Source organism: Syzygium oleosum, unplaced genomic scaffold, assembly GCF_021117445.2.
Source record: "Syzygium oleosum isolate NSW1041296 unplaced genomic scaffold, Sole_v2.1 Sole_v2.04, whole genome shotgun sequence".
NCBI classification, from domain to species: domain Eukaryota; kingdom Viridiplantae; phylum Streptophyta; class Magnoliopsida; order Myrtales; family Myrtaceae; genus Syzygium; species Syzygium oleosum.
Window position 1 is genome coordinate 5,377,263 of NW_026607488.1, and position 122,572 is coordinate 5,499,834.

A 122,572-nucleotide genomic window follows, 5' to 3' on the forward strand; every position below is an offset into this window, starting at 1 on the left:
AACGGTCATGGAGTCTCTCTCCATGTTACCTTCCACGAAGTACGACCATGACAGATCTGGAGCCATGGCCGCGGCAAATTTTGCTTCACAGGGTAGGTCGGCCCTCACCAGATGTGGGCAAGGGACGGCCTCGCCAGGCCTTGTTGCATATCTTCTGAAGGATCGGCTCGACCGAGATCTGGAGAAGGCCTTGACGCTCAGCTTTTCTGAAGGCTCGACGACGAGTTGCTTGCGCAAGATGATTGGAGGAGGGAGTCGCCAAGCTTGCCGGAGATGTGGAGGCTTGGTCAGGTCTATCCCGATCTGTGGATGCAGCAAGCGACGCTGGAAGGGCAGAGATGGTGGCCGGAGGGTTGTTGCTCCGTGATGGAGGAGGATGAAGAAAAAAAAAAGATTTCTATTTTTTTTTATTCCATCTCAGTAGACACTGCTCGATCAAAATAATTGGGTATGAATAAAAAAAACGGGCGCCACGTCAGCGTTTGACCGACGTGGCGCTTTGGAACCGCTGAATATTTACGATACAGATAAAACCAGCCACAAAAAGTCCACTATTAATTGGAGAGTTACGGATTTACAAGCAATCGCCCGTATGTTTCCCAACACCTAAGGCACAAATCCTTAAAAAAACTTGTTTCTCTCACCAAGTTTGGCTAGAAAAGCCTAAAAGACACTCTAAATAGCTTGTATTAATTCGTACTCTATACAAAATAGGAGAGAAAACCTACTTAAGAAATGGAAAACCGTGTCAACGAGATGTATGTAAGTCGACATAGTTCCATGTACAAGAAGAAATAACGGGTGAGCCTAGGGTGATCACAAACATGGCTCCGGACTTTTTAGACAAAGCTCTTATCTTCTCTTCTCACTCAAAGAGGCGACGAGCCTAGCAGATACGAACACGAAGTCCATGAATGAACTTACACATAAAATGAACTACCAAAGGAGTTTCAAGCTACTCGATGAAGCACATTGTTTTTCACTTTTTATTTTTTTTTTTAATTCATGGCTGGTCATGTGGATATAGTTGTTAATGAAGAGAAGCGCAAGTTACTTATTGACAATTAATGCCTAGTGGGACTCAATGGATTAGTGCCAAAACTAATGATTCATTGTTTAATTAGTAGGCAAAGAAGGTTCTGAGATCATTATGCTCAACCGATGTACTACTCCAACCAAAGCAATGACATGCTTTTACAATACCAAATATGGCAAATTGGTAATGCGTGGACGACACTAAACCATGCTAAAACTCAGCAAAATCTCAACAAAAATAAAAAATAAAAAAAGGTGCAATTTTGTTTTAGACAACCTTTGCTTTTGTATTTATGTAATGTCACCAATGACAAAGCAATTATTAAAGGAAAAATTAAAAAAATTGAGAAAAAATATTATTGGACCTGCCATGAGTTAAGTTCCAATTGCATTGTCTTGCATTTTGTTCAAAAGCATCCCACCAAAATGAGTTGCAATCCAGTAAGAAACCCAGAAAAGAAATAAAGCAAAACCGTCCATCCAATCGATTTATGCCAAATAATCCCTAATTACGTCTAATCCCTTCACTAATTCGGAGCAATAAAGGCTTGAGTGGCAAAAAGGAAAATCATTCAATGAGTGGATGAACACGATGCCCCCACCAAAGTTTACTAACACATGCCACTGTCTTAATAAAGATTTAAAAGAAGAAAAAGAAGTCTTATTAGTGGGAAAGACAAGATTTTCCTGCTCAAAATTATTGTGTGGATGGAATGAACTTAGAAAATCTCCCTTAACTTTGCGATTGCAAGCCTACAAGCCCTCCAACACGTGTTGATTGATGTTGTTCGAGGTTTCTGTGTCGCTCGAGGTTTACACTAATGATCCTATGCATGGCCCCTTTTGAGGTTGTGCAGGTTTATGTGTCACTCGAGGTTTACGCTCGCTTCCGCGAGAACGATACCGAAAAGTATCAACCCAGATTCTTAATAGCGAATCTCAAGTTTGGGTCATTACATTTCTATAAGGAACAGTCGTTTGTCTGCGGCGTTAGACATGAAATCAATTGATTTGTAGCTAGAATGTGTGGACAAAGTCAGATATAACATACGCCCCCAAAGAAAGTGAGGCATACATAGTCTCCAATGAATAGGGTGATAGGATGGACTGGGGCTCCAATTGTATATGGGCCTCATATTGGACCCGAACCCTCCAACCCTCTGGAGCAGGCCCTGCATTTGCCCTGTGATTAGTGAGACAAGTCTTTAATCTAAGATTCTTGATTGTCATTGACCTTATTTGTGCTGATATGCTCAATGTAATACCTCGTTTTCATTTGTGATCATGCTAATCACATAAAAAACACACCACGCAGGGCGATACAGTGGTTGAGAGACCAACTCGCCATCGAGACGCAACATGTTCCACTCTAAATCATAAAGTTTCTTGAGATCTCAGTTAATAACATGGATGAAGCACTATTCCAGAGATTTTCCCCATCCATAGGCAGTCGGAAATGCGTAAGCATCTTGGATTATCATATTCATTAGAGCCTCTCCATGTTAATTTCGAGTATTCACATCAAAACAAAGCTAAAAGAGTTTGTGATATCGTGCTTTGTTAATTCATGCTTATATGTACGAGGTAAAAGTACGCTTTTGGGGTTATTAAAATCCATCTTTTGAATTTGCCTTCGGATTATTAACAAAAAAAAGAACTCTTTTTGGGGTAATAAAGCCTATAACCCTCTATTTGGATTGCCACTTATGCTAATCAAGCTGCATTAAGCGGGCGGGTTGGGCTTCTAGCAGCCTAACATCACTCTTCAAGTCCACTACTTATCTATACATAGTCCAAGTGCAGCTGAGATTTGCATTTTAAGCCCATTTGTTTCGGCTTTTTTTAATGTTAAAAAAGATTATCTGTATTTTCCGTTAAAATAGAAAATTAGTTTACTTTATGCAAAAACTCCACATGAACTCATAATTTGCTAAACGAGGCCAAATGGTACGGTGGAGCTAAATCAATTAGACTTTTTGAGACACGATTGAGCTGAAATAATTCAGGAAGTGTGAATTTGGTAAGGCATATTAAATTGAAATTAAATTCGTAAGTTTGTATCTATAATTTTTTTTCTTTATAATTTCTTACTTTATCAATTAGAAATAGTACAAAAAATTCTTCTTGCGTTTTATTTATTATATATTTCAAGTGATCATATTGATTTATGAATCGCCATGCACATATAATATATCTCATCTTATATATAAAATATACTAATTTTGTAAATTAATCTGTTAAATTAAATTGGCAAGCAGGACGTATAGAAATTGTTGTTTAGCTTTACTTCAAGCTTAGGTAACAAGCCTGCGTTGGACCCCATCAGTTTGCCTATCCACTTGCACCCAAAAATAAGAAAGACACGACAACAATATAATGCCTTCTCGCGAGACATTCAAAAGTAGGAAAAAGTGGTTCGCATGAAAATTCATGCATATAAAAGAAAGTCTTTCATTTAGCGTTTATGTTTTTTTTTTTTTTGGTCAAAATGTAGCATTTATGTTACGTGTCACGTTATTGTGGTATCAATTACAATATAACAATCCATTGTTGGTCCGCGGTGCACGTGGGTAGAAAATGTGACATATATAGAGATTAGGTAAAAGCTTTTATTTTTGTGGTTTGTCGTCTAGTGTTATGGTACCCTAGCTTTTCCTACCATCTGTGGCTCATTTATTTCTGTCGTAACTATATATGGAAACATTGGGAAATTGGAAAGAAAAGTTGGTCCACGAGCTCATATGCGCCCACCAAAGACCGGACAAGCTGCTAAATATAGGCTGGAGTAAATCTAAGGTCATGGCCAATTGCGCAAAAGAAAAAAAAAACGATGATATTTAGACTTGCAAACAATAATACCCTTACTTATCAAACTGATAAAAAAAAAAAGAAGAAAAAACCACTAACTTCGGTTTATGGGACAAAAATACCCATCTGCCGCTTCTTTTCTTTTTTCATCCAGGCGAAGCTTATGTAGTGGCTGACACGACCAACGGTGATGACGTTTATAAATGAAATGTCGTCGAAGTGAAAATTGGTGTGGTCATACGTACAAAACAGTCTCGTCTTAAAGTCACAAAGTTTGGACCCAAAAAAAAAAGCCGCAGAGTTGAACAGCTTGAATCCGTGACAACATGATGTCAGTTTATGTATGTTGTTACCCTTAATTTTGCTTGACTGACATGTCATTTGTAAATATTGACGTCCTTTGTCATGTCAACTTGCACATAAAACTCGTTTTGACTGAAATGCTAATGGATGGATCTACAGCACAAAATTTGTGTTTTTTATCTGTCCTTTTGAAGGGTGAGGGTATTTTTATTCCCCAACTATAAGTTGTTTTTTTTCTTGGGCATTTGGCCATTTAGATATATCATGCTTGTTAATTTGCATGGAAATATTTGTGTGTAACACGATGATTAATTTTGTATTTGCCAGAACTTGATGATAATTGACAAAGATCAAAGTAGCCCATCTCCGGAAGGCATTAACCCTTGGTTGTTTAGCAGATCTTTGTAGGAAGCCAAAAAACTATGAGAGAGAGAGTAATTCAAAGCTAATTCCATGCACCCGTTAACAAAATCCTTTAAAGAAAAAGCACGTGGACATATTTTAAAGGACAAACTAAAGTAATCATCACTTCCAGAAACACTCGAGTGGTCTTATCAGTAATAACTCTCAAACAGGAAGATGATGCATAGGTTTCACCAAGAAATGAATTCAGCTTTGGTCATATTTGACAACCCCATCTCAACGCACAACTAAATTCCCAATAAATAGGGTGGTTGTTCGTTTCGAGACAGCGATCCAAGGGTCCATGCAATTAAAGATCTTCTTGCCAATTTCCCTTCCCCCCTCCCGCCTCTCTCTTTCAACACATAGACGTAAAGTTGTGAAGTTGACAATAAGGGCGTGTTTGTTTGAGTAAAAAAGCTTTCTGCAAAGTAGTTTTTAAAATTTTGACGCATTTGGTTTGCTAAAAATGATCGGTCAATGGAATATCATTTATGGTCAAAGAAAATATGTATTTTTAAAGTTAGGAAAATGAACTCCTTAACCTGAAAGAAGGGAACCCATTTTCTAGAAAATGATTCTCGGAAAATGTTTTCCTTTATTGTGATGTTTTTCCAGAAAAAAAAAACACACACACACACACCCTAGGGATCTTTTTGATTAATTCTTTGACCCCTCACCCCATCTTAATTGATGCATGTGCTATCATTGCATGCATGGAGAGAATAATGAGATTGCAAAGACTCAACTCTCAACTACCCAATTTCAAATGGCTTATCTCTCGTGTTCTGACTAGGTTGATGCTATGAAATCAAGATTAATGTGATATATGAATGCCGTCTCTCAATTTTCTCATATTCTAATAGAAGTGAAAAGATATACGAAAACTCACCTGTCAATTCTAAAAGATACCGATTGTCTGAAACTTCGGAATTTTCTTGTGACCAATTTTCAATTTTCACTAACAAGATAAATTAATGATTTCGTGAGACAAATGCCGAAGATCTTACAAGTTTAAGTCATCCATTGGAGAACTGCTATTATGTAATAATGAATACGAAAATGCACAAAAAAGAAGGATCTCTGCGATGGAATACATCTGTTACATCTCCATCTCCACAGCTGATCGGCATATCTTTTCTTCATTACGTACATAAAGGGGTGAAGTAGAAAGTTAGGTTAAGGACGAGATAAGAAAACAAAATGTTTCGTGCGATTCTGCATATAATCTGTCCAATGTTCTTCTTTTTGTTACTTGTTATTAACCTCAAATAATAATGTTTCCTTTCTCTCTCTAGCTATGCTCCACCTGTCCCACAAGATGTAAATGCATTGGTTGTACGAAGGCCGGGGACAGTTGAAGTGATTAAGCCTGCATCAGCGGCATGTTGTGTTGGTGGGTTATGTGGTGTAGAGCTTTGGTTTGAATTCACCACCTCTCAATCTGCCTTATAAATTTGGAACTTCATTCCTCTCTTATTTCCATGTAAATCTTTATCTCTCTCTGACTAAATCCTCATCCTCCTGTAGATTTCGAACTTCAATAATGGAGTTTAGACTCCTGCATGTCCTAGCTTCTCTCACAGTACGTATTTTCTTTGAAGAGTCGTCACTTTTAGTTTAATGCACGAGGCTTGTTTCTTGGAACTTCAACAATTTTTGCATTTTTTTTATCGCGAGTTCATTATGTTGCTAATCCTTCAATTTTTTAGAAGCTAAAAGAGGTTTTCGTTGTTGTGGAATTTGGTGTAGGTGATTTTGGCGACTTCCCATGCAGCTCTAACTCCAGAACTATACTGGAAGTCGGTGTTACCCAACACCCAAATGCCAAAATTCATCAAGGACATGTTGCAACAACAGTCAGGTTTGTGCTCAAACTCTGAAAAAAAAAAAACATATCCTGCACCACCAAGTAAAAACGAGGGCAAGAAAATTTGCGCTTCATCTAGTTTGAATTCGTCAAGAAGCTGACCGAATCGAAACTATAAACATGACACATTAAGGTAAGATAGCTTGTAAGTCACATGTCAGCATGTACCTTCAATTTCTCAATGGATTCCCAGAAAATCTGACAAATGAAACCGGTAAGATCTGAGTTTTTGTTTAATATAAGGTCATTTCATGCTAGTCTAGAGCAGAAGTATTATTTCTAATAAATAACTTGTTCCAATTTATATGAATGCAATCTAGATTAGATTTACATAGCTTGGCTCGCCTTTGGCAAGATGTGCACATCCTCGCTCAATTTTTTATGAACAATGATGATAATGGCTCTAAGAAAGTATTAAATGAGCGTTTATAAACAAGTTGACCACATGTAGATGAATCTTAGCACATCTACCTTTATTTTCTCTGATACTAGTTGAGCTCAAGTCCACTTACCAATTTTTCAGACTTCATGGAAGACAAGAGCACCTCAGTTGACGTAGGCAAAGGTGGAGTGAACGTTGATGCCGGCAAGGGAAAGCCTGGTGGGACCACAGTTGGCGTCGGGAAGGGCGGAGTCGGGGTCGACACAGGGAGCCCTGGAAAGGGGACCAGCGTCGGAGTTGGCAAAGGAGGAGTCGCTGTGCACACAGGCCGCAAGGGCAAGCCCGTCTACGTCGGGGTCAAGCCCGGACCCAGCCCATTCATCTACAACTACGCCGCATCCGAGACCCAACTTCGTGATGCTCGGAACGTGGCCCTCTTCTTCCTGGAAAAAGACCTAAAACCCGGAACAACAATGACTTTGCACTTCACCAAGACTTCAGACTCGGCCGCTTTCTTGCCCCGCGAAGAAGCAAAAACCCTACCATTTTCATCTGACAAGCTACCTGATATCCTGGACCACTTTTCCCTGAAACCCGGATCAGTGGAAGCCGAAATAATGAAGGACACTATCAAGGAGTGTGAAGAAGCAGGCATCAAGGGAGAGGAAAAATACTGTGCAACCTCATTGGAGTCCATGATTGATTACACCAAGTCCAAGCTTGGAAACAATGTCAAGGCTATCTCTACAGAGGTAAACAAAGGGACCCAGTTGGAGAAATTCACCATCAATGCAGGAGTGAGAAGAGTAGCAGCTGATGAATCAGTCGTGTGCCACAAGGAAAACTATCCATATGCTGTCTTCTACTGCCACAAGACCCAACGCACCCGGTTATACGTGGTCCCAATGAAAGGCGCGGATGGGACAGAGGCGAAGGCCATCGCCGCTTGCCACACCGACACGTCGGCATGGAACCCGAAACACTTGGCCTTCCAAGTGCTCAAGGTTAAGCCAGGGACTGTGCCCGTTTGCCACTTCCTTCCTGAGGACCACATTGTGTGGTTTCACAACTAGGGACTTCGCTGTTAATGAGAACATGTGGTCACTCTCTTGGTATGTATTATTGTTGGAGGGTGCACATGTCATAAGTTTGTATGGAGCCAGTTTAGCTCATATAAGCAATACATGTACTTCTTGTTATGCAGACTAGTAAGTATAAGCAGTTTGTGGTATGTCACGACATCTTAGGTTAGTTTTATGAAATATATCCAGTATTATTCTCTAACGGTTTAAGCTTTAGCTCAATTCACATGCTATCTTTCATATTTGAGTTATACATGGAGTATCTCTAATACTTTATGAGATGGAATCTACATTCAAGTAGTGCGCCTTATCGACTCAAACTTGGATCGCTTACATTCGCATTTTTCAGTTATCACTTCATCACCCAAATGACAAGATGCCCCAGCCTATCCATGTGTCTTGATGTTTCAATTCACAGAAAAATTGGTGACTAGAGATAAGTGATGATTGCTTCTCATTAGCACCTTCCTAATGTCAATTTTTAAGAAATTAGGAACTCGTATGGCCCAGTCTTCATGAGAATAATTTATCTCTGATCCTTCTCATTCCTCACTCTTGGCATCAGAATAGTGGATATTAAAGCTGAGTTGGTGATGATCCCGCTATCTCAAAATTCTCCTTGCTTGACTTCTCCCCTTTTATGAATCTCTCCCTAAGGCCTAGCTCAAGAAAGAGGCTTCTCCAAATAAATTAATCGAGATGGAACTAAACTCAATTAAAATGAGGGAAAATTCTAAATAAGGACCTGAAGTACCTTCATTTTCTCAAATAAGGGCTTGAAATGAACCTTGTCTCAAGTTGTCTTATAAGTATTTTAGGACCTGAAGTGCCTTCATTTTAGTGTGGCATGAGTGAATATTGAAAGTCGCTGCGATGGAATACATCTTTACTTCTCTATCTTCACGGCTGATCGGCATATCTTTTTTTTTTTCATTAAGTACATAAAGGGGTGAAGTAGAAAGTTAGGTTAAGGACGAGATAAGAAAACAAAATGTTTCGTGCGATTCTGCATATAATCTGTCCAATGTTCTTCTTTTTGTTACTTGTTATCAACCTCAAATAATAATGTTTTCTCTCTCTCCAGCTATGCTCCACCTGTCTCACAAGATGTAAATGCATTGGTTGTACGAAGGCCGGGGGAAGTTGAAATGATTAAGCCTGCATCAGCGGCATCTTGTGTCGGTGGGTTATGTTATGTAAAGCTTTAGTTTGAATTCTTCACCTCTCTATCTGCCTTGTAAATTTGGAACTTCATTCCTCTCTTATTTCCATGTAAATCTTTTATCTCTCTCTGTCTGAATCAGCCTCCTACTGTAGATTTTGAGCTTCAATAACGGAGTTCAGACTCCTGCATGTCTTAGCTTCTCTCACAGTACGTACTTTCTTTGAAGAGATGTCACTTTTAGTTTAGGGTTAATACCACAAAAAACCTCAAACTGATACACCCGTGACAGTTTTACTCTAAATTAATTTTTTGGCCACCAAAAACCCCAAACTGGTACACCTATGACAAATTTACCCCAAACTAATTTTTTGACTACTAAAAATCCCAACCTGGTACATTTGTGACAAATTTACCCTCCATTAGTTTCCGTTAAATTAGATTAATATCATAAAAAATCACAAACTGATACATCTATGACAAACAAAGGGTAAAACATAAAACCGGTACATAAGCCAACTGTCGCATGTCATTTAACAAAGCAATTTGACAGTAAAATTTAACGGAAATAAATTGAGGGTAAATTTGTCACAGTCGTATCAATTTAGGATTTTTTGTGGTTAAAAAATTAGTTTTGAGTAGAATTGTTACAGGTGTATCAATTTGAGATTTTTCGTGGTATTAACCCTTTAGTTTAACACACGAGGCTTGTCTCTTGGAACTTCAACAAATTTTTGCTTTTTTTTTTTATAGCGAGTTCATTATGTTGGTAATCCTTCAATTTTTTAGAAGCTAAAAGAGACTTTCGTTGTTGTGGAATTTGGTGCAGGTGATTCTGCCGACTTCCCATGGAGCTTCAACTCCAGAACTATTCTGAAAGTGTTACCCTACACACAAATGCCAAAATCCATCAAGGACGTGTTACAACAACAGTCAGGTTTGTGCTCAAACTCTTGAAAAAAAAAAACTATATATCGCACCACCAGGTAAAAACGAGGGCAAGAAAATTTGCGCTTCATCTAGTTTGGTCAAGAAGCTGACCGAATCGAAACTAAAAACATGAAACATTAAGGTAAGATAGCTTGTAAGTCACATGTCAGCACGTACCTTCTATTTCTCAATGGATTCCCCGAAAATCTGACAAATGAAACCGGTAAGATCTGAGTTTTTGTTTGATAGATATAAGGTCATTTCATGCTAGTCTAGAGCAGAAGTCTTAATTTATAACAAATTACTTGTTCTAATTTATATGAATGCAATCTAGATTAAATTTATATGGCTTGGTTCGCCTTTGCCAAGATGTGCACATCCTCTCTTAATTTTTTATGAACAATGATAATAATGACTCTAAGAAAGTATTAAATGAGAGTCTATAAACAAGTTGACCACATGTAGATCAATCTTGGTACGTCTACCTTTATTTTTCTCTGATACTTGCTGAACTCAAGTCCGCTTACTAATTTTTTAGACTTCATGGGAAACAAGACCACCTCAGTTGACGTAGGCAAAGGTGGAGAGAACGTTGATGCCGGCAAGGGAAAGCCTGGCGGAACCACAGTTGGCGTCGGGAAGGGCGGCGTCGGGGTCGACGCAGGGAGCCCTGGAAAGGGGGCCAGCGTCGGAGTTGGCAAAGGAGGAATCGCCGTGCACACAGGCCACAAGGGCAAGCCCGTCTACGTCGGGGTCAAGCCCGGATTCAGCCCATTCATCTACAACTACGCCGCATCCGAGACCCAACTTCGTGATGCTCGGAACGTGGCCCTCTTCTTCCTGGAAAAAGACCTAAAACCCGGAACAACAATGACTTTGCACTTCACCAAGACTTCAGACTCGGCCGCTTTCTTGCCCCGCGAAGAAGCAAAAACCCTACCATTTTCATCTGACAAGCTACCTGATATCCTGGACCACTTTTCCCTGAAACCCGGATCAGTGGAAGCCGAAATAATGAAGGACACTATCAAGGAGTGTGAAGAAGCAGGCATCAAGGGAGAGGAAAAATACTGTGCAACCTCATTGGAGTCCATGATTGATTACACCAAGTCCAAGCTTGGAAACAATGTCAAGGCTATCTCTACAGAGGTGAACAAAGGGACCCAGTTGGAGAAATTCACCATCAATGCAGGAGTGAGAAGAGTAGCAGCAGATGAATCAGTCGTGTGCCACAAGGAAAACTATCCATATGCTGTCTTCTACTGCCACAAGACCCAACGCACCCGGTTATACGTGGTCCCAATGAAAGGCGCGGATGGGACGGAGGCGAAGGCCATCGCCGCTTGCCACACCGACACGTCGGCATGGAACCCGAAACACTTGGCCTTCCAAGTGCTCAAGGTTAAGCCAGGGACTGTGCCCGTTTGCCACTTCCTTCCTGAGGACCACATTGTGTGGTTTCACAACTAGGGACTTCGCTGTTAATGAGAACATGTGGTCACTCTCTTGGTATGTATTATTGTTGGAGGGTGCACATGTCATAAGTTTGTATGGAGCCAGTTTAGCTCATATAAGCAATACATGTACTTCTTGTTATGCAGACTAGTAAGTATAAGCAGTTTGTGGTATGTCACGACATCTTAGGTTAGTTTTATGAAATATATCCAGTATTATTATCTAACGGTTTAAGCTTTAGCTCAATTCACATGCTATCTTTCATATTTGAGTTATACATGGAGTATCTCTAATACTTTATGAGATGGAATCTACATTCAAGTAGTGCGCCTTATCGACTCGAACTTGGATCGCTTACATTCGCATTTTTCAGTTATCACTTCATCACCCAAATGACAAGATGCCCCAGCCTATCCATGTGTCTTGATGTTTCAATTCACAGAAAAATTGGTGACTAGAGATAAGTGATGATTGCTTCTCATTAGCACCTTCCTAATGTCAATTTTTAAGAAATTAGGAACTCGTATGGCCCAGTCTTCATGAGAATAATTTATCTCTAATCCTTCTCGTTCCTCACTCTTGGCATCAGAATAGTGGATATTAAAGCTGAGTTGGTGATGATCCCGCTATCTCAAAATTCTCCTTGCTTGACTTCTCCCCTTTTATGAATCTCTCCCTAAGGCCTAGCTCAAGAAAGAGGCTTCTCCAAATAAATTAATCGAGATGGAACTGAACTCAATTAAAATGAGGGAAAATTCTAAATAAGGACCTGAAGTACCTTCATTTTCTCAAATAAGGGCTTGAAATGAACCTTGTCTCAAGTTGTCTTATAAGTATTTTAGGACCTGAAGTGCCTTCATTTTAGTGTGGCATGAGTGAATATTGAAAGTCGCTGCGATGGAATACATCTTTACTTCTCCATCTTCACAGCTGATCGGCTTATCTTTTTTTTTTTCATTAAGTACATAAAGGGGTGAAGTAGAAAGTTAGGTTAAGGACGAGATAAGAAAACAAAATGTTTCGTGCGATTCTGCATATAATCTGTCCAATGTTCTTCTTTTTGTTACTTGTTATCAACCTCAAATAATAATGTTTTCTCTCTCTCCAGCTATGCTCCACCTGTCTCACAAGATGTAAATGCATTGGTTGTACGAAGGCCGGGGGAAGTTGAAATGATTAAGCCTGCATCAGCGGCATCTTGTGTCGGTGGGTTATGTTATGTAAAGCTTTAGTTTGAATTCTTCACCTCTCTATCTGCCTTGTAAATTTGGAACTTCATTCCTCTCTTATTTCCATGTAAATCTTTATCTCTCTCTGACTGAATCATCCTCCTACTGTAGATTTTGAGCTTCAATAATGGAGTTCAGACTCCTGCATGTCTTAGCTTCTCTCACAGTACGTACTTTCTTTGAAGAGATGTCACTTTTAGTTTAGGGTTAATACCACAAAAAACCTCAAACTGATACACCCGTGACAATTTTACTCTAAATTAATTTTTTGACCACAAAAAACCACAAACTGGTACACCTATGACAAATTTACCCCAAACTAATTTTTTGACTACTAAAAATCCCAACCCGGTACATTTGTGACAAATTTACTCTCCATTAGTTTCCGTTAAATTAGATTAATATCATAAAAAATCACAAACTGGTACACCTATGACAAACAAAGGGTAAAACATAAAATCGGTACATCAGCCAACTGCCGCATGTCATTTAACAAAGCAATTTGACAGTAAAATTTAACGGAAATAAATTGAGGGTAAATTTGTCACAGTCGTATCAATTTAGGATTTTTTGTGGTTAAAAAATTAGTTTGGGGTAGAATTGTTACAGGTGTATCAGTTTGAGATTTTTCGTGGTATTAACCCTTTAGTTTAACACACGAGGCTTGTCTCTTGGAACTTCAACAAATTTTTGCTTTTTTTTTATTGCGAGTTCATTATGTTGGTAATCCTTCAATTTTTTAGAAGCTAAAAGAGACTTTCGTTGTTGTGGAATTTGGTGCAGGTGATTCTGCCGACTTCCCATGGAGCTCCAACTCCAGAACTATTCTGGAAGTGTTACCCTACACACAAATGCCAAAATCCATCAAGGACGTGTTACAACAACAGTCAGGTTTGTGCTCAAACTCTTGAAAAAAAAAAAAACTATATATCGCACCACCAGCTAAAAACGAGGGCAAGAAAATTTGCGCTTCATCTAGTTTGGTCAAGAAGCTGACCGAATCGAAACTAAAAACATGAAACATTAAGGTAAGATAGCTTGTAAGTCACATGTCAGCACGTACCTTCTATTTCTCAATGGATTCCCAGAAAATCTGACAAATGAAACCGGTAAGATCTGAGTTTTTGTTTGATAGATATAAGGTCATTTCATGCTAGTCTAGAGCAGAAGTCTTAATTTATAATAAATTACTTGTTCTAATTTATATGAATGCAATCTAGATTAAATTTACATGGCTTGGTTGGCCTTTGCCAAGATGTGCACATCCTCTCTTAATTTTTTATGAACAATGATAATAATGGCTCTAAGAAAGTATTAAATGAGAGTCTACAAACAAGTTGGCCACATGTCGATCAATCTTAGTACATCTACCTTTATTTTTCTCTGATACTAGTTGAACTTAAGTCCGCTTACCAATTTTTTAGACTTCATGGGAAACAAGACCACCTCAGTTGACGTAGGCAAAGGTGGAGTGAACGTTGATGCCGGCAAGGGAAAGCCTGGCGGAACCACAGTTGGCGTCGGGAAAGGCAGCGTTGGGGTCGACACAGGGAGCCCTGGAAAGGGGTCCAGCGTCGGAGTTGGCAAAGGAGGAGGAGTCGTGCACACAGGCCACAAGGGCAAGCCCGTCTACGTCGTGGTCAAGCCCCGATTCAGCCCATTCATCTACAACTACGCTGCATCCGAGACCCAACTTCGTGATGCTCGGAACGTGGCCCTCTTCTTCCTGGAAAAAGACCTAAAACCCGGAACAACAATGACTTTGCACTTCACCAAGACTTCAGACTCGGCCGCTTTCTTGCCCTGCGAAGAAGCAAAAACCCTACCATTTTCATCTGACAAGCTACCTGATATCCAGGACCACTTTTCCCTGAAACCCGGATCAGTGGAAGCCGAAATAATGAAGGACACTATCAAGGAGTGTGAAGAAGCAGGCATCAAGGGAGAGGAAAAATACTGTACAACCTCATTGGAGTCCATGATTGATTACACCAAGTCCAAGCTTGGAAACAATGTCAAGGCTATCTCTACAGAGGTGAACAAAGGGACCCAGTTGGAGATATTCACCATCAATGCAGGAGCGAGAAGAGTAGCAGCAGACGAATCAGTGGTGTGCCACAAGCAAAACTATCCATATGCTGTCTTCTACTGCCACAAGACCCAACGCACCCGGTTCTACGTGGTCCCAATGAAAGGCGCGGATGGGACGGAGGCAAAGGCCATCGCTGCTTGCCACCCCGACACGTCGGCGTGGAACCCGAAACACTTGGCCTTCCAAGTGCTCAAGGTTAAGCCAGGGACTGTGCCCGTTTGCCATTTCCTTCCTGAGGACCACATTGTGTGGTTTCACAACTAGGGGCTTCGCTGTTAGTGAGAACATGTGGTCACTCTCTTGCTCTGTATAATTGTTGGGGGGTCCACATGTCATTAGTTTGTATGGAGCCAGTTTAGCTCATATAAGCAATAAATGTACTTCTTGTTATGCAGACTAGTAAGTATAAGCAGTTTGTGGTATGTCACGACATCTTAGGTTAGTTTTATGAAATATATCCAGTATTATTCTGTAACGGTTTAAGCTTTAGCTCAATTCACATGCTATCTTTTATATTTGAGTTATACATGGAGTATCTCTAATACTTTATGAGATGAAATCTACATTCAAGTAGTGCGCCTTATCGACTCGAACTTGGATCGCTTACATTCGCACTTTTCGGTTATCACTTCATCACCCCCAATAACAAGATGCCCCAGGCCCCATCCATGTGTCTTGATGTTTCAATTCATAGAAAAATTAGTGACTAGAGATAAGTGATGATTGCTTCTCATTAATTAGCACCTTCCTATTGTCAATTTTAAGAAATTAGGAACTCGGATTGGCCCGGTCTTCATGAGGATAATTTATCTCTAATCATCCTCATTCCTCACTCTTGGCATCAGAATAGTGGATATTAAAGCTGAGTTGGTGATGATCCTGCAATCTCAAAATTCTCCTTGCTTGACTTATCCCCTTTTATGAATCTCTCCCTAAGGCCAAGCTCAAGAAAGAGGCTTCTCCAAATAAATTAATCGGGATGGAACTGAACTCAATTAAAAAAATAAAAAATCTCAATTAAAATGACTTGCTATTGTCAAATCGGATTCAGAAATTACCAAGAATATAACTTTGGAAAGGAAATAGTCTTTTGTTTGTTTTTGAAAAAATTATATATATTTGCAGCAACTTGCGGTCATCTCATCTTTCCAAGATGCTTTTTGCCTCGTTCTCTAGGCCACAAGGTACTCTGCTGTAATTGCTTTTCTTTGTTGAATATGCTAGAACTTTGTAAATTCGATTGTGAATCGGTGTGGCATTTTCATTTGATGTTGAAAATTCCTTATTTCATCAACAATTTGACACAACAATTTATTAACAATTCTGGTCGATGTCAAGAAAACCTCCTCACCTTTGTGCTAAAAAATAATTGAACGTGTACGTTATTGCTCACAAGAAATTAGTCTGAGAACAATCGAAATTTTTTCCAGACATTTTCCTGAACCACCTCAACTTAAAGTACTCTCATACCATTTGGGACCAACATGAGACGAGGAAACATGTATACAAAGCTCCAATTTCCAAGAACAATTATTCTTGCAATTCGGAAAAGGTCATCACTTCGGTTGATTCTCAAGGGCAATAGGAGCAATGCCAAGGGTTAACAAATTTCGTCGAACGACACTGTGACATCTTGAACAACTTAGCTACAAGTTACACATAACTCAAGCATGGAACTCAGGTCAGTGGCCACCCGTCTTGAAGGGCCACATGTTCATCATACACTTCCTTACGCACATGTAGATGAGCCCCTTAAGTTAAGAGAAACGGAAACAAAGCCAAAGCACAAATGCCTGTACCAGAAGACCCCAGTGGTCATGGCCAAGTGGTTTGGGACGAGAACATCGGAATCCGACAGAGAGACTTTGCAACTGCTGCACTACCAACAATCCTGAACGGAATATAATGAGGGTGAACATTCCGAGAAAAGCGGAAAAATTAGAAGAAATAGCATTTGGAATTAGCTGAAGAAACCTAATCAAGTATTTGCCTCGTACTTCCAATTCCTCATAAGCTCTGTCTGAGTTGAACATTTCAATGTCCGGTTGGGGAGGGAGCATACATTTCATTTCTCCAGTGATACAGCAACGTCCACTTCTCTGATATATCACAGCCACGCAAGCCCGTTATAAATCCTTTAAAAGGCACCATCAGAAGTCGTCTCAAATGAAGCACACTGCAAAGGGAAAAACCTCCATTAAAATTTAAAAGTGGGTGTTCTCACATAGCTGCTGAGTTTTACAACAACAAAAACAACCAAATATTATCCCAGCAAATGAGGTCACAAAGTGGGTTTTTTCTTATAACTGTGGCATATCTTATGTCAAGTTTTACATGACATCCAAGCGCTAAAAAATGTTATGGTCTCAATCCACGTCCTCTCAAGTCTTTGGCGGCCCTTCTGACCCACATCCCCACCATAAGGTCGAGTCTTCTCACGGGAGTATCTTAAAGGTCGTTCTTTCCTGTAAACCACCTTAAATAAATTTATTTGGTTTCGTCCTCAACTGGACAAACCAATTTTTCCTCAGATACGCACATTTTGATTCCCATCTTTTCTTGCCACAAATCCAGTGAAGCGTTACTATCCGCAAAAGATGTTTTTTCACTAAAAAAAAAACATTTCCACTCGCTCACAATATTATGATCCAGTCACATAATCATCACATGTGATTAGAATGTACTCCCATGATCCAACTTTCATAAATAAAACAGGAGTAACTGGAGGCAAAATTATGTTCTCTTTGCTTTCATTCATTTAATTTTTTCTTTCCTTCCCCTTATCCCTTTTGTTCGGGTGGGGTTGCTAATCATTCCTGGATTCTAATGGCTCGTCAAACAAAGGTTACAGAAAACAGCAGGAAATCAAACTGCACTTCCCATACTGGCAAACAAAAGAAGATTGACGGAAGCAAACCTGCATGATCAGATTCAGAGACGGAGCTCAATCTAAAGTTCTTCAAACACCAGCTCCTCTGCTGGACCATCCACAAAGCGCCACTATGACAAATGATGCCTAAAAGGACATGCAAGTGAAATCAGTTTCCACTTCTATCCCACTTAATGATGAGAATAATGCAAATATCATTAGGAAAAAATTCTGTAGTTGACGGTCCTGAGTGACACGGGCAAAAGAAGATAAATCCGTATTAATTCAGAGTGACATGTAGCTCTCTAGTTGCGGGGTTTCTCTATGCCAACTAATCATTGGTGTAAACGTGTTTCTTTCTAGTTCCATTCCTTCCTTTGATTAATCAATGCCATTTGTTGAGGGGTCGTTCCCACAAACTAAATGAATAAATAATTAGGTTGCGCGCGCGAGGGACAGTGAGAGTGTATCATATTAATAGCAATATCATATATATATGTGGGCAAAAGCTCAAAAATATAGGCAGGCTATCATGAACTGGTCATTACCTCACTGGAATTCTAGTCACTCTGCAAATTGGCATCCTTGCAAGCCGTACCCAACTTGCCAGGACACTTAAAATCATACAATTTGGAGAAGCAGCCCAATGCAGAATTAACCACCAATTTTCATTCTAGATGTACCCACAATGCATAAATTAGACGAGGACAGCATATTCTCCAGTGGTAGCTCCTGAACTTGCCTGCTTTGAAGCAGCAATTGCTTGCCAACTCCAGGAGAACTGTCTTAATGGGCCTCTCTGATGATGGAAAGAACGATATGCCTGGTCTATGAGCCAACTTTCTCCACTGGAGCATTCACTGTGCTCCCAAATAAGCAGGTCTTGTACCTAGAGACATTGACCCACATCTTCGTTCTCATCTAATGTCAGAATGTCCAGACATTTGTTGAACAGATAGAAGCTGGTAGTGGAAAGTTCCGCCTTATTGATCAATTTATTGGAGTAGATATACAATAAAGATCTTTTGTTACCTAAGAACCACCGGCTACAACTTGCTCTTGATTTTCTGTGCAAAAAGGCTCCAAGGAACCCCAAGTTCTCCCAACTTTCAATTTGACATTCAAAGGAACTGAAGAACGAAACATAAAATTATTTTTAAATCAAAACACGCAAAACTGTATATGTCATTGGCAAATGTACTTGAAAATAAGAAACAGCAGAGAGTACGGGATCCTGATTTGTTCTTCAAACTAATAAGTTATCAAACATAAAGAAACAGATTACCCCTAAGTGAGACAGCATTTTCCATGCTCCTTTGCAGGAGTAGCGCAGCATCCTTTAGAACAGTAGGATCGACTTCAAGCACTAATTCGTCATGGACCTGAAAAGCAACATTCGTGATTAACTAGAGCTCCACATATCGTGACCTTACAGTATATCCTAGAGAAGAAACAGAGTGAAGACTCAACAATTTGTTTTAGTCAGTAACAAGAACGAGTCAGGGTAAGAACGTTTAAGGAATGAAAAAGAGTCCAAACTATCAAAATTCACAGTCAGTAGCGTGTCCTTCTGTTGTTTCCTCAAAACTCAAGTTATCCAATAGTGGCATCGCAAGAGGAGAAAAGAAAGATCTTGACAAAGCGCAAATACCTTTAGTCTAGTCTAAACTTATAAGATTTAATTGGACTCGCAATTTGTTTCATTGCTCATATTCCTATGCTTTAATATCAAAATTTGATAATTCATATGTATCGGCTCAATAAGCTCAACATCTTTTCTAGAAAAGATAGATAGTCAAAGCTCCAAGAATTTCTCAGCTTCCAACATCGGAATTGTCCATACTCCATAATTACCAATAGACAAACTGCATTTAACATCTTTCTCTGAAAGAAAAAAAAATAAAAGTGATTACAACATTGTTTTAAAAACCTTTTAAGACATCTTACATATGAATACTGACTTTCCTTACAAGTTTGTCGATCATAGTTAATGAAGCAAGTGAAGCTAGATAGTTCACAGCCAGTATTGATGTTATGACCACAGAATTGTCACTCACTCATCTTAGGTCAGTCACAATTATCCTCCAAAGACAGATGAAATGCAACTCCAGCTTTTAAGAAAAAAGATAAACATATAAACAGATAACAATACCTGCAACAGAATTCGACACCGGCCCTTCAGCATGTGAAAATTTGTCTCGCGCAGAGAGCTAGAATCAAATTCAATTCCAAGTATCACTGAGTGAATATTTATCATCGCTATCTTGATTATGTCAGCTGCAGATCCCTAGAATGAATAAAATTGTCAGAAAACCAGAACAGTTTCATATTAGAGGGGGAAAAGGAGCCAATAGACAGAGGAAGAAAAATAACAGATACTTTACCTGACAAATCGAATGAAAAGACAGTGAGAAACCATTATATGAATGCTTCTTTCCACCATTACAATGGAAAGAAATTAAAGTAAAGAGAGTGGTAGAATGCTATACCTGACAAATTGAATTTACAGCTTGCCTCTGAGCTTTTGATTGTTCGTTGCTATTTCCAAATTTTATTTTCGACAGGAAACGTTTTCTTCCCTTCAAAGTCTCCACATACCTAAACCAAACCATAGCTCAGAAAGTATATGGTTCACCTTACCAACCAAATGTTTCGAACTTTAAAAATATCAAGGTAAGTATCATTACATCTACTGGTCAATGGGGAGGAACCATTTTTCTTTTCCTGAAATTACAAATACCAATTGAATAAACATTTTTTGAAATGGGGTGCTGAGTATAATAAGCTTATTGTTGAAGACTGCCAAGTGACATTTGTTTACCCAATATGATGGTTAACATGTCGAGCCAAAACCATGCTCAAGTCTGGCAGAGTCTTATTGGCCTTTTCTCTTTTTCATCTCCACAACCATCCCCCCACCCCCCTCCCAAAAAAGAAAAAGAAAAAAAGAATAACTAAATAATAAACAAAGAAAAAATGGAAGCTTCTAAGTTAAATGTAAAACCAGTTAGAAAGTGTAGACATTGGATCCAAATTCCAATCATAAAACATTGCAGTTGTTAATTAAATGCCTATCTTGATTTTACTAAGTTAAAAAGGAAGACAGGGTTGCATGAAACAGACAGGAGAGAAGCAAGGTATCGCTACCCTTTCTGACGGCAAGATGAGACTGCCTCACGAAGCCAAGAAGCAACACCAGGAAAGCTTGTTTTAAAGCTTTGAATTTTTTCTGTGGCTCCATCAGGGGTACAATCCAATTGTTCAGCTAAGGTCTTAGCACCCATCCCATAAATAATGCCATAGACCATACGTTTTGTTTGATCACGTTCATGGGAGCTAACAGCATCTTCTGTCTTTCCCGTCCATCGAGCTGCTATCATTTTAAAGACATCCCCATTAGGCTTGCTCAGCAGTTCAATCAGAAAAGCGTCTCCAGAGAAATGTGCCATCAACCGTAGTTCGATCTGAGAATAATCTGCTGTTAATAACAACCAGTTCTCCTGAAAAAAGAAATCCAAGTAAGATACGTAAGAGGAAGCTGTTTCTCAGCTGCGAAACCCATTGTTAACCCCAAAAAGATTCACAGAAAAATGTCAGGATGCTCAACCCACTCAGGCTAATCCTGGCACACAAAGGAATGCACATGCAGACACACCTGCACGTAGTACACACAAACAAGGAAATAAACTGCCACCAACCCAAAGAACATGATTCGTGAACAACCCACAAGGAAATCTCTTCTCAGCTGAATGTTGTGAAAGCTAACCCACCCCCATCGCCTCCTTGCACCATTTGAATCCTCCAACTTTACAAAGAGATTCTACAGCCTGCACAATGGTCTATGTTCTAGTTCTATAACCACACTGCTCCAGTCATATTCAAACTGTAAAGTCACAGGGTTTGGCATGTGCTATACCAGTAGCAATAATATCAACATATTACCTCTACCGAGTAAACTTATTAGACTCCCATGCATAGTTGTATTGAGAAAAATTCATACACAAATCAGGGAAACCTTTTCAAATTGTTTTAGCATACAGCTAGTTGTGACAAAAGGCAAACAAAGTTAAAGATTATACATGGAATTTGCATCATCTGATGACTTTTAAATATAAATTACGCCAAACTACAGTCAACATTTATACTACTACGGTTATCAACATCGAAATTACTTTATCCATTCAAATATTTTCTTCAACTTACAAAAGTAGTAATTTCGAAAGCAATAATTTTCGAGACTGAATCTGCTTTGGAGATTTTGGAAGTACTGCCATGATGCATAGAGAAAGATACATCTATCTAACCATGATGAAAGCACCTTACATGAACTTAGCTTGATAAGCAATACCTGAGTAGGAACAATGAAATCTCGAGCATTGATTTTGTGATGATCTGCACCATTTTCAACTGCAGTCTTATCTGTATTCATCTTGAATTCAACCGCATGCTCAACACACTGCACAATTTAGTTCTGATCAATGTCTCCATCCAACAAGAAAGAAGATTATCATGACAGGAGCGAAATATAGATTAAGCCAAAACAAAACCCAGACCTGAAGATTAGGCTCTTCCATTGATAGCCGTCCAGTTGCTGTTGATGTCTGTAGCCAGTGGCCGTGGAGTGTGTACTTCTGAGTACTTGTAGAAAGCCTGGAAAGGGAACAAATTGATCCAAGCGTACAGTTCCGGAGCTTTGCCAACGTTCTATGCTCTTTGATGATGGGAATAATAGGATGTTCATTCCTGAGTAAATCAATATTCATTCTATCATATAATTGTTCCGCACCACACTAAAATACTTTTAAGACAGTCTGAAGGAAAACTTAAAAAATGCACCTAAGCATCAAATTAACTAAATATGGAATGCAAGTCAAAGAATGGAAGAGCAAGTCATCGGCAATGCAAGCGGAGACCAGTAACCACATCCTATAAGTGGTGTACTACACCACCAGTACGAGGCAAAAATATGTCTTCACTATAGCAAATGACACTAGTAGTACATGAACAACTTCTAAACAAGCATAAGACAAAGTAAAATATAATATCCACACAGGTTCAAGATCAGATAAATATGAAAGAGATCAAATGTAATTTTCTTTTCTCTGTAATACCTTAATAAATCCAAACAGTGCTTGTCTGTGCTTGGATGTTGTTTTCCTTTCCCAAGGACTTCGGGTATGGGCAATTTTAGATGTCCATAAAGGACATTTGCAATATCTGCAGCTGCATAGAGTGAGAATGTAATCCCAGCCAATCTATAAGCTTCCTTCTCAAGATGCCTCAACTTTTGCCCCAAAATGTTATGTGCCTGGAGGCACCCCTCCAGGTCAACACCTATTCCCCAGAGCTCCATGTCTGCAAGAACCTTAACCTGAAAACACAAGCATCAAACGGATGTCAAAAGATCCAAAGAAGATTGTCACGACTAGTGAGATGATAATCATTGCAACACATAACTCTACATCCCAAGAAAGACACCCCTCAACAAGCTTAAGCTCTAAAGAACCATACTTTGAGAATGGATTTATGAGCAATACATAGAAAACATTGGAGAAGCAACATCTCTGGCATTAAATATTATGACTTAATCAAACCAAGTCAAAAGCAGGTGGGGACCCACTAAAACAATCATCAAATGTTTAATCTTGGGTTTTATTTTAATCAGTTTGCTGGGCTACCCAACCAGAGGTAGCCCTCCCCTTTCCCAACCTCACTCCTTGATGAATGTAATTTGACTCAAAGTCCTCGTTATCAGAATGTAAGCACTTAGCAGCGCAACTGGCTGCATCATCCTTACACCTTTTCTTTAGCCATCCAGACAAAAAAAATTTACAGGTCTAAAGTTGTGAATCTATATTTTATCTTGAACATTTCATGCGTGATGCAATGCAAAACTTACCAGTGGAACTTCAATCATCATAAGTGGTTCGAATAGTTCTTCATCGATAAGTAATTTCCAAAGAACAGAACGTAATGCTCTCGTCTGCGCCACCCGTCGACAGCAACCATCATGTGCAGATTTTCTCATTTGATTCTTCCACCTGCCACAGCGATGAGCAGCTGCGGCCACCTCACTTGGTAACCTTTTCTTGACTTCCTGTTTTACAATCAAAACAACTTCAGATGTGAATTGTTAAAATACATATCCGTACAAGAAATCTTCATGACATATTTGAGCCGTCTCAAAAAGAGCTTTCCTGGGGCAAGAGGAACAAAATCACTAGTTTTATGCTATAACTCTGGTATTAGAAATCCTACAGGAGACAAAGCTGAATAATATGAAAATGGATCCCTCTTATTACCTTCTCCAGGTTTGGACAAGAGCTCCTCTCCTCATCAGGCCACAAAATCCATGCTACAACACAAATATCAATTCCATCGTTCACATTGACAGGTGGCAACACCAAGTATGAGTTATCTAAAATTTCAAGACCCATATCTTTCCCTGCAAGATATGGATGACCAATTCTCTGTACAGAAACTGCAGAATTCCTGAGAACCTGAATCTGAACTTTCAAATTCCACGAAAATTTTTGGACAGATTTTTTTCCCATTATACCACGGATCCTATTCCACCGTATTTTGATGCCTTCCAACCAAGCATGCTGAAGTGAACTTTCATTTGCAGTAGATGATGTTAATAGGTAACTGCTTTTTCTCTCAATGGTCCTCATTAGATCCTTGGGAAGATTAACATAGTATACTGGTGAATTTTCCCAACACACTGCTAAACCACATATCTCGAACGGCGCCACAGAATTCACCTCTTTCCGTTTAGTGTAGTGGATGTCAAAATAAAATTCGTTGGTAGTATCCCAAAGATCCAAGAAAGTATCGATTCCGCCAGGAGTATTAACTGCAGTAACAGGGCCTTTATCTGTGCAATCTTTATTTTGCACGCTGCTTACCGATATCTGAACACCATGATCAACACGAGCATCAGTTCCAACAGAATTTCGGTTTCTGTGACCATAACTCTCTACTAGTATGGTGGTAGTTGTATCAGCATCTTTTCCACAAATAGTTGCAACGTTAGGCTCATCACCAACTGCTATAGGATCTTCAGCCGGGAAGGGAGGCACATTAGCAGCATGAGTTGCAATTTCACTAGTTAACATCACACTTTCTGAAGCATTAGATTCATCAAATGACTTTGTCTCCAACGTCTCCCTTCGAGTCTCTGCAACTCTATTAGATTTCTTGCTCTCCCCGACAATTGCCACAGGCAGAACATGCTCCAAGGATTTCAGACCCGACGTATTATCAGTGGTTTCAACACCAGAGGACGTTCTCACATGCCCTTGTCCCATGTGATTTCCCATCATAGTTGGCACAGGTCGAGAAAATTGCGTGATGTCTAACCCAAGAGACTGGAAGGCAGAGAAGGCAGCAATTCTTGCTTCCTCGGCTTTATCTAGAACAATCTTGCGTGCCCCATTCTTTATTTTTTTGGCAACTCCTACTTGTAAGCGCCTTTGTGCTGAGCTTTCTAGTCATTTATAATCGATACAATTAGTACTAACAAACAGAAAGAGAAGTCCAAGTATATACAACTTCTAAAAGCAGGATATTTTTGTCCACAGCTGAAGTAACATTTGACTTTCAAAAAGAAAACAAGAATCAAACAGAATAAAAGAAATCAACTATATGAATCATGATGTATGTTTCGTCACATAACAAAAGTACATAAGCCCAAAGCAGAAGAACGCAGCGATGCACTATTCATAGAAGTCAATACAAGAAGTTCATAGGAAGTATGGACAAGTTTTTGGCAGCAATAAGTTGTTCTTTCAATTCTTAAAGATTCATTCTAACCAGTGCTTTCCTCTTGTACTAATTTTATAGAAAAGCATGAGTCTTCTCCACTTCCACTCCAACAAGAAAGCTTGCTCCATGTGCATGCTGTGGAATATCTCTTTACACCATTTCTTTGTGTGCTGGTTTAGAGATTGGGAGCTGAAGCCACATTTTCACTTATAGATATCCAAGGAAGGATGTACAAGGACAAAAGAGTAAAATATTAATTATACAAGTATACGAGCAAGTAGCAACTAATGTTGCACACTAAACACGTAATTCTAAATATATATAATAGTCTAATGTTATTTTTCCATTAGTAAAGAATCGATGACATATCAACGATAATTTATCTATTAACACAGTTTGGTAAGTGCAATTGGATTGTTTAAAATAGAGTTCCTCAATCCCTCCACTTTTGTTCCAAAGATGGGACAGAGCTTCACAGGGCCACTTGAAACTTTTTCTCTTTAGTCCTTCCCTTCAAATTTTCCCTCCGTCCCAGAAAAGGATGAAACAATCATTCCTCCTTTTCTTTCCCCTCCTTCAACTCGCCTCTCTCTTTCAACTCTCTCAAGCATAGACTGAGAGTTTGAAAAGAACACAGTGATCCTAACTTCCTGCACAACCATGGCAGGCAAACCCCGTACTTTGTAGCAATTGCATCAAAACATATTTTCAAGGCTAAAAGCAAAGCCAACTACATAATGGCACTGTAACAAGTAGAGATTGAGGTTCAATCAACATGCTTTGTATCTTTCATTTGATGATGAGCTCACATGTTGCATGCATCAATCCATTTTCTTAACCTAATTATGCAAAAGCGATGAACATCCAAATCAAATCCAGCAGCCCATAATTAACATTCAAATGGAGACTTCATCAGATGAGGTAAATGCTGTGTGCGTGCAGTCATGCACCTTTCATTCTATGATCAACCCAAATTTTCTAGTGGAAGCATAGCTTCATCGTTTAACCTATTTAAAAGAAGTCCATAATTATCCACATTCTTACCTTCAGCAGCCCATGAAGAATATTCAAATAGAGCTTTTACTATTTCAGAAGTGGAAGCTTCTGCAATTGCTAAAGGTGTGCGCAGGCCAGCTTTATACAGTGCTCTGGCTCGAGATCCCTAAAATTGGAAACAGTTGTCAAAACCAGGAAAACTAATTGAACTGACACAGAAGCATTCCACCGCTGACCATCAGGAGAAAAGTACTTGCCAACATAACGCATACTTGCCTTAACATATGGGATGTTCGTAAGCTCTACAATCTCTGCTCTCACTCCAAAGGACACACGATTTTGGAACTTGCCAACCAAGCCCTCTAGATCATGCCATCCAAGCCTCTCACAGAATACAGAAACCATTGAAGCAAATCGACCTGCATTTTCTTGTAAAGCTTGAACCATTCCTCTGGCCACTTTATATGCTTCACAGACTTCAGCCACAGGAGCTTCCTTTACCACAAAACTTAAATCATCAATTAAAGCTTCAACATCTAAACACGTGTACACAGTGAATCGCGTATTACATACAAAATGCAATCAGACTATTGATGGAAAATGCACATATGCTATTGGCTTAGACACTGTCAACCACGTGTTAAACAGGTAATACTTGAAAGCTTCATAATGTTTCAGGAGCACCTGGTACTAGGAGCACAGTAAGCAACTATAAAGAAGATAAATCATCTTTACCTGACAAATCACAGTCGTGTTTATCTCCAAGATCATTATCTAAATCATGACTAAGCACCGAAGTATGTCAACATGTTATAGATACTGCATACTCGTAAAATGGGGACAAAAGCCGAACACATAACTTTGTATTGAATTAACTTATAGTATGGCCGGCTGGTACTTGGAGCACATTAAGTTTCAAGGTTTAAGAGTGTAGTACTAAAATTGGTTATACAATAAGGCAGGACCATTGCATTAGCTGTGTTGTATCCTCAGATGTGCCGCAATTACTAGCATTCACTTTTTAAAACTTCTAAAGACAAACACTCCTCATCTATTTACAAGTCCTCAAATGATAGTCATCACAGTGCTTGCAAGGAAAAGTATGAATCATAGGTCAAAATATGTCATGATACTGAGACGGGGAAAGCATGAGAACTATACCTGCACTAATCTTGCCAAAATGAGAGCAACATAAAATCGTTTACACACACGAAATGCTTTCTCATCTGGAAGCACATGGTTGTTTGAGATTCCAGACAGCTTTTGCAATTTACCATGTGATCCTTTTGTATGCTCCCTCAATCTGCCTATGGTGCGCATAGGAGCACCATGTGCCATTCGCATCAAAAAGGGTTCAGACACTCCAACTCGATTCCCAACTGACTGCATCTCATACATTTTAAGGTAAGTTAAACGCATGCACAGATCTTTGATTGTGGAATAAATATGAACAAGAGTATAAACTCCAACTTTCACAGATGTTGCTGAAAGCATAATGGGAATATACAGATGAAGGGAAGGAATTATGGCCCTCCAAATCCGGCCATATGTGCCTACGCAATTGCAGAATATCGATTCCAGCTATCAAAAAGCCATCAAGCTTCATTATAAAAGTAACACTTCTTATAATGGACATTGAGGTAACTGGAGCAAAATAAGACTAAAAAAGGCAATCCGATTTATCATAATCAATTACTCAAATTGTTGAAAGCATATTTTCCTTGCCTTCCAGATATTGATTCACATACAAGAATACAGGGACCAAAGGTCAAAAACACAATCATATTCAACAGTATTTGCGTCATAATACACCATTTATTCTGCCACAAAAGCGTCAGACATCCACATAAAATGACTAAAATATTCGAAATCTCCCAGAACAAACATACTAAATATGCATGGGCTGAAAAAACTATCATAAAGATCTTGGGTAAACTATAAACGCTTGCCACTATCTTGCCCCAAACACCAATAGAGGCTCAAAGCCTCAGGCCTAACCTCCAAACACAAGCCAGGAGATCTCTATGGGACAGACTGAATATTAATGTCAACTGCCAAGAACTAGTTAAAATTATACTAATTACCTGATCCAGAGCAGACAATTCCATGAACCTTTGGTAATAAAGTTCCCAATCTGGCTCGACATCAACATTAGTCGGGGTAACTAAATAAACTAAATGCAGATCAGATGCAAGCACAAATCCTTCTCTAGCTCTAGAAAGATCCTCCAGTACAATCTGCGAAACAAGCAGAGTCAATATATTCCATCGAAGTACATTGTATTAGCAGTCTATACATCATTCCCTCACCCAAAGTATGAGTATCTAAATCTACAGAACTTATCAAGAAACATCTCTGTGAAATTACATGTACATTGACTGGTGCATCAACTGAAAACATGCTAATGTGATCAAGAAGCAAAAGCTTTACCAGTGAGTCATCTGGTGAGAGAGAACTTCCAAAAGCTGCACGCCCGAGAGGAGTTGTACTGTATAACTTGGTTTCCTCATTCCATTCAAGAAACTTTTTGTGACACAACCATCGGAGAGAATCCTGTGCTGATTTAACCACATCTTGAAATGGATTTGTAGAATTGAGAAGAGTACACCTGACATATCGATTGATATCATTAGCAGTTTGAACTATCCCACCAGCAACAACTTCTAAGATCGCATGAGTCATTCCATTTTTGTCCTCAGATAGACAAGAATTCAATGGTGGACAGCTTTCATTCAGAAGGGCGACAATTCTTTTAACCTCTTCCGATCTACAAATAAGTATCTGCACAGGTGTAAATATTTCTATCAGAGATTTAGAATTCTCTTGAATTAGGACAAAGAAGGTACTATTTATTTCAGAGAAGGAAAAGGCTTCTTCAGAAAAAATTATGGGCCATTGTATGTCATTGTGCAAAATGTAAACCACAAAAGCCATGAATAAAATACGTCAAGTATAAATTAATACAAATTCAGTATATGATCCATTTCAAAATAAGAAAGATGTGATTAAAAAGGAACATCAAACATACACTTTCACCCTTGGTATCTATACCAGTCCGACCGGCTCGACCGGCCATCTGCTTGTACCTAGTCCCATCAATAAAATCACGGCCAATTCTGGGTTGTCGGAAAATGACCCTCCTGGCTGGAAGGTTGACCCCAGCAGCTAATGTAGATGTGGCAGTCAAGACACGTAGAAGGCCTCTCCGGTAACAGGTCTCAACTATCTCTCTTTCCTCAACCTTTATATAGCATAGCCATTAGGAATTCTTGGTTATAGAACATTGCGATTTTCACATCAATAGAGGAAAAGGAGTATGAAAGCATACAGTAAGGCCAGCATGGTGGTAAGCAACACCAGAAGGAAGAGTCTCTTCTAATATAGGGTCCAATCCAGCAGGGCTCCTTCTCAAGGCATCGATAGCAGAAGCAATATCAGTAAACTCATCGGAATTCTGAAGATTGACAGAGAACTTCCGCAGAAACTTGGCAACATGTCTTGCAGTTGATTCACAGCCGTTGCGACTTGAGCAAAATATTAAGACTGAATGACCTTCTTGAACAACCTGAAATATGTTCACAATCCATCTTATCAAGTTCACACCTATGCATGTACATGTTAAGTAGAAGGGGAAAGCAATTATTTTCCAACCTCATTGCAAAGTTCTACAATGTGATCTGGATCTTTACCACCAAGTTCGGCTGCTTTTGAAACTGTTCTGATTATGTCCATCTTCTCATTATAAATGGTGTTCCCCACCTTAATATATTCCTCCAATGGAACTGGTCGAAAGTCCGTCTGGTATAATGCAGCCTGCAGGCAAATTTCTGGAACTTAAATTTGTAAAACAAGAGCCAAGACAATCAACAACATGAACATAAACGAAACTTCCTTATTGGGCTAAACTGCTAGAGAACAAAAATTAAAATTCTTAAACTTTTGCAGCAGCAAAACCCAACAAAACAAATGCACTTGCATTTAGAAACAAGTTGATGTGTCCATACATGTAGATACAACAAAATAGGGAGGAAATTACGCCATATACTCTTAGAAGAGTAACATAGAACTCTCTACCTAACTCCTAACTGCTTACAGAAACGATAAGTTCCTGCTGATAACAGGAATATGACCCCTATGATTCACAAACAATGTATATTGAGTAAAAACATTCAAATGCTAGCTAAGAATTCTAATTTGATTGATGTTCACCAGTCCTAGGCTTTCTCTGCCACTAGATCTGTCTCAGGCAATTGAACCAACAGCACAGCCACAATTAACAACCGATTTTAAGTAATTCTTAGCATCACCATCAGTCATGGTAATAAAGACCAAGGGCCTAATAAGTGAAGCAAGCTTTATTCTAACAAAGCCAGCCAATTGGACGACAGAAAGGCAGAGGATGCTCAGTTCTGCTTACCTGAAGCCAATCAGCAACTGCTGCCACATTTGGCATGGTCGCACTCATCCCCACAATTTGCAGTCCACGAGCAGGGTCAGCTCTACTACTGCTAGTATTTGAGCTTTCTCCGCTGCTTGAGTCAGAGTTGCCTTCACCAGCAGCGTAACGGAGCTTTGTCAACATAAGTTCCAAAAGATAACCCCTGCTTTGGTCACCAACCTGTCAGTATTACAGCATCAATTTAAGAATCCAGAAGGAAAAAAAGACCTCCAAAAGATGAACAAAAGATGTCTAATATATAGACTACAGAAGATTTTATCCGGGTATTCCAACTTAACAATCAAACTGGCACACACCATATGCAATTCATCTATCACCACAATTCCAATTTCTGATAGACGACCCTCCTCCAGCAGCCTATTTATCAAGGAGTTTGCCTTTTCTATAGTGCAGACAGCCACTGAAGTGTCCTTAGGAAGTGTTCCACCACCTTGGCTTCCATAGTAACTTCGCACATGCTTACCTAGTGGTTCCAAAAGGGCTTCAAGGTGTTCTGCCTACGCAAATCAACAAAAGTTCAGTATAGACAATAAGAAAAATAAAAAGAAGGGAAAATGAAAACAAGAACATTAGAAGAAAGAACCAAGAATAAGCACCTTCTCTGTACAAATAGAAACATAAGGAAGAACCAGTAGTGCGATTTTTCCAGTTGATAAGACTCTTCGCAACATCAAAATTTCAGCTACAAAACTTTTACCAGCACTGTTCCAAAAGGAAACATTGATCAGCAATGTTATGGAGGTATGAGAAATAGGTTGAACGCCTAACAAGAGTAGATGTTCCTTCCTTCCTTACTTAATAAAGGTCTAGCACCATATCGAGTCATGGATATTAAACTATCGGCTTAGCCAATCCTCTCCAGAAGAGAGAACATAATAACATGGAGAGAGAAAAGATAAAATATGTAAAGCATGTTCATAAGCTTAAGTTAATGCATATCCAGTCTAACAAGGTTGCACCTCTCAAACTTCTTTTAATGATAAAGGTCCTATGGTAAGCTGGCTTTTTGTCTATATCAATACAGTAGAGATAAGAGAAGTCCCTAATCAGTTATGCTGTTTATCTCATAATAGTTGGGAGGAAAGGAAGGTCTTCTATCCAACAAAGTAAAATGAAAAGGTACCTTAAAATATTAGACTAGATTGGAAAGAGAGAGAAGTCAAATACATATAGAAAACATGAAATACAACAGAATTGACTACTGAAGGACGTTGGGCTTTTGAATTTAGCATGTTGCTCCCTCGCATGATCATGCAAACCAAACTTCACTGCATTTGTGCATGTGTCATACAATAATATATAGATGACGGTCGCATCACACATTTCCTATCAATGGACACAATTAGCCATAGTCCACCAGTCACAAAGTCAAAATTTTAACCTCTATCAACTATTGGCAGTTACAACAGCCGATCAAATGCCATAGTGCATACAAATTGTAACAGGACAACATTGCATCCTTATGTGACATGCTGATGTATACACACGAAATGCTATCTAAATAAGGCGTTCAGTAATAGATAGCAAACAGATCTATACAATGAACGGATGAACCAACAAGGACATCTAAATGAGACGCAATCATATGCGTGTATCATTTTAAAAGATAGCTTCCAAGATTAACAAGCAAGACAGCAGCTTATTCTGAGTCGATACCTCGTAGACGCACAATATACAAGATTCTTTCTCTGCAACACACCTTCAACCTGAAGGCAGTCAACCTGAAAAAGAAAGTGAAAGCATATTTTTCTTCCATAAACTGAAAGATAGCACAATAGCAGATTACTACCGTATCAAATTGAGCAATGCAGTCCCTGACCCACTAATCCCATGAATGGTTCTTTATGTTTAATACGAGGACCCACGACTTCACTAAGTAAACTGATTATTTTTTTATCTTTTTTTAGCAACCAGTACAAATCGAAAATGCGCTAAAAAAAATTTAGTTACAAATTTGTTGCCAGTTTTTAAATCCATGGAAAAATTCCAAGAATAGGATATCCAGCTTCTTAGCTAGTTAGTTACTGCACAAGAATATTTCCTAAAAATGCTAGATAACATTATTGTCCCAACTGAGGAGACAAAATAACTCAGACTTATCCCAACATCACAACAAGAAAACCACTCAGAATTGAAATGGAGCCTTTTGCTCCAACTATTTCCAAATTTTGGCCAAGCAACTGTTTGTCAAGTTGTATATCTCACGCTTTTGTGAGCCATCGAACTTATACAGTCCATAAAATATTCTAAAGCAAAAAATTAAGAAGAAAGAAAATGCAACCTCCCTCTGTCGATCATATTTAAACATAAAAAATGAAGAACCTCCCAGCCCAAAAATAGCCTAAATATAATATACACAGCATCCACCACAGCAACCCATTGAAACAATGTCCATATGTCTAATTGATCTACGTACCACATATCACATCAGGAAAGTCAAAGTCAATTAGGACGGTAGATTAAAGATGATGTTGACACTCAAATATGCCCCACATATGCAAAATCTAGTCCAGATCTAAATGGAAAAATCCTTCAGTTCATCCATAACGCCACTCCGTAGCAAGGTAAGGATTGCATGCGTTGCGAAGATACCTGCCACTGGTATAGCCTAAGTATTCCTTTCTTCCTATATAAGCTGCTTATTGCAGGAGGAAGCCAATTGCTAATGTCAAGATTATCTTTGTTCTGCATACTACTTGGAGTACAAGCTTCGCCATTTTGATGATCGGCAGACAAATTCTTCACAGGATACATTGGCGAATCAGATTTTGAGCTGTCATCATTTTGACTAAATAAATCCGCTTTTCTTTTTATTAATGTATCCAATGGATCCATTGGTTGATTCTCATGCTCTTCTGTCTTCTGTCCATTGCTACAGCGAGCTAATGTACTTGTACTCCGAAGACCTTTTGGGCCTACAGATTCACAATCAGGCTGATTGTCATCTCTGCAGGTTGCAGCTCTCAAATACTGTGGATCAGAACTATTGCCAATGACTTTATCCAAGTTCTTGTCCTCGCAAGAAAAGTCAAAATGCTTGACAGGCAAAGGAGAGACTTCTTTCAGAGAGCCTTGTGTGTGCTTCTCTACTGATTCTGATGTAATAGTTTTCTTACAATAGACTCTGTTGTTCCTATCATGTAGTGTTGCCCCGTTCTCCTCATGATCTGATCTGTCCGGTTGACACACTTTTCCTACAAGGTGATCTTCCTCAAAAGCTTCAGAAATAGAATGATTTGCAGGAGCACAAAAACCATCAGCAAGCTTAATTGCTTCACTCCAAAATGCTTCGCCAGGGGAAAACATAGAGCTTCCACATGTTGAACTAGGTGTTTTATTGGCAGAGGATTTTACAACCAGTGAGACAGGCGTGGAGCACCCAATCATATGTACAGTTGATGGAGGTGGCTGTTTGCATTTCTTCAAGCTTGCTTGAAGCTCAATGAGAGCGTCCGCAACAGGTTCCTATCATATTGAAGACGTAAACAAGCAATGATTATTGAAAAGATGTCTTTCAAATTAAATTTATATTTACCTCTTTAAAAGAATCGAATGCGTGTTTCCTGGTTTCAGAAACTGAACATGGAACCCTTTCTAACGTAGCCTTTCCTTTGTGGAAACTGTAATCATCAGCTACTTGTGATTGACCAGTCATTTGAAACCTCTTATTGGATCTCTGTGATTCCTCATCAAGTAAAGATGGGTTATCGCGTCTCTTAACATTAGAAATTCCATCTGCCGGTAAACTTGATTGGATTTTACTGCGTATAGGTACAGAAACTTCAAGAGGAGTAACAAGGGAAAAAAAAAATTAAAATACCTGTCCTGATGGACCAGAAGAGAAGAAAATTGTGCTTTTGCTTTCTAATCAACAGATCTAAATGTCCAAATGGACACTTCAATAGGAAGGAAATATAAACTTGGGGCAAACAAGAATGACACCTTTTTTCTAAAACCCAGAACAAGATGAAGCTTTGATAAATTTCCTAATCATTAGAGTATTAAGGATGGGCCAAGAAAAAGAGTGGTCCATCCATAAACATGTCGGTACCTGCAGTATAATGACAATAAATCATTGGAAAACTGTTTAAGTTCCGAGTTTTCTGTGCCATTTGCAGGCAAGAGGCAATCCTGTGAAGGAGCATCAGCCGCAGCACACTCCAGGTCAGATGAACTGTGAGATGCATCCTTCTGAGCAGCTTCCTCGGGCTTAGGCACTTCAGCGGACAACTGTACTTGCTTATTTTCAGGCTTCAAGTTTTTCTCTGCCTTCTGTAACAGATTCCGCTTAACTGAATCGTGACCCACTGATGAATAATCACTAACAGTATGCAAGGGCTTGGCAGCACAACCACCTTCCTGAGAGGTCCTCAAGTAATTGTCTAAGGTGCCTTTGGCACTAGGCGACCCTCCAAGAGGGGTTACCTCATTACTTTCGGCCCTCCGTGATTTCGGATGAGGCGAGGAGGATTTCCTTTTCTTCGAAGCAAAAAACTGTCGAAGCAACAACAACCACAAATCGTGTCATTTTAAGCTCTCAACACCACAAATTGAATTGCTTGTCTGCAATAACTTGCAACATTGTTCCCTGTATGGGGTGAGTTCAAGTCTCATTGCATACTTCCCAAGAACCATCAGTACCGTCTTAACCAGTGTCAGAAAGTACAAAAATAATAATTTGCAATGCTTCTTTGACATTGGGGTTTTTGCTGATTCGACATGTTTTCTAGATCCTTTTAATTTCTATAACTAATTCTCTCGGAGCAGAAATGGTGCGATGCACCAAACCAAATCTTTTTTTTTTCCCTTGTTTGCAATTCAACTCTTTTATGCTGCGATAGAGCACGCATGGATGGTGATCATAAACAAGATTTGGATTCAATCTGATAAAAACTCCTTTCTTGAATAAAATTCTACTCAAAACGGAGTACCCAAGAAAGCAAAACGATTCAGCCAAATGCCATACGAGCTTGGAACGAATCCCAACCCAACCCAGGTATTCAAATGCTGTACGCAGCTGCGGAAAAAGAGCAAGAGAAAAAAAAACGCCGTTTCTCAGTGGACCACACCAAGAGCTACTACACATTGTCCATTTCTCTATAAAAAAAGAAACCGAACTGCCCGAAACCCTTCTGCAAATCCAACCGAATGCTCCTGCATCCTCGTCCGATTCACACGCGTCGCGAGAAGGAACAGCAACAAATTACCTGGTCGACGCGGTTCCGAGGCGAAACGGACGCCATCGCCGGACACGGACACGGTCCCTCGCCAATCCGAGGAAACCCTCGGAATTCGGACGGAGACGGAGATCCTCCAAGACGGCGCCGCCGCTGCTCCGGTGGTTCGAGACCTTCCGCGGCGGGCGAGAGAGCGACCGAGCGCCGGGTGCTGCCGCGACTGCTGCAGTTTCAGTTGGGCGCTGGAATAGGAGAGACAGAGAGAGAGAGAGGGGTTCGCTCGGAGGCTTTGGAGGGTTCGGCAAATTCAAATGGGTCGAGAAAATCTTCTTTTGCTGTCGTGCCCTTGGATTTTGTGCTATTCCTAGTTTCACCCAGCTTTTTTGATCGAATTTTTTAAAATAGGGCCCTCGGATTCTTGACCAAAATGACCACGTTAACGAGAAATGCTCGAAACTAATGGGAAATGGATACTCATGCGACATTTTTAATCAAAGAAATTAATTTGCCGATCATATCTAAACATCTTGGTAACTACACATAAATAATGCGAATAATCGACATAAATACGATGCACGTAATATGAAGTTGTCAATCCAGCGTATCGTTCCCGCTAAGGAGATTTAGGTCTAGGGGCCAATTTACCGGCAATAGCCAGACCAGAAAACTTCCTAACTTGGGTAATAAGTTACTCGTATATGAATTTATTAAGAGTTATTCCAATGTTTACAATAGATAGAAATTATTAAACACGCTCGACCATTGTAATTGATTCTGATAGATACTTTCTCACTTGTAGAAGATCCATTAATCACGTGAATAGGTCACCAATTTAAGATATTTCCGGATGGATTTTTACTTTTTGATTCATGTAAATCTTACTTCGAATGCATTTTGATTTTTTTTTAATTTCGGGGCAACTGAAGGCTTTGCAATATATAACTGTCTATACATAGATTTACATATAATTTTTTCATAATCTTTAGAAATTTCGATGTTTGACGGAAAAGTGAAAATTTGATTTTTTTTCTTTTAAAAAAGCACAAATGGACATTAATGAACTTTTTTGCTCTAAAAGCTACTAAAGTTAATAAGAAAAAGGAAAAGTTACTTTAAAATTTCCCACGGTTTAGTAACTTTTTAAAGTTAAAAAAGCTACACGCGATTAAAAAAAAATTTAAAAGCTACGCTAAAATCTGCTCAAGTGGGTTCCGGCATAGGGCCCTGCAGAGTTTTACATGTTTGCTTCGAGTAAAAATCTTATTTTTGTTTTTCTTTGTGAAATGTTGTAATAATACTCAATCTTGTCTGATTTTCATTCTTCATTTTGTTTCTATAGTGCATAGAATTTTTTTTTTATTATTCTCATTTAAGTGTGCGTTTATTTCACAAAAAGCTCAAATTTGAAAAATATTTTTTGAAAATAATTGTTTGCATCGCTTATAAAAATAAATGAATGAACGATATTTTAATCATCTATGAAAATAGTTAGGTATAAATTGTTGTCGATAATGAAAATATTTTTCTTTGAATAATTTTTCTAAGGAAAATTATCCAAAAAGTCATGAACCTATTTTACTTTTGCCAATTCGGTCTTAAACCTTTTAATTGTGCGAATTTAGACCTCAACATATTCACATTTTACCAATTGAGTCCATCCAATCAATTTTGCCTTGAAATCACTAACATGGACGTAGGCTGTCCTATGGGACACAGCCGACGCTAACGTGGACGATTTTTTTTAATATTTTAATATTTTTTTCGTATTTTTTATAATTGTTTTTCCCTTTTTTTCTACTCGTTTCCATCTTTACTTTTTTCTTTTTTTTCTTTTTTTCCTTTTCTCTTCTTTTCTTTTTCTTTTTTCTTTTTCCCTCCACCAAACGTAACCGAGCCTTGTCAATGGCCAGCTAAGGTCGACAGAGGGAAAAAGAAAAAAAGAAAAAAAGAAAAGAAGAGAAGAGAAGGAAAAAAAGAAAAAAGTTAAAGAAGGAAAAGAAGGAAAAAAAAAAGTAAAGAAGGAAAAGAAAGAAACGAGTAGAAAAGGGAAAAAAAATAATAAAAAAATTCAAAAAATACTTTATTAAAAATTGTCCACGTTAGCGTTGGTCGTGTCACGTAAGACTGCCGGAGCCCAAGTCAGCAATTTCTAGGCAAAATCTCTTGGTCTATCCATCCCGTTCAAGCCCGCTCAGGTTAGGGACAATTTCTCGTTAAATTAAAATTCTAAAACATGGTCGAGCCTTGGGAGAATTTTTAAGGAATGGTACTAAGTCCCGACCAGCCAATTGATCGAGTCTATTTTTCTTATTTTTCTAGTTTGAAATTGATAGTGGATAATACATTCTTCTAAACATTTCTTTTTTTGAAAACCAAAAGGAAAAAAATAGCTTTTAAAATATGTTTTTTTGTTAATTGCTGATAAATTATAGGACTTAATGTCATGCAAGTTACCAACCATATTAAAAACTCATAAATAATTGGCACCTTGACGTGACCTTATACAAGTTGCTAAGTACCACGCAAAGGTACTAGCTTCAATTGCCGAAATACAGGGGTAATTATTTTCGAATATCAAAAGTTGTTAAGTTGTTAATCTAATCACGAAATACTTATTAGCAATAGTATAAATTAGTAAAGTTTCCTTGTCTCATTTGCATTGATTTGAATTATTCGGAGAATGCCTTATATGCATTAATATTAGTCAAGTAAAAAATATGGACAATCAAACCCATCTCTCAATTCAATGCTGAAAAAGTTAAATGGGTCCTAAATAACGAGAAATATTTAAAAAAAAGGGGTCCGATTACACCTATTCCTAATTCTAAATGGAATGTAACAACGCCGGAATCTATATATAAACACATATAAATGACCCTATCTCGTAAAGAGAAAGTATATAATCCTATTCCAGGGCAGTCCGGTATGGGATGAACTTAGCTCATGGAATCGACTTGATCATCAGATCACAAATAATAAGTTCATAACCTTAGCTCATTACAATTTTGGGCGGAAGAAATCTACTAATTCTTTAATTCGAGTTAGTAAGAGGGATCTCGAGCTAAGAAATGTATTCTAAAAGTTAAAAAAGGTGTCCCACGCAATTGCAATAATCGGGTTCATTGATATTTATTGTTGTATTGATTTTACGTACATTTCCCTATGAAAATCACTTAACCATGCGAAATTACCATTGGCTGTAGTGTATCAATGTTACTTTTGATAAGCAAGCTGATTAATCACACCAAAAAATAGTTATTCTCTTAAATAAAAAATTATAGATATATATATATATACAGTTGCTTTTTACTATCCACTTCGATGAGGTACCAATTATATTACATTTCTATTTTAAAATTTTCTAGCCACGAAATGATGTTATTAATCCACGATATATCCATAATCAGTTCTCTATAAGGGAAGACATTAATTAGGTGAAGAAGGAACCATTATAAACATTTTCATTTATATAATTATATAAAGTAAGAGAACCTCCTGCTTTTGAAATATTTCAATCTTTTTTTCTTCCCCAAATATCATCGGTTAATTATTTCATAAGTTCTTTATCAAAGAGCAAATGCTAAACTAATAATTCTATTTTATCTCATGTGTTACAATATTGAAATTTGAATCTCTTTTTTTTTATCATACAACAACTTTCTTAAGAGAATTCAAATCTTGAAATATTTTTTCTCTTTCCGAGCATACAATTTTCTTGAAATATCTAATCTAACCTATAATTTATTTTCATAATTTAATAGTATAATATCTCGTGATTCTGCTTAATTGTTCGACTTCTGATTTCTTTTACACAACAAGTCGCGTGCAATGTTCCTTAATAGTAAAAAAATTATTAATTCAATATGTGTTGATTATTTTTTGCTATCTAGAAGAGTATCCTTATAAAGAAAATGAAAGAAACTCTATCAATTCAGATAAGTTTTTTTTATCACATGTGTAATCAGCATGAAAATCCATTAACGAAGAAGTTACTAGTTATTGATATATGGTAATGTTAGTTAGTAGTTTTTATATGCAGGTAGAAATTTTCCTTCTGCAAAAATAAATATGAAAGTCTCAAGAAGTCGCGAGTCATTTTCGTTGCTGAAAACTTTCCACTTGTAAAAGTAAGGATTAAGATATCTGTAATTAATAATTTATTTTTTATTGCATAGACATTTTTCCATATATAATAATTTAGGAGGATAATAACACAAATGGTCCCTGAACTTTAGCCTAATACGTAATGTGGTCATTGAATTTTAAATTTGTTCAACGTGGTCCATGAATTTTAGCCAAATGTAGACATGGCCACGGGTCGGTTTTGGCCCGGAATCAACCCGGTCAAACCAGGGCCCGGCCCGTTGACCAGGCCCGCAGTTCGGAACGGAACCGGCCCGTGGCCTACGGGCCCGGTTCCTGTTCCAAATTATTATTTTTTAAATAATAATAATGAAATTTTTTAAAAAAATTCATTATTTAATTTTTTTTATAAAACAATTTGAACTCTAATTGCCATGCATTGTAAGTGCATTGATCTCTAATTACAATGCTTGGCTTGGGTGTATTGAACTCTAATTACAAGGCTTGGCTTGGGTTTTATACACAATGATTTTAATGCATCTTCATTTCCATTCGATGTGGGACTCTCGGCTTGCCTTAAACACCTTTAATGTGAGACTCTTGACTTGTCTTCACACAAATGCCAAGAGTCCCACATCAAATGCGAATGAAGAGACCATCAAAGGGGTTGCATATAAAACCCAAGCCAAGCCATGGGCATGTGAAATTGTATGCCTTTTGTGGCTACGATCCTTTACTAGTTAAGAGCAAAGAGTTCCATTGGACCGCCTAGAACCGAACCGGACCAATGGTCCGGTTCCCGGTTCTATGATTTGCCGGTCCGGTTCTTAGTTCTAAAATTAAGGGACCGGTTTTACCTATTTAGTTCTCGGTTCCGAGCGGAACCGGACCGAACTGGGAACCAATCACCCCTACAATTTACATTTTGATTACAATTTATATTGAATAATTCATTATTCCATAATTTTTTTTATTTCATAATTTATTTTTAAAATTTTAAATTACGAACCGGAACCGCCGGTTCCGAACCGTGGCCATGCTTAACCAAATGTATAATTCGGTCCCTTAATTTTTAATTTATTCAGCATGGTCCATGAATATCCAATATTGTCCACAATACTAACTATTTTCATATAGTCCAATGACTAAATTGAACATATGTACGAAAAGTTTAGGAATCAAAGTGAACAAATTAAAAGTTCAAGGATCATATTATACATTGAGCTAAAATTCAGGGACCATATTGAACAAATTAAAAATTTATGAATGATATTACATATAGGCCAAAGTTCAAGGATCGTTTGTATCATTTACTTTGATTTAGGCATTGAATTAACAATGAGTAATAACTTTTTCCATTTGTGTAATGAAAAGTAAAATTAACTTTCAGACCACCAATCTATGGTTAAGGGTGTGTCTGGGAAAGTATTCTATTTACCGTGATGGAAAGTCCAACTTAAAAGCTTAAGTTATTAAATAGAGTGAGACCATATAAATATAAAGAGTATATGTCTCGCTGTCAAGGGATATGAGACAATATATCAACATCCCCGTGGCATGTGAAATTTGATTGTTGGGGGTGGATGCAAATATGCAAAAGAAATAGTACTAGCTTTGTAACTACGATACAAAGTCGACACAAAGTCCAACCCAAGCTTCAAATTCCACGTGCCGCTTCCAATCTGGCTTGTATGTGAATAGCACTAGCTCTATTATCATTTTACACAGCCCAATCCAAGCTTCAAATTTCACGTGTGGTTCCTAATTCGGTTTGCACATACGTGAGAGTGAGAGTGGTTGGACGCACATGCTAAACGGCAAAACCTGACTTTGATATCATATTAGGAAGTTCAACCCATAAACTTAAATTATTATGTGAATGGAGACCACGTGAATATAAAGAATACAGATTTGACCCATTGCCCAGCAATGTAGAACAATATTTCAACATGCAAAACAAATACCGCTTGGTTAAGTGATTTTGATATATTTTTTGCAAAGTAGCTTTCAAGTGTAAAAAAAAAAAGGGGAAACAGAGAATACCCCATCATGGAAGCAAAACCAGAATTCAAGATAAACAAACTTAAATACGAATGGAGATCTTGAAGATACCCCATCGTATTTGCTTCAGATTTGTTTTTTGCTCTTCGAGATGAAGAACGGGTTTCGGACCAGAAGTAAATCTGAAGCAAACTGGAGAATGAAGATCTTCAAGATGTCCTCGCTGAACCAAACCTCGCAGATGCGATTCCAGATAAGAAGCAAATTCATGCCGGCGATGATCAAGCCGTTGAATAGGCTAGGCAGGGCCAACACCGAGGTCAGGGTCATGCAACCTTAAGCGAGGTAGCGTCAGACCTAGACACGTGAACTTAGACCCTTGGCGACCCTCGACCACTCTCGAAAACCATCGGTGAGTTGAGCGCGACGATAAGTGAGGGCATCAAATTGGGCGATCAGATCTGAAACATTTGGTTTAGCAAGGGAGAATATAAACGGTGATTTTAAGGGCAAAGCTGGAATATGGAGATATTAGTGAGGGCAAATTGGAAAGAAAAAAAAAATTCATTAACCCTCTAAAACAACATTCCAAAAATGCTAAATGCCGATGTCGTATAGGACTTGCATTGGGCTGCCTTAGGAAATGCTAATTCTAGCTCAAAGGCATCTGCAACTTTGTTGCCAAACACCTCAACATTTTGCCGAGGGCCTAAAATCTTTTGGTGAAGCCGTGCCAAACCCACCTAAATATTCCACGAAGTCATTTCATCATCAGTAATATAAATAATTAATTAATTACTAATCAGTAAAAGTTATTTATTGACCGGCAAAAAGGTTCACCTATCTTCAGGGCTTCATCTAATCCGGACCGTCCACATCCGTCGATCGAAGATCGAAAGGTGTGAAATCGGCACCACCACCCCGACCTGAAATTCCAAATTTTTTTTCCATTTTTTAAATCGACAACAAAAGACAAAAAAAAGTATTATATAAATAAGCTGCGGTTCGGTGCGAGTAGAGCGTAACGACGACCAATCAAAGCCCTCCCTCCTGCCTACTCCTAACGGATTCTCCTGTGGACCTCGTTCCCAAACGCTCCCCCCAACCTCCTTTGTCTAATTACAAAAATAGTCCATGAAAGCTATGTCGTATCGATTCGTTCAGTACGGTCCTTTAATCTAACTTACAACGTCGTTTTCAAATCTTTAATTTATTCAATATCATCTTTAAATTTTTGCTAAACATTTAATTTAATCCCTAAATTATATTCATTTTTCCATCGATTCAAGTTTATGGACAACACTAAACATCATATTTAGTCCATGAACCAAAAGCTCCGGGTCCATATTCAACAAATTGAAAGTTCAAAAATAGCATTTTACGTTAGACATGAATTTCGGAGACCACATCGAACAGATTAAAAGTTAAAGGTTTTTTTTTTTTTTTTTGTCAAGAAAAGTTAAAGGTCCATTTGTTTCATTTTTCGTCGTTTCTTTTCGAACGCCGACGACGTCGTACTGCCTCAAAAAATGTGACCGTTGCCGCTAATCACCCACCTCGGACAAGGACACACGCCGATGAGCAGGGAGGAGCTCGCGCGTAGCGCTTCTGCACACATGCTCACATGGCGTGTCCCTGTCCCCAAGCACCGCCCCCCCTCTCTCTCTCTCTCTCTCTCCTCTCTCTGAATCCCCGCTGCCACCCTCTGCTCTCTCCTCTGCACAAAACTGCGCCTTTCTCTCTCTCTCTCTCTTCGTGTAAAGCAAAGCGGCAACTGGGTTTCGTCCTCCATTGAAGCTGCTTCGCTTGAGCTTCGAATGCGGAGGTAGCGCCCGTCGACTCCGAGCTCGGACCGAGGTTTTTTCTTTTTTTTTTCCGGGTGAGCTGTTCCGGAGCCGGAGCTCGCACGCCGGGGGGAAGAGATGGGGTGCGCGCAGTCGAAGATCGACAACGAGGAGTCGGTGTCGCGGTGCAAGGAGCGGAGGAACCTCATGAAGGACGCGGTCGGGGCGAGGAACGCCTTCGCGGCGGGCCACACCGGGTACGCCATGGGCCTGAAGAACACCGGGGCCGCGCTCAGCGACTACGGCCACGGTGAGGCCGAGGAGGGCTTCGACCACGCCCTCCGCAGCCAGGCGCCGCTGGACGCCGCCCCCCCGCCGCCTCCCCCACCCCCGCCGCCCCCGCCTCCGCCGCCGCCGATGGACAGCCTCCTGCCGCCTCCGCCGCTGCCGATCTTCTCCCCCAGCCCGCTCAAGAGGGCCACGAGCCTGCCGGAGTTCGCGGTGCCGCCGAGGCGGAACCCTATCGCGAGGGAGGAGTCGGTCGCGATCCCGGAGGGAGAGGAAGAAGAGGAGGGCCAAGCCAATGTAGGGGAGGAAGAAGAAGAAGAAGAAGAGAAGATGCAGAATCTCCGGCGGCAGCCTCGTCCGCGTCCGAGGACGAGCAATACGGGCGCTGTTCCTCCGATGAGCGCTCCGGTGAGCAATCCGGTCCCGCCCATGCCGGAGTCGAAAGGCATGGCGTGGGATTACTTCTTCAATGTGGAACCCATGCCAGGTCCGAGCCTGAACGATGAAGAGGAGATTAATAACGAGAACGATGAGAGCGAAGGCATCGGATTCGGAGAAATGGGCAACGGGCTGAATGGAAACGGGGCTATGGAGGTCGAGCCAAAGACGCCGGAGAAAGTGGTGGAGACGAAAGTAGTGAAGGAGGAGGAGAGCGCCGTGAAGGAAGTGGGGGATAAGCAGATTGCGCATTCGAGTACTGCTCCGGCGGAATTTGGCCGGAAAGTGGGTAAGGCTGTAAATGGGGTTAGCATGATGAAGGTGCTGAAAGACATTGACGACCATTTCCTCAAGGCTTCCGAGAGCGCGCAGGAGGTCTCGAAGATGCTCGAGGCGACACGGTTGCATTACCACTCGAATTTCGCCGACGCTCGAAGTAATTTCATGCGCCTGTCTCTTTTTTACTATTTCTGTCTGCACATCTGGGTTTGTTTGCAGAACTTCTGTGTTGATGATTGATCCATGGAGATATCTGTGTCTTGTCTGTGCTTGAGTTTTCTCAACCTGTGACGCTGACAAGTTCATCGATCTTCATCTTATGTATCTCTAGATAAAAGTGAAGCCGAATGTGGTCTAGCTCCCTTAACTTGCGTCTTTCGCCTCTTTCTCAAGACATTTGTCGGATTTAGTATCAACCTGATAGTGAAATAATTCATGTTGAGTTGTAGAAGAGACATTCATTTGTAGTTATAAGCAAATCGTTTATCATGAAAATGTTTTTCCACACTGGGAATATTAGATAATCGCAAGCTTTCCTCAGCTCGTAGTGATGATTCTCTTTTGCAAGGAGAGCACAACATAGATATAGTGTGCGAGTGCGCGCTCTGGCTTCTTGCGGAGCACCAGCTACTGTTCATGTTAAGATGATGGTGCTGGTAATGCTGATTACGGGATGAGACCTGAGCTTGAAGGATGTTGCTCTAGACATTGTCAGTTAAAAGTGATAAGGGGGAAGAAGGGTAGCATCCTTAGAGCTGCACCGCTAGAAGGAGGAGATAGTTTCGATTTAGACTCTGGAACTGGAAGTGTTAAGCGATCAAGTATGTTTCTTGAGTAGCGATTTGTTTCCTCAAGTGATTTAGAATTTCCAAAGAGACTTCTTCCTTAGTTATTTATTCCTAAGGTGTTCCTCTGAGAAGGAAACATGTTCATAGAAAGGTTGTTTGTTATGAATTCTCTATAATCTATTCTTCACGACTGGCATTGAAATTGCTAAACTTCAATGAACATATGGGATATGCTTACATTTCTAATTGAATATCTTACTTTTGGTGGTGGACATGGCATAACTTTGTCATCAATCTGATAGGCTTTAAATGACACAGGTCACATTGATCATTCTGCGAGGGTCATGCGTGTCATCACATGGAATAAGTCATTCAGAGGTGGTATACCCAATGGCGACAGTGGAAAGGATGACCTTGATACAGATGAATGTGAAACTCATGCCACAGTTTTGGATAAGCTATTAGCCTGGGAGAAAAAGCTCTACGAAGAAGTGAAGGTATGCAGTCCCACATTCTGTCCCAGAGATTTGCCAATCTGATGATATGCATGACCATTTTGATTTCTTGATTGTCATTTTAGTTTATTTTGGTTCAGTTTGCGAATGATGGGTAAACTAAGCCTCTAGGTTAATCAAATTAAACAAAATTCTGAAAGTTTCTCTCAATAAGTAAGCTCTTGATCATGTTTGTAGATTCGCTGCGAAAGGACAGGAGATTTGTAATAAGTCAAAATAGAAATTGATGTGAACTTTGGAGTTTCGAATAAGCTGCTCCTTTGTGTTTTGATGCATGTTTTACTTTTGTAATATGATAAATCTTTCTCTGTGTCTACGAATTGATAGCAAGGTGAGCACATGAAGCTCGAGTATCAGAGAAAGGTGGCTTTGCTAAACAAGCAGAAGAAACGTGGTGCTGGTGCTGAGTCCCTGGAGAAAACAAAAGCAGCTGTAAGTCATTTGCATACGAGATACATAGTTGACATGCAGTCCATGGATTCAACTGCTTCAGAAATAAACCACATAAGGGATGGACAGCTGTACCCAAAGCTTGCGGAACTTGTCGATGGGTAAGTTCCCATATCTGGAAACTGATTCTGTTTGTTCTGTTTCAATCAATGTATCCATATATTTTCATCTTTTATCCGCCTTCTGCTTTCAAACCGTTCCTCCTATAACTAGGAGCTAGAACATGTACTGCACCAGCTCTTGTCATTCTCTATAAGTCTGAGTTCTCCTTTCCGAAAACTTCCCTTCTCATATCTTTATGAAGTGACTCCAGTTCATCTATATTGATCTGTCTGCTCCTTTCTCCTGGTGGAAATTTCAAAATTTTGGTCCGTTTGGATTTTATCTTTCTCAAGTGAATGCTGACTCGTGCTCGTTGCAAGTTCAATCAAACCTTGTCAATTACAAATTTGTCATCTTATTTATTAATATTCTGTTTGCACTACCTTGGAATGATTGGATATCTTTTCTTTGAAATTTAGGATGGCAAAAATGTGGGAAAGAATGTGCATGCATCACAAAAGCCAGCAGTCTATTGTTAGTAACCTGATGTCCCTGGACAGCTCGCATGCTCCCAAGGAAACAACCAAGCATCACTATGACCGTACAGACCAACTTCATAAATATGTTCTTGAGTGGCAATTACAATTTGACAAGCTCATTACCCATCAGAAACAATACATCCAAGCTTTAAACAACTGGTTAAAGTTAAATCTCATTCCCATTGAGAGTAGCTTGAAAGAAAGAATCTCATCTCCACCCAGGGCCCAGAATCCTCCAATCCAAGCTCTGATAGTCTCGTGGTATGACCACCTTGAAAAGCTTCCTGATGAGCTTGCCAAGTCTGCTATAACCGCATTTGCTGCTGTAATAAACACCATCATGGTACATCAGGAAGAGGAGATGAAACAGAAAGAAAAGTGTGAGGAAACTAGGAGAGAGTTCTTGCGCAAGAATCAGGCATTTGATGATTGGTACCAGAAATACATGCAGCGAAGGGGGCCCGACGAAACTAGAACAGAAGATGTAAACCATCATGACCCTGTGATAGAGCGGCAAGCGGTAGTGGAAAGCTTGAAGAAGAAGTTGGAAGAGGACGTTGAAGCTCACCAAAGATTGTGTATTCAGGTCAGAGAGAAATCGCTGGGGAATCTCAAGAATCGCTTGCCCGAGCTCTTCCGAGCTATGGCAACCTATGCACAAGCCTGTGCAGAAGCTTATGAAAATTTGAGGTCCATAACACAGTCGCAGAGAAACAGGGCTTCCTCCTAGAATGGTAACACCTGTTTCATTAGGAGAAGTGTTTAAGATCGAACTTTAGTAGGCTATCTTCCTAAGAATATTGTCATGCACATATTTCCATACAGCCTCGGTTGTTATTATCTGTTAATATCTGACCGTCACCTCCCACATGATCATGTATATGCTCGGGTGGTGTGGTAATTTTGAAGTGAATGCCCAGGCATTCTAGTATTTGCTGTGTTCACGAGTTTATTTGAAAATAGCAAGCACTTGTGCTTAGAGTATTCCGAATGCCTTTGGCCTTCGAGGTTGAAACTGGTGTGGTGCTCGAAAAAATGCAATGTAGTATGGTCATGATGAAACTGCTGATTCATTATTGTGATAGTGTGCACAATGAAACTGTTGATTCATTATTGTGATAGCGTGTACAATCTTTGGGGCATTTGGGAAATGAAGTGGCATTACAGAAAAGGCCAGGCATGAGTGTACTACTCGTGCAGTCCGTACAAAGTAAGAAGGATCACCAAGTATCCGAAAAGCCTAGAGCCCCCTAACCCACGTGCCTCTATACTTTAGGCCCTGTACATTTGGGAATCTAATCAATTCTTCGAATGACTTTTGGTGCGCCAGTCATGTTCATGTTTCCTTTCCTTGAGAAATCGGAAACCATGGTTGTACCCATTTGGAAGTTGTTCTTTGGTGTCATCTCCAAAACTCGAAAAAGGATCAGAAAAACCAAGACGAGACGAAACGTTACTATTCGGAAAATTACTTAGTGGAAAATTGGAACAGTTATTGTCCAGTTTGGGGGGGGGGTTGTTGGATAATCAATCCAAAAGCAAGGTTACTACTTTCGGTTCATTTCAATCGGGTAGGGCACATCAGGGCCTGGCTCCTACAGCACTTTTTTAGTGGCCAATGAAGAGAACATTGCCTTGCCTTCTCTGGTGTATGGTTAGTTGCATTCCTCGTCCCACCAGCTTTTGCATTAAGCACGGTTTTACATCTCCACATGCTGGGCAGTTGTGGTAGGATTCGTTTGACTCTCAGATGGGGTCTCATGTGAGCCAGGAGAGAGAGAGAGAGAGAGAGAGAGAGAGAGAGAGAGAGAGAGAGAGAGGTGGCTGGCAAAATTTGACCTTTCGGCGGTCATCTTTATTAAATTTTTGCAGACTTTTGGATGCCTGGGGGTCGCTATGGGACCTTAACCTCATCGTCGACGCCCCAACTTGGTCCTGCTGGTTTGGGACCAGGAGGTAAATTGCATCTACTCACTCAAAGCTCATTACACAAGGTCTAGCCTCAATTTGAATCAATGAAATCTGGATTACTTCGGTTCTGTCACTCGAACTTTATACTTCGTTTCGAATCTGGTATTTCCGGTTATGACACAGGCACGTATGGATGGTCTATCAGCGGGTCTACAAATTAGTTGGCTTGATCTTTTTACGAATCATTTGTCAAACACTGATCCGTTTTGCCTTTTTCTCGGTTCTTTTGTCAAAGCGATGCTATTTTTTTCGGTATTTTCTTGTCAATTATGTATGACCAGTTCATATGGAGATCCTCCATCTGCTAAACCTGAGTTCTCTTCCTTTGTCTTGCATGACCACCATGAGATATTTATTCTCAACAATCGGGACCACTTCTCAGAGTTATATGAGATGTCTCAATCCTCTGTTAAAAGTGTCACCTCTAGAGTTTGCCGATTTGATGCTAAAATTTGTTATTCTGACCGACTCTCAAACGCGGCTCAATCTTGATGGGCGCGGGCTACTCATGATTACTCGGATCCTACAGCCGTCTAGCAAAGTGGGATCAAGTCAAAATGCTGAATATACATTCACACATGTCCCTCTTAAAGTCATAAAATACACCAAAGCTAACATCATTGTGTCATGTTACATGCACACCTACTTAAACCCTCATCTTTTGTTCAAACTCATTTTGTGCTTCAAGATCTGCTGATTTCATCTTCTCTCTTGGGACAAAGATGGGCATCAAGAACTGGCGTGAGCCAAGGATGGAGGTCATCTACCTGGGGAGGAACAGCAACAGCAACAGCAACAACAAGCCTAACCATGGTCAACATGAGAAAATGCTTCAAGGGTGGCAACTATTTTGGAGAAGATTCAAGAGGGACAAGAGGGCCTCCAGTTCTCTTAACAATAACAAAATCAGAGGTTCTTATGATCCTGATGAGTACTCTCAGAATTTCGATCAGGGAATCGATTGTACCGAGCCCGAAAATCTCTCTCGGTCGTTCTCCGCTCGGTACGCTGATCCGTGGTCAAGAATCGAACCGAAGAAGATATTGTTGATAGATATGGATTGAGTTTGTTCGATTGGTTCAACTAGCTAGCTCCTGTGTATGTAACCCTGTTTCCAGGATTGGGTCTTGAGTCCCTCTTCAAACTGTATTATAATTCATGTAAAGGGTTTGGCTATTCTTTTTTCTTTCACTTGTCTTTCTCTCTGCCCCGGAAGCTATTGCTTTTTTCTTATTTACAGAGTGACAAATTCAAATATTAGACACAAAGATAATGCCCACCACAAAAGGAAAACCTGCATCAATCACGAGCATAAAGAATTTGAGAATACAGGGAACAGTTTAATGGAGAAAGGAGTGTTTTCAAATTTCTATTCAATGAAAGAAAGATATAGGTAGTAACATCATCTGCATTTTTAATTTGTTCAGCTCAAAACTTTCCGATTCATGATATTAGAAAAATTATAACGGATTGTAAACGAAAAATGCTTTAAAAGATTGAATTTTTTTATTTAATATGTTTAACAAGCATCCCAATAATGTCGATGTTCAATGCGGAATATATTCTCCAATAATATCAATGTTCAATGCGGAATATATTTGGTATGAAGCAAGGAAATGCGAACGGCATGGTGGGTCATCCAAGTAATGGTTTCCCAGAAGGTTTAAGCTGCACGGGTCAAGAGTCACCATCATTGACAATTCAAAGTCATCGAAATTCGGTTGGCTCGGATTAAAAAACCACCACCGCACCCTTGTTTCAAGATGGCATCTCGTGCTTTGAAAAGCAACAAAAGAAAGGCGCGCGCTTTCTCTTTTGGTATTTGTATGCGACAGCAGGCACGCCTTTGGGTTTAATGGCCTTTTGACCTCGGTTCAAGTTTTGCGATCTCAATGCAACGCAATCTAACTCAGGACAAGAACAAAAAGCTGGAATGTCTCCACCTTTTCTGCTACCCTTTAGCCAAAAGTAGCCAAAGACCATGTGAATGTTAGAGAGAGAGAGAGAGAGAGAGAGAGGGGTTCTTTACTGGCGGGTGGAAGACAACATCTATGCAAGAAAAGAATCTGTGTTGGGGGCAACAAAGTTAAACTGCGTTTTGCAGGGTTAGACAGATAAGAGGTAGATGGTTGGGGGCATGTTTCAACGTATTGGGGGAAAATTCAAATGCTTTGCTCATGGTTTTGTCTGTTGCATGAGGAATTCCACATGCGCAAGTTTTCACCTAACTTTACTCGATACTTCTTTAAAAAATATAGCGACAGTGTAAGGAAAATGTTGAAAACGAAATCTCAACCTGTCATGATTCATGATGATTGACGAGATCATTGGTCATGCTTTTCCCCCCAAAAAAGGAAGGAAAAAACAAAAATAAAGCATTTGTAATGGAGTGCTGATGTAGTGAGGATGCAGGGGGCGTTTTTTGCTTGATTTTATACCAATTTTTTTAGTGAAATAATAGTGGATAGTCATTAGTAATAAGGCCAATATTGAAGAAAAATAAGTAGCCATATTGAATAACACCAAAGAAAGGACTAAGGGTCTGTTTAGTAACGTTTCTGTTTCTTTATTTTTCTGTTCTTTTGTTCCCCGGAACAGAAAAAGAACAGAAATCCGTTTAGTAAAAAAAATCTATTTTTTTGTTTCTGTTCCAAAAAAGTGTTCCAGAAATAGATTTGGAACAGAAACAAGAAGCAAAAAAAATCTGCTTCTTGTTTCTGGAACAAGAAAAAAGAAACGATTTTTTTTCTAGAATTCTCTAAAAATAAGAAACAATCCATCGGCCGCAATCCGCCCACCGCCGCCTCTCACCGTCCTTCGCCGCCACCTACCCCCCGCCTTCTGCCGCCACCGCCGCCGCCCGCCGGCCGCCTCCCGCCCGCTGGCCGCCTCTTGTCATCGACCATCGTTCTCCACCGCTCGACGCTTGTCGCCACCCGCCACCGACCGCCGCCCTCCACCGCCGGCCGCCGTGCTCCATCTCCCGACGCTGCCCGCTGCCGCCACCCGGCCGCCGCCTCCCCGCCAACCACCCGACACCGGCGATCACCCACCACCGGCCACCGTCCTTGGCCGCCGCCGGCCACCCACCACCGGCCGCCATCCTCCGCCGCCCATTGTGCTCCACCGCCTGACGCCGGCCACCACCCGGCGCTAGCTTCCCTCGGCCGCCGGCCACCTCTTGCCTCTGGCCACCCGACGCCGGTGGTCACCCACCATCGGCCGCCATCCTTCGCCACCGACCGCCGTGCTCCATCGACCGACGATGGCCACCCTCCGCTGCCAGCCACCTCCCGCCGCCGCCCCCCGCTGCCGTCACCACCGCCCGATGCCACCGTGCTCCACCGCTGACCGCCGTGCTCCACTACCTCCCACCGCCGGCCGCCATCCTCTGCCGCCGCCGACCACCGTCCTCCGCCCCCCACCGCCCCCCACCCACCCGCCGTCCTCCGCCGGTAGCCTAGAAGGGAGAAACTCGTCCATGGAATAGAAATGGATCATTCGCACCTAAACGCGTTTCTATTCTTTTTCTATTCCAGGAATAGAAATTTTGTGTAGTTACTAAACGCTATTTTTTGGTCAGAAACTGTTCCAAGAAATAGAAATAGAAAAAACTATTTCTGATAAAAAATTGTTTCTAGGAACAGAAACGTTGCTATGCAGACCCTAATTTGCCCAAAAATTGTTGTTATTGCGAAATAAGATTGCTAATTGCGTGATTAATCACTCTCGATGTATACATGATTCCGAGCCTTAATCACCGGAGGCGTGCTTTATTCTCATAACCAATTGCTAAGAACAAGAAGAATAGGGTATTTCTAAGTGTTAGGAGTTCTCACTAGATTTAGACATGTCATTAGCCTATTGGCTTTTATTGTCATTTTGGACCATCACATGGTTAAATGTCTTTGTTTTGGGGACTTTGAGCTTGTGGACAAATTGAGGAATTGTGACTGGTTTTTTATGGGTTTGGTCAACAATACAAATAGGCTTTTGTCACCATTTTGGATGGGCTCTTCGGAGAGTTTAAGCAATCCATTAATCCAAAAGTTGAATGTCCTGTAGCAAAATACTTAAAATTAAAAAAAAAAACTATGGAAAACATGGTCACTCGAAAATGTCAATTTAATTTAGATGTTTCCAAAATTTTAAAGTGTTTTAGGGTAAAAAAGTCACTAAGTCAAACATTGGAAGTTAAAAATCTGAAGCTGAACAAAACACTCCATGGGGTCTATTCCCAGTTCAATTATCAAAAATCTAAAGTTGCACGTTAGAACACGGTAGTTCAATTATCAAATAGGGCCACAATTTTTTTTTTCCCAAGACTTTTAGCCATAATGAGAAGGTGGAAAATTAAAATAAAGAAAGGACGCGTTTATTTTTTCGGAAAATGATTGATTTGAAAAATATTTTCGTAAAGATGATCGTTTGTGTAGCCTACAAAAGTGAATGAATGGAAAAAAATATTTTCATCGTCCACGAAAATGTTTAGATATATTGTCGGTTAATGAAAACATTTTTCATTAACTAATTATTTCAAATGATAAAAATCAATCATCTTTAGGAAAATGTTTTCCGAATCATTCATTTAACATTTTCCACAAATCAAATGCCGTAATCTCGGAATGGCTGCAATAGCTAATTGTGTGAGAATCTGATCAAACCCACAGAAGAAAAAATATTTGCCAATTGTAAGCTCACTAGAATATCTTCAAATATGTTATATGAACCTTGCTTGAATACTTTTGTAGCTAGGACTGTAATCGAGCCGAGTTAGGTCGAAACACTATCGAGTTCAAGCTCGGCTCGACTCACAAACTCGATGCTCGAAACCCACCTCGAGCTTGATTCGATTAGAAATTGAGATACTCGAGCTCTACTCTGCCAGGCTCAATTAGATTAAATTAAGCTTAGATACTACGTCATATATTTTGTATCTATTTTACTATTATTATTTATTGTTCCTGAAAAATAAAAACTCGATTAGACTCGCAAACTTGTCGAGCTGGGTATTCACAAGCTCGGGCTCAACTGGACAAGATACTCGAAAGCTCGATCACAACTCAAAATTAGGTGAGCCAATCTCGAGTAGTCATTGAGTCGAGCCCGAGCTACCGGTGAGTGGCTTTACTCACTTTCACCCATAGTAGCCGCTAAGTAACTGTAAAACTGATCTTCCTCTTCACCCTCTTCCATGTAAAATCTATCCTCCATTTTTTCACCTCTCATATGTTCCCACCACAGAATCTGCATAAGTGGCCGCTGTTTAAACGAGAGATCGAACAGATGAACACATTTCATTCTGCAAGACCTTTTCTGTCCGTTGGTAAAAGACAATGAAAGCTCATTCAAATTTCATGGCTCAACAGTAAATAAGCTTCAAGAACACTTCCTTCACAGTCCTATTCGATTCTGTCACATTGGAGATTTGATTATCATCTCATTTTTCTAACTAAATTGGAGGAGAGCGTGCTCAATGATCCAAGCTTTAAGAAGCAGCTGGTTTGCTCGCCGCGTGCTTACATGGGACTTGTTGGTTTTGATTCTTCAGCTCGTTGCCAGCCACGAGAAAGAATGCCGTGTGCCTACCATCATTGTTACACAGAAACATTTAGTCTTTTGCTACAAACGAAAATTGATATCAAGGAGAAAAGGGTGTTCAAAAAAAATTTCACCTGAAAAAGTTCATCATCTTAGTCTTCGAGTCATCATCGATTTCCGTAACGCTGTCTAGTGCTTGCTGCATGTGATGCAACCACCTTTCCGCTGCTTGCCGGGTGACGGGAAATGGTCGATGGCGCCCGATTAATGCGGGATGACCTGCCAAATCAGCAAGGTTTGGAATAAACATGTTTAGCCGTACTCCTAGTAATCAGTCATTTAGGTACCGGGAATCATTTTCCCTAAAATGCGAACAAAATAAGATTAAAAGAAGGCGTTCTCTGGATAGAGCAGAACACCATGTTGAAGATGTGAAGATGTTCATGTAAATCAGACACAACTTTTGGACATTAAGGACTACGAGTCTGGATTGGCTCCCACTTTAGAACCAGAAAATGCTACAAAAGGCTCGATACTATACATATATAGCCATTGCTCCATGGCTTTCTTTTCATTTATAGAAGAGAAAACATAAATCACGTGAGGAGAGTTTACGCATGACTTTAGTAACATCTCTACTTGATTCTTGAATCCTCGACTTTTCGGAGGTGGAAGCTGCTACGATTTTTATAGTGTACACACTTAATCTCATCCGATAGCTGTACCAACTCGTTCCCTTATTATACAAACCATTACCATGGACATCACCACATCTTTGTTGCCTCGAATGGGAAAACGCGAATCGGTACATGACAGTAATAGGACAGTAGGGAAAATACCTTTCCTCTGAGAATACAATGCTGGACCGCCCATTCTCTGCACAAAGAATTCATATTGGTTTTGAATCGCTTCTTCCTTCTTTGAATTTGCGAAGATCGACCGAAACCATTCTTCTCCATCGTCGTACACCCTGAACCACCAGACCACACAGCAACAGATCTCAGATCAACAAGCTTCTGTATTCCACGACTCGTGAGATAAATTTTTTTCCTTTTAGGCCCTCCTCATCATGAATCAAACAAGTACACTTTCTCTAACTCAAAAAAAATCAAGCAACACCATATCTAACGAAAGCAAGAAGAAACCAATTCACCCAATGGTCCGAAGTGCATCTTAAATTGGCTTATCAATACAAACACTTCACTCTTCCAACTAGTTAATCATATTCTCAATCATCAAACGCCAGGATCTTGCCATGGTTTTGTCTTGCACGTTTTAATCGTACCAAGTGCAGTTCATCAAGATACAACTAAAAATCCCGCGTCCAAACTCCGCTTTCCGAAAAGACATCGCGGGAGCATCAAGACTCGTCCAATTTCACCAGACTCATCATCCCCCGCAATTTAGAGCAACACCCACGAACCCCATTGAGCAGCATCAACGCACAGCACGACCGAAACGAACGGGCGAGAGGACAAAAGGACGCATTCCACACACGACAAGATCAAAAAGAAACGAGTTTTTTTCTTGATACATGTGCAGAGAAGCGACCTGGAGTAGAAATTGGTCGAGAGATTGATGAAGGTGGGGAGGCCGAGCTTCTGGAAGAGGTTGGTGCCGTCGATGGCGAAGGCGTCTTCCGGGTCAACGCCACTCCATTGGGAGGCCTTTTCTTGCAGGCTCTGCATCTCTCTCTCTCTGTTTCGCGGAGCTCGTGGCGGTCGCGTGGGCTTGAGGCTCTGTTTCTTGAAGGAGGGAGAGAGAGAGATAGAGAGAGCACACGAACAAAAACTGTGGGCGTGGATGTTCGATGGTATTGGTCGTGGGTTTTGGTGGTCCCCGTTCGGTATTCTATTGCATGTTCTCACTTGGAGACATGGTGAGCTCATTATGTTGATACCGCGATCGGTCACGCGATGGCACGGGGCCGATATTTTGTATCGGCAATAGTCTCCGTGACCCAATCATGCTTGCGATCGCGGTGCCTGTTCTAGCGCCTCACCACGTGTTCTAGCGCCTCGATGAGACTATATGATTATATACTAACGAGCGAGTCGGATTATAAATGATCCGATCCAAACTGACTCATTAACCCATATATGATCCATCTATTCGTAATGCGAATTTCCCGATCCATACCTGGCAAGGGTGTCAAAACCAAACAATAAACCCGAACCGGAACACGAACCGACCTAGCCCGATCTGAAGTTTCGGGTATTTTCGGGCTGGGTCAACTTCATGTTCGAGTATTAGCTAAGCAAACGGGTATCTCAATGGTTTCGGTTCGGTTCATGTTCATAAACACGAACCGAACCGAACCGAAACACATATATTTTTATTTTTAAAACCTAAACCCATTTCACTTTGACATGTGAAGAATTAATTGTCCATGTGACCATGCCTAATTTAGCTAAGTTTAGGATGGAATTAATGAGGGAATAATTGCAGGGTCAGATTAAAATGATTCAAATGATAAGTAGGTGATACTTCCCCAAACTTATGCCACTGATGTGGAAGCAATTGAAAAAGAGTTTGCCTCCCTTTTCTCATTGGATTCCAAATGGCTTCCATGAGTTATTGGATTCTGATCGTACAGTGAACTAACAGATACGCACATGGCATCCTGTCGTTGTTGGGGGGTGTGAAAGTTAAACAGAAGTGTTGGAATAATTCTTATGATAGATGTATTGCACGTGGCATCCTGTGGTTGCTGCTTGATATTCTCTAAGCCATGGAAGTTTTAAAGATATCCATCAACTATGACTATGACTAAGATTTTGCTTGTAGATCCAGTAAAAGAGAAGGAGGGAGATTTGGTCCTTGTTTGGTTGCTTGATGATCTTGAGTTTCCGGAGACATAGGCTATAGCGAAAAAAAGGGGCCCGAAAACCGGACCCCACCCGGGTTTTGAGTTCGGGTCATATGTAATTCGATTTCAGGGTTCGGGTCATATGTGATTCGATTTCAGGGTTCGGGTCAGAGAACATGCATCCATTATTGTTTCAGGTCGGGTCGGGTAGCATGGAGACCCGACCCGACCCGACTCATTGACACCCCACCTAGCAAGGGTCATGAAGCCCTAGCTGGCAGTGGGCGATTGGATTCATACAAGAAAAAAAAAAAAGGAAAGAAAGCAAGAAAATAAAATATTATAAAAAATCAAGAAATTTAAAAGAATTAAAAATGTCAATAAAACTTGTTAAGTAATCCATTTATGACCCACTTAAGCTTATTTTAAAACTTAAGGTAACTCATTTATGACCCACAACATTAAATATAGGTTCTAGACTCATTTTGCCACTGCTCACAGCTTGCGGCGCATTCACAGCAAACAATATGAGAAGCGGGTCCTAACATCGAGCTCATACGGTGGGTCCAATTGAAGGTCTGATTTAATATTTGGATATTCTAAAACTTCCCCCACACGTAAGGTGGAAAGATTTGAATGTGGACATCCTGCTACCACGACGATACAGTGGCAGATTTTATGGGTTTATTGCTAATGATTTTAAAAATTTAAGCCGTTAGAAAAAGACGTAATTTAATATTTAAATATCGTCACGGATACGAAAAACATGCCCGTGTCTTTTGTGGTATTTCTCATGCAAAATGCTCATGCATAATTGGAACGGAAGCCTCCTACTTAGACAAATTGGAAGAAGCTTATACGACACTTTTCGAGGAAGGTCATGTCCGAATTCCCAGGAGCTTCTTGGCATGTCTGTAGCTCAGCGCATCGTCGTTGAATGCCGCCCAGAATCGGCCATTCCGTCCTTAGAAGCCTGGAGGATCCGTTCGTGCCCGCGCTGCGAAGCTGCGGGAGCGCGGCGGAGCTGAAGAGGGTCCACGCCCGCATCGTCCACCGCTCGCTGTCGCAGAGCAATTTCCTGGCGACGAAGATGATCGACGCGTGCGATCGGTGTGGAGATCTCGGCTACGCGGGCTTGCTCTTCGGGAACGTGGGGGACCCGAACGTGTTCCTGTACAATGCGATGCTCAGAGCTTACGCGCGCAGCTTCGCGTACGGTCTTGCGGTGGGAGTGTACAGGAAAATGCTGGAGGACGAAAGGGTTTCGCCTGATAAGTTCACCTTCCCGTTTTTGATCAAGTCGTGCGGAGGGTTGGCGAGCGAAGATCTGGGTATGCAAGCGCACGCCCATGTGTGGAAATTTGGGCCTGCGGGGCACTTGGTGACGGAGAATTCGTTGATAGACATGTACACGAAGTTTGGGAATTTGGATGATGCGTATAAGGTGTTTGACGATATGCCACAAAGGGATGCTGTCTCATGGAACAGTCTCGTTTCTGGGCATGTTAGGTTGGGGCAGATGACGAGGGCGAGAGAATTGTTTGATGAGATGCCATGTAAGACTATTGTCTCTTGGACGACAGTGATTTCCGGGTACTCTCAAGTCGGCGGTTATGGCGATGCCCTGGAAATATTCAGACGAATGCAGACAGTTGGTGTTGAACCTGATGAGATAAGTATTGTATCCGTCTTGCCAGCTTGTGCACACCTAGGAGCTCTCGAAGTTGGGAAGTGGATTCACATGTATGCAGATAAGCACCGGCTTCTCCACAGGACTTGTATTTGTAATGCTCTGATGGAGATGTACGCAAAATGCGGTTGCATCGAGCAAGCGAGCCGGTTGTTCAATGAGATGAACGAGAGGGATGTTATTTCTTGGAGCACAATGATTTGCAGTTTAGCCAATCATGGAAAAGCTAATGAAGCAATTGAACTGTTTCAAGCTATGCGAAGAGCAAGGGTTGATCCGAATGGTGTCACATTTCTCGGTATCCTCTCAGCATGTGCACATGCTGGTCTAGTAGATGAGGGACTGGAGTTATTTTGTTCAATGAAGAGAGACTATGAGTTAGAACCAGATATCGAGCATTATGGCTGCTTGATAGATCTTCTCGGGCGCTCAGGATGTCTCGACCAGGCTCTGGATGTGGTACAGACTATGCCAATAAAACCAGATTCCAAAATATGGGGTTCTTTGTTAAGTTCTTGCAGGACTCATGGCAATCTTGAGATGGCCGTTGCTGCAATGGAGCATCTGGTAGAATTGGAACCAGATTCCACAGGGAATTATGTGTTGCTTGCTAATTTATATGCAGATTTGGGGAAAAGCAAAGGGGTTTCGAGAATGAGAAAGCTCATGAGAAACAGAAACTTGAAAAAGCCACCCGGAGGGAGCTCAATTGAAGTGGACAATATGGTACTGGAATTTGTTTCGGGTGATAATTCTAAGCCCTTTTCAGGAGATGCATATAGGATGATAGAGCTGCTGGAATCGGAGCGGAACCTAACAATACAAAGAATTCAAGCTGGGGTTGCTTGAACTCCTAAATTCACTTTTGAACTTAGTGATGGAAAGACGATGCATTGCTCATGCTGCATTAGAAATGTTTCGAGTCACCTTTTGGGGCTGTGATCTGCTTATGCAGTTGCATTCCTCATGACCGGCCGTCTTTCTTGGGGTTTCCAACAAGAAGTACATGGTTTGAACGGTAGCTTCTTCAATTGTGAAGCACAAGCACCTGAGAAACACGGCGCAGAAATGAGGTGCAGAGAAGACTATTGTTATGCTCTTGGTGTTGCTTTATGCACGCCACAAACGATTGAATTTCGAACGGCAATTGAATGTGTTAAAACTGAGGATTGACACATGTAAACTGGAGGCCCTAATGACGGCTCAAACAGAAGAATTGGTCCATTAGGTCCGGGCGAACACCTGGATGTGCAGATAGCAATGAGGAGGGATGAATATGGCTGATAGAGAAGTTTGTTTTACTAAATAGCTCTTATCACAATCTCTGAAAATCGTCCATGTGCACTCTGCTTTATCGTATACAAGCCATTCAAGATTGATACGTAAGGATAGTATTCTCAAAGCCATAATTGGCTATTCATTTTCGTTGAGCTATTCTGAACTTCCACCAATCTATGATCTTCTCTATAACCTAGTGATATCAATTCTCTCCTTAAAAAGGATCAATCAATAAATTTGTCACAAAGTAGCAAGGATCGAATGAAGTAGCTGAATGATGTTACGAAAAGTACAGGTGCTTTATTCAGTCAAATGCCCAAAAATGGCTACATTAATTCACAAAGCCACGATACAAGACCCATACACATCGGAATATGGAGTGTATACTGGCGAAATTCACTATTACACAAGACAGACTACAACATAACTTCATCTAAAAACAAGCACATGAAATAAATAAATGGATCTACAAGAGCAAAACTGCAGAAAATACGGGCTATTATTCAGCCACAGAGGCTTACAAAGCAGAAAGGTACAAAAAGAAAGAAAGTTTAGCTGCTGATCGGGATTATTTGCTCTAAAGTCAGCCAACTATAGTAACGGCTCTCGCATTCCGATGTAATTATCTGGATCTAAGAGAATATCTGTGTAAGCGACAAACCACATACAACAACCACAGAGTAGACACTGCAATCCATGATTACTGCATCCATTACTTTCATCATCAGAAAACCTAACTCCAAGCTATTACCAACTTGATCAGCCCAATCGCTCCCGTCAGCTGAAGGAATCTTATTTTCCCCTTTGACAGCACTTGAAACAGTTGATTGTTTGCCCAAAAGAAGTGGAGCAAGTACAAGTGTCACGTTGGTAACCAGGACGAGGTAAAGAGGCCTTAACATCAAGATGGACCGGATGATCTTGTTACCTAATAGGGGAAAACCTATATCTGAGAAAACCACTAGCAGCCCCACTACCATAGCACAAAGTAAGCGTGAAGTAGCTGAAGAATCTATAGCAGAACTAATTTGATTAGGACTAATGGACATGCTACACAGTGCCTGAGGAACTGAGGGTTGCTCTACATGTATAGTAGGACGAGATGCATTTTGATGCGAGGCTGATGATAAATAAGTTTCTGATTCCTCACTGATCTCCAACGGCGGAGCCTGTGAGCGTTCATTGCTTGTCTGACTTTTCTCTGATGGAAACTCCATATTTTCTCTACCTCGGGAACCTTCAGCCTCATTAGCATCTCCACTTTGATGATCCTTTGGCAACACAGTCTCAAAGGCTTGACATTCTCCATGATCTCCATGATTCAAAGCTGCATGCAAATAAGAAACACGAGTAAGAAAAGCGGGATAGGTTTTGCTAAATCTGATAACAGGATACTTCCTCTTCCTCGAGCTCTTATCCCGCTCATCCCCAAAACTCAAAATGCAAAATTCATAAAAGACAGAGTTTTTTCTGGGACAAAACCAATTTCAAATCTCAAAGCACTGCCGCATTGCTTTCTTTAACCATGGTAGGAGCCAATCCTAGATTTTTACCCGAATGCCTCCATCATACGGATCCGGAACGCGACCAAAGGGAAATAATTGAAGCAAATCAATGACGGGGCATAAAGTAAGCATTTGATGACGCCGCTAAGCTACATGGTAACTCCACAAGGACATATTGCAATTAGCGAGCCGATCGAAGTTTCGCCGAAATGAAAATGGGGTCCTCAAATCTCAAACACAATTCGCTTTTGCTTTGAACAGTGAAATCATCACTTTGCCCATAAACAGCACTATTCCCCGAATCAGAGCTTCTAGTTCACACAATAGCAACACCCAAACACAATCCCCTCGCATCAAGACAAGAACTTGGCCAGGAATGCTCATCCTAAACTCCAAATCAGGTCTTTTTAAGCTAATTCAGCCGCACCAATGCAATTCACCGACACCCACATGCTCTCCACACGCACACCATCATCCTTTTCTCTGCCGAAACGAAACCTAAAACAACGTCACCGAGACCCTCAAACCCATTTCGCACCAAAAGGAAGAAAATTCCCTCAAAACCAACAATTGGGAAATCGCCAATGCGAAACAACAAGGCGCGCACGCATTCAATTCAGTCAATTTTTTTTCCAAAAAGATCGACGAAGGCGAGATATACGGGGCAGAGGCGCATTTAGGATCCGGAACCTGTGCCGTCGGATGGGTGATCTGGGGGGAGAGGGGACGGGCCGGGATCGCGACGGGCGGGCGGCGGCGGCGGCGGGGAGTCGGAGGAGGAAGGGAGGGACTGGATGCGGCCGGTGATGAGGGCCAGGCGGTCGGCGCCGCGGTCGACGATCTTCCTCCGGCGGGATTCTCTGCTCGCGGTGGCCATGCTCGAGAGAGCTCGTTCTGAGATTGCTGCGGATTGATATAAGAAGGGTGCAGTTTGCGATCTCTGTCTCCATCCGTTTTTTCTTCTCAGTTTTTTTGGGCCATGAAAGTTGAATTTTTTCACACAAAAATGGGTACTACTAACATTCACCTTAGCACAATTTGGTCTATAGAACTTTCAAATGTCGCATAAATGGGATAACGACACAAATAGTCTTTGAACTTGAATTAATAGAAGGATTACATTGAACATTTTTATAAAGTTCAGGGACTATACATGGACCACATTGAACAAATTGAAAGTTCAGGGATCACATTGAATATTGGATTAAAGTTCAGGGACTATATTGAATAAATTAAAAGTTCAGGGACCAAATTGCATATTGAGCCGAAATTCAAGGACTGTTTATGTCATTTTCCGCGCATAAAACGATACCAACTTTTCACTCGAAAGACGGTTTTGGCCACTATTAAATTTTTTATTAAAATGTCATACGCGACATCTGAGATTACAAATGTACGTTGGCATGGCAGCCAAAAAACTAGCTTCCATAAATAATCTAAACGACATTGCTTCCATGTCTAATTTAAACAACATGTTTTCACTTGAGCTGAGGATAACTAGTCAAAACAACATTGTTCCCACTAAACAGGCAGAACGAGGTTATTTGGAAATAAATTAATTGAGTCCAGAGAGAGAGAGAGAGAGGTAGGTGTACGGAATTGGGGTGAATGTCATAGTTCTGATCGTTTATGGAAGTTATGTCTATTGACCTGACACTCGTCGTTTGTCATATCGACGTGGGTTCGCCACCTCAAATGTCACATATGCATATTTTGGCCAAAATTACCTATTGTACTAGAGCTGATGGCTTCTTATGCAATACTTGAAAGTTAGGGTCAAAATTGCCCATCAAATGAAAGTTTATGACTTTTTATGCACTTGAAAGTTGAGGTCAAATTGTCTCGAGTGAAAAACGATGCTTTTCTTTTATAAGAAACCCTCATTATGTCGAGTTAAACATTTTTAAGTGGGTGTTTTCTCTTTCTTATTACAAACCATACAATTCTTCTCCACAACAAATTCTCTATAATCCTAATTAGCTTTTTCCGCTCTTCAAAAGGGTGTCCAACATTGGCATGCAGGGGAATGTTCAGTATAAAGTCGTGGATTTAGTCCACTCATAATTACCAATGCGTGCACGCCACCCATGTCCCACTATTTTGCGAGTGGATAGCCCAAAATTGATGATACACCTAAGGTGAGGCACGCTCCTTCGCAGTCTATCCAAAGTTTTGTGAAACCTAAGACGTGTTAGGTAATTAAATCTAATTTTTGGCTTGTGCACCAACTTATTAGGGGTGAGCACCGGTTCAATAGAGATCTTGGAACCAGATAGGACCAACTCTACCGGCTGGTTCTGGTTTGTTTCTCGATTCCAAATTTTGGAACCGACTATTATTGGTCCAGTTTCCAGTTTCTGGGTGCTGAATCGAAACAAACAGGAGAACCGGACTGAGATACCATAATTCTCTCCTCTTGCGTCTTATATTGACCGGTTCCCGAGTGGACCTTGAACTGGAACAAAGGGTAAGTTCTGAGTTCCAAAATTAGGAACCGATCCCGACAGGGTACATCTCAGGTCCAAAACCTACCCATCCTAAAACTACTCACCCCCACAACTTATGGATCACTTTTTTTTTGTCTGTCCTATTTCTAATTCTCCTCACTCTTATACTTTTGCTCTGCCTCTTATAAAGCGCGGAAATCGAATCCCGCACCTGTGATACTAGCGTTCCCACCACCATGGCAATCTTAAGTATTTAAAACCTACCAATTTTTATGTACTTTAATTAATAACAAAAATAGAAACATGAGAGCGAAGAAATATACAAAATGTCAAAATTTAATTGTAAAAAATGTTCACTCTCAAACAAGAATTTTTGCAAAACGAAAATTAGAGGAGTGAAAAGGAAAAATAATTTCAAAAGGAAAGAAACGAAAAGTTCTGTCAGAAGTGGGATTTGAACCCACGCCCTCTCACGAGGACCAGAACTTGAGTCTGGCGCCTTAGACCACTCGGCCATCCTGACTGCTTTGGTTATGATTCTTGAATATATTATATATATATACTATTTTAGATGTCGGATTTTCTAACAAATTTCCTCTTTGCTGGGCCTGCTCGGTGACCCAGAAATGAGGCCTTTCTTCCCAGGATAAAACGAACCGAGGTGTGGGATTTTATGCCGAGCGCGACCTTCGGATCGTTTGCTTAAGCTACATGATAGTACAGTACCAATTCTTTCACAGGGACGACCCGAGTGCGCTAGTCACATCGACCCGGATGTCGAACTGAAGGGGCCTTCGATAGAACCAACTCGCTCCGGCCGTTTGTGGGCCATGCCGCGTAGCTCCTTCCGGGTTCGATTGTCCACTCGAGAACCGATTCCTACACTCGAATTTTGGAGATTTCATCGCTAAACCGAGCTAATGCAATGACTGCTAAGGCTGAGATCGGGCAAGCAGATGGTTGATGTCACCATGAGCAGAGCACAAACTGGTGGCTCGGCACGACGCTGAATTCAAGACAAAGAGAGCTGATCTGTCGTGACCTAAGGTAGCGACATGCGTGCAAGAGGCCACCGATCCTCGGTCAACTCTTTGCAAAGGGATACCAAGAAATCTCCCGTCATTCGCATGTGACACTCAATGTTATCCTCACCAGTAGTCAACGCTTTTCTTCCCAAGGCATTTATTAGAGAAAGATATGGTAAGCGGCTTGCTCGGTTTATTCTTTATTCTCCGTTTAGATCATCTTTTCCCTTTCGGTTGATCACGAATCGAGGAACCGGGAACACGCACCTCTTCTCCTTCTTCAGGTCACTAGCCACGTCCACAACCCACGCCTCCCAAGCTCAGCGAACAGCTTCGATCTTCTAGTCGTCGGAGGTGGCCGAACTTGTGGTAAGCCTCTTTGATATAAATTAAAGCCGTAGTTCAGGAGCAAGTCGAACCCCTTTCACCTTCGCGTGGCGTTTCGATTTCTCTGATTTAAATCTCTTGATTTCGAGTCCTCGTCACATACTGTATCGATGCCGAAGCGTCGGTACTTCTGTTCCATCACATGCAACCTTGTCTAAGATGAATGTGCTTACTCAACACGACCTCCTTAAGAGGGTCCAAGAAAGTTACTCCCTTTCGTATCCGTCTAATCTTGTCCCAAGTGTCCCACCTCTAATCAGATAGGAGAAGTGGGTTTTGAATTTGCTGTGCAAAAGCTGACCTTTGGACACCACCATAAGAGAGACAGAGAGAAGGGTCGTATTTTGCTAATCTTCTATGGGGCACAAGATTGTCTATATGAAAGACATATTTCTGCTGTTTTCAACGAGCATTATTCTATCATATCGCTCTGGATCCAATGACCCATATAAGTGGCACGAGAAGTGGAAACTCTTGCGCATTTTTCAACGTCTAAAATCAAAGGCTAAAGCCCCCCCACCCCACTAGCTGTGTAGACAACGGAAATTTGATGGCAGGAGAATTTGGAAACGGCCCTGATTGAATCCGAAGACTTACAAGGAAAAAAAATCAGACAGAAGATGTCTACGTGCATGCAATTCCATAGTTTATGTCAAAAGAGGTTTCTGACTTTGGAGCGTGTGACATGCTCGAGGTCGGAAAATGGCCATTGAAAACAGTATCCCAACGCTTAAACTATCATATCCACGAGGCAATGTCATTGGAGTTCTTAATACTATATGGTTTTTGAGAAAGCTCTCTCCCACCTATCGCGAGATTTTTTTTTTATTTTAAATCTCCATCCGTCGCCACGGATGAACAGGGAAATCTGTCACAGCGCTGAGCTGATGACGATATGACTCGTTTGTGAAACTAGCAAGAATAAGAGCGCGCCCCTTCACTTTCGGACCCTTTTTGCCCGTCTCTCCCTGAAGCGCTGAGAGTTTTCAGCAGTTGCAGCAAGCAAAGCCCCGCGAAGAAATGCCAGCGCCGGACGCGAGGTCGCCGCTGCCTTTGCTGTTCCGGCGTCGCTCCAGCGGCGAGATCAAGAACTTGGCATCGGTTTCTAGCAGTCTGCTGCCGGCTTTCGGTACCGTCGTCGATGAGAACTATCTGCAGCTGAAGAAGTACGTGATTGCTCCTTACGATCGTAGATATCGGTAAGTTTTTTCCTTCTCCGGTCTGTCGGTTATCATGTTTTTTTGTTTCTCGGGACTCTGAGCACATGATGCTGCTATTGGGAGGAAAGACGGAGATACTATTCTGATCATTGTATGTGCAGGTTGTGGCAAACGTTTCTTGTGATATTGGTTGTGTACTCAGCATGGGCATCTCCCTTCGAGCTGGCTTTCAGGAAGGTGGCAACAGGGTCTCTGATGTACGTCGATCTGGTTGTCGACAGCTTTTTCGCCGTCGACATCATCCTAACGTTCTTCGTGGCCTACTTGGATAAATCGACTTATCTCCTAGTAGACGACCACACGAAGATTGCTATCAGGTGCGCACGTCCTCCACCTTTTGTATTTCAGATTAACGGCTTCATTTGCACCGGGTTCGTGACACAAGAGGGCTAGCTAACGGTTCGAACTTCTGGCGATTGGTCCCTCGTTTTTCCAACTTATTTTCAGTGTATGGGAGAGCCTTTCTTCCTAATACTGGGAATGAGCTGCCTAGCTAATATCTTAGCTGGCCTAAGCCTTGAAAGAAACGTAGAATTTGTCATCTAACAAGCCTAGCTCAGGCCTCAAGACAACATTGATTGACTAACCTAGACAATTAATTTATCTGGGAGATTTAGATATCAGAATATGTACAAACTTGCACATTTTTCAAATAAGAGAGGATTTCCGACAAGCCTCGTGGCTATAGCTGATAAGCTAGTACTTAGTAGTACCTTTCCCTTAGTTCTTGCCATGTTGCCATGAACCATCAAGCTAGGCCATCTCCCCCTGGGAGGAACAAATGAAAAGCCAGGGTAGAGTCTCGGAGCCGGCCCAAGCGAAGATCGGCACTCGAAGGCTTTCGTATGATGAGTGCCCCTCACTCGCCTCTCTTTCCCTAAGGTTTTTTTCGAGGAATGTTCACTCTACGCTAGAAGCAAGAGACTTGGTGGCAACAACCAGAATGAAATATTATTTAATCGTGGAAATGCCATGTCAGGTGCACCTATCAGAATCGGAACAGACCAATTACCAGATCCACCTATCATCGCCGGCATAACCATAAAAAAGATCATTAAAAAAGCGTGAGCCGTTATTAAAACATTATAAAGTTGATGATTCCCCCCAAGAATTTGATCGCCGGGTCATTCGCTTCCTTAAGCCATTTCCATACTAAAAAGAGCTAAATCAGATGGTGACTAGATTCATTCGTAGCACGGGATTCTGTAACAGCAAAAACTAAGACCCCCTACTACCGGATCAAGAGGAGATCCCGCGTTTGAATCTGAGAAGGAGAGTCTCTCCATAAAGAGACAGTCTTTTCCCACGGGCACATCTTATCTTGACTATGAAAAGCAGAGAGATAGATCACGCCTAAAAGCAGCCATTTCTATGAAATACGGGACCCCCCTTCCTTCTCCCATTCATTCTTTGCCTTCCCGGGCGGCTACAGATACATCAGCTTCACTGGAACTCTGGCGGCTAGCATTGTGCATTGGATCGATGGATAAGAGAACTTTTTTTATATCATATCAATAAAGGCTTTCCTTGAGTTTTCAAGTTGGGGCGCTAACGCCCTATCTATAGTCAGGGGCCTTTTCTTGCAGGATGCCGGGTGCGCAGGGTCGCCCAGGACTAAGCATGTAGCCACAACCATGTCTTTAATGGAACCATTAATTAGATGTATATGAGTCCAACGAACTTCGGCCCAATTCCAAAAAAAACCCTCAACTTTACACTTTGTCCCAAATATACCCTGAACTTTTTTTTATCTCAAGAAAAATCACAAACTTTTATCTAAGTCCCAAATCTGCCCTCCTGTTAAAAATCCGTCAAAAAAAAAAAAAAAAAAACAGAGAACCGGCAGCTGCGACGGTGGCTAAGCCTTCGCCGGTGGCCGCCGCCACAGCCGTCGGGAAGGAGCGGCGGCCCACGCCTGGGCCTTCCCCGAAGGCCGACGACCCTCGCCGGCCTCGGGCGAGCCACACGGCGGAGGCGCGCAGCCCCGATCGGGGCGAGGGTCGCGCCCTCCCCAGATCGGGGCCGCGCGCCCGCCGGGCGGCCACTCCGGGGCGGCGAGGGTCGCCGGCCTTGGAGAAGGCCCAAGCGAGGGCCGGCGAGGGTCGCCGGCCCCCTGTGCGAGCCGCCGGCGAGTGTGCGCAACCCCGATCTAGGGCGAGGGTCGCGCCCTCCCCGAGATCGGGGGCTGCGCGCCCTCGCCGGCGGCTCGCCCGGGCCGGCGAGGGTCGCCGCCTTCGAGAAGGCCCAGGCGAGGCCGGCGACCTCGCCGCCCCCGGCGAGCTGCGGCGAGCAGGCGCGCAGCCCCCGATCTCGGGGCGAGGTCGCGCCCTCCCCGAGATCGGGGCCGCGCCCTCGCCTGCAGCCTCACCCGGGGTCGGCGAGGGTCGCCGCCTTCGAGAAGGCCCAGGGCGAGGGCCGGCGACCTCGCCGCCCCCGGCGAGCCGCCGGCAGTGCGCGCAGCCCACGATCCGGGCGAGGGTCGCGCCCTCCCAGATCGGGGCTACGCGCCTCGCCGGCGGCTCGCCCTGGGCGGCGAGGGTTGCCGGCCTTCGAGAAGGCCCTGAAGCGAGGGTCGGCGAGGGTCGCGGCCACCGGCGAGTGCGCGCAGACCCCGATCTCGGGGCGAGGGTCGCGCCCTCCCCAGACGGGGTCGCGCGCCCTGTTTGGGCGGCCGCCGGCCCGGAAGGCCCTGTGCGTGGGCCACCGCTCCTTCCCGACGGCTGTTGCGGCGGCCACCGGCGAAGGCTTGGCCACCGCCGCAGCTGCCGGTTCTCTGTTTTTTTTTTTTTTTTTCCCTGAGTCAATTGGACGGATTTTGAACGGGAGGGCAGATTTGGGACTTAGATAAAAGTTTGTGATTTTTCTTGAGATAAAAAAAAGTTCAGGATATATTTGGGACAAAGTGTAAAGTTGAGGGTTTTTTTTGGAATTGGGCCAACAAACTTCATTGTGCTGGGGAATTAGGGAAAGGAGGACAGCCTAGCACTCAATGACAAAAGGGTTGCAGCACACCAAAAACTAAATAGATGTAAATTGTGCGAAGTACCCTGCAGGAATGGCGAAACTAAATTCCGGCATGGTTATGCCTGATTACTTGGTATCCATACCATGATAAAGTATCATGTCTCGTCTGTCGACATTGTTCAGAACACCGGAAAAGAAAAACAATTACCAAAAGACAGTGCCGCCACTGCTGCTTGTGTTATCAAGGTTAAATGGCACCAACATGTCTCTGTCTTAAGATAACTCGTATGCCAGCACTTGAATGTTTTCAGACTTATCAAGTAGCTTGGCTTTCCACCTCGGTCGAATACTGGTCCAACGACATAACCACCTAACACCAGTAGATGGATTCTTCGGTTCCTTATTGAAGTTTTTCTATCCTAGGTATGTCACAGCGATTTATTTCCCTTTGGATGTGGCCTCAACTCTTCCATTTCAAGTAATATACAGAATTTTAACCGGAAAAATGCGCGATGGCAACATTTTCGGCTTCCTCAATTTGCTTCGATTATGGCGACTCCGGCGTGTTAGTGAACTCTTCACAAGGTACCATTAACACTCATATTTGTAACTAAAATCCATTTTAACTGTCATGAGATATTCTCACCTAGCAATGAACATCACTCGTGTTTTGACTATTGTCTGGTAAAGATTACAGTTACGATGTGGCTAACCTATTTTGTGTATTCAGGCTAGAGAAAGACACTCGCTTTAGCTATTTCTGGACCAGATATTGCAAACTAATTGGCGTAAGTATATCCTTCCTAGGAGGATGGGAATTTTCTTGGGTGCAACCGTTTTCTACATGGATAGTCATACGCAACTTTTCTTCCTCGTGACTTTCTCTGCAGGTTACCCTATTTGCAGTTCATTCAGCTGGTTGTTTCTATTTCTGGCTAGCCTTCCATCATAAAACACCAGATAACACATGGATTGGAAGTCAGGTTCATGATTTCAAACACAGGAGTGTCTGGCTGGGCTATACTTATTCCATGTATTGGTCAATTGTTACCCTCACCACAGTCGGCTATGGAGATTTGCATGCAGTGAACACAGGAGAGAAAATATTCAATATGGTCTACATGTTATTCAACATTGGCCTCACCGCATATTTGATTGGTAACATGACAAACCTTGTCGTCCACAGTGCTGTTCGGACCTTTGCCATGGTAATCGCTCTCCTATCATAACCGCTAGTTGTCCATGTAGTTCCCAATCTGTGTCAGATAGTATCAATTTAAGTCTTAACACCATTAACACCAAGCAACACTAGCTATTGAGAACTTCAACAGGAAAAGAATGAACCGAGAAAACTACGGATAGTATATGTTGCCTTTTTCATCTTTAGGGTCTTTTGAAATATGCTTTTCAATGAACTTAGCCATTCAGCGGAGTTATCAGTGAAGAAAGAAATCAGATGTAAAGTGAAAAGAAAAAACTGTCCAAGGATGAAACTCAGAGAACTGCCTAAATGAAGAGATTTGTAGAAAGTCAGATAGTTTTCCAAAATTAATTGCTTTTTATTAGGAAAATTCCATTCTAAGAAAAAAGGTCAAGAAAATTAATTGAAAAGATGGTAACTTTATTAACTTGACTGAAGTGCATAAGGCTAATTGCAGAGCTTGAGAACCATTTTCAGGGCACAAAATGCAAAAAGAAAACTTGAAACATTAACTTCTCATGTTCCTGGATGAGCACTGGACATTAATTCGAATAAGATTTTTCTTGCCCTTGAAAAGGACCCATCATTCATATTTAAATCACTCAGTGGCCATTACCTGGAGTACAGCTTACAATCTATACATACCAACAACTTCGCAGAGGGATGCTATAAATGAGATATTGCGCTACGCAAGCAAGAATAGACTCCCAGAAGGTTTAAAAGAGCAAATGTTGGCACACATGCAACTCAAGTTCAAGACAGCAGAACTACAACAAGAAGAGGTACTGGAGGACCTGCCAAAGGCAATCAGATCCGGAATTTCTCAGCACCTATTCCATAGAACTGTAGGAAATGCCTACCTATTCAAAGGAGTCTCTGAAGACCTTATTTCTCAGCTGGTAAAATAAATTTCCTTCCTTCTTCCAACTAAGTTTGCATGGTTACTAGCTTACTAGTTTGAACTAAGTTGAAGATATATCACAAAAATCCAGGGGGTCTTCATCTCTGGACCTATCATTAAAGGACTAGACAGTTTTTCTTGTCCCTTAAAGTTGTTATTAAAAGTTCGTGCGCACCCTGTCTCAGATAATAGGTATTCTTGCCATAACTGAAGGCTAAATGCAACATTATTTTCTCCTAGTGTCTAAATTCTGTGGTTTTGATGTGGTCAGAGAGTAGTCAAGTAAACTATGTTATTGTCTTTTCCGTTTAAATTAGTTCAACCGCGAGATGTTAATCATTTGTTTCAACAGACAATATCTTAGAATCACGTCATTGAATTTTTTACAACAGATATCTGAGATGAAAGCAGAGTATTTTCCACCCAAGGTTGAGATCATCTTGCAAAATGAAATTCCAACAGACTTCTACATAGTAGTATCTGGAGCAGTGGTAAAATTTCTCCTTTACTGCCCAGATTATTCAAGTAAATCATGTGGACAAGTCTTAACAGTATCCCGAATTGCAGGATGTTTTGACATACAAAGGTGGAATGGAGCAGGTATGATCAGCAAAAGGTCCTCTAGAATATCATATCCCGTTTTTACAATAGTTAATCTTTCACATGCTGAAACTCTCGAGAGATTAAATTTTGAACCCTTAATGGCGGCTTGAGCTCCTGGTGATACTATATAATACATTATACATACATATGAAATATGTACGTATAAACATATATACTAAGTTTCACCTTCTTACTCCCATACATCTTTAACATTATACACTGTAACTTAATTTCTTAATATGATGTCATTGCAGCCTCTGACAAAATTAGGCTCATCTGAAATGGTGGGAGAGATTGGGGTAATTTTTAATATCCCTCAACCATTTACAGTGAGGACAAAAAGGCTCTCTCAAGTCATCCGGATTAGCCATCACCACTTCAAGCAACTGGTGCAGCCACATAGCAAAGATGGGAAGATAATTATTACCAACTTTGTTCAGGTTGACAAAAATGTTCCTACTATCACTCGACTAATCTGAAGCAAAATAACAGCTAAAAAAATGTCAAAAGTTTAAAAAAAAAAAAAGGGCTGTCAGAAATTTTGAGATTGAAGCATGCCATAAAAGTTAAATATTATAATTTAAAAAAAAAGGAAGAGTTTTCACCTCAGATATCGCTAAATTACAGTTGATAACAGAACTTTTCTTCAGCTAAACTAAACCTATATTTGTTTACGGTTTGTCAGCTATCCTGATTGCTTTCTTCCTTATGATTTTATAAAAATCATTCGATGTGCATGTTAATTTTTCTGTTTCCTTTCCCGTAATCAGTACCTGAAAGGCCTGAAACCAGAAGTGCTACAAGAAATAGAATTTCTGACAGAATCTCTGGATGATCTGAACATAGAGGTATATCTCCTGAACTAAGCAATATTTTGATAAATTTAGTATCCTCAATGAAATTCAAAGTCCACTTAAGCAGGTGAAAGTAGTTTACCCAAGCAATACATGGTAAAGAACGTTGGTAATTTATTAGCATTATGAAGTAAAGCAGCAGCTAACGAGAAAAACAGGGGGTGATGATTGATATACTATTATGTTTCTCTTCTTTGGCAGCATATGTTATCAAATGAAGAACTCGAGAATGCTGCCAATGGTAGTGGAGATGCAAACGCAAATGGTAGCTTCTCTCACCCAAAACAATAATATCAGCATCATGTCATCATGTCATCTGGAAATAGTGACAATTTATTATGTCTTAGAACCAAACTCCAAAAGTACCAACTTCCTGTTGTGGCAGGGCTAACTCAAGTCTCCGTTTGACATATTCCTTCTTTAACATTAACAGAATCCTTGAATCCCCAACAACAAACAATTTGACTGCAAGTAACTTTTAGGGCTTAGGTGATCAAGAAAATAGATAGTTTAGGTGATATTTCAATCAGAGCCTACATGCTACATCCATTCACCATAATTAAAAACATAAGTTTCATAGATACAGTTGCATTTTCACAGTGTCAACATTAAGCAAAACAGTTGCTTCTGCTCTCTCATAACTTAATCTTCTGCAAGCTACTAATGACTATGATTTCAATCTTCAGTATCACTAGTTTTCTTGTGTAATTGAATCTGACATTTTATGAGTCCGAGTGTGTTTTAAGTCCAAAGGTTGGGATCTGAGGGAAACCCCATTTACGGTGGGCTTCGTTAAAGTGATATATTTAAGTTCAGAGTGTTAGCTTAAAGAAAATTTGGCCACCAAGATCTTTTTCAGGAGCCAATGTTCTTTTTTAATTGGTTTTTTATTGGAATGTGTGGGAAAAAAAATCGTTACTCTTACTCTCTACTTCCATTTCCTATGCTAAATAAACTTATCTGCACCTCCAAGACATATTGATACATCACATCAGTGAGCTATGCCAAGCCATGGAAATAATTTAGACTTTGTCATATGGCGAACCACTTTCTTTATAATTATTATTCTGTCAAAGAATCTTATGCATGCATTTCGCAGAAGCACCGCCACCCTCCACTACCTTACCAAGCACATTTCCAGTAAGGGTAATTATACACGACCATCATCCCAGTGAAAGTACATTGGAATGCAACATGACAGGGAAACTGATACATCTACCCGACTCCATAGAAGACCTTCTCAAAATAGCAGGTATGATGGACATATTCTACTATTTTTATCGAAAATCAAGTCATTTCCATGTAATGCCAAACATAGAGTTCCCCAGATAATCAAGCAACGGCAATAGAAGACATAAATATGCAAATTATGTTGAACATAATGGCTTTCAACAGCAGAGCCATCAACATATTACAATGAATTAATCTGCTGAAATCATAATCACAAGAGCCTGTATACTTCAGGCTTCAAATGCACACACATGCCCATAGAAATCCATGAAAGCACAAGTACACAACCCCACACACGTGCTTGCACAAAGAATAATCACTGACGATGTGCTGCCAGCTGCTGTAAGGGTAACTTTGTGTACTCATACTCTTTGTTAAGTAGTACACAGAGTTAAACTGTCTGCTAAGAGATTGTTACATAATATCAACTTTTCTCTTTACATCCTTTGAGTTCTAAATGCCTCCCTTCATGAAAAATTTGACCTAGTGTTGTTTTACTTAATTTGGCGGGTGCAGAGAAAAAGTTCAGCAAGAGAGGAAGCACAGTTCTCATGGCTGATGGTGCAAAAGTGGAAGAACTCAATGCCTTGAGAGAGAATGATCATTTGTATATCTTTTAGATTCATATGCAGATGACCATGAAATAGTTTTAGCATTTCTCTTTTTGTTAAACAATCCTTACCGATAGCAAAGGATGGAAATATGGAATAGTTATTTAAATGCTTGTAAATTCTTTCCACCAGTGAATACAATGATGAGTTCCATCTCTTTCCAAACTACCTAGAAAAGCTCAGTATATTCTTGCCCTGCATATTAGACTGGAATAAATACAGTTTTGAAGCTTGCCTCAATTTCCAACATTGAGCATGTCGATAACAGCATAAGCAGCTCTTTGGAATTGCTTCTTCTCTTCCTCCAGACCTTTCTTCCTCTCAAGAGCGGAATTCCTGCACTTCTCTATATCCTCGATAATTCCAGCACTGCTTTGATCAGCTTCACTACACAATAGTCATCATATAATTATCAGATGAGATTATCTACATGTCTGATTAGAAAGATGATTTTGCGATACAAGATGGATGAATGTACATAGTGAAAGCACTCTTGAGTTTAAAAAGGGATACCAAACACGTGATGGAAATCACTTATTAGGGCAGAGGCACTGTAGATTCTCTTTAAGGAAACAAATGTCAATGACGTATGAAAAGTGATCAAACTCCGATACAAAGAAAAGCATGAAAATATGTTGATTATCGTAAAATCAAAAGCCCAAAAGGCCGTAGCACACAAGGGGAAGTAACATTGGACGATCTAAACTGATTCGCAAAGCTTTTCTTGCTAAGTGCCGTTGCAGCAATTCATAACAAAAATCAACATGGGCTACTTCTGTGAATCGAATCGAATGCCAATCATGATCAAGAGGAGCCGAAGTTTCAGCATCGAAGACAGAAGCAATCCAAAAGGAACATCTCAACTCACTTTATCATCTTCAGCATGTTTTCCATCGCCGCCTGCACCTGTTGCGACATATCTGCAGCCATGATGCAACAGTCATCAAGTAAATCGCTTTTACCGGTCGGCAAAACCAAAAGAACTCTACATGTAGTCGCGAGGCAATCCACATACGACACGCCAATCTTATTATCACAACAAATTGCACGCGGACACTGGCGCCTATATAAAATTGTAAATTCTCGAGCCTCCGATGACGATACACAAAAGGAAAACAATATATCCTTCCATAACTTCATCTAAATCATAAGTCTGCCTGAGATAACATCTTAGCGTGCCAAGCCAAATGCAGTTACGGAAATCGCAACCGGCAACTTCTTCCCGCGAACAACCTATCGTCCAATTACGTACTGCGCGTTCAGCCGGAACCGTTTCAGCTCACGACCGGGTGATCCTACACCGGTCCGACAGAACCGGCGAGCGAAAAACGCGAACCAGAAACAACAAAACAACAAAAACACGTCGGTCACTGACTACAAAGCGTGCGTACACGTCGATCCGACTGTTTCCGTACACATGTGGAGGATCAAGACGCGATCCGATCACGTCCGATGCAACTCCGCAATGCGCGCGCGCGCGCCGCCTCGGCATCGCTAGCGAAGCGACGGGCACGAACCGGCGGTCGACCGACCACCGCATCCTCCCAAAAGAAACAAGGCGAGCGCTCGCCGAAACTCGTCGGAACAGAAGCCGAAATCCGCGTCGCGGCGAGCCGCGGAGGGACGGAGGAGGAGGGAGGGAGAGGGAAAGAGAGAGGGGCGCGAGGAGAACCGTATACGAGGGAGGCGAGCCGCGATTCGGCGGCTTCCGGAGGAGGGAGACGAGCGGTCGCCGCCGGAGACGGTGGAGCCGCCATTGATTCCGAAGCTCGAGCTCGCTTCCTCGTTCTCTCTCGGGAGGCGAGAGAGTCGTCGTGACTTGGCGAGTGATCGAGCGTTGCCGCGCGGCGAGCTTTTCCGGCTGGGAAAATCGGGTTGCGAAAGTCATTTGTATGCGCACCGGGTGGCTGCGGGCCCGCGGCTACAGGAGCAATACTTGTACGGACGGATCGTTTCAAAATATATATTTCGTCAAAATGATCATTTTATTATAGCTTATGAAAAAAAATAATGAAACGAAAAAATTCCTTCGTTATCCAAGAAAATGTTCAAACATAAAATATTATTAATAATGAAAATATTTTTCATTAATTAATTATTTCGAGCGATGGCCGATCAAAATTATTTTAAGCAATCATTTAAGAAATATATTTTTCACGAAATTAACGGAGTTCTAATATAAATAAGTTTAAAGATCATGAATCCTAAGTTCGCAAGGGACCCACGAGCGTGTGTAGATTTGACGCGCGGCATGAATTTGATTCTTTACCCTTAATATTTGCAAACAATGTCCCGTCCGAGCCATTTATATAATTTTATCTCGCGCCTTATCGGGTCTTTTTATGTTAATGGAGAATGGATGCGGCGGGGTCTTGTGTTATGCAATGTTTTGCGTCCCTGAGCACTGTTGCAACTCGTCCAGTGATAAAGTGGCAATTCATCTTCTATCAGGTCACGAGTTTGATTTGAGTCGCGAGCGAATTTCTGAACACCTCGTGCTGCATTGTTTAGTCGCAATAAATCTGGCGTGGAGAAATTTTCGGGACTACTAGTATCTTGGTAGGAGCAGCAATGACAGGCTCATCAATCTCGGACTTTTGGGCCACGCGGGTGTTGCAGAGCAGCTAATGTGCAATCTTAACATTTAGGGATGGGTGCAATTAAGTCCTAAAACTTGTCAAGAAAGCGCAATCGAGTCCTAAAACTTTCAAAAAATGAAAATCAAGTCCTAAAATTTATCACGAAAGCACAATCGAATCCTAAAATTTTAAAAACGTTCAATCAAGTCCTAAAACTTGTCACGAAATCACAATCAAGTCATAAAACTCATCACGAGAGTGCAATCGAGTCCTAAAACTTTCAATTAGTGCAATCGAGTCCCAAAACTTTCAAAAAGTGCAATTAAATTTAAAAACTCGTCATGAAAATGCAATCGAGTCCTCAAATTTTCAAAAAGCGATAAGTTTTAAGACTTAATAATGGACTTATTCACGAGAAAAAGTAGCATGACATCACTGTCTTTACTAACTTGCCAGCACCGCGCGAGCTAGTCAACAACGGGGCACATCTCCTATTGCCACGTCACCCTCAGTTAGGCCAAGGTAGAAAACAATCCGACCTTTCCTTTCCCTCCTTTCTTGCTCCAAACCCAACAATAGCAAAAAGCCCTCATCAGAAAGCCCAACTAAAATTAGGGCAAAAAAAAAAAAAAGGGTTTTGTAAATGTCAGCACCAATAAAATCCGATTTAACCTTGCAAAAAAAAATTTACATTTTAGATATAGATTTGCCGATTACTGAGCTCACGCATGACGGTTTATAAGTGATTCTACTCCGTCGTATAGATAGATCGTAACCGGAATATGGCCCGTGCAGATGAATAGAGGTGACGGTAGATGGGTTGTTCTTATCATGCCACGAGAGAACCCTGCTGTTAAGTCGATGGTAATGTGAAATGTTAAACTCAGGGGTTTCCCGTTTGTTTGAAGGGAAACTATTTTTCGGGAAACTGTATTCCGGCTTTTCCGGTGTTGGCGATGATGAAAAACCTTCTTCATGGACCACAAACGGCGAGCTTGGACAGGTTAAAAACGACTTCCCCTTATAACGAGAAGGAAATCACTTCTCTAAAGCCACCAAATGAAATGAAATGAAAACTAACCATTTTTCTTGAAAGTGATTTCCAATGGAATATATTTTCATCTACCATAAATTTTTCGGTGAAACAAGCGCACCCTAGAAAACAAATGATCCGGTAAAAAATTTCTTAAAAATGATCGCTTGCATCGCTAGAAAATAATTAGTCAATAAGCGGCGATTTAAATATTTTCGTAAACGATGAAATTATTTTTCGTTCGTCCATTTTTCCGAGTGAATGTTTACCAAATCATCAATTCTCCGCGTAACGAACACGTCGTTTGGTAACAAAGTTTTCTGTCATTTCCCATAAAAAAAAAAACGAAATTAGCTTAATTTAATTACCATGGTACGAGGCCAACCGGGGCCCTAACGTCGGGAAAAACAAAAAAATCTGAAGTTCGTTTTTTTAAATCCTTCGGTTCATAAAAAAAATTCCCCACACGCACACGCAGCACACGGTGGGAATATATCGGAACTTGTGGAGGATCGGAAGCAGAGCTGGAGCTTGTAAAATAGTAGATTAAATCAATAAATAAATCAACAAATAAAAATTATTACTATTGTTATTTTAATCCTAGAATCGTCGTTTTTCGAGTATTTTTTTACGTTAAGATTAGCACGATGTTTTTTTTTTTTTTTGCTCGAAAGATTAGTACGATGTTAAGATGTCATTTACTCGGTGTCTTTTACCTCGGGGCTTCGTCGGTCGCTAGGTCTCGGTTTGCTTAAAACATAGCCACGTGGGGTTTATCTTGAACGCGAGACGTTTCGGTACAAAAATTAAGCCCGTTTTCCTTTTAATACGACCCCCCGGTTTTGGACTTATGTGTGTCCCCCAGGACACTTTTAAAAGTGAAAAAGAAAAAAGAAATAATTGCACGTCTTGATCAAATCGTCGACGTTGTAAATTTTTTTTTTTTTAAAAAATTTTCAGAGCAGGTTTGATGTGGCTCTTAACAAGTGCCCATGATGCATTGTTCGACATTTTTCTTGTTAATAATTAAGGGGGTCGGTAACACTAAAAACTATAAGTTTTGCCCACGGCGGCATCACTGCCTCGAGTATTCTTTTTATGTCATCAGAATTTCCAAAACCTGTACCGATGTAACAAACAGATCGAAAGATTTTGCCGTGCTAGTACAAGTTTGGGTATGGGCGACGCGGAAAAAAAAATTGGGATATTGGCGCGACAGTGAATAAAGTTTTACGCATTGGATGTTTTTGTCGCATCGATACAAGTTTTTTGGGGGGTTTTGGTGGGTGAAAAACCGTGCGGACAAGAGGTGAAAAACGTCCTCCCTTTATGCTAAGATCTCGCCCTTCCTCGAATTCTCAGAGTGGCGTTTAGGCATTTAGCGTGCGTCGGTTCGGGTAAACCCAAGCGCTGAGGCCTTTTTGGCTCCCATGTAAATAAGTTAGAACCCTAGTGTCTCGTGACCTCCCCTCATCTGGTCCAAGAACTCAGCCGATGTCGCTGCTACGTCTACCATAGTCCGTAACCCAATCGACGGAAGACTTGATTATCGCTAATATCGGCCGATCCAACACGGATTTTTTTTTTTTTGATCGAAAACACGGATTGAAATAAAAGCCGGTTCGACAGATCCAGCCCCAAGCAGTCCTGTGTCTAGATCCCTTCCCCGTCAATGATATGATATAGGTGGGCAGCTTAACTCTTCTCCCATTAGTTAAGGTTTTTTATTATTGTTGCCACAGCGGACGTAGTTTAGAATTTTTTATTGTATGTTGCTTAAATTAGAAAAAACCCGTCATGAAAATTTTTGAATTGTTTTTTTAGGGAAAAAAAAAGCCGCTAAAAAAGCCTTCTAACTATGCCAATTATGACATATTTACCATAAAACTTTTTTTATTGACATAAAAAAATCCAAAAAATTTATTTGCGTGACACGTTTACCATCCGTCAATAAAAATCATTAAAAATCAATACCGGAAATCAAACGGTATTGACATGACACTCGCGTGATTTAAGTGAAATAAAAAAGACGTTATTTTGGCTGAAAAATTAGGATAAATATGTCATATAAATATAAATTTAGGATTTTTTATGTTATACGGAAAAATTTAGGATGGCATGATTTGAAGTCTTTAGTGACTTCTTTTCTCTCTTTTTTTTTTTTTTTTTTATAGGGAGAAATTCCTGATTTTATGTTTTTGTTTTTTCCTTTTCGGTGCGACCTCTTTTGTCTTTTCGGAGGTACCCTCCAAAATACTTGCCTTGCAATTCAAAAGCACGGCAGTATCGACAAAAAGAAAATTATTCAAAAGTACGGAATCGGAAAGGAACGAGGACCGTCGATTGGTGGTCCCGCCCAACCGGAATCATGTCACATCCACCGTCAGATTTTCACGCAGGACTGTCGCATCAGAAAACGACAAAAGAAGGACGGACCAATAAGACGCCAAGGTCGGTGCAGTGCGGAAACTTGGGCTCTAGCCAACCGTTGGGGGGCTTACCAGAAAAAGCCCAAAAAGAAATATATATATTTTTTTCAACGGTGATTCTAATTAAAAAGGATTAATACCGCGAAAAATTCCAAACTGGTACGCCCGTGATAATTTTATTCTAAAATAATTTTTTGACTACGAAAAATCCTAAACTGGTATACCTGTGACAAATTTACCCTCAGTTTAATTCCGTTAAATTTTATAGTCAAATTGCTTTGTTAAATGACACACAGTAATTGACGGACGTACCAATTTTATGTTTTACCTTTCGTTTGTCACAGGCGTACCGGTTTATGATTTTTTGTGGTATTAATTCAATTTAATGGAAACTAATAGAGGGTAAATTTATCGCAATTGTACTAGTTTGGGGTTTTTTGTGGTAAAAAAATTAGTTTTGGGTAAATTTATTACAGGTGTACCAGTTTGAGGTTTTTCGTGATCAAAAAATTAGTTTATGGTAAAATTGCCACCGGTGTACCAGTTTGGGGTTTTTCGTGATACTAACCCAATTTAGAAAATACCAAGTTTACTAAAATTAGCTAACAAATTGATTTACTAAATAACGTGTCGGTTTGCAATTGGTTATTGAATATCGCCCATTTGTTTAAAGACCCACTTATGGACCGTCGCGGTATTTAGTATACCAAATTTGTAGATCAATCTTTATAAGTTTAGCATTGTTCCCCCTTTTTTTTTTGCTCGGCATAGCAATTATTCTCATGATAATTTTGACGGGACCATTTGTTTTTTTTTTTTTAGAGCATAGAGATCGATTGGTACCTTAAGCCATTTCATGCGTCGTAACCAGATTCATGCCTTAGAAACAACAAGACTTGAGGATTTTTCGTCAGGATTTACTTTAATTTTTTACTTAACTTGGTCCGTCTTCAAAAGGTTATAATAAAGTGAAATCGTATCCCGGATTTCGCAGCTCTTGACTTGTGGGCGAAGCGCCGAGTGTTTTACAAATTTTACGATGCCCGTAGCATCCGAAATTTCCGCGTGCATCGGGTGCATTTAGGCCAGTAATTTGGCACCCATTTGAATGAAAGAGCTCAATGGAATTTTGTGGCACATGTGCCTTTCTTCTACAATCTCTACTCTCCACCTGGTGCTGGAATGATTCCCAACAATTCCAAACTTCCTTTTTTGCCAGCTTCGAATCAAAGCTTACAAGTTTTGAAGGCCATTGACGACGGCTCTCTTTTTTTTTTTTTTTTTTTTTGTGGTTGGTAAAATCATTGACGAGGGGCTTTTGCCAAAGGGAAAAAAGTTTGGAAATGATTGAAGAGAATCCCCATGGCTGATTGCATGGGGTCCAATTTGGCTGTTGCCGTTGCACTTTTGTATCGATTGCAACGACGTGGTCCATCAATCCTCCCATGCGGCTTACTCCCAAGGAAGCAACGAAAGGACACGTGATTGTCGTCACGCAATATTTCTCTTCCCTATGTTAAGGATCTGTCTCGCGTTATGCATAATTGATATCTTAAAAATTGAATTATTTAGATTAAAGTATACTTAACGAGCGTCTCGGAACGCTTGTTAACGGTACCCTTTCACATTAAGAAGTAGACGGAATGAATAAAGCTATGCTCGGATATAGGCAACTATAATACGATTCAGCTCGAGCCCGGTGTGGATTACTTGTCTTTGCCCGGCTTTATTTCTTGATTCAATGCGTGATTCGTGAAAGTCGGATTCGTGCGTGCGAAACGGAAAAGTCGATATGTCATCGGGACGAGGCATGCTAATTGGACACGGTGAAGAATCAGGGCACCCATTAACTCCTAAGTTGCTCACCTTGAGCTCTCCTTGAAAACCCAAAGAGAAGAAAAATGGAAAAGGAAAATTAGGGTGCACATGTAGAAATGTTAAAGCGAAAGCGGGGTCAAAATGGGAATAAGATGAAGATGTTTTTTCTTCAAAAGAATGCCATGGAATTGTAACTTTGAATACAAAAAGCTGGTGAACGTAGAGAATTACAAAAAAAAAAAAGTGAAAAAAAAAGCAATGTAAAATAAGCTTCGCACAAATTAGACACTCCAATACCAATGGCCAATATTGTAGAATATCTTAAACAATGTTGGGTTAGTCAAAACGATAAACATAATCACATCAAAGAACACAAGATCTTAGAGAAGATATTCTCGCGATTTCAATGTCAAAAGAAGCGCGTCACGAGGAAATTTTTTAATAATTCCAAATGACCTTCGCATGGATATTTATTGAATAAAAATCAACCACCCAAACATTGAAAAGTGAAAATCAGGAAGAAAATCACTCTCAACTGAACTTTTTGCTTGATCTTGCTTTAAGTAAATATTTCTTTTTTTTACTGGACTTTCGGTTTAATTATCATTATCGATCACAGGTTCTTCAAGACTTTTGGGGGTGAATCTCACCTGATATCAGGGGTGTGTAAAACGCGCCGTCTGGACCGGATCGGAATGGTCGGATTGGTCCGGTTCCCGATTCCAAGGGGGAACCGGACCGGACAGAACAGACTGCATATACTTTTTTCATTTATTATTTCTTCAAGAAAATTAGTTAAAGGTGAACTAAACTCACATACAACGCTTTTCCCTTATCGTCGTACCTCAATGACTTTTTACTCATCGTCGCTTCCGTCAATATATTGAGATTTGTCACTTTTTCTCGTTGTGATGGAAAAAAAAAAGTGATTGATTTTATTGGACCGGTCCAGTCTGCTCCTCAGTTCTCAAAATTGGGAACCGAACTAGTTCCCGGTGGTGAAACCGGATCGGACCGGAAACTGATCACTCTTACTTGATATGATCAGTACATAATTATCCATCCTGAAATTTATAAGCGGTCTGCTCATCGGTTCTCAAAATTGGAAATCGAACTGGACCGGAAACCGATCACTCTTACCTGATATGACCGGTAAATAATTATCCATCCTGAAATTTATCATCAATTTTACAGATTTAATAAAAAACAATCAAATCTTTTTCCAGCCCCCTCTCGGAAAAAAAAAAATCTCAGGTTTGGTTTGGTCAGGAGGCCGATTCTGACAGAAGAAAACAAGAAAGAGAGGGGGGAAAAGTGTGAAAAAACTACGAACAAATGTCCTTGGACGGATACACGGTCACTTTTGCTGTGTATTTATGTCTTTCCCCCACATCGTGCGACTCGTATAAAATACTACAAAGAGAGAAAGAGAGAGAGAGAGAGAGAGAGAGAGAGAGAGGGGCAGAGGGGGGCTTGTGGGTACTCCTGTGGAGACTGAAGAGTGCACCAGAAGCTCATTGAAGCTCTGATTTTGAGGCATATAAGAGAGAGAGAGAGAGAGAGAGAGAGAGAGAGAGGGGGGGAGAGGAGTGTTGTGCAAGCATCACACATTCATAGAAAGAGGCCTGGCCTCCTCCTCATCAAATTCACACATTTCAGCGTTGCATTGAGGGGTCTCTCTCTTCTGTGTGAGAGAAAGCACTGGAGAAAACAGCAGCAGGGTCGCTTTGAAGTTTCCAGAAAGGGAGAAAGACAGAGAGAGAGAGAGAAGAAAGACACCCAAGTGAGTTCATTTGATTCTCCATCCCCCCGACCCTTTTCTTCTCTTTTGAGCCGATTCCGTGGCTGGGCTTACTGACTCCGCTTTCTCTGACTCTTCTGATGCAAATTTTTGAGCTTTTGCTTTGTCTCGTCTTTCTGGGTCTGTTCGCTATTGTGGGTTTAAAGGGAATAAAATCACACCACGCACCGTGTTTCTCTCGAACTTCACAAACACTGTTTACTCGTCTCATCGGAGGTGCCATTCACGTCTTCTCCGGGGGGTTGTGTAAGCATTTCAAAGTTTGCTCCTTTTTCTGGTTTTTATACGGGTTGTTGACACGATCGAGTGCTTTGATAGTTATAGGAAGCGAGTGAGAACGACGATGAGGCGATTAATGATTATCTCGTTCGTGAGTGTTTTGTGCAAACACGCAATGTGCTTGTTCGCAGGCTGTGCTTGTTGCATCTGCAGAAATTTTAATTTTTGAATGGAACTTGATGATTCTTTGATCGCTTTTGTTCTGGGTAATGCAGCTAATAAATGGATTGTGGATTTTTAGAATACCCATTTCACTATTCATCGTTGAGATGTTCCTTGAAAATTTGTTCACCTGATGCAGGTGAGCTGCTTGCTTCTGTTTATTGGAAGGAAGCTTTTGAGATCTTGACACAATGCTGATGAAGAGGACTAGTTCAGTGCAGAAAGAAGTGGGTCAAACGACAAAATCGGATTCTGATTTGTACTCCGATCTTAAAAGGCAGAATTGTAGGAGCAATTCCCTTTTCAGCATCCCTGGTCTTTATGTGGGTTTGAATCCGAAGGGCTTAGCCGATGCTGATTCGGTTAGAAGCCCTACATCTCCTCTTGATTTTTTGCTGTTCCCACATCTGAGTAACCCCATGAGGTCCCCTCGATCGCCTTGTGTCGGGCAGCGAAAGAGTTGGGATTGTAGCAAAGTAGGCTTAAGCATTATAGATTCTCTCGATGACAATGGAAACTTATCAGGCCGGGCTCTCCAGTCATTTCATACTGGAAACATACTTTTTGGACCTAAGATCGGGGTCAAGAATCATAAATATGATTCCACTATCAGTTCCATTGAATCGCCGAAATCCCTGCCTAAAGATTACACATTCTCTCGTTATGCCCGTGCCAAATCTCCACTCCACTTGAGCAGCAGCATCAATGTTGTTTTTGAAATTGCAGATGGCCCTATAGAACCTGACCCTATGGGCAAAATCCGGTCTAGCTCACTGGATTCTTGCACAATAATGAGTTATCGTCCTCGAGTGATTAGAGAAAGTCCTAAATTGAGTAAGGTTTCGTGTACTAGTCTGACTTCAATCCCTCTGTCTGTTGAACCTGGCAGTGGGTTTGCTGATTCTCTTTCAGCGAGTGAGATAGAACTCTCTGAGGATTATACTTGCGTGATTTCACATGGTCCTGATTCTAAAACCACTCACATTTATGGTGACTGCATTTTAGAATGTCACCCGAATGAGTTGAGCAATTTTGGCAAGGAGATAGAGGAAGACACTGGGTTACCTCTAACGAAAAGCTCAGAAACTCCTTTGTATATTTGTGATGACTTCTTGAGCCTCTGTTACACGTGCAAGAAGCCATTGCCAGAGGGTGAAGATATCTACATTTATAGGTTTGTATAAATTGCACTTCCTCTCGTGGCCTCACTATTGTTTTACTGTACCTACGCTTGCTCATTATGTGTTCCTTGATTTGACTTCTTGCAGAGGCGAGAAAGCATTCTGTAGCGTGGAATGTCGTTCAAAGGAGATTTTGTCTGATGAGGTTGAAGAAGCTGTGGATGATTATGATAAGTCGCCAAAGTCCAAAAGCGGAGATGGGCTTTTTCAAAGTGGCTCTTTTCTCCCTTCGTATTAACCATTCATGTAGTCCCTGTGGCCACCATGCCCATGATTGCCGGAACAATCACTGAGGTAGATGCCCCAGATCGTCCGTCTACAAAAGAGCTGTTTTTGTGTGCATCAGTTAGCAGCCATGGATGATCAATTTTGTACATTTCTCTCTTCACCGAAAGGGATTCAGCTTTGATGGTCTTGGTGGTGGCAATTATCTGCTGCAGCTTTTTTTGGCTTTTTGGAAGAGACATGACCGTATTATATGCTATGATAACTCATATTATATCACATAATTGTTTTGCATGTGAAATGGGTGTTAGCTGATTTTTATGGCTCCCCATCTATATCCCCCACATTTTTCTTCCGGGGTAAACTTTTCCTGTAATAGCAGCCGACTAAAGTGCTTTTCAATTATAGTATCGAGTTGCTGTTGTAAGATCATGTCCTCTAAATTGGTCTTGTCGGGGGTGTCGATTACCGTCCACTATCTTTTGTTCCCTGATGTTGATGAAGAAGGCATACTGGACCTACCTATTTTATGTCAGGAATTCAAGCTCTGCAGCGATCTTTAGCCATGTGAAATGTGAATCATATGTTTCTGACTGTTGTTATTCTTATAACTATCTGCTTTTGCTTGAAGATCCCGTAGAAACCAGTGGAAATTGAGCGAAAGTTACCTTATCGTTGGTAATGAAAGCAAGTGAGGGTAACTTAAGAGTGCATGAGGAGAATTGAGAATTTACTTGTATCTTCTTCAAGGTAAATCTCATTTGGTTGCTAGAAAGTTCAGACGGTTGAGGAGCCGAGCCAGTTACGCGGCAGTGTATGTAAAGGAACCATTCTGGTGAAAATCTCCTAAATGGGTTTTTAACTTTTACTAATGCGAGTGCAGTGAGGTACTTCTTTGCACATCTGAAGCTAGTTCATGCTCGAAAGCTCATCTCATGATGAACATCCGAAGACCAATGGTGTTTTCTGTCTAGGTTGATGGATTTGGCCTACTAGGCTCATTGTCTGTTCCGACCCATTTGAGCAACCTGACCCAATTCATTTGATGAAATTGTCCTTGGTTACCTTCCAGGGTAACATATCATGACAGCAATTCTGTTTGCTTAATTTTCTGCAACAGAACAACAAGCAGACAGAAATGTAATTAACTTGAAAGTGGTACGTCAAATTACCAGTATTCTCTACAAGAACATTGTCCATCATTAAACCGATGGAATCTGTAATTGTCCCGCAGTATAATCTCTCTATCATAGGAAAGCGATACGAACTTCATGAAGGAATGACAATCTCCGCAAATCCGAAGGTTATTAACTATTCGGATGGTACTCTTCTCGCTGCTTATCAGCCCGAATGCCACTGCCAGCCTCTCACTGTGATGACTCGAAGTCTCATGTCGCTCTTTCTGTAATCTCCCCTCAATCTCACCTAGCATGGAATAGATTTCCGGCGATCGAGAGTTCGAGAAGTCCTCTGCTCTGAATTCATGGACGGTACCATTTTGTTCTATCGTGCTACAACCTGGATGCTTTCGAATCCCTAGCTCATGTAACTTTGTTCTGACCAAACTTGCATCATCCCACCTTCCAGCTCTTGCATACATCTTCGAAAGAAGAATATGAGCTGCATCGTTTGTAGGGTCGATCTCAATGAGACGCTTGTGTGCATACTCTGCTAGTTTGACATTTTGGTGGGTTTCGCAGGCTCTCATGAATGAGCTCCAAACAACGACATCTGCTTCCACCGGCATGGAACGAATAAGTTCTAGAGCCTCTTTCAAGTGCCCGAAACGACCAAGGAGATCGACCATGCACCCGTAATGCTGAACCCCGGGGTCAATTCTGTATTCATTTTTCATCTTGTGGAAGTACTTGTATCCTTCATCTACCAAACCCCCATGGCTACAAGCAGAAAGAAGAGCTATGAAAGTGACATAGTCAGGTCTCATTCCTGTGGCTTCCATCTTCACGAACAAGTCCACTGCCTTTTGCGCTTGTCCCTCCATGGCATATGCTCCTATCATCGCGGTCCATAGACATATATTTTTATCTGTTATGTTTGAAAACAAGTCTCTTGCTTTTTCAACACTTCCACATTTCCCATACATGTCTACCAAAGCAGTTCCCAGAATGTGATCCAATCGGATTTGGTTCTTTTGTATGTACAAATGGATCCAGGTGCCATGACTCAGTGCCCCAACGCTAGCACAGGCAGAGAGCATATTGGCTAAAGTGATCTTATCTGGTTTTATCTCCAAACTCTGCATCTGGTGGAACAGCTCAAACGACTCTCTAGCCGAGCGAGATCTAGTATAGCAACTGATCATAGTGTTCCAAGAAATCAAATCCTTCTCAGGGATCTCATCAAAGAAACCTCTTGCCTTGTCGACATCCCCGGCTCTGCAGAACCCATCCAACATCGAGTTCCAAGAGACAACGGTTTTATAAGGCAAGTGCTGAAATATGGAGAAGGCGTCATCCAACCGACCAAATTTGGCATACAAGCTAAGTAGAGAATTTCCTAGCATTCCTTCGACAGTCATTCCGTGTTTGACAATGAAGCTGTGGATGGATCTTCCAGTGTCATAACCATCCGTATTCATGCAAGCAGTGAGAGCAGTAACAAGTGCAACCTCATCAGGTGTCACATTATCAAGCATCATTTCAATAAACAACTCGAGACTTTCTGGATATCGGCCGGCTTGAACATAGGCCGATGTCATCGTCGTCCAAGAAATCAAGTTCCTCTCAGTCATCCTGTCAAACAACTTCTCAGCTTCATCCATTTGATCCGTTTTCGCATATCCACACAGCAATGTGGTCCACGAAACGACATCATTCTCAGCTTCGCTACCGCCCAAGACCTTACGTGCCTTCTCCATATTCCCACATTTTACGTACATATCAGCTAAACAGTTCAATAAAGTCCCCCCAATCTCCATATTCTTCTCATCAATGTACAAATGCATCTTCTCGCCCATCTCCAAATCCCTCATCTTCGCGCACGCCGAAACCAAGCTGACCATAGTGATCTCATCCGGCTCGACTCCATCGTCCATCATCCGCCCGAACAAATCCAACGACTCCCCAAACATCCCCATTCTAACGTAACAAGATATCATAGTATTCCAAGCTACCACATCTCTCTCACGAAACTCACCAAACAGCCGGCACACTTCCCGCAGCCTCCCAGCCTTCGCGTACACGCCCATCAAATTCTTCCTCAAAGAATCGCTAAATCCAAGCCCGGACTTCAGAACCCGCCCGTGGACTTCGCCGACGTCCTTAACCGCCGTAGTTCTCGAAGCGGCGCTTATCAAGAAGTGAAAAGTGGACATGTCCAACGCCACCCCTTCCTCGACCATACGACGATAGGAAACCAGCACATCCCCCGGCAAGCCGTCCCGGAGCTGCTCCTGGATGTAGTCGTTCCACGGCGCCGTCTCCGACAGGTGATGGGTTCCGCTCAGGACGCGGCGGCAGCGGCCGAGGAGGAGGCGGCGGCGGGGGGCGACGAGGGGGTGTCGGGTGAAGTTGGCGGTGATCAAGCGAGCGCGGATCGGCGCGAACTCCAGGATGCTCGGGCACGAGCTTATAAGGGAGATGAGGTTCCGCGATCTCGAGGAGGAGGAGGAGGCGATGGAGCTCCGAGGTTCGGCGGCCGGCGGTTGGGCTCGCGGGCGGAAAGGAGGAGGAGGGAGGACCGCGGCGGGACGAGCGACGGCCATTTGAATGACGGCCGCCGTCCCGACAGCTCCTGCTGCCTTTTCTCCCGTACGGGGGGGTGACGACGTCGGGACTCGGAAAAGAAAGAATGAATGGGGCTTTCTAGATAAGAAACGCGCGCGACATTTCTAGCTAGCGGATGGAACAGGAGCTCGTTTGGAAGTGATCATTCGATGGGAAGATAAGATGCACGTCTCTCACTTTTTTTCCCGATCAGAGACCGCTTTTCGTGTCTTCGTTTCCGTGCAAGTGTAATTTCGCACCTCGAGTATTGATTTTGGACGCCACTTTGCACCTGGGTTTTAGTTGCTATTATTTATCACGGCTTTATTTACATTCCGCACATGTTTCCGTGTAAATTTTTGAACTCGCCACCCGCTCGAAATCATCCAAACTCGATTCAACTCGAACCCTCGCTCACCTAAAATACCACCGCCATTCGTGCTTCCCTCTCTCCTCCTCTGGGTTCTCTGCCTTTTGCTCTACCACTCTGTCTCTCTCTCTGTCTGGCTCGCTGCCGGGACCATGGACGGCCACGACGACGGCAGATCTTATGGTAATATGGTCTCTTCATGATAGGGGTATTTTGTCAAGAGGTAGGAGAGTCTGTATTTTTTAAAAGGGATAATGACACAAACAGTCCATGAACTTTTGCCCAATGTGCAATTTGGTCCATGAACTTTTAATTTGTTTAATGTAGTCCCTGAACTTTAAGCTAATGTTCAATGTGGTCCCTGAATTTTTAATTTGTTCAATGTCATCCCTGAACTTTTGGAACATGTTCAATTTAGTCCCTGAACTATATGAAAATGTTCAATGTAGTCCCTGAACTTGAATTAATGGAAATGACTGTATTGAACATTTTCATATAGTTCAGGAATGACATTGAATAAATTAAAAGTTAAGGGACTACATTGCACATTAGATAAAAGTTTAGGGACTACATTGAACAAATTAAAAGTTCAAGGATCAAAATGCACATTGGGCCAAAGTTCAGGGATTATTTGTGTCATTTTCCCTTTTGAAAACAAAGGGGGGGGGGGGGTATGAAGATGGCATGCCAGGTAAAAAAGCAAGGAATGTTTTTAGAGTAGTATCTCCCTCGATGGAAACCATCTTGACTACACAATGCTTCGAAGTTTTTAAGAAGTGCTTTAAAACTCAAGCAAGCTTTCCTTAAAAAAAAAAAGCATGTCTCATTCTTCAGCCTAGTAATCGCGTTATCAAAGTGCTCATGGCTCGTCCACTGTAAGGTGCTCCATCCACAGACTGAGCCAATACCAATGAAACAAGGGAAGATACGACCTTGATTACCATCGGCCACTTAGCTACACAAACGCTAGTGCAGTCGGATCCTTGTTTTAGAAAATGGAGTTGAACCTCGACAGACTGACGACGACTACCATAGGCTGCTTTGACAAGTCGAGCGATGGGCACGAGGCCTCGGTCACAACATGTGGAACTCAGATGTACAAAACTTAAGCAGACGTCAGGAACCGCAACAGTCTGTTGAATCACAGAAAAATCAAGCAAAAAAAGAGATAACCTCCCCTGTCTCCGTTCTGTTTCTTGCAAGTGAAGGAAGGATCAGAAGTCAGACTCCTAAAGTAGTACTGGGACACGCGACTGGAATTTGTGAATGACCATTGAAAGAATAGTCAACATCGACGAAACGATCCATACAATAATTATTTTTGGGGAAACCCAATTCAAATGCAGCCCATCGAAATGGGATCGCCTTTAGCTATGACTGAAAGATCGAATAAACATCCGGTGCCCCAGATGCCAGCTTATTTGAAAAGGTACAAATCGCAGCAGAAGTGCTGCTCGCTCAGTGCAATTACCATGAATTTCCAACTCCTTTTGGGTACAGATATTGAGGGAAAAAGGGAACCGCCAACAAGCGCATTGGACTTGGAGAGAGCCATGATTCATCGAGTCGATGTTGGGATGCCACTTCAGGAATGCGCTGCGACTTCACATCCATCATAATTGTCCGGGGATAGTCCTTAGAGGGGAAGCTCAGCCTCTCGTCTGGCGAGTATTGTAGGACTTGCAGTTCAGGCACTTCTGAGCCACTACATGGAATTGCACCTGAGAGGTTTTCCCACAGTCGTTGCAAAGAATCCACACCTGTCATGCAGCAATCCGTATTTACACTCATGATATCAAAAATTAAAGAGCAAACGTTCCCACCAGAAAAGTAAGGACACACATGGACATGTAAGGCGAACACAAAGTATGATTTTCCCAGGGGATGATGATAAAGGGCGATAGATGATTTACCTTTTTATTCTGGTAAGGCTCTGGCATCGGTGTTGCAGCAATCTCCAAATCGAATTTCTCCCAGACCTTGGACATATCACAAATGGACTTCGAACAAAGGGGGCAAGCATATCTGCATTGTATTCATCATATGATAGAGCACATTCGTGAGAAGTCCAAAGAACAGCCAAGGGATTTCAGCGAAAGCTACATGAGCGAAAAATAGATATTTCGAGGGCTTACTGAAAATGATCTCTCATCTCCTTTAAGCAGTTCTGATGAATCGTGTGTCCACATGGCATAACAGTCACATCGTTCCTCGAGTCAAATAAATACTGCAAATCACCATTTGGTTACTCATTTAGCACCAAGAACAAAGGATGCCAAATCCCCATTTGCAAATCAGACTCAAGTAAATCTCCATGACAAGTGATACTGAAGTTTATCTTAGCTCACTATTATTTAGCCAATCAATTCTTACTTCAATCAGAAGATGAGAAAATGAAAACAGAAAAGAATCAGAATTATGCAGAAACAAATACGATTTTTACCTCAAAACAGACAGGGCAATCATGATGCATTGCTCCTTCTATACAAGGGTGGCTGTTCTTGAGCGAAATAGAATAACAGCAACCTTAAACATAAGTGAAGATGAAAATACAAATCAGTCTTCCCTTAACCACCCAATATGTAATATCAATCCAAGGCTGGCAATAGAAAAGGCTTACTTACCACACTTGTAGCAGTGAAAGAAATTTTCACTCCCTCCAATTCTGGACAGGAAAGTTAGAAAGCCCAATCAGAGAACCATAACAATAATGACCTCTCTAAAAGAAATACAATAAACTGGATAAAAGGAGGAGAACAATAATGTGAAAAGGAGAGGCAGAAATAAACAGCCAGGCGGCACATTATTGGGAATGGACAGGAAAAGAAATAAGCAATAGATTTGAACACATTCCAAACTCATAATGTCATCAAGTAGGGAGAAAATCTTTACTCATATTGACTTAAAAATTGACTCGGACAAAAAAAAAGGAACTTCAAAGTGAGGTGATAAAAGAAGCAGCGGCATGCTAATCCCAAATTTCATTTGCTAATCCATATGATAAGACCTTCGACAAGGAACTCTTAAGACATTACCGAACAACTAAAGGCTCAAAAAACAATCGAGGACATAAGCAATACCTGCATATTCCACATCCACTGCAGTGGTATTGCTTTTTAGATGTCTGCAATAAAAGAGAATCGTAAGCATGTAACAACAACGTAGTTTGACAGACGTACATTAATCTCATTTGACAATTATTCAAGCTACTATTAATGATGTACAAGGCCCCTGAACATGCAAGTGGATGCAGGACCAGACAGAATGTCCTTGTTTGTATGGTTGAACGCAAATTTTTAGTAGATTTATGGAGGAGGGAGCCACTGCACCACAAAATACTTGCAGGAAAGAGAATCGATCAAATCAAATAGAAAATTGAAAATAATATGTAACAGAGGGAAGATAAGCCACTTACATCATCGTCGAACAACTTGCACGTCGCACAAAAGTATTTCCCCATGCACACGCCACAGTTTATACAGAACTGCTGGACCTGCATTGGTTCCAGCTAACATATATATTGGAAATTCCCTCCCTCAAAATAAGATTATCCAAGCACGAAAACTAGGGGCAAGATTGAAGTTTTCATTCTCACCTGTTGTTCAGTGCCACAAAGGGAACATATCACCTGCAAAGTCGATAAGAATAAAGTTCAAAATATTAATCCAATGTTTAGTCCACAATGAAATTAATAATCCTGAACAAGATAATATCTACCGAGAGAGAGAATTTACCTGACTGACTTCATGGCGTGGCATGTCATGTCTATCTTTCTGATCCACATTGATACTATTCTGAAAATCAATATGCAGTTCAAAGTCAGATATACAAGTCGTGACAAAAAGAAAAATTAAATACACAGACAAGCTCACATTTGATATAAAACCAACTGGCCACTTCAAAGCTGCATATTGGTGACTATTTCTTAAGATAGCAAGCAGCACTCGTCACACTAAGACCAGAGACAGAAGTTCTAATCTCCAAGGAAGAAAACAGGAAAAAGCATAAGCTTTTGAACCTTTTGATCCTCTCCAATGCAAATAGTTCTATATATTTCCAGTACAGCAGTCACCAACTCTAGAGACACTTCCACAATTGCATAAATTAACTGTTTAGTTGATCTCTAGGTAAGATGTAGACACATTGACAATAACCAATGCTTAAACAAACCGAAAGGTCCAAAACTAGAAAACAGAGCAAAGGGAAAAGGCTCCTCATCTGAAAATGACAAGGTAACTATTGGATACAACCTAAATTGCAGGAATCAAGATATCAAAATCTAATTAAGAATAACTCCAATGCATGGCCATGGATGAACACTTATCCTAGATCCCTGTTAGCTAGACAAAGATTCAAAGAAGAAAATGGCTGAAAAACCAAAACTGACATTAAAGTAATTGCAAAGAGAAACCAAATTCTGCGCTGCCTAAAAAATTGTATACATTCTCACAAGCAAATCCTCATTCATTTTGCCGATTCTTTCATCTAGGTATATATAATCTGTGTCATTGATTTCGGAATTCTATATGGAAGAAGAAACAAAAGAAAATTAGCCTTTATCAGGTTTTGATACTTCAAAATAAATCATGCAGCTACCTAATCCTACAAGCAACTGGAAGCTGTAAAAACGTCAAACGTAATTCGAAAATCATAAAAAAAATATATAAGAGAAGGCTCACTTTTGCCTCGTTATGACAATGGCGACAATCATAGATTTCATTACAACACGGAGCTCTGATGCGGCACCTCCGCCGATAATGTGAACATCTGCAAACAAAGCACATAAAGTTAGCAGAACAACGGTATGAAAGCATCATCATTGATATCAAGAAACAGATTCAGAACATACCCAAAGAGTGAGCATCCTTTCTCAAGAAAATCATTCACTTTTCCAACATCTTCTAGAAAAACAGTGGGCATGCATTGCCCATCTAATTGTGGCGTGCATTTATCAGCTTTCTCACTATTCTTATCTTCACATATGACAGGCTCCAAGGTCTCCAAGTTCTTTGACTCAAATTTCTGATCCTCAGAATGCTCTACAGTTAGTTCCCCCATTATATATATTCCTCGGATCTTATATCTTCAAGAAGGTTGCCAGGTACCTGCATAAAGGAAGAATTTAGCAATACTCCAATAACATTAAGGCATGTCATTGACCCAATTAAGCCAGGCAGCGCCGTATAATATTATTGCTCTGCTCCTGGAAGAAGGATTGAAATCAGCTAGAAGAGAACACATCCAAAGAAAGTTTGATGGCTCCAATCAGCAACACTCCAAGAGATGCTCTCATGAAAGCTAGAGGTTAGAATCATCCATACAATATATACGCAGCAACGATGAATTCCAGAGCCTCCCACTTCAACGAATAACAAAGGCACTGTATCATTACTCCATTCCTCTTAGGAACCTGGGAGGCTGGGGCCAAATCCAATTATACTGAACACGATCAATGGACACGCCAACCTAATGTAAAGGCAATAAATCACGTGATCAATTGGTTCCTAAAAAATGAAAATTAGGGGAATATAGGAATATTTGTGGTGCGATTGTCCTTCGAGGACATCCCTACCTCAATCTGCAACTTTGCAGAAACTTTCCATCGAGGACAAAAATTTACTGAGTAACATTTCTTCCAATGTTGAATCATCAGCTTTCTTCCGTCATAATTTAGCTCATCTGACCACAATCTTCTCACTTTTCATCTAAAATGAGTGCCGCACCAATACAGAAAGGGGAAAAAAACCGGAAGAATGCTGGGAACAAAGTCAACCTCCTCAAGCAAGGAGCTTCTTGAAAAACCACCCAGATTACAGGATTGAATCTCCATGGATTTTGACATTGACATGCTCAAGAAGGTTTGGGAAGATGGAGTAGCACCTAATCACCAGGAACAATGCGAAGTTTGTCTAAATTCAGTACCCTAGCAAGAAAGGTTCATGAATACTTGACAACCTACATAGGCAATGAGAATGGCACACCCCGAACTGAAAGTTAAACTACCAGCAGATAGTAAGTCTATATAGTGATTTTTTGCTAGCCCAATAGTGGTGCAAGTTTACATATTGTTGGTGCCGAGCATTGAGAGATAATAAAGGAATGTAGACTCCTATCGTGCGGTCTCGGATTTTCCACCTACAGAATTCCACCTGGAGAATCTAATGAAAGGAGACAAACAGCTTCCATGTAATTCATCAAGGAATTTGTGGATCTCTAGAACAATCACTTTGTGCGGGTAAGCTTAACTTCCAGAAACTCCCCTCCATATAAGGGCGAACCCCCAACATCATGTGCATAATCATTGGCATGATGAAACTCCTTCAACATCGGCACGTTCTCCAAGTGCCTAATCTTTTAGCTACAAGGACAGGATGCTCTGCCTTCACTTTCAACCTTAGCTTTTAGTGGTTGGGATTTTTTGGAGCCAATTCCATCCAAGACAATGGAGGCAGAGGTTACTCCTGATCTAACTATCAACGCAAAAGTTCATTGACGCAGCGCCAGCAATACAAGTCCAACGTACAAGACATCCATAACCAGGGTATTACATTTTTAGCCTTAAAACTTGGAAAACACACCTCAATCTTATACAGTTCCAGAAACTACCAGCCTCTGGTGCACCCGGAAGAAAGTAAACTTCAACAAATAATACAAGCAACCATCTATTCTCATATCCCTTTTTCACAATTGTCTCAAGGATCTCTTCTTATCAATATTAACATAGTTCTAAATTTCTTTGGTAAGGTCAGGTAAGGAATATCCTATAGGAGCAAGTTTCACATCCTTTCCAACAAAACTTAAGATCAAATTGCCTCAATACGACAAAGCAGCATAAGATCACCTCTCCGGAGAATAACCTCTTCAAAGGTATCTCAGCGCAACCCCCAAACTTAACCAACTCATGAAGCAATTCGGTGGACCATATTAAAGAAAACTCCAATTTCAAATTGCTCTTTCAGAAATCTGTCTCACTAATCCCGAATAAATCATCTGCTCTACTTCAGTTGACGCAGTCTTAGCCTACGTGCCCTCAATGAAATCCTTTGATCAACTATAAACAGTAACAACATCAAACACAAGCGACACAATAAGGCATTAAACATTATCGTGTAATGTACACAATCAACGAGGAGATCATCCGGTCCTGATAACAGGGTCCTGACATCACCTGGTCCAGGGAAAAATTTGCAGATATCTAAAACAAATATTGCACCAAAAGTTGCACAAGAAAACAATAATCTTCTCCACAGAATTAAGGTACTATTATGAATTGCCCAAATGACCTTGGAGGCAACCAACATAAACTACAAATTTTCTCGAGCTCCGGCGATTTAACCAGCGGGCAGCAGTCACATTACCCAAGATGCCGTTATTCTCTCTCTTTAAATTGCATGATTCACATCACGCAATCATTACCCTAGAAACATCGTACCTGTTGGGGACTTGATCAGACCGAAGCAGCAAAACCCGAGAACCAAACATATGCCAAGAGCCCGCACGTTTGAAGGAACCGAAGAGAAAACCTAAGATCTACAACCACTGTTGCCCCTCTCCCCCGATCAAATTCTCCTAGACTAGACTAAAAACAAGGCTCGAGAAGGCGTCGGCTACGCGAACAAAGTCGAAAACCGCGGCAATCAGACAAAAGAGGAGGAAGAAGAAGATCGCGACCAAAGCGACCGAGCGAGCTAGCGATCCAAGCAAAAGCCAGCACAAAGCGAATTTCAGGGGGCGAGGCAAAAAAAAAAAAACGAAAAGCGCAACGAACTTCCAACCCGGACTCCTCTGATCGTGAACGGAGGAGGGAGCAGCAGCGGCGGCGGCGGCGGCGGCGGCGGCAGCTCAGCAAAGCTCCGATTAGCTTTCAGCTTCCTCTCACAAGACACGTCGGCCGCGTCGTCGTCGGCGGCGTCGCGAGAGCTCGCCGGAGGAGAAGTTGAAACCTAAGCGGAGCAAAAGTCGCCGGCGGATGGCGGAGGGAAGAGAGCGAGAGGGGTACGGTTTTGCTTCCCGAGAGAGATCGAAAGATGGCCATTTTATAGGTCGGCAAGCGACGGACAGCTGTATCGGCCAAAGGGCCACCGGCCGGCTTTCCGCGTTTTCTTTTCATTCAACAGTTCGCGCGCGCGAAATTACGTAAGCGCCCTTCTATTTGCCCCCCCCCCCCCCTGAAAATATCTGCGGTCGCGATCGCTCGAGAGAAAGGATCGGGCGGTCTCGTCCGGACGGCTGAGATCGGCGGGCCCCACGAGATGAAGCTTCGGGAACAATCCGGTCCGTCCGATCACGCCCTCCGGCGTGGGAACGGCGGTATACGATAGAAAGATCCGCGGGCAGCGGTGGTGGGGGTTGCTGACTCAGCTCCAGCTCAGTTGTCGGTAGGATTCGCAACGCGACGCGCCGACCTGCGCTGCCGTTGGGAGAACGTCGCGTCAGCGAGCGACACGTGTCGCGTCAATTCGGGGGGAAGATCGATGGAGATATTTTTTTGCTTTGGACGAAAACGCCGGGGGACAGTGACGTGGACGGTCGTCGTCAGAGTCCGATTAGATTAGGCATTTGTCGATTACGATGATTTTGGTCGCGTTAATGTCTTTGGTCGGTCGAGAAAACAATCCATTATATGAGTTTTTGTAATTGGAAGTGGCATTGATTGCTGCAATCGATGCTTTGGAAGTTCAAATATTTTAAATTGAAATATAGTTAACGAGTATCGGGACAATTGTTAGTACGTTTTGATTTGGAGATAAAGGTACGGCGACCGACGTGAAGTGGATTATGCTTATCATTTAATTTGGTCGGTCCCTAATACATATTATTAAATTCGCTAAGTATATAATTGAAGGATTCGATTGGGGCTTCCATGGAGTTGATTTCTCTATAGGTAGAGTTGAAAGCGAATATTTCTCGTATAAAAGTCGAATAACTAATGAGACCGGAAAATGCATAAACAAGCTCGTTTCTTTTGGTGAAAATAGCAAATGAACTAAATGCTGAAGAGACCCGAAACTTAATCGAAAACAAAGAGTCCATCAGTAATTTATCTGTTTCGATTGGTTACGGTGGGCTCAAAAAAGCGAATGATACAATCGTGAATCGGAAGATCAGTCCCCAATGAAGCTGTTCTTGTCAGTATTATAGATATATTGTATGCTCGATTCATTTGAAATCACTCTACCTTCAATTGATTTGTTACATCATGTGTCATTGCCACGTGTTGTAATTCTCCCGTGAAATAGTTCACTATTGCGTACAGAAAAAGTAATTCTACCTCCCTAGCTGGAACTTCAAAATCAAACTCCTAAGAAAGGTTGAGATCCCACCACATCCATGACAAATTATTAACATTTCCAGCAACCACAGATGGTTCTGCAGCCATCAATCAAAACTAATCAGCGGAGCCGCAGCAAGAAGCTGAAGCCACCTGCCTTTGTACGAATCGACTCAATGAAATCGACTCACTTCAACATTTTTAGCTGCCGACTTCAAGTGGTGCCTGAATGTTGCATCGAGCCGAGCGCAAAGAGATTAAGTTAGAGACGATGCTCGCGTCGTGAACAAGGATGTGCAATCTCCTCAACTGTCCGCCGGCCAGATTGGTGAACAGGGATCGAGCCCCAGAGGTTCTGCAGTCCAAGGGGATCGCTAGACCTGAAAAAAATAAACCGAAGAACAAACATACGACAAGCCTTACTCACCAAGACAGAGATAATGAAAGAAACCAACAATCTGTCAAAAACTTATGAGCAGGTAAAACTAGATATTTGACTCCATACCTGCTCAAGCGAAGTATCTGAGATTCTGAACCATAGTGATAATGCCTTAAAGCTCTCCCATGCTTAGGCCATGGTATCTCTCTTGGGTCTGCTAGATAGCAGAATATAGGCCTTGCCATCATGGGCTTATTGGCAACCTTGCCCACATGAATGAAAATGCTTTGATTCAAGCAGGAATAACACATCTGGTTTTCCCTGGTTGCAAAAGTTAAGGAGTTGGAAAAAGCTGAATATAGTCAGTCAGCGGCGAGTTCGCTTCAGCAGATAGAGGTTGCAGCAGCCCACTATTGGACAACGCTTCCAAGCCTTTAATTTCCTGACGCAATCGGGTTGCACGTAAAATGGCATGATCAAGAACAATAGGATCATCTGGGGGTTTCTGGAGAAGAGAAAGCAGAGCCTGCCTATAACCTTGGGAAGCTAATGATGTTCCCGCAACCTGACGAGTTCTACACAAGATCGCCACCTTGATGACGTGTTTGCATATATTTCCACACTTTGACCAGGAGCAATCACATAGGGAGAACTCTGAACCTGGATTCCACACTGTGTATACTGAACTTCTGTCTTCAGAGAGAACTTTTGCAAGCAGGAGATTTCGCTCATCCAATATCACGTCAACATCCGGAATGTTGAGGGCCTGATGCCAAGCATTACTTGTGAAACTCCGGTCCCTAACATTCTCAAAATACCCAGTCTCTAGAGAATATTGATCCAACCAGAATAAAGAGTGATATTCAGTTGCCAACATGTGGATCAACCAATCGATTCTTGGCCATAAGTTGCAATATTGATTGTCTAAAAGCTTAAACTTTGATCTCAGGTGGTAAGACTCAATTGCAGCCAGGGGTTCAGGACCAGCAGTTGGCAAAGACTTCACACTATTAATCAAAGCATCTGCAAGATAAAAGAGGCATCAAAGTTCTGAGCAACTATACCTTTCAAAGCCATCGACAAATCACCATTCAAGGAGGACAATTTTAGATTTCAGATTTGCTTAACAATACCTATACGGGGTAACCACCGCTCTCTGAAGTACTCCATAAAGGCACATTGGTCAACATATACTTGCATGAACTCTTCAACTGCATTTATTCCCGTGCAGTACAAGATGGAGCCTAAGAGCCTAAACATCTCTCTTTGTACACCAGAGTCGCAGCTTCGTTTTAGAAGGTTTCTTATCCAAGCACGACGAACACGCCAGAGGCATAATAGTACTCGGCATTGAAATGCCTCTCTGAAAAATAGGATGAGCTCAACATTCATATCGTCACTTCTCTGCTTCTTCCCTAATAGCTCAAGGAAATTATAACATGGTTTACCTTATAAGAGAGACCTTGAAGGAACAATCATCCACTAGAAAGGAATTCAATTGCCATGTAGGATCCCTTGTGTAGATCCTTTTTGCTAGGGGACCAATCCATTTGTGAATACCTTGACAGATGAGGGAGGAGGAAATGATCCAGGCAACTGGAATGGCATTATGGGAGGTGTCGAAAGCAAGCAAGGTGCATAAGGGATACTGTTGAGAAAATACATCATAACTCAAACAGATTCGGATACCATCCAGTCTAAAGGAAACAGGTCAGCAGTTATAAATACTAAAAATTTTCGTGCTAATGTCAGAGGCAATCCTAACACCTGAATTAAGTCAGTAATTGTCATAAGCACAGGCACAGAATCCAGAAACTAAATCATGGCATTACTATGCTACTTACTAATGGAATATAAAAGCAATACCAGAAACCTACAGTCAAGCCCACAATCATCCCACTTCTTATCAACTACTATTCCATTAGGGAAAAGATGATTACCTCACCTCTAGCGACACTTTCATTCTCTCACATTCCTAAAATTTACCTTGAACAACAGTATTAACCAGACACATGCATATATCCCGACGATTATCATGCTCACAGTGCTCTCTATCCTCGGGTAACATGTTTGATATCAATTTAAATTTTCAAATAGTTGTGACTATCTTTCCTTTTCCTTCATGTGGGTGGTTGGTTGATGGGGGAAAGAGAGGGTACCTTCAGCTTGTTCCTGCCGAAGGACGAATGCATAGCAATGGAACCGTTCTGCCCATGACGCAGCATCTGTTCCAGCTGCCAATTTGTCTGTATACCCATTATAAAAGGTTCTGTATCAGTGTATTCTTGATAAAAGAAGACGTACTTCTGATGACGTTGCACCCATATCTTTACGCTGCATTCATCATTCTCATCCAACTCATGTGAAGAACTGTGAACAAGCCTTTCCATATTACGAACATCGTTCCTACTGAGAAAATCATCACGGTTGAGAGGCCTCCCATGCCTCTGCACCAGCTCCATGTGGTGCTTCATTATATCATCTATAGGTATTGCAACGTAAAGCATAGCCATCACTCGCTGGCGTAGCTCTTCTGAAATTCGGGGAGCATACATAGCTCTGGTGCCAACAGCATGGCGATCAAGTATCCCATGACATGGTGCACCGGTTTTATCAACATGCTTTCGCTGATTATAGATAATTAGAGCAATCAAGGGTCGGATGTATAGACGCTTTACCGTGAAGTGGCAAACACAGCCCCTCATCATGTGACGTCTTCCAGGCCTGCTCCCCTTCCCTGATACAGGCTTCATGCTCGAAGTGTCACCAACACCAGACTCATTGTCTCGGTAGTCTTCAGGACCATAAGAACACCAATATCTACAGCAGGCAAGAATAAATTCTTGAGTTTCAAGTTATTGAATGACAAAGATAAAGCTACTTCCTTGTCTAAACCAAGGAAAATATATCGTTATCTCTGCTAATAAGATTGAGCAAAACTGGAATGCAATTGTAAGTAGCAGATTACATTTTTCTTTCCCATACGTTCAAGGTTCATCAAGACTACTTTTTTCTTTTAATGTTAGGCAGGATATCCGTCTCATGAATGCAGTATTATTTTCAACATGCAGACTCCATAATTGAGCTGGACTTGAACTAAAAGAGCAACTTATATAGAGCAAATGGCACTAAAGCAATAGAGAGCCACGATTATAATGTGACGCACAGGGTGTATTCAAGATAGCCATCTACCCTTGGTTTACTGGTGCTCCCCTCACGTCTTCTCCTTCTTGACTCAATACGAAAACTAGCAGGGCAGTCCGCATTACTAGATTCTCCTTTGACAAAGTCTTCAACCCTGGCAAAAGGTATAAGAGCAACATCATCACCACCTTGGCGACCACCCACTATTTTCACCCACTTCAATTGAGAGGCAGAAAACTCTGCACAAGGAGGATCTTGAACCGGATGATTAAGAATATCCTCCATTCTAGCTGCCTACAATATGAAGCACATAAACTTTATAAGACTAACGATAAAAAGGTGATGAGCAAGATATCAAGAAATAGTTTAAGAATGCCAAAGCCATTGTTTAACAATTCATTTAGGACACCTAAGCAAGGGCAACACGGCATCATGAATCTCTCAACCATGTGCCGGTTTCAATCCCTGACGTTCGGTTGTTAATAAATGGACCATCTGTTGTGGAGACACAAGAAAAACCTAGAAAGCATTTTTTTTTGTGTGCAAAATTACACTTCAACAAGCCCATTAACAGAATGCCGCACAACCTGACAAGCAGACAAGAAAACCACGTAAAGAGAAACCAGACACAAACTTCAAGGATCCCAACAAGGAAAGTGAAAGCAAAATGAGTCGAGATCTTCCACGTCAAAAACAGCGAGAAGAAAGCAATTGGACCAGCCATTGGGCTAGGACCTATTTCTGCTAGAGGGCCTAACACCCCAAACTAATGAAATACTCAAGGAATCGAGTGATCATTTTCTTCACAATGTGAGACGAGAAGATCTTGATTTCACTTCTTTTTCCCACCCTAATCGCAGCAGCAGCAAATAGTTCTCCGTTACAAAACAAGCGCATCATCCAAACGCCGGCAACTGTGAGAAGCAACACTTCGAACTCAATCAACAGGTCTTCATGACCCATCAAACGAAAGCAATTTCACCAACCACTGGGCTAGGACCTATTTCTGCTGGCGGGCCTAACGCCCCAAACCAACGAAACAATCGAGGAATCGGGTGATCATTCTCTTCACCCATGTGAGACAGGAAGATCTTGATTTCAATCCTTTCCCACCCTAATCGCCGCAGCAGCAGCAGCAAATATTTCCCCGTTACTAAACAAACCCATCATTCAAAATGACGGCAATCGCGAGAAGCAGTAAGACTTCGAACTCAATCAACAGGGTTCCCATGACCCATCACCTCAAACGAGCGATTCAATCCGCACGAACACCCAACCAAAGCATTAGCCGAAATCGCAAAAAGTACCTTAGCCTCGCGGCCCTTCATCTTCCCACCTCCGCTTCGTATTCGATTCGGTGTCGCGTGGAGCCGCTCCTATAATGCGTGCAGATAATGAGCCACACCAGCGGATGACGATCGTCTAACGACGCTCCCGAAGCATCGGCAAGAGAGATGGAACTCGATTCTCTGCGGAGAAACTCGAGGACCCAGAAATGGATGAGGGTAGCTCTCGAGCTTTCGATGGAGTTTCGGGGTTGTTTCACGTCGCAGATGGAAGCGAAGATGAAGATCGCGATGAAGGAGATGAAAAGCGGCGAGACGAGGAAGAAGAAGAAGACAGGCTGCACGGATGGTGGTGTTGTAAAATTTGAAGTTTTGGAAATTGTTGTTTCCTTTGTTTTTTTTTTGGCCTTTTTCGGAATAACTCTAGCCCTATAATCGAAAAATGGTAAAAATACCATAAAAAATTCTAAATTATGTCGATTGCGATGCCAATATCTTATTTTTTTCATCAATAAAATTCTAAACTTATATTAGTGTAACAAAAGTACTCATGTTCACAACAAAAAAGCTCCTATTTTGTCTCACTAGTTAAAATTTTGGAATATTTGTTACACGAAAACAAAAGTGAGACATAGATTAATTTTTTGTGACACAATAAAAAGTTTTGAGATATTATTGTCACATTGAGTCTAGTTTAGAGTTTTTTGTGATATTAATTCTTAAAAAATTGATATATAAATTGGTATGTCGAATGCTTCCATGTTAAATAAGATCTGCTTATTTAAACTTGAAGCCAATAATTATGCATTTACTGTTCAACACACATCATATAGTTTGTGTCGGTGCAAAGAGTAATGATTTATTTTAGTAATCACGGGAAAAAAATTGCTTTTTGAATTTGTGTTTATAGCTTTATCTTAGTATACCTGACATCGCTCTTTTATTCTTTTAACAAAACGATTCAAGAACGTAACCAGATAAATTGAGGGTTTTTGAGAGGAAGTTGTCCATTAGACCAATATCTTAATTGAATCAATTGGAATTTCAAGGATGAAATTACGTAACGGAGGAAAGTGCAAAGATCGATAGTGATCGCGTATGAAAAATTCATTTAAGATTCTATAATCATGAATACGGTAGAGTCACACTGATATCCTCATTGATTATGGTAGTCACGTGGTTCAATATACACACACAATGATCATGCAAGCATACTAAGGCTCTATTTTTATTTCGCGAAAAATAAATAATTTCCTAAAGATGATTGTTTTTATTATTTTCAAGAATGAATAAACGAAAATATTTTCATCGTCTAGGAAAATGTTTAGACATAATTTATTTTTCATAATAAAAATATTTTTCCATCAACTAAATATTTCAAATAACATAAATGATTATTTTTTAGATACGAAATCATTATTTTTTCGTGAAACTAATTGAGCATAATTTTTGTTTGACATTGCTCGGAGTGAAGAGTTGGAGGACGCAGAGGCCCATCAGTGTTCTTTTGACTACGATCAAGTGGCCCAAGGACAATGGTCTCTAAAGCTGCGAATGATAACCATTCTGTTTCTCTATTTTTGTTCTAGAAATAGGTTTGGAATATAAATCCGTTTAGTGATATAATTTTATTTTCTATTTCTTAAACAAATTTTTGTTCTAGAAATAGGTTTGGAATAGAAATCATAAGTTAAAATTTTCTACTTTTATATTTCTGGAATAGAAATGAGAAGTTAAAATTCTTCTCATCGCTTGCCTTTGCTACTAGTCGGTCGCCCACCTGCTGCCCATCGCCGCCCACTTGCTGGCTGCCACCTCCCGCCATTTGCTGTTTCCGGCTGTAGGCTGCTGCCTGCCGTCCATCGGCCACCGTCTCATCTTGCCGCCCACCTCCCACCGCAGCCCGCCTCCCATCGCCGGCCACCGTCTCCCGCCGCCGACCGTCCTCCTCCCGCCGTCCACCAACCACCGTCTCCCGCTGCCGGCCGCCCTCCTCTTGTCGCCGCTCGCCTCTCCCCATTTGCCGTCTCTGGTCGCCGTCGTCCACCGGCTACTGTCTCCCGCTGCCGGCAGCCTTCCTCTAGTCACCGCTTGCCTCCCGCCATTCGCCGTCTCTCGCCGCTGTCGTCGACCAGCCACCGTCTCCAGCCGCCGGCAGCCCTCCTCTCGTCACCGCTTGCCTCTCGCCATTCGCCGTCTCTCGCCGCTGTCGTCGACCAGCCACCGTCTCCAGCCGCCGGCAGCCCTCCTCTCGTCGCCGCTTGCCTCCCGCCATTCGCCTTCTCTCGCCGCCACCGTCCACCTACCACCGTCTCCCGCCGCCGGCCGCCCTCCTCTCGTCGCTGCTTGCCTCCCGCCATTCGCCGTCTCTCGCCGCCGCCATCCACCAGCCACCGTCTCCCGCCGCCAGCCGCCCTCCTCTCGTCGTTGCTTGCCTCCCGCCATTCGCCGTCTCTCGCCGCCGCCGTCCACCAGCCATCGTCTCCTGCCGCCGGCTGCCCTCTCCCGCTGCTGCCCGTCTCCGGCCATCGCCCACCTCCCACCGCCAGCTGTTGCCCGCCGTCCATCGCCGCCGGCCGCCCTCCTCCCACCGCCGCTCGTCTCCCCCCGCCGATCATCGTGGGTCGCCGCCCGCCAACCACCGCCCACCGTCTCCCACCTTTGGTCGCCCTACTCCCATCACCGGCCGCCTCCAGCCGCCTTCCTCTGCACTGGCCGCGTCGCCGTCCATCGCCCGTTGCCGCCATCCGCCTGTTGTCCACTCCCTGGCCACCCGAGAGGGAGAAATTTTTGTGCCGTTATTAAACAAATTTTTATTTTGAAAATAGAAATTTTGTGTTGTTATCAAATGTGTTTTTTTGCTCAGAAACTCATCTAGGAACATAAATAGAAAAATCAATTTCTAGCCAAAAATCAATTTCTGAAACAGAATGGTTGTCATTTGCAGCCTAAATGGGCCTAAATGGGCCTAAATGCCCATCAGTGTTTTTACACTCCTGATTTTTCCATTTCTTTTATTCTTTTCGAATTTCTTACAACTTCCAACCTCTGGCTTTTATTCGGCACGAACATTTCTAATTGATACGGTTATTTATTATAGAGCCATTTAGAAGTTATCCTCATTGTCTTTTTTCGGAAGTACGCAGGTTTGTTTAAGTTTTTTCAATTTCAAAATTTTAAGAGAGAACACGAGGAGCAATTTCTAAAAGTTGCAGCGAACGAGCATGCGATTTTTATCTCGGCGTTCCATCATTGCTACCAATTAAGGCGGTGGTTGGCGCAAGGACTTGCCCGCTGCCGCCTGTGAGTATGCAAATCTATTCAGATCATTACAGAAATACCATCGCACGGTAACTTATTGGTTAGTCTAGACCCGATTCACGAGCGGGGCAGATCCAAGACCAAATTACGAAATCATTTCATGACGAGTGCAATTGCTCGTCAGATTCGCTATTTATTTTAATACAAAGGTCTTTTTTACTCACGTATACGTTTGCACCCGAATGATTACTTGATGAGACAAGACAAGCTGTATTTTCATGTAAATGAGGTGGTTGGCTTCTCCAAAAGCGTGATGTTAACAAAGAATCTTCTAAGGCAATCTTTTGTGCGCATCGTTGACAATGAACTCGGGCGCTCTTTATCAAAGCAAAGAGGGCAACAGACTGGAACTTGAGTTAATGATAATTGCAACGAACATAATTCCTCGAATATCATTCGTGGGTATAGTTAAAAGCTTTTGAGATATCAACGGATTGAAACGTATCATCTCGTTACCTCTCGATGTCGACAGATCTTATCAATCTAATCGGATTTGCACGATGCGGACCTTCTGTCTCTGTCCCTATCTCTGTAACTTGTCTCGATATCCGACCAAACATTTAGGTTTTTTAAATAGAGGGAGGCTATATCCGTATAAGGTACGTTGCAATCATACACTCAAAACGACACGGGATTACATTCAGTAATCTTGATCGCTAATATACATGACCCGGATCCGAATGTCCATTAGAATTCATATCTAGATACAACGCGGAGTTAAAAAAGATGGTTGAAGATGTTGGTGAGACGCTTTTGCTGCAATTGAAGATGCTTGTCCTTTCAAAGTGTTTTTTTTGACTTCGTTATGAAAGGCCAATTTGAGGAAGGGGCCACATAGAAAGGGCACTTAGAAAAGGGCACTTGGAATGGCTATTATTAAGGGCGACATTAAATATTTTTCTGAACTTAGAAAAGGTCACATAGAAAGGTCACTTAGAAAAGGGCACTTAGAAAAGGGCACTCGTCGCCAGTGGCCATGGCCAGAGCTCTAGATCCGGTCGAACTTTGGGATCTGGACCCGAGGCATTGAGCGGCGACGGCTCCAGACTTGGAAGTATGGCTAGGCTAGATCTAGAGGGCACCGGCCATGGCCGAGCAAAGACAATGGAGGAATGGCTTAGCTTGGACGTGTAGCAGTGTTGGCCTGGATGCAATGGCGGGAGGAGGCGCAGACGACGTTAGGCTCAGAGGTGATTATATATAGTTGAAAGGGGAGAGAGAGACCGCAAGCAGATTTTTTTTTATATGATTCCACATCAATATAATATATGTGTCAATTAATAATTGATTCAGAGTATATAAATGCAAGCTACATCAAGAGATGATGTGGCGGTCTCAAAATACGGACTATTTTCTTGATATGGGAGGGAGTGAAGAGTTGGAGGATCCATCAGTGTTTGTTTGACTACGGTCAAGTGGCCGAAGGACGATGGTACGATGGTCTCTCTAATTAGGCTCATCAGTGTATTTTCTTCACTCATGACTTTTTCAACTTTTTTGTTGGGTTAATTCCAAAAAAAAGCACCAACTTTAGGTCGAGAGACAATTCTGGCCCGAACTTTTTTTTGTTTCATAAAAAAGCATCAACTTTAGGTCGAGGGACAATTATGGCCCGAACTTTTTTTTGTCCCGTAAAAAAGCACCAACTTTAGGTCGATGGACAATTCTGGCCCGAACTTTTTTTTGTCTCGTAAAAAAGCACCAACTTTCACTTGAATCCCAAATCTGGCCCTTATTGACTTAAAACCATTGATTTTCCAACTTGACTATTCGACCTTAGCAATAAATCCACGTGACTTGCTGACTGGATTTAAAGCATTATTCATTGTCTTATTCTCTAAACCACAGTTTGAAGAATAACGGTGAAACTGTTCGTCTCCTTCACTTCACCGGCAAGTCAAAAATATCTCCAGATTGAATCTTTCCGGCCAAACTTCGTCGTTTTGTCGTAATCAAGTCAGACGACCGCCCGTCGACGACGCCATGGAAGAGATTCGCCAGCCTCACCACCATAACTTTTTTTCTCAAACAAGGGTAACTTCAGACAGAAAATCAATGGGGGGCCAAATTTGGGATTTAAATGAAAGTTTGTGCTTTTTTACGAGACAAAAAAAAGTTCGGGCCAGAATTGTCCCTCGACCTAAAGTTGGTGCTTTTTTATGGAACAAAAAAAAGTTCGGGCTAGAATTGTCCCTCGACCTAAAGTTGGTTTAACCCCTTTTTTGTTCTTTTCGAAAAATTTACAACTTCCACCCTTTGGCTTTTAATTTATGCAATTATCGAAGATAGAGCTATTTAGAAGTTATTTTCATACTTTTCTCCAAAGTACGCATGCTTGTTTTTCATTTTGCAAAATTTTAAGAGAGGAAACAAGGAGTAATTTCTAGAAGTTGCAACCAACGGGCATGCGATTTCGAACTCGGCGGCGTTCCATCATCGCTGCCAATTAAGACCGCGGTTGGCGCAGGAGTTCCCCACTACTGCTTGTGAGTATATATATTAAGATCTTAGGAAAGTGCCATTGCACGGTAACTTTACAGGCTAGTCGAGAACTGATTTATGAGCGGGGCGGGACTCAAGATTGAATCACAAAATCATTTCGCGGTAACTTATCGCGCGGCTAGTATAAACGTCTGCTGCTTGTGAGTATGCATATCTATTCGAATCTAGAAAAATACCGTTGCACGATAACTTATGGGGCTGTCTAGACCTGATTCATGACCGGGGCGGACTTGAGATTGAATCACGAAATCATTTCGTGACGTGTGTAATTTATCTTTAGATTCGCTACTTATTTATACAAAGGTCATTTCTAGCAAAATATATGTTTGCGCCCGAATGACTATTTGCAATTGCAAATGCATTACTTCAATGGTGATCAGGAACGTGCAAAAGGAAATATCGGGACCGGACCGGCTGGTTTCCGGGGGCACTAATTTGATTCCCGTTCCATAAAATTGGAAATGGTGGATTTAGATCCGATTCCTAGTTATAGCTGTGGAAATGCCCACCCGGACCACCCTGACTGGATCGATTTTTTTTAAAATTTTAAATTTTTTTCATTTCTAATCAGTAAAAAAAACTCTTATCTCTCTCCCATTTCACAAAAGAAGGCCCTTCAAGGCTAGAGCGACTACGTTTACTTATGCACATGAGTAAGATGATAAGAACAAATCAAAACACGACATTAGTTGCTTATTCCAAGTAAATTTTGTATCTCTGTGAACGTTGGCTGCAATGTACAAAGAATTATTAGTAGTATTCCCCTCTCGATGTTGGCAGAACCATGTGGAAAGTCAAAAAACGAAAAAAGATAATTTTTTTTGTCCAAGACGCAACAAAAAAATGAAAATAAAAGAAGGGTCATTTATCTTATCAACCTAATCAGATTTGCCTGACCCCATGCCTTCTGTTTCCGTCTCTGTCCCATCCTGTAACGTGTCTGACTAGAGGTGGCCACGGTTCGGAACCGGCGGTTCCGGTTCGTGGCCAAGTGTGAACCGGAACCGTCCGGTTCCGAGCCGGTTCCTATTTTTTTCTGTTTTTTTTCTTTTCCTTTTCCTTTTCTTTTTTTTTTCTTCCTCCGCAGCCGGCCATAGCCGGGGCCGGCGCGGAGGTCGCCGGCCTCTAGGCGAGGCGGCCCTCGCCGGGCGTCGGGCGAGGCCGGCCCTCGCCCGGGCGGGCGAGGCCGGCCTCGCCGGCGCCGCCGGCGAGGTCGAGCCTCGCCCGGAGGGCCGGCCTCGCCCGACGCCGGCGAGGTCGAGCCTCGCCGGTTGCGTGGCGAGGCCGAGCCCTTGCCGGCGTCGGGCGAGGCCGGCCTCGCCCGCCCCAGCGAGGGCCGGCCTCGCCCGATGCCGGCGAGGTCGAGCCTCGCCGGTTGCAGGCGAGGCCGAGCCTCGCCTCGCCGGCGTCGGGCGAGGCCGGCCTAGCCCGGCCCTGGCGAGGGCCGCCCTCGCCCGACGCCGGCGAGGGCCCCCTCGCCCGACGCCGGCGACCTTCGCGCCGGCCCCGGCCATGGCCGGCAGGCGACTGCGGAAGAAGAAAATAAAATAAAATATAAATTATAATTTTAAAAAACAGAAACAAGGAAAAAAGACAAAAGAGAAAAAGGAAAAACAGAAAAGGAAAAGGAAAAGAAAAAGAAGAAAAACAGAAAAGGAAAAACAGAAATGAAAATAAAAAAAATTAAAAAAATACTATTCTTGTGATAGAACATTATTCAATATAAATTGTGATTAAAATGTAAATTGTACTCAAATTTGGGAACAAAAAGACAAGAGAGAAAGAGAGGGCTTCAACTTAATAAATTATCATTAAGCACATTACAATTCGTTACAACGATCTTAAAAAAAAAGGAGTACAATATATATACCCTAAAATTATCCCAAAACCTAAGCATTCCGTGCGCAGGGGACCAGAGGTCACATATCGTCGGATTATATTTCGGTTTCCCTAAGCTCACGTGGGCGTACCCGGTATGAGAAACAAGAGTTCCCGAAATATTTGCCAACTCCAATAGTTCTTTTACCCTCAATCGTCACTACCGTTCCAATACCGATAGTGGTAGCGGTAGTATCTCCGTCGTTAAAGAATTCGGATTCATTATTCCAATCTATCTCTTGTTGCCGGTATTGAGCCTTCGTCCAATCAGCAACACAAGCTTGCATCTCCACTGATTCTGGATCTAATCTTGAACGATGTTCGTTCAAAATATTACCTCCGGCACTGAATGCTTGTTCGACCGCAACTGTGGAACAAGGGGTTGAAAAAATCTGTTTTGCAATAAGAGAAAGGATTGGGTATTGGCTTGCGTGCCTCTTCCACCAATCCAAAATAAAAAAATCTGTACCACCTTCGGCTTCAGTAAACTCAAATAAAATGGTTAGATAACTCTCTAATTCAGAAATATTTCCTATTACTCCCTTTTGTTTTTTTTGTCTATGTAATAAAAGTTGGTACCCTCTACTAATTTTACCTGTACTGTCATTTTGTATCTCCGTAGATTGAGAAGATCTAATATCACCTAAATTATATTTAGTATAAAATTCATTATATAATTCTATTACTACGTTTTTAACCTCACGTACTATGGTTGTAACATTTGTCACATCATAATGTAAACATTGATAATACGCACGCAAAAAATCATTTAAGCCATCCAATTTGCAACGCGGATCAAAAACACAAGCAACTAAATAAATCATGGGAATTTCACTATAATAATGAAGCCATTTCATTTTCATTGCAACTATAGTATGTTGTAATTCAACATCATTTTCATATTCATCAAAAGTTTCGACAATATTAGTACACTCTACTAAAAATAAATGTGTAGTAGGATAATAAACACCAGACAAAGTATAAGTTGCATCATTAAAAACCTTTAAAAGATCTAAAATTTTTTGGCAAATATGCCACTCTTGTGGGTATAAATTAATCTCAGGTATATTATTAGAAATGAATGCACATAATAAATATTTATATGCTAAAGATTCATTAAGCAAGTGGAAAGTAGAATTCCAACGAGTTGGAACATCTTTTGGAAATCTTTTTGGCTTTTTGCCATTATCTCTACAAAATCTACCCCATTCTTTCATTTTTTTGGGATGTTTCCATAAAAATTGAATCGCCGTTTTTATTGGTTGAAGAAAAATATCAAGAGTTTTCAAACCATCTTGTACACATAAATTTAAAACATGACAAGCACATCTAATGTGAAAAAATTTTCCGCCAAAAGCGGGTTTACAAATATTTTCTAACTCGGCAATTGAAGCGGTATTTGCTGCGGCATTATCAAAACCAATTGAAAAAATTTTGTTAAGCAAATAATATTCTTCTAAAACTTGCCTAATTAGTCTATAAATATTATTTGCCGTATGATGATCATCGAAAACTCTAAATGCAATAACTCTTTTTTGAATAGCCCACTCGTCATCTATCCAATGACATGTTATGCCCATGTAAGAATGATTTTGCCAATGATCACTCCAAATATCACTACCTATATGCACGCATCCATTAAATTGCATAAAAAAGTTTTGTAAATCATTTTTTCCATTTTTGTAAAGATCTTTAATTACTCGTTTAGTTGTATTTCTAGAAACACGTTTTGCTTGTGGAGCACATGCTTTTTGTACAAATTCATTAAAACCAAATCTTTCTCCAAAATTAAATGCTAAATGCTCAACGGAAATAAATTTGCCTAATTCTTCCTTATAAGTTTTTTCATTAAAACGAAATAAAGGGGAAGTGTTAGGATTGACGTACCCGGAAATTTGTTGTTGCCCGATATCGATTCCCGTTTCGGTTGGATGTTTGCTCATAAGATGTCGTTTAAATGTTCCATATCCTTGTCCACCTGTATATTTATATATTTTTCCACAATATTTACAAATTATATCATACCTTTTTTGACCGATATCAAACCTTTCCATTTTCGTGAAGTGATTCCAAATGTCGGATGTAAATTCCCGTTCCGCTTCCTTTGTTGTAGATATTTCAGCAGGAGGATGAAAACTTTCTTGCGTCGGGACGCGCTCCACATCGTGAAAAATGTTGATTTCATCATCTTGAAAATCTGCATATTCACGAGGATCAAAAGAATGATGGGATTCCGTCGCGATATTCTTACCTTTGCCAGTTGGCACTCGACTTCCACTTGCCATTTTTTGAATGGATTGAGAGAATTGAGCGGATTAATTGGGAGAATTAAGAAAGAATTGCGTGGATTGAGAAAATTGAGAGAATTTCAGAGAATTTGAGAGAATTTCGAGTATTGAGAAAATTTGAGACTTGAGAGAAGAGAATTGGAGAGAATTTGAGAGAATTGTGTGTGTATTGTGAGAATTTGAGAGAATTTATAGGAAAAAAATAGAAGAAAATTTAGAATTAAAAAAAATAAAACATAACCGTTGCAAAATTGCAACGGTTATGTGTTTTTTTAAAATTTTTTATTATAAAAACGCCCGTTGGGGCGTAGCCGTTGCCCCAACGGGCCGCAAGGTGCTGCGGCGCAGCAGGGCCTGCACGTCTGCAGCCCCCCGCCGCAGATAAATAAATTTTTTTTTTTTTTGATTGGGCCGTTGGCCTGTTCTCCCGCAGGTGCTGCGCAGTCCGCAAAGATGGCCCGCACCGCAGCCGTGGCTGTAGCCTGCAGCTTTTTTTTTTTTTTTTTAAATTTTTTTTTTCGCAGAACCGGCCCGGAACCGGCGGTTCCGGGCCGGTTCAAATTTTTCTGGAACCGGAACCGGGACCTTATGCCACGGGCCGGTTCCGAACCGCGGGCCCGATCAACGGGCCGGGCCCGGGTTTGACCGGGCCGGTTCCGGTCCGGTTCAGGGCCAAAACCGGCCCGTGGCCACCTCTACGTGTCTCGATGTCCGACCTAAGTTTTTAAATGGAGGGAGGCCGTAAGCGTATAAATTACGTTACGACCATATATTCAAAATGACGCGAGATTATATTTAGTAATCTTGATCGCTAAGTTACATGACCCGGATGTATTTTCGAACTCATATCTAGATACGACGCAGAGCTAAAATAAATAGGGTTTAAGATGTTGATGTGATGCTTTGCTGGAATTGAAGATGAGTTCTAATGACATTCGCAAGGAATCGTTTTCGAAGTGTTTTTGACTTCGTTATAAAAGGCCAATTTGAGCAAGGGGCCACTTGCGCATAAAAAGGTCACGGGAAAAGTGTTAGAAAAGTCCTAAATCTTTTGCATTGATGCTAATTGAGTCATAAACCTTTTTTTTAATGCCAATTGAGTCATAAACCTTTTATCTTTGTGCCAATTCAGTCATTCCGGCTAATTTTGGCTAGATTTTGCTGACGTAGACGCCGATTGGCTTACGTGGCACGGCTGGCGTTGACGTGGATAACTTTTAATAATATTTTAATATTTTTTTGAATTTTTACTTTTTTTTCTTTTCTTTTTCTTTTTTTTTCCTCCCCTCTCCTTCCTCCAGCCAAAGGCCGGCCACTAGTGAGGCTCACCCTCGCCAGCGACGGTGAAGGCAAGTCTCGCTCAGCTGCCGGTGAGGCTCGACCCTCGCCAGTGGCCGACGTGGCTTGCTCGAGGCTGGTGACCGACTGGAGGAAGGAGGGAGGAGAGGAAAAAAAAAAAGAAAAGAAAATAAGAAATAAAGAAATAAAAATTCAAATAATATTAAAATATTATTAAAAATTAATCACGTTAGCGTCGGCGGCCGGCGTCCATGCCAGCAAAATCCGTTTAAAATTAGCCGAAATGACTAAATTGGCACAAAGACAAAATGTTTAAGATTCAATTGGCACTAACAAAAGGTTTATGACTCAGTTGGCACAAATGCAAAATGTTTAGAACATTTTTGACACTTTTCCCCATATAGTTGTATAGCTTGTGCCATGACAAGATGGCCTAGCGAAAATAAGTAAGTGACATGGAGAATGATTATAATATGAGAAATTTGTGTTGGGCCACTAGCCTTGCAATTTAAACTTTTAAATGATGATAGCTTCATTTTATAATGTATGGTATGAAAAATGTTCTCGTCACAAATCTTTGCACTCGTCTATTTTATGCATGAGGCAATGAGAGAGCAACATTAATATCTTTTCTTTTTCCAAGAAAAGTGAAGGGTTTTCGCCCACATGGAAGATCTCGCCTTGCTATCAAAAGGAAAAAAGAAATGCATGATTAAGTTTTAGGTTCGTGTATATGCATTCTAGATGGAACTGGAAGTATGACGCTTAGCATCCTTTAAACGTTGGCAACATAGCCAAAATTGATCAGCCAATGATAGGATTGAGATCTCTCAAATTCTTAATTTTTCAATTCGAACCCTTCATGTCATGGTACATTACTTATGATACGCATATTAGAGATGAAAATGTAGCTCTAGTTCATGTGTTATGACCTCAAAGAGATAATTAATTAGTCAATTACGTCGAAGATAAGTGAGTTATATGCAATTTTTATTTGATGCCACATCTATGGTCTCATAGGATTTGACGACCGATGCTTGGCTTGCAATTGTCTGATTCAATCTTGCAACCCCAACTTCATCAAATTGGAAGATGGCAATGATGTCATCCTATTCATGCTTCAAACCAATAACGGGGGTAGCCGCGGAATAAGATGTTTTCTCGATGCACTTACCACTCACGTCATAAAATCTGTTCCGCAAGCAAGACACGAGGAACAGGATCAGCACTCTCGAATTACTGTTTTGGAAGATGATGTTGGAGATGCAACCATTCGTACACGATAATGTAGGAGTCCAGATCGACATGGGCTTCAACTGAGAATGCGCGATCGATGATGGGGACGATGTGAAGGAGAAGACAGGAGTTGTTGTTTTTCAAGAAAATGGCAGACAGACGGCTCCTCGTTACACGTGACAGAGTTGGGGTTTTCTCTCTCTCTCTCTCTCTCTTGAAGAGTTAGAAAAAAGGGCAAAAGGACACTATAAGTGCCATAACTTGTGTACGGCGCTCACTTTGATGCCATAACTTTTTTTAGGATCACTTTGGTGCCAAGTCGGAGGAAAAACGATCACTTAAGTGTCATAACTTTTTTTTGGATCACTTCAGTGCTAAAATTTTTGAAAAACGATCACTTAAGTGCTAAAATTTTTGAAAAACGATCATTTAAGTGTTAAAATTTTTGAAAAACGATCACTTAAGTGCCAATCTCCGGCAAGACTCCGGCGAGCCACGTCAGCTTCAGAAATTAATAAAAAAAATGCCACGTCAGATTTCCGGCGAAAAATTGTGTACGGCACCGGAGTTGGCACTTAAGTGATCGTTTTTCAAAAATTTTAGCACTTAAGTGATCGTTTTTCAAAAATTTTAGCACTAAAGTGATCCAAAAAAAAGTTATGGCACTAAAGTGAGCGCCGTACACAAGTTATGGCACTTGTAATGTACTTTTGCCTAGAAAAAAGTGAAGATTCACCAAATCTCATCCCATCTTTTTTTAATCTTTTTGTGATGTTCTCGTCTTCTGATTTGCTCGTGATTATTGTAGCATGTTGGGCATGGCATGGTTTCTAGGAAAGAATAAGGGAGAATGATTTGTAAAAGTTGGTATATTAAATAGCACGACTCATTATAGCTGGGCATATAAATAAGTGTAACACATACTCAACATTGGAGAATAGTCTTGCACTCATCTATCTGACGACACATTGGAATAAAGTGGTTTAGACACTAATTTTCAACTAGTGTGACTATTTAAACTGAATGGATTAGAAAAGAATGGGAATAGCGATTTCGGAATCGAATGGACATTAGTGCTTGTATCTCTCTATTTGGCAACACACTGGGATAAGATTGAACTCCATTCATAATGTGTACTGTTGAGGTGCGCGTGTGACTGTGCGAGAGAATCTCCGGAACATAGATATGGTTGGGTTTAGGATAGTTAACTCAATCCCAATTGGCGTATAACTCGTCGACTTAAATATATCAATGAGTTTAGATTTGAGATTTCTTTTGGTGATCACTCCAGAAGAAGGTATCGAGTTTCTATTGTATGTCACAACAAGCGTCTTAGTGTTTCTAATGTGTGTTACAGCAAGCAGCATTATAGCTTTTGGTCGATTGATGCGCTCCGCATGTTTATTGACATGTCTGGATTATGGAGGAACGTGCCTAAGACTAGAACTCACACGTAAGGAAGAGATTGTTGAAGTGCGCATGTGGATCGTTATTTAATTTTTTTTTAAATAAAAAGTGAATTCAATTGAATATATTGATATGCTTATGAGCTCTCTTTTGATGATATTTATGCTAATGACAAGCATCATATGAAAAAGCATCCAAATCCAAACTGCTGTTGGTCTAGATATTAGCGTACTTTTCGTGTTAGTGGGGTGATACTCATTCGCACCCTCACGCGATGGCCCGGACCCCACCCTCCCCCCTTTACTCATTTGCACCCTTACGCGATGGCCAAGAAAATCGACCTTTCGTCGCAATGGAATTTCGTGGCTAGAGGATTGAAATTTCATGGCCAAGGGTTCCTGCTACAAAACTTTTCCGGACGGAAAATGGTGGCTAAAGGCCCGTGGCGGTAGACCTCGGCAACAAAATCGAAAAATCACGAGCATATCAATATATTTAATTGGACTCACATTTTATCTTAAAAAAATTAAATCACAATCCACATTCCTGCTATAAAACTTTTCGGGACGGAAAAGTGGTGGCTAGAGGCCTGTGACGGTAGATCTTAGCAACGAAATCGAGTAATTTCATGGTTGAAAGTACACTTTTCACCACGATAAATCTTTCGTGACAAAAGGGGAAAAATGGAGGTTCAAGAGCGACGAATTTTATGTCGTGGCTAAAAGTGCCAACAACATTTTGCAACGAAAATTTTGTGGGTTATCGTAGCTTTGGCGACAATTTTTCATGGCTAATGATATGATTTTGTGGCTAAAAGGCCATATGTTTTTCGCCTTGAAAAAAATCGTTTCATGCCGCGAAAAGTCCATTTGAATATGTTTGCAGTTTTTCACCATGAAAATTTCATCGCTAATAGTATTATTTGGGAAAATTGTCAAAAAAGTCATAAACCTTTTATATTAGTATCAATTCAGTTCCAAACCTTTTGACATAGTGCCATTTCAGTCCTTCCGGCTAATTTTAGTTGGATTTTGCTGACGTGGACGCCGATCAGCCTACATGGCACTACCAACGCTGACGTGGATAATTTTTAAAAATATTTTAATATTTTTAAATTATTTTCTCTGATTTTTTTTCTTTCTTCCTCCCTCGCCGGTGACTGGCCACTGGTCATGCCCAGGCGGGCTACCCTCACCTGGGCAAGGCTTGGTCGAGCCCCGGTGAGGGCTTCTCTTGCCAGATCTGGCGAGGCCGGCCCTTGTCGAGGCCACGGCGGCCTCGCCGGGTGTCGACTGGCCGGGGCTCGCCCTCGCGCAGTCGAGTGTTGGCTTCGCCCAAGCCAAATCTGGCGAGGCTAGCCCTTGCCCACGCCAGGGCGGCCTCGTTGAGGGTCGCCTTGGCTCGGGCGACACTTGGCGAGGCCGCCGTGGCTTGGGCGAGGGTCGGCCTCATCAGATCTGGCCTGGACGAGGCCGACCCTCGCCAGGGCTCGCTCGCTCGCCCTCGCTTGGGTGAGGGTTGGTTGGTCTTGCCTGTGGCGGGCGATGGCCGCCTCGTTCGGGCGAGGCCAGGCGGCCGGCCATGGTCGGTGGCCGATCATCTGCTAAAGGTAGAAGAAGAAGGAAAAAAAGAAAAAAATAAGAAAAAATATTTAAAAAATTGAAAAAATTTAAAACATTATTAAACATTATCCACGTTAATGTCGGCGGTGCCATGTAGGCCGATCGGCGTCCACATCAGCAAAATCTGGATAAATTATTTGGAAGGACTAATTTGACACAAAGATAAAAGGTTTAGGACTAAATTGGCACAAAAAAAAGATTTATGACTAAATTGACATCAATGCAAAAGAATTATGACTTTTTTGATACTTTTCTCGAAAGGTCACTTAGAGAAGGGCACTTAGAATTAGGGGTGTTAGAATCGAACCGAAAAACCGAACTGAACCGAAAATTTTGTGCATTTCGGTTCGGTTCGGTTCGGTTCGGTTTTTGGTACGGATACACAAAAGAAACCATTATTTTTCTTTCAGTTCAGTTTATTTCGGTTTGGTTCGGATCAAACCGAAATCGAACTGAAAATAACCTACGGTTTTTACCCTAAAGCTAAAAGGGCTAAAACAGCAAAGGGCTAAATCCTCTCTCTCTCCCTCGGCGCTGCTCAGCTCAGCCCCTCTCTCCGCCGTGCCGGCACCTAATCGCTGTGGCCGTGCGGCATTCTGCAATGGCGGCCACGCAGCGAAGAGCTGGCGAAGATCTAGCAGAAGTGGCGCTCGAACAAGCGAGATTCTGCAGTTCCCGTGATCGACAAGGAGAACTCAGACGAAATGGCTTGGATTCGAGGCGGATGCCATGTGGGTTCATGAGCGCAGGTGGGAAAAGTTGCTGTTCTGGTCGATCCGTGCTCATATCTTACCTCGTTCGCATCGAAGTATGCGTGCATCGGTTTCGATTTTGGTGACGACTACCACAGTGAATCTCGGACACCCATATGAAAAAATAGAGCACCCTAAAAATAGAAATACCCAATAAGATTTATCCCAGAACCAGCACGAGAAAGCAAGGGCAGGCAAAGGGCGATGGAGGGATCAAGTGACGGAGAGACCCATCTTGAGAAGGATCAAGATTTGCCAAGCACGAGAGCGTGCGAGCATGGGGAGACAGATGATGAAGAGGAGGAAACAAAGGAAGTGGTGGTGGTGCCACTTCGGCTTCCCTTTTCTTGCTTTGCTTTCTCGCTTGCGTCACTGGGGGTACCAAAGAAAGAAGAAAAAAGAAAAAAAGGGGAGGGGGCTGTGGGAGAGAGAAGTGGGCGAAAGCAACTGGGTCTGAATGCCTTCCTCCGCCTCTCCACACTTTCAGAAAAAAATAATAGAAAATCGAAAAATTGAACCGAACCGAACCAAACCGAACCGAACCGAACCAAACTAATTTTTCGGTTCGGTTCATATTCGATTCAAGCAAAATTCGGTTCGGTTCAAGGTGCCTTAACGGTTCGGTTCGGTTTGGTTTTTCAAAAAAACCAAACCAAACCGAACCATTTACACCCCTGCTTAGAATGGCTATTAAGGACGACATTAGCTATTTTTCTGATGCCAGCCATGTACACCAAGAAAAGACGCAACGATCCATTTTCTGTCTCAATTTTTCTATTATTGTCAACGCTTGGTTGATTGGTTCGCTCCATGCCTTGAAATAAAACCTACGAGCTTTATAAATGTTTCTGTTCTTCGAATGAGCAACAAACCATGCCATTCAGAACTGAAAATAGGAAAAACGATCATTGTATAAGCCGACTCTGTAATGCGTTGCGATCAAAGGGTATTTATGTTCGAACGATGTGCACATGAGATGAGGTAATCCGATTTGACAAGGAAATTAGCTATTCGAATCTGACAAGGAAGCTAGTTATATTAGGAAAGTAGCTATTCACCAACAAAATCTTGCTAAGATGAACGGAAATTGTTTGTTCATGGAGGGGGTCGAGTGGGGAAAAAG

The 122,572-nt window shown here is 41.4% G+C and overlaps 15 protein-coding genes, 1 non-coding gene and 1 pseudogene across 30 annotated transcripts; 9 read left to right on the plus strand and 8 right to left on the minus strand.

The window, feature by feature from the left end:
- The first annotated feature begins 5,974 nt into the window (after window positions 1-5,974).
- LOC115674266 (BURP domain protein RD22-like) lies at window positions 5,975-8,084 on the plus strand. The gene is made up of 3 exons (XM_030596615.2): window positions 5,975-6,133; window positions 6,301-6,412; window positions 6,942-8,084. Exons 1-3 carry the CDS (start codon window positions 6,095-6,097, stop codon window positions 7,871-7,873), a joined length of 1,083 nt encoding a protein of 360 aa, XP_030452475.1. The 5' UTR covers window positions 5,975-6,094; the 3' UTR covers window positions 7,874-8,084.
- Window positions 8,085-9,876: 1,792 nt separating this feature from the next.
- Window positions 9,877-11,655, plus strand: LOC115668425 (BURP domain protein RD22-like). Its single transcript, XM_056310343.1, has 2 exons — window positions 9,877-9,981; window positions 10,513-11,655. The coding sequence occupies exons 1-2, from the start codon at window positions 9,942-9,944 to the stop codon at window positions 11,442-11,444; spliced, it is 972 nt and encodes a 323-aa protein (XP_056166318.1). The 5' UTR covers window positions 9,877-9,941; the 3' UTR covers window positions 11,445-11,655.
- A 972-nt stretch (window positions 11,656-12,627) lies between these two features.
- On the plus strand, window positions 12,628-15,226 carry LOC115674268 (BURP domain protein RD22-like). 2 transcript variants are annotated; one of them, XM_056310342.1, is made up of 4 exons: window positions 12,628-12,649; window positions 13,442-13,549; window positions 14,083-14,141; window positions 14,199-15,226. In XM_056310342.1, the coding sequence occupies exons 1-4, from the start codon at window positions 12,643-12,645 to the stop codon at window positions 15,012-15,014; spliced, it is 990 nt and encodes a 329-aa protein (XP_056166317.1). In that variant the 5' UTR covers window positions 12,628-12,642; the 3' UTR covers window positions 15,015-15,226. The 2 variants fall into 2 exon arrangements, with proteins under 2 accessions (XP_056166317.1, XP_056166316.1); XM_056310341.1 differs by having other exon boundaries at window positions 14,083-15,226.
- A 957-nt stretch (window positions 15,227-16,183) lies between these two features.
- LOC115674265 (helicase and polymerase-containing protein TEBICHI) lies at window positions 16,184-36,264 on the minus strand. Of its 4 annotated transcripts, none has more exons than XM_056310674.1 (30): window positions 36,049-36,264; window positions 34,893-35,335; window positions 34,377-34,602; window positions 33,434-34,306; window positions 32,498-32,562; window positions 31,438-31,543; window positions 31,138-31,338; window positions 30,800-31,000; window positions 30,034-30,195; window positions 29,711-29,947; window positions 29,411-29,623; window positions 28,813-29,163; window positions 28,467-28,619; window positions 27,544-27,765; window positions 26,659-26,877; window positions 26,431-26,548; window positions 23,922-25,108; window positions 23,519-23,716; window positions 22,731-22,990; window positions 22,173-22,362; window positions 21,968-22,075; window positions 20,767-21,119; window positions 20,109-20,217; window positions 19,772-19,906; window positions 18,905-19,001; window positions 18,652-18,749; window positions 18,168-18,528; window positions 17,668-17,766; window positions 16,725-16,926; window positions 16,184-16,641 (listed from the first exon to the last, which is right to left on the minus strand). In XM_056310674.1, exons 1-26 carry the CDS (start codon window positions 36,082-36,084, stop codon window positions 18,652-18,654), a joined length of 6,561 nt encoding a protein of 2,186 aa, XP_056166649.1. In that variant the 5' UTR covers window positions 36,085-36,264; the 3' UTR covers window positions 16,184-16,641; window positions 16,725-16,926; window positions 17,668-17,766; window positions 18,168-18,528. The 4 variants fall into 4 exon arrangements, with proteins under 4 accessions (XP_056166649.1, XP_056166648.1, XP_056166647.1 ...); XM_056310673.1 differs by having other exon boundaries at window positions 18,168-18,581; XM_056310672.1 differs by having other exon boundaries at window positions 16,748-16,926; window positions 18,168-18,749.
- A 7,567-nt stretch (window positions 36,265-43,831) lies between these two features.
- Window positions 43,832-50,387, plus strand: LOC115666192 (protein ALTERED PHOSPHATE STARVATION RESPONSE 1). Its single transcript, XM_030587968.2, has 5 exons — window positions 43,832-45,048; window positions 45,998-46,176; window positions 46,522-46,745; window positions 47,166-48,879; window positions 49,919-50,387. The coding sequence occupies exons 1-4, from the start codon at window positions 44,025-44,027 to the stop codon at window positions 47,953-47,955; spliced, it is 2,217 nt and encodes a 738-aa protein (XP_030443828.2). The 5' UTR covers window positions 43,832-44,024; the 3' UTR covers window positions 47,956-48,879; window positions 49,919-50,387.
- Window positions 49,919-50,260, plus strand: LOC115666191 (uncharacterized). Its single transcript, XM_056310762.1, has one exon. The coding sequence runs from the start codon at window positions 49,919-49,921 to the stop codon at window positions 50,258-50,260; it is 342 nt and encodes a 113-aa protein (XP_056166737.1).
- Window positions 50,388-54,444: 4,057 nt separating the features above from the next.
- LOC115674243 (two-on-two hemoglobin-3) lies at window positions 54,445-56,512 on the minus strand. The gene is made up of 4 exons (XM_030596583.2): window positions 56,289-56,512; window positions 55,577-55,707; window positions 54,872-55,016; window positions 54,445-54,781 (listed from the first exon to the last, which is right to left on the minus strand). Exons 1-4 carry the CDS (start codon window positions 56,423-56,425, stop codon window positions 54,685-54,687), a joined length of 510 nt encoding a protein of 169 aa, XP_030452443.1. The 5' UTR covers window positions 56,426-56,512; the 3' UTR covers window positions 54,445-54,684.
- Window positions 56,513-58,382: 1,870 nt separating this feature from the next.
- On the plus strand, window positions 58,383-60,622 carry LOC115674402 (pentatricopeptide repeat-containing protein At2g20540). Its single transcript, XM_030596788.2, has one exon. The coding sequence runs from the start codon at window positions 58,484-58,486 to the stop codon at window positions 60,083-60,085; it is 1,602 nt and encodes a 533-aa protein (XP_030452648.1). The 5' UTR covers window positions 58,383-58,483; the 3' UTR covers window positions 60,086-60,622.
- A 178-nt stretch (window positions 60,623-60,800) lies between these two features.
- LOC115674403 (uncharacterized) lies at window positions 60,801-62,981 on the minus strand. Its single transcript, XM_030596789.2, has 2 exons — window positions 62,710-62,981; window positions 60,801-61,841 (listed from the first exon to the last, which is right to left on the minus strand). The coding sequence occupies exons 1-2, from the start codon at window positions 62,894-62,896 to the stop codon at window positions 61,147-61,149; spliced, it is 882 nt and encodes a 293-aa protein (XP_030452649.1). The 5' UTR covers window positions 62,897-62,981; the 3' UTR covers window positions 60,801-61,146.
- Window positions 62,982-64,905: 1,924 nt separating this feature from the next.
- On the minus strand, window positions 64,906-64,989 carry TRNAL-CAA (transfer RNA leucine (anticodon CAA)). The gene has a single exon. It is a non-coding gene; the product is annotated as a tRNA-Leu (tRNA).
- Window positions 64,990-65,533: 544 nt separating this feature from the next.
- Window positions 65,534-75,571, plus strand: LOC115674343 (potassium channel KAT3). Of its 7 annotated transcripts, XM_056311052.1 has the most exons (15): window positions 65,534-65,666; window positions 65,776-65,860; window positions 66,795-67,077; window positions 67,200-67,415; window positions 70,486-70,647; window positions 70,793-70,850; window positions 70,953-71,270; window positions 71,923-72,162; window positions 72,557-72,655; window positions 72,732-72,764; window positions 73,022-73,207; window positions 73,538-73,615; window positions 73,823-73,886; window positions 74,721-74,873; window positions 75,368-75,571. In XM_056311052.1, exons 3-15 carry the CDS (start codon window positions 66,899-66,901, stop codon window positions 75,469-75,471), a joined length of 1,890 nt encoding a protein of 629 aa, XP_056167027.1. In that variant the 5' UTR covers window positions 65,534-65,666; window positions 65,776-65,860; window positions 66,795-66,898; the 3' UTR covers window positions 75,472-75,571. The 7 variants fall into 7 exon arrangements, with proteins under 7 accessions (XP_056167027.1, XP_030452565.1, XP_056167030.1 ...); XM_030596705.2 differs by lacking the exon at window positions 65,534-65,666 and having other exon boundaries at window positions 65,675-65,860; XM_056311055.1 differs by lacking the exon at window positions 65,534-65,666 and having other exon boundaries at window positions 65,675-65,860; window positions 73,823-73,862.
- On the minus strand, window positions 71,051-77,336 carry LOC115674346 (uncharacterized). The gene is made up of 4 exons (XM_030596712.2): window positions 77,135-77,336; window positions 76,331-76,382; window positions 75,698-75,849; window positions 71,051-71,318 (listed from the first exon to the last, which is right to left on the minus strand). The coding sequence occupies exons 1-3, from the start codon at window positions 77,217-77,219 to the stop codon at window positions 75,699-75,701; spliced, it is 288 nt and encodes a 95-aa protein (XP_030452572.1). The 5' UTR covers window positions 77,220-77,336; the 3' UTR covers window positions 71,051-71,318; window position 75,698.
- Window positions 77,337-84,787: 7,451 nt separating this feature from the next.
- Window positions 84,788-87,396, plus strand: LOC115674344 (FCS-Like Zinc finger 10-like). 2 transcript variants are annotated; one of them, XM_056310830.1, is made up of 3 exons: window positions 84,788-85,368; window positions 85,703-86,737; window positions 86,832-87,396. In XM_056310830.1, the coding sequence occupies exons 2-3, from the start codon at window positions 85,755-85,757 to the stop codon at window positions 86,980-86,982; spliced, it is 1,134 nt and encodes a 377-aa protein (XP_056166805.1). In that variant the 5' UTR covers window positions 84,788-85,368; window positions 85,703-85,754; the 3' UTR covers window positions 86,983-87,396. The 2 variants fall into 2 exon arrangements, with proteins under 2 accessions (XP_056166805.1, XP_030452569.1); XM_030596709.2 differs by having other exon boundaries at window positions 84,788-85,104.
- A 714-nt stretch (window positions 87,397-88,110) lies between these two features.
- Window positions 88,111-90,721, minus strand: LOC115674342 (pentatricopeptide repeat-containing protein At2g29760, chloroplastic-like). The gene has a single exon (XM_030596702.2). It carries the CDS (start codon window positions 90,691-90,693, stop codon window positions 88,138-88,140), a length of 2,556 nt encoding a protein of 851 aa, XP_030452562.1. The 5' UTR covers window positions 90,694-90,721; the 3' UTR covers window positions 88,111-88,137.
- A 1,597-nt stretch (window positions 90,722-92,318) lies between these two features.
- LOC115674345 (probable E3 ubiquitin-protein ligase RZFP34) lies at window positions 92,319-99,079 on the minus strand. Of its 4 annotated transcripts, none has more exons than XM_030596711.2 (13): window positions 96,637-96,770; window positions 96,386-96,530; window positions 95,914-96,169; window positions 95,744-95,831; window positions 94,799-94,858; window positions 94,660-94,692; window positions 94,480-94,557; window positions 94,145-94,188; window positions 93,689-93,729; window positions 93,508-93,590; window positions 93,200-93,291; window positions 92,978-93,089; window positions 92,319-92,824 (listed from the first exon to the last, which is right to left on the minus strand). In XM_030596711.2, the coding sequence occupies exons 3-13, from the start codon at window positions 96,120-96,122 to the stop codon at window positions 92,714-92,716; spliced, it is 951 nt and encodes a 316-aa protein (XP_030452571.1). In that variant the 5' UTR covers window positions 96,123-96,169; window positions 96,386-96,530; window positions 96,637-96,770; the 3' UTR covers window positions 92,319-92,713. The 4 variants fall into 4 exon arrangements, with proteins under 4 accessions (XP_030452571.1, XP_056166806.1, XP_056166807.1 ...); XM_056310831.1 differs by having other exon boundaries at window positions 95,914-96,086; window positions 96,170-96,530; XM_056310832.1 differs by lacking the exons at window positions 96,386-96,530; window positions 96,637-96,770 and adding an exon at window positions 98,840-99,079.
- Window positions 99,080-101,634: 2,555 nt separating this feature from the next.
- On the minus strand, window positions 101,635-105,507 carry LOC115674427 (uncharacterized; annotated as a pseudogene).
- Window positions 105,313-108,096, plus strand: LOC115674468 (extensin-1-like). The gene is made up of 3 exons (XM_030596858.1): window positions 105,313-105,501; window positions 106,913-107,897; window positions 108,092-108,096. The coding sequence occupies exons 1-3, from the start codon at window positions 105,313-105,315 to the stop codon at window positions 108,094-108,096; spliced, it is 1,179 nt and encodes a 392-aa protein (XP_030452718.1).
- The last annotated feature ends 14,476 nt before the right edge of the window (window positions 108,097-122,572 follow it).

Bases quoted from the DNA above. Each gene is read 5' to 3' on its own strand.
- LOC115674266 (XM_030596615.2), top strand. From the start codon at position 6,095: ATGGAGTTTAGACTCCTGCATGTCCTAGCTTCTCTCACA. The intron at 6,134-6,300 runs GTACGTATTTTC...AATTTGGTGTAG, and splicing joins ATGTCCTAGCTTCTCTCACA to GTGATTTTGGCGACTTCCCA. The intron at 6,413-6,941 runs GTTTGTGCTCAA...CCAATTTTTCAG, and splicing joins CATGTTGCAACAACAGTCAG to ACTTCATGGAAGACAAGAGC.
- LOC115668425 (XM_056310343.1), top strand. From the start codon at position 9,942: ATGCCAAAATCCATCAAGGACGTGTTACAACAACAGTCAG. The intron at 9,982-10,512 runs GTTTGTGCTCAA...CTAATTTTTTAG, and splicing joins CGTGTTACAACAACAGTCAG to ACTTCATGGGAAACAAGACC.
- LOC115674268 (XM_056310341.1), top strand. The intron at 13,550-14,082 runs GTTTGTGCTCAA...CCAATTTTTTAG, and splicing joins CGTGTTACAACAACAGTCAG to ACTTCATGGGAAACAAGACC.
- LOC115674265 (XM_056310674.1), bottom strand. From the start codon at position 36,084: ATGGCGTCCGTTTCGCCTCGGAACCGCGTCGACCAG. The intron at 31,339-31,437 runs GTGCTTATTCTT...TGATTTGCGTAG, and splicing joins TTTCTATTTGTACAGAGAAG to GCAGAACACCTTGAAGCCCT. The intron at 28,620-28,812 runs GTAAAGCTTTTG...CTTGTTTCGCAG, and splicing joins TCTCACCAGATGACTCACTG to ATTGTACTGGAGGATCTTTC.
- LOC115666192 (XM_030587968.2), top strand. From the start codon at position 44,025: ATGGGGTGCGCGCAGTCGAAGATCGACAACGAGGAGTCGGTGTCGCGG. The intron at 46,177-46,521 runs GTATGCAGTCCC...ACGAATTGATAG, and splicing joins AGCTCTACGAAGAAGTGAAG to CAAGGTGAGCACATGAAGCT. The intron at 46,746-47,165 runs GTAAGTTCCCAT...TTTGAAATTTAG, and splicing joins CTTGCGGAACTTGTCGATGG to GATGGCAAAAATGTGGGAAA.
- LOC115666191 (XM_056310762.1), top strand. From the start codon at position 49,919: ATGGGCATCAAGAACTGGCGTGAGCCAAGGATGGAGGTCATCTACCTG.
- LOC115674243 (XM_030596583.2), bottom strand. From the start codon at position 56,425: ATGCAGAGCCTGCAAGAAAAGGCCTCCCAATGGAGTGGCGTTGACCCG. The intron at 55,708-56,288 runs GTCGCTTCTCTG...CTGGTGGTTCAG, and splicing joins TCGACCAATTTCTACTCCAG to GGTGTACGACGATGGAGAAG. The intron at 54,782-54,871 runs GTGAAATTTTTT...CAATGATGGTAG, and splicing joins AAGATGATGAACTTTTTCAG to GCACACGGCATTCTTTCTCG.
- LOC115674402 (XM_030596788.2), top strand. From the start codon at position 58,484: ATGCCGCCCAGAATCGGCCATTCCGTCCTTAGAAGCCTGGAGGATCCG.
- LOC115674403 (XM_030596789.2), bottom strand. From the start codon at position 62,896: ATGGCCACCGCGAGCAGAGAATCCCGCCGGAGGAAGATCGTCGACCGC. The intron at 61,842-62,709 runs GTTCCGGATCCT...ATTTGCATGCAG, and splicing joins TCACCCATCCGACGGCACAG to CTTTGAATCATGGAGATCAT.
- LOC115674343 (XM_056311052.1), top strand. From the start codon at position 66,899: ATGCCAGCGCCGGACGCGAGGTCGCCGCTGCCTTTGCTGTTCCGGCGT. The intron at 70,648-70,792 runs GTACCATTAACA...TTGTGTATTCAG, and splicing joins GTTAGTGAACTCTTCACAAG to GCTAGAGAAAGACACTCGCT. The intron at 72,765-73,021 runs GTATGATCAGCA...ATGTCATTGCAG, and splicing joins ACAAAGGTGGAATGGAGCAG to CCTCTGACAAAATTAGGCTC.
- LOC115674346 (XM_030596712.2), bottom strand. From the start codon at position 77,219: ATGGCGGCTCCACCGTCTCCGGCGGCGACCGCTCGTCTCCCTCCTCCG. The intron at 76,383-77,134 runs GTTCTCCTCGCG...TCATGGCTGCAG, and splicing joins GCTCGCCTCCCTCGTATACG to ATATGTCGCAACAGGTGCAG. The intron at 75,850-76,330 runs GTGAGTTGAGAT...ACTATTGTGTAG, and splicing joins AACATGCTGAAGATGATAAA to TGAAGCTGATCAAAGCAGTG.
- LOC115674344 (XM_056310830.1), top strand. From the start codon at position 85,755: ATGCTGATGAAGAGGACTAGTTCAGTGCAGAAAGAAGTGGGTCAAACG. The intron at 86,738-86,831 runs GTTTGTATAAAT...GACTTCTTGCAG, and splicing joins GAAGATATCTACATTTATAG to AGGCGAGAAAGCATTCTGTA.
- LOC115674342 (XM_030596702.2), bottom strand. From the start codon at position 90,693: ATGGCCGTCGCTCGTCCCGCCGCGGTCCTCCCTCCTCCTCCTTTCCGC.
- LOC115674345 (XM_056310831.1), bottom strand. From the start codon at position 96,220: ATGACATGCCTTAATGTTATTGGAGTATTGCTAAATTCTTCCTTTATG. The intron at 94,189-94,479 runs GTAAGTGGCTTA...CTTTTATTGCAG, and splicing joins GCAAGTTGTTCGACGATGAT to ACATCTAAAAAGCAATACCA. The intron at 92,825-92,977 runs GTAAATCATCTA...GCTGCATGACAG, and splicing joins AGCCTTACCAGAATAAAAAG to GTGTGGATTCTTTGCAACGA.
- LOC115674468 (XM_030596858.1), top strand. From the start codon at position 105,313: ATGGAACTCGATTCTCTGCGGAGAAACTCGAGGACCCAGAAATGGATG. The intron at 105,502-106,912 runs GTAAAATTTGAA...CTTTGCTACTAG, and splicing joins GCTGCACGGATGGTGGTGTT to TCGGTCGCCCACCTGCTGCC.